Below are 144179 nucleotides of genomic sequence, written 5' to 3'. Positions count from 1 at the left end.
AGCAACATTGATCATAATATTGTCTCATAACTAGTTAGAGACTTTATAAACGTAATACCCTTATTAATAACTTTCCATGTGGTTTGGGTGTTTTAAAGTCAGAATCTTCCAGCACTGCCTGCTCCTTCTGGCTTGTTTGTCAGTGCATTTACACCTCTGTGTTTGGGGCTTGGGTCTAGTACGAACAGGCAGCTGGCACGAAACGCAACAACCACAGTTTCCTAAGCAGAGAATATTCTTGGCCCAACCAGATGGGACTTGCTTCATTCCTCTTCCATGGACATAATAGGAATTTCTCTGGGGAGTCTTTGGAGGTCATGTAGCCTGCATTTAGACTCCATTTATGGAAGCTTTGAGTTGATTCGAAGCCCGATTCAGCTCTCCAGTGCATTTTCTAAGGCACTAAGATAATGAGGTCTAGCCATGTTGCCCTGGTTCTGTGTCACATTCCTCTGTCCAGAAACCACTTTTCCTCACTGAGACTTTATGCAGATTTACTGTGATTTGGCACCATTTCCAGGAGCTCCAGACCGAGCCAGAGGCCATGAAAACATTGTAGGGAGCAGTCCTTGACTCTCATGAGCCGATGAGCTCACGGGTCTTCCCCTTCTCGCTTCTGTGGCTGTGTTTTTGGCAGCACAACGTACCACTCATCTTTATTGAAGCATTTTTTATTTGTTTTAGTCTCTACCTGTTACTCCATGTGTGATCTTGAGTTAACCAATAAGAGGCTTCGCAGACTCCTAGTTAACCATTATTTTTTTCCATGATTATCAGAAGAGTTTAGAAATAGATGTAAAATTAGGGCTGTGAGACTGACCTTCAGGAGGTTGCTGACTTCTGCCCCTAACTAACTGGAGTAAGCACTGCACCCTGCTTCTATGGCTTCGCTGGCTCAGGCCACCACGCACCTCTGTTGACAACTAGGTATGGGACGTTCCTGCAGCTGATGGCGGACCACGACTGACACTGTCCACTCACAGATCTTCAGGGGGATCTACCCTCCCACCCCACCCCAGTTTTGTTGAGATATAATTGTTATATAATATTGTATTAGTTTAATGATTTGAAAAATGATCGCCACAAAAAGTTTAGTTAACATTCATCATGTCACATACTCACAATTTTTCCTTGTGATGAGAACTTTTAAGGTCTTACTCTGGTTGCCACTTGACCATATTGTACATTCCATCCCCAGAATTTCTGATACCTGGAAGTTTAGACCTTTGACCCCGTTTCACTCATTTCTTCCACCTCCTACCCCCTGCTTCTGCAACTAATGGTCTGTTCTCTGTTTCTCTTGAGTTTGATTTTATAAGATACCAAATAGAAGTGCGATAGTATGCACTGTCTTTCTCTGTCTGACTTATTTCATTTAGCATAATGCCCTCAAGGGAGATTTGAGGGAAGATCATTTTCTTGCCTTTGTGGTTGGTTCCACCAAGGATGTCTGTCACTTGGGGTTCCCAGGATACCTCCCTTAGGGTTCAAATCCCACCAATACCCAGCCCACTGGCCCCAGGAGTTCTGCGCTGGGCTCGCACTGGTTGAAGTACCCACCTCCAGTCATTTTGAATCCAAACTTCCTTATGGGTTGTATTCATTTCCTATTTAACCCTGATAGAGGGCTTTGATCACACCGTGGTCCTGGACAATGTCTCCTAAGGTAAGTGTAAAGCCAATAGCTGTGCCACCCTCAAAGTTGCCTGGCCCGTGTAGGTTTAGGTTCACATTTAAATCAGATCAATCGTAAAGAAACAGTGGAGCCAAAAACTGGTGGTCCATTTTCCTTTATTCTAGACTCGCACTTGGCAAGCGAGAAAAACACACAGCGGGAAAACACTTCCCTTTCCATTCAGGGCTCCCAAAGCCACGGACTCATCCGAGTTTTGCTATAAGCAAAAGCTTCCACCTCACCAGTCTTATTCACCTCTGTTCCCATCTCCTTCTCCTCCACACACTGGCTTCTCCTTCAGCACTCCGCTACTTTGGCTGGCTTCTCTCCCCCATGTGGTCTTCCTCCCCTGGAAAAACGTGATCTCCTCCTCTCTTTCTAAGAACATGGTTTCTTTTTCCCAAAATGGCCTCCTAGCTCCTCCTTTTAAAACCTTTTGGCGTGAAAGCCCTTCCCCCAACACACATTAGCATAACTAAGCCCCTTCCCAAGCCAGAAAGGTAATTAGCTGTATCACACGAGAGCATCACCCTGTGAGAGCAGTGGCCATCTTTAACAGAGTGAGCATAAATTAACTTATCTGCCCAACAGTAAGTAAGGACAAATAGAGGGCTGTCTGCTCCTCCTTCCTTCAAGAAAGGAAGCAGCCTCTCGATGCCTTAAAGATTCTGAGGAGCACAGAGGCATGTGTTGTGTGTGTGTGTGGGGGGGGGGGGGGGGGTTTGGCACCTCTTCATTGAACAGGCGTATGAAAACACCATGATTAACATTAGCAGAACATCCCTCTCCAGCGTACTGGACTAAAGATCCAATTCACTGCATGACTTGTGCCTAGAGCATTTACTGACCCTGTCCTTTAGGAATTACTCTGCAATTCCTTTTCTCTGATGAGGGAAGGTCGGGATCTAAATGTCTACTGCCACAAAGTGGGACTTCTATAAAGCCACCATATCCCAAGGTAGTTCTGTTGCCCAAAATTCAGTCCTGTTCTCCAGAATTTTGTTTGCACAATACTGGACTTATGCTACATTGTAGTTATAGGGATATACTTAAAATTCTCAGCAAATGTAGACTGCTGCACACTTGCAGTGTGATGGGATGGTGATCATTATGAATGCGTGTCTGTCCTTGCAGCTCAGGATAATCGTTTCTCGGCAGGGAATTTGCAGGAAAGGGAAAAAGTGTTTCTGGCAGGCAGACTAGGATCTGTGGGGGCCAGGAAGAGAGTTAGAGCAAGGGCCATTAGAGGAACTGAAAGGATTATGTGTGGCTGGTGCTCAGAGAGGAGCTAGGAGCCAAGTGAAGATGGGAAGATGAGCCGTGTCCAGGCTATAAAGGGCTTTGCAATGCATATTAAGGGATTTGCACTTTATTCCAACAGCAGTAGGAAACCATTAAATGGTTTTAAGCAGATAAGCAACTCGGTCATTTATCCATTTTAGAAAGGTCACACACACACGGGAGGGCTGCAGGCTGGGACGCTGGGAGGCCACTTAGGAAGTTGTGGCAGGCAACAGATGGTGTAGCTTGCACCAAAGGGACCATGGAAATGGCAAGAGGTGGCTGGATGAACGAGATAGCCAGGAAGTCAAATTAATAGAAACGAGGAATAGGTGACGTGGGAGCGAGGCAGCAGTGGGCCACCGAAGGAAGAGCCGGCATTGCTGCCATCCTCGGGGGTGGAGACCTTGCAGGAGGAGAAGCTGGTTCCAGGGAAAGAGGTTGGTGTCCGGTATTGCAGATGTCAAGAAGGAGGCACGTGGGGACAACCAGGCGGCAGGCGCACGTACAATGCGGGAGAGCAGGAACACAATCCGGTGCGGAGACACAGGCGGGAAGGTAGCAGCCTGGGTGTGGCCGTCGAAGACCTGCTGGCTTTGGAAGAAGGATGTAGCCTGCAAACCCCACACAGGCACAGGCTGTCTTTCATCTCTGAATTCCCCCGAATTGGCCAAGGGTCCGGTGCGTGATGCGGGGTCTGCAAACATGTCCACGCTCCATCCTTGGGTAGATTTGCAAATAGGCCCATGTGGGAAAAAACATGGGGCATGTGACTTGCTGCAGCTTAAAGATGCTTAAAGTAAAATGGATTGGTGCTTTTGTGTTAAGTACTAACTTATTCACTCACTACGTGGATCTATGATTTTACTATAGAAACTTTAAGCAACATTTTTATTAGGAACACAAAGCCCTTGTGAAATTGGGTGACTTATCCTCTTCCCACTCAATTGCCAGTGTCTCTTCTGTATTTTATTTCAAGTTCATCATCATCACCCTGCTTCGGAACTCATATAAAACATTCCCAGAGGCTCTTAGGTGATCTTACTTTTGCCAGTTACTCCCACTTCCTTCTACATGTGACAGTCAGATAAATCATCTTCAAGCAATTTTTGATTATAAATTTTTAGTGGCATTGCCGTTGTCAAAAAGGTGAAACCCTTCATGCTAAAGAGACCGGCTGGCTGACGTCTTACTGTTCCCAAGCACAAGCATCCTTCACCCAACCTGGCTGCCCTACCTCACCCACCCAAGTCAAATGGAAGTTTTTTGTGCACATCTTTGGCCTTTTAATATACCTGGAACACCCACTCCTCACCTATTCAGATTCTTTCTTCCTTCTTTGAGAACAAGCTTCAGTCTGACCCCTACCACGAGAGCCACAGAGATAATTTCACTAGTACCTATTATCTGTCCCATTGATCAAAGGGTCACTACCTTCTGCCTTCCACGATTCATTTTCACGTCTAGTTGTCCTGTTTCTCTAATGCCAGCCAAGGCTTGTGAGGGAAATCTTGTGTCAGACTCTCTATCCCCCGTGGTGCTCAGATATCTTGTGTCTCACAAAACGATTCAAAGACACTAATGACTTAGTAACTTAATACTAAGGTAAAACTGATTTCAGAATTTCAGTGCGATTTTAGGGAGGACAATTAGAAGTCTGGTTTGGCCACATTGATAAACACAATGGCCTGAGCGAGGGAAGGTATTTTTCAGTATGTCACTATAAAGCCACCATCCACCTGATGAATGGTGACTCTGGAAAGGAGATAGGATGCTGGCAAAGTTTTGTTTGGTAGCACTGTGCTAGCTTGAAGGACAACCAGTACTGCCCCTAAACCAATGCCAGTGTCCCCATCATCATAAACACTAAGGAAGGAGGGACAGTAGGATATCTGGGAAGCATGAGGGCACAGGGGTTGAAAAAAATAGTATAAAAGAAGAGCCCAGAGGATTTTGATGAAAAGATACTTCATGAAATGATACTCGGCAAACCTCTACTTCAAGTTGACTGTTCAATCACCCCTGACAGTTGTGACATCCAAGGGTTCTTATGATGAATTTAGGAGTCAGGCTGATTGTAGAACTATGGCAGTGATTAAACTTGGGAATCAGTTGCTGTTGCGATTGTATGCCTGACCTCTTATCCCAGAAATCCCATGTTAAATCAAATGTCTTTATTACATTTGATTTTGACATTTGTATGTTTAGTTCAATGTTGCTAAATCAAATTGGATTCTTTTTTTATTAAGTGAGAGGAGGGGAGGCAGAGAGACAGACTCTCATATGTTCCCCAACCGGGATCCACCCGACAAGCACCCGACAAGTGATGCTTTGCCCATCTGGGACCGTTGCTCTGTTGTTTGGCAACTGAGCTATTTTTAGTGCCTGAAGTGGAGGTTCCAGAATCATCCTCAGCACCTGGGGCCAAATTACTTGAACCAATCGAGCCATGGCTGTGAGAAGAGGAAAGAGAGAAAGAGAGAGAGAATGAGGGGAAAGCAAATGGTTGCTTCTCTTGGGAATTGAACCCGTGAATCGAACCCAGGACATCCACACGCTGGGCTGATGCTCTACCACTAAGCCAACCAACCAGGGCCAAATTAGATTTTAAAACACAAAAGGATTTTACAATTTGAATTAGAGCAAATCCTTTTTTTTTTTTTTTTTTTTTTGTATTTTTTCTGAAGCTGGAAACGGGGAGAGACAGTCAGACAGACTCCCGCATGCGCCCCACCGGGATCCACCCGGCACGCCCACCAGGGGTGACGTTCTGCCCACCAGGGGGCGATGCTCTGCCCCTCTGGGGGGTTGCTCTGCCACGACCAGAGCGACTCTAGCGCCTGGGGCAGAGGCCAAGGAGCCATCCCCAGCGCCCGGGCCATCTTTGCTCCAATGGAGCCTTGGCTGCAGGAGGGGAAGAGAGAGACAGAGAGGAAGGAGGGGGTGGGGTGGAGAAGCAAATGGGCGCTTCTCCTATGTGCCCTGGCCGGGAATCGAATCCGGGTCCCCCGCATACCAGGCCGACGCTCTACCGCTGAGCCAACCAGCCAGGGCCAGAGCAAATCCTTTTTGGTATGTTTATTTGAACACAATGTTCTGTACTCTTCAGTACTTAACAGCAGATCTCAAATGTATTTTCACTAAATTTCTACTTAGAACAGTATCTTCTCAGCCCATTATCATCTATGAAGCAAGGTCATTACTTGAGGGACTGAGCATCTGATGTCAGCACCAATTGATTTTAACAGAAAACAGACAATGAATTTTATTTTGATATATAAGAAAACATACTTCTAAATTTGTGGCACATGCTTGTGTTTATAGACACATCTATGAGTTAGAACATTCAAACTATGGGCTCTTGGGGACACTTTACTACAAATGAATAATGTCTGTACATAGATAAATAAAGGTGTAATTTTTATAAACATCTTTTACTTACAAAAATATTCTACACTGTACTTTTATTGTAATGCATAAAAACTTCTGTTCATTATATGCAATAATACTTGCTAAATGACTGTTTAATTCCAGTTTTCATAGGACTGTCCCAAATGAAATTCTTTACAAGGGTTCTCTTTGCTTGGTTACTACATTCTCTCCTTAAGTTTAGTCTATGCTCTTTGACTCACACGGTTCATACTCTACCAATTATAAAAATTTCTCTCTGTCCCTTTGAGTATGCCATTTTCTCTTAGGAAGTTATCACTTCCCTTCACTGACCCTTGCTTACTGTTCATAAAACTATAAATTTGGAAGGGACGTTAGTGGCTACCTATTTCAACCTTCAGGGCTGATTTATGACAAGGTTCAAATAGTGACTTACTTGTCCAAGGTGACAGCTAGTTAGAGGTAGAGTACTAGTTGTTCTGACAGCTGGTTCTTGACATCAGTTTCAATTGTATATATCATATTGTCTTTTCAGCATTACTTTTAAAGACCTTTTTGTCTCTTTGTCATTTAAAACACATTACTGAAAAATCAAACTACTCTTGTGTTATGTATGTTTACATGATCCAAGTGAAGCAAACCCAGAGCTATTCACTTGAGGTCATCTGAGACCTGGGATATGTCTGCTTTCTTGGTAAGTAATGCCAAGTTTAACTTGTTACTTTGTTCACCAGCTAAACATGAGTATGTATATCTTTTCGCTTGGGTATGCTCTGGAGGTAAAGTATTTGATAATGTAGCTTGTTTACTGCTTAAATTTTGTGTAGTGTAAAATGCAAACCATATATGATTTTATGCAACTTAAACACTAATTTGTTTTTAGGAAGATTATGCTGCTTGTGAGGACATGGGTTGGCATACTTTAGAAATAATAGATCTAAAATAAGCCAGACAGAGGAAAAACAAATACTGCATGGTATCACTTCAACACGGAATCTAAGGAAAGGCAACGCCATAGAAACTGAGTAGAAGATGATTTCCAGGGTTGGGAAGAGAGAAAAACAGGGAGCGGTTGGTAACAGGGTACAGAGTTTCAGTTATAAGATGAATTTGGTCTGAGGATCTAATGTAAAACATGGTGCCTATGTTGGTAACACTGCACTAGATCATTGCAGTTTGCTAAGAGAAGAGAACTTAAATGTTCTTGTCCCCTTCCCCCCAAAAAGATAAATACATATGATGATGCATGAGTTGATTAACTAAATGGGGAAATCCTTTCACAAGGTATATGTATATCAAATCACCATGATGTATATTTCAAACATCTTATAATTTTATGTCAAAATATACCCCAATCAAACTGAAATAATAGATCCAAACATGTTTTATTCAAACATATTATCCAAACATGCTATTTATATGTATGGGTTTACTTAAATCACTTGAAGCTCTCAAAAACAATCCAAGAGTTAGAACTGAAAGAGCAGGTCTCTGTGGGCAACAGGAATAGTCGCTCAGCCGTTCAGCATTCATCACCGCCAGAACATGCAGAGACTTAGTCATCTGTGGCCTAAAGCGGTGTTGTTATGGAACTACTTCTAAATACTTCTTTTGGTCTGTTAAACACTGTTATCATTTCAGCGAAATCACTGATTCTGGCCCACCCCCTTGACTTCCAATGAACCAGTAGTTATCTGGGTAGGAGGGTCTAAAAGTTGCATCATTACGGTAGTTAAGGGTGAAAAATTACAACAATAATAGAAAAGATTAAACAGAGTTGAAGCTAATTCAGGCAGTTATTTTATTTTATATTTTGGTCTGTGCTATTTGGACTGGGTAAATTCCAACATCACTGGACAGTTTGTGATGTTATTATGGTGGACTTTGCAAAGCTTAAATAGCTTTCAAGTTTTTTTTTTGTTTTTGTTTTTTTTTTAGTTGTGGGTGGAATATGGTAAGATTGAAACAAACTTGTTAAAATGACAGAGCATGTGGGGTAGCTGTGTTAACATGTGGCTAGATAATCCACATTATGAAATAACTCTATTTGGCATGTATTTCTGGATTTCTTTGAAAATCCAACACTCAGGGATGCTTGGAGAAAATGCTCACCTATGGTTATGTGGTGAGCACAGTTCCCGTCTCATCCTGTGAACGAAGTCAGAGAATGTGAAATGGAAGAGAGCTGTGCTAGGAGCTGGCTTTTGTTAATTCTATGAGATGTTTTGAGTTTTTAAAGTAAGTATTGAGTAGCTATAAAAGAATGCTAGTGAAGAACATTACTGTGATCTCTATTTTTTTCTTATCTGCCCCTCCCTGTCCCTATTACTTTCTTATCCCTTAGAGAGAGCACCTTCCCGGATTTTGTAGTTGGCTCTTTTGTTTTGTTTTTATAGCTGTATCATGTCCGTGTAATCAGTTCTGCACGTTTTAGACATTTATCCTGTGGAATTTGATTACATGTCTTCATTTACGGCTTCCTCTTTCACTGTTATACCCCAGTGATTCACCCATGTTATTCCCTGTAGCTGTATTTCATTGATTTTCATTTTAGAATATAATCTGTTATATTCATTATAATATAATTTCTAGTATCCATTTTACTGATGATAGGTGTTTAGGTTGTTTCCATTTTTGATTGTTAGCAATGCTGTGCTGAGCACTTTCTGTTTGTTGCTGGTTTATAGACATTTAACTTGGATTTGGTTCACAAATGTTTTAGCATATGTGTTGCCGAAGCGAGCACCGGCTTGCTAATGTTTTAAGGAAATGTTTACATCTGTGTTTGAGTGTATTATGCCTGTGATTTTTCTATTTTTCAATGACATTTTTAGATTTTTGCTGTCAAAATTATGCTTGCTTCATGAAAAGAGTTAGAGAGTGTGCCCCCTCCTCTGTTTTCCTTTTCAATAACCTGGATGGACTATTTGTAGGACTGGAATTACTTGTATTTTTAATATTTGGGGGAGTTGCCCTTAAAACCATTTTGTCTTGGTGTTTGTTTGTTTTTTAAAGAGAGAGAGCTTGAGAGAGAGAGAGACAGACAGACAGAGAGACAGGAAGAGAGAGAGATGAGAACCATCATCTTGTTGTTGCAGCACTTTAATTATTCATTGATTGCTTTCTCATACGTGCCTTGATCAGGGGACAGAGGTTCCAGCCAAGCCAGTGACCCCTTGCTCAAGCCAGCGACCTTGGGCTTTAAGTCAGTGATCACTGGGATCAAGCCAGTGACCATGGGGTCATGTCTGTGATCCCATGCTCGAGCGGGCGACCCCACGCTCAAGCTGGTGACTCTGCACTCAAGCCTGCAACCTTAGGGTTTTGAACCTGGATAGTCAGTGTCCAGGTCGAAGATTTATCTACTGTGCCACTGCCTGGGCAGGCTAGTTTTTCTATTTCTTAAGTCAGTTTCAGGAGATTACAATTTTCTAGAAATTTATCCATTTTTTCATGTTTAAAATTTAGTGGTATAAAGTTAAGTGTAGTATCCTCTTCCTTTTAAGCATATATTCATGATACCCCCTTTCTTCTCTGTAGCATCTACAGCTGTTCTTTTTGTGTTTTTAATATTATTTATTTTATTTTATTTTAATATTAGTTTTTGGTCAGTCTTCCTAGTGTTATGAACTTCTAAAAACCAAACTTGAACTTTGCAGGTTATTGTGTATTTGTTTTCCATTACGCTGATTTCTGATGTTATCATTCTAATTGCTTGTTCTCTATTTCCTTGGGCTTTATTTTGCTCAGTTTTTTCCCTCATCTCGTAAGGTAGCTGCTTAGCTCATTGTGATTGTTTAAAAGTGCTTGCAAATTCTCTGACACTGTTTCCTTCAGACCCAGTGGAGCCTGATTTTCCTCCTCTTGAATGTGAGCTGGACTTAGTGACTCCCCCATCACAAATTGAATGTGGCCAAACTAATGGTATATGGCCTGACAGGCGGTGGCGCAGTGGATAGGGCGTTGGACTGGGACCTGGAGCACCCAGGTTCGAGACCCTGAGCTCGCAGGCTTGAGCACAGGCTCATCCAGCTTGAGTGCGAAGAATTCATGTTTCTTGTTTCTTTCCCTTCCTGTCTGTCTGTCGCTCTCTCTCTCTGTCTCTGTCAAAAAAAAAAAAAAAAAAAAAAGTAATGGTATATAACTTTCAAGAATAGGTCACAAAAAAATAGCTTCTTCCTGGATTTTTTCCCCTCTCTTGGATCACTTACTTGGGTGAACCTAGCCACCATTAGAACACACAAGCAGCCCGTAGTGGAGTGCCATGTGGAGGGAAACTGAGGCCTCCTGCCAACAGCCAGCACCTACTTGTCAGTCATGGGAACAAATGACCTTGGATGTGATGCTTCTGTTTCAGTCACGCCTTCAGGTGATGGTAGCTTTGGCCACCATGTTACTGTAATCACCCAGCCATGTCACCGTTGAATCCCTGACTCACAGGTACTATGAGATGAGATAAATATTTATTGTTGTTTTAAACCGTTCACCTTTGAGGTAACCTGTTTTGCAGCAACAGTAAACTAATATACAGTACTCACTAATAATCATCAGCCCTTTGTGGGCACCATGTTTTGAACCCTGTTACTCTCTATTACCTTTCAGTTAGAGATAGCTATATAATTCCAGAGGTAAACTAATACCTCTAAAAGTTTTTTAGGCTATTCCCTTTCTGTTGAGCTGTTTTGGAAGCTGTGCTTCATGAGAGGAGGAACCTTGTGTTTTAAAATTTTGAGTTCACCTAGCTGCTGCCCTGGAAGTGTTATATAGCTAAGTAGTGATAGTAACAAGAAAGTTAACAGTGAGTGAGGGCCCCCTGCTTTATGGGAATTAACTCCATGATTCTCCAACTCCAGGGGGCATCAGAGCCCCTGGAGGGCCGCTTAAAATACAGTTTGCTCCCCTCTCCTTCCCCGCCAGCATAACGATTTCCATCTTTCCTATTCTATAGATGAGGATTCTGAGGCAGCCAGAACGACAGCTGGTGATTAGCACATTTTAACCCCAGGCGGTCAGACTCTAAAGCCCATGCACTGTCTCACCCCCTGTACCATGTGCCTTCTCCATCAGCGAGTACTTATTAAGTACCTACTGTATAACCATTATTTGTCCAGATGCTATAAAAAAAATCAAATCCAGTTTCTTATTCAGGGCCAAATGATTTGGGGTTAGTCACTTCTTACTGGACTTGACCCCAGCATGGTTAATTTCATAATCTCTATCTGAAAGGGAAGTCAGCTGCTGCACATTTGTTGAAATTCAGGTGGCAACTGAGATGCAGAAGTTAAGTGCTTTCTCCGCGGTGGAACATGAAGTTGTGCCTTGACCCAGATGGGTGTTCCATGGTAAATTGTGAACTGTAAAAATGCTCTCCAGAGTCAGAACTGGGGTTGGCTTATGCAGATGTACACTTGAGAATATTTTGTGGGATATGTTGCAGGAATGGATTGAAAATTCACAGTAGTTATATGTGTTTTAAGACATAAACATCTCCTTATGTTTTAAGTACTTAGCCCTTACTATTACTTTTTCCTTTCGGCATTTTTGGCTGTTGACTGGATTCCTCCACTGGCTATTGCTAAGGGGAAGTTCTGACTTGACCTGATTTTTCAGTGGAGACCATGAATTATGCTTCAAGTGACCACCATCTGGCTGTTACTGGGAGCTTCCTATTTTAGGGACCTAGAAAGGGAGGTGAAAGAGAAGGAAGTTGGAGAGGAGCAATGACATCACAATATCCACTTTCAGACGAAGCTATTACCGAACTTCCCTTTCCTGCGGGAGATCTGGGCATGGTTTGTGCAAGAAAACGAAAGCAAAGAAGGGAGACTTCCCTTTGTTTTACTTCCCTGTTCCTTCCCCAGTCTTCCAAAGAAAGTAGAGAACTGCCCAAAGGCCCAGATTCATCATAGTCACTTTTCCTTTAGTTTTTGAGTATGTATGTGATGGGTAAGTGACACTTTAGATGACAAGGTAGGCAAAAGCAGAACAAAAGGACCTTTAGTAAGTGTCTACTGTATGCAGAACATTGTCTTAGATGTTGGGTGAGGGGAAATTAAACACCTATGGCCGCTGCTCATAACCAAGGCTCATTTGTTAAGGGTCGCCCATTCAATCGATAGGAGAGAGCTTTTGGAATTATTTTCTCCTGGCTTTCAAAGGGAGGTGGCAAAGAAAAACTGGAAGGTAGAAACATCATCTCGCCTCATTCCATCTCACTTCAAGTCAGCTCTTGCCCAACTCAAGGGGGCCCTGTTCCAGAGAACACGGGGAGTCAGGCCAGACGCCCTCTCGTGACACCTCTACATCGTGTCTTCTCCAGCTTCGGTCCCTGTAAGGAAGATACTAGTTGAAGGTCTCCCCTCTTCTTTTCTTCTTCACTGTCAGATTACATATTGTCACATTCTGAGAATCAAGAGCCTTTCCACAGAATTCTAGACTCCTTGGTAACACTCATGAGTCATTCTTGCTGAGAACACAGGTAGCTTGCAGCCGTCTAACACTTCTTGGCAGATGAAACCTAACGTACACAGAGGGAGTCGTACTTCCTGGCATCGTGTGCCCTCATCACAAACCACACAGTTTTGCAACAGGACCATTCAGTAAGGGCATTCAACTGGGCCACTTTCGATATGCGTATTGTGTGTGTATGTATTGTGTTGTGTGTGATGGAAGCTACACCCCAGCTTTCTGGCTGGCCTTATCCATGCTGCTGCATTAATGCAGGTCTGTGCTTCATATCTTTCTGACCAGACAGGTCATCATATTCAGTTTTTTATTTTAAAATGAACTGATTGCCCCTCATGTGTGCTGCTGATTGAGCAACAGTAGCAGGAAAAAGAAATATTGAATTCTGGCTGGCTGAAACAAATGCAAAATTTCCAGTGTTTCTTCTCAAAGTAGCTTGCAAAAAGAAGTTTCTTAAGATTGCCAGAAACTTTTAAACATTCTATTTATACCATTTGTCCTTTTACCAGGTCAAGACTCTAAGTTGTGTATAGTCTGATGAAGATGTTCCTAGAAATGTGAATTTAATAACTGGAGAGATAGGAGCAGCTCTGAAATGGAAATATTATAAGAGCGACCTAAAAATTGGGACTAAATGGACTGTTACACGTTATAATCTTAAAATTATGTTTCCTGTCTTCTTAAATTTCCTCCAAAGAACACATCTTAGAATTACAACACTATTTTCACTGTCTTTTGCTTCTTTCTGCCTTAGAGATAAATTCTGGGTCAGTAGCTCAGTTGGGTCTACATAGTTTAATTATTCTTGGAGGTTGCAAACTCATAATACTAAAGAAATTTAATTAAAAGTTGAGATGTGTGTATAAAAGATGCACCCCCAAAAAATTATAACACAAGGAATTGATTTAGAATGGTTCAAGGAAATGATCATGTGAAGGAATAACTTGAAAAATTAGCCCTGAATAATGTATGGTCTAGAGCAAGAGTTGGTAACCTATAGTTCTCTAGGCCAAATTTGGTTCCACCTGTTTTTGTGTGAAACAAGCCCTGCCATTCGCCTGGGCAATGCTATGGCTGCTTTTGCTACACAATGGTAGATTCAAGTAATTGCATCAGAGACTGTGTAACCTGCAAAACCTAAAATATTTACTATTTTGTGTTTTGAAGAAAAGTTTTCTGACCCTGGTCTAGAAAATACTTGAAAATAAGAGCTATGCTATTTAGTTTGAACCATACATTTTCAGGCACCGTGGGCCATAGACTACATGACTGAATCATTGGTGGGCATAAACTATTTGGACAAGAATAGTGTATGCCCCTTCATGAAGTAGGCTTTAAGCAGACAAGAAACTTCCTCTAAAACCTGACACTGCATATTTCAGATGGCTTGTCTGTTTGTGGACTGTGTTATGGCATGGTGGTCACAAGCTTTATATTTGGAATCAGATGATTTTTGCTTCAAATCCTGGCTTTGCCACTTAGGAAGTATGTTTTACCCTCATTAGTGTTCAACTCCCTCATCAGTAAGACAGATATATTCTGAAAATAAACCCAAGAACTGTGGTGTTATGTGGGGTTGGAATTAAAGCTATAGGCTTAATATATTTATTTTGTGAAATGTATTATTGTGAAAATTACAGGAGATAAGGCAAGAGAGTACTTAGGGCAATGACCTACATATACTAAATGCAGAATACATATCATACTTTATTGTTGTTTTTAAGATACAGAACTATTTTCATAAAATCACGTGTCAGTTTTGTAATGTCATCCCATAAAGAAGGTTTGCAGTTTTTTGTTTTATTTTAAAGCAAAAACTATTTTCACAATGCCTGAGGATAAATAAAAGTGGTAACTGCTAAGTCAAATTTTTACAATCTTATTATGAAGCTGGTTTTGCAATACTTTGAAAGTTTTAGCATGTTATTGAAATTAAATTTAAGGGATTTGCCTACTGTGCCTCTCTTACCACCTCCCCCCACTGATACAGAGACTCAGGGGTGGAGGTGTGTACTTCATACTGAACTCCCGTCTTTATCTCCAACTGCCTTTGCATATCTCTAAATGCCCATCAGCACATGACTTCCTCTTCACTGCTTCCTCAGGCTACCACCTTGACCTATATTAACCTTATAGCTTTAATTCCACACCCTCCCCAACACCACAGTTCTTGGGTGATGAGAGGTCCTATTCTTCCAACCTTTTCTTATTTTTTCTCTCTCTGTGTCATCTACAGTCCTTATCCCAACCTACTCACTCCCCCACACACTATACCCTGAAGTTCTGGCTTTGGTTACAACTTCCTCTGGCTCTGGTGGGCAGGAGTACATGGGTGCTGAGTGAATATCATCTGAAAGGCTGGGAGGCGAATGGGTGGCAAGGGTGAATGCTGACTGACTTCCACCCACCCCGCTCAGCTGTCCCCTTTCCTGTTCCAGGTCTCAGTTCCCTGCTGAGCAATGGAATTCTCACCATGCTGTTCACAAAGCTGGCACTCAGCCTTCCCTTAAAATACTATTTAATGGCCAAAAGTCACCCAACAGAAACTTAGTGAGCATTGCAGAGCACACCAGCAACACAGGGCAAGTGAGTATGTTAACACACATGGTGATGACCTCACAGCAGCAGGAAGACAATAACTGGTCCGATTGCCTGGTCAAGACAAAAAATGAGAATGGGTAAAACAGAAGTCAGATAGAGTGTACTTTCTTCTTTTGGACCATTTTTTATTTATTTCCATAAGCTACTTGGTTACTGAGAAAAGGAACCGATAGACTTGTGTTCTCTGGACTCAGTGACATGGGAAGCAGAAGCAGCGAGTGATGTCAGAGCTGGGAAGAGCCTTAGAGAGCATGTGCGCCACTGGTACCTTTGATAGGCCGGGACACGGAGGTTGAGCACCTTACCCAGAGTCACACGGAAGAAGAACAGAGCTGATCAATGAGGGTAGGCGGAGGGCAAATTTGCAGGCAGCAGAGGGTTTTAATGAGCCAAATGGTTTTTTAAGACAAATATTGTTTCTCCTTTTTTGTTTTATTTTATTTAAAAATTCTGTCACTTATCTATCCATATGTCCAGCCAACCATTCATCCATCCAACCATTTATATATTGAGATATAATTTTATGTAAATGCATACATTGGATCATATTATAAATGCTTGGCTTTTTTTTCCTTGTTCTCTCCTTCCATTTTCTTCATTCCTCCATAAACTATATTGCAAACCCTGTATCTTTCCACTTTTTCCCATATATATACATACATACATAACTTACAGGTTTGTTGTCTTGTGGGATTTTTTTTTTGGTCTTTGATTTTTAAAAAAATAGAGCCCTGGCTGGTTTGCCCAGTGGTAGAGCATCGGCCTGGCGTGCAGAAGTACCGGGTTCGATTCCTGGCCAGAGCACACAGGAGAAGAGCCCATCTGCTTCTCCACCCCTCCCCCTCTTCTTCCTCTGTCTCTCTCTTCCCCTCCCACAGCAAAAGGCTCCATTGGAGCAAAGTTGGCCCAGGCGCTGAGGATGGCTCTATGGCCTCTGCCTCAGGCACTAGAATGGCTCTGGTTGCAACAGAGTGACGCCTAATGGGCAGAGCATCGCCCCCTGGTGGGCATGCGGGTGGATCCCAGTCAGGCGCATGCAGGAGACTGTCTGACTGCCTCCCCGTTTCCAACTTCAGAAAAATACAAAAAAAAAAAAAAAAATAGGACTATGTGACACATACTTTTCTATATTTTGCTTTTCTTACTCCAGAGGGCCACATGGACATCTGTCCAAATCACTGGACATAGCTATAAACCATTTATTAGTGGCTGTGTATGTCCTACATTATTCAACCATTGTCTTCTCAATGGCCTTCACTTCGTTTCCAGCTTTGCCACCATAACCCATGTGTGCTCATGTTCTGAGTTTGATGAGGCAGTGTCCAGGAAGGGGGATTGCTCGGTTGCAAGGTCAATGTATTTTTAATTTCCTGGATGTTGCCAGATTAAATTCCAGATGGGCTCGCATCCTTCATGGTTGCAAGCACTCCTGTTCCTGCACCCCTGCCACCAACAGACCCTGGTGCTCCTCTTCTTACCAAGCTGACAGGGAAGGAGGGAACCTCCTTATTACTTTGAATGCCCTTTCCTGCCAACCAGGAGTATGAGCAGCCCACCCAGTATTTGGTCCCATTGCGACTTAATTTGATGTGAATCCCCGTCTATGCTCTGTGCCCATTTTCATCGATTCAGTCTTTTGTTCTTATAAGAACTATGTGAAAATTTAGATATTACCTCCTTTTGGTATCTTCATTAAAAACATCTTTCTCAAACCATTGCTTGTTTGTTATCCCTAATTATATTGTCATTAACCTTTAATTAGGGTAGATTTTGCCATACAGAGTTATCTCGTTTTTGTCCAGTTAAATATGGTCATCTTTCCTTTGGTGGCTACTGGATGTCTTGCTTTTGTTAAGATTTCCCCTGCTCCTAGATCATTTCTGTAATTTCCTTGAAGTTTTTATATTGCTTTACTTTTAACATATAAGTCTCTAGTCTGCCTGGAAGTCATGTCTAATACATATGCCAGTAGTCTAACATTTACCCTTTTAATGAAAAAACAATTATACCAGCACCATTTATTAATTATAACATTCCCTATCGAATTAAGCTGCTATCTCTGCCATTTAAGTTATATATATAATATACAGTGTGTCTGTAAAGTCATGGTGCCCTTTTGACCAGTCACAGGAAAGCAACAAAAGACGATAGAAATGTGAAATCTGCACCAAAGAAAAAGAAAACCCTCCCAGTTTCTGTAGGATGATGTGGCAGCATGTGCGCATGCGCAGATGATGATGTAACACTGTGTATACAGCGGAGCAGCCCACGGCCATGCCAGTCGAGATGTGGACGGTACAGAGGAAAGTTCATTATGTTCTGTGGCTTGCTAAATTCGAATCTGTGGCCAAAGTGCAACGTGAATATAGGCGCGTTTATAACAAAGCGCCACCACATAGGAATAACATTACTCGGTGGGATAAGCAGTTGAAGGAAACCGGTAGTTTGGCGGAGAAACCCCATTCTGGTAGGCCATCAGTCAGTGATGAGTCTGTAGAGGCTATACGGGATAGCTACCTAAGGAGCCCTAAAAAATCTGTGCATGAGCACATATCGAACTGCACTGAATAGGTATGAAACTGCACCTTTTATTTGGTGCAGATTTCACATTTTTATTGTCCTTTGTTGCTTTCCCGCGACCAGTCAAAAGTGCACCATGACTTTACGGACACACTGTATGTTACCTTGAGATTGTCTAAGTATCTTCTTCCCATGTTAACACAATTTTTATTCTGTTATAGCAGTGGTAGTCAACCTGGTCCCTACAACCCACTAGTAGGCATTCCAGCTTTCATGGTGGGCGGTAGTGGAGCAACCAAAGTATAAATAAAAAGATAGATTTAACTATAGTAAGTCATTTTATAAAGATTTATTCTGGCCTGACCAGGCGGTGGTGCAGTGGATAGAGCATCGGACTGGGATGCGGTTGAGCGCGGGCTCATCTGGTATGAGCAAAGCTCACCAGCTTGGACCCAAGGTCACTGGCTTGAGCAAGGGGTTACTTGGTCTGCTGAAGGCCCACGGTCAAGGCACATATGAGAAAGCAATCAATGAACAACTAAGGTGTCGCAACGAATAACTGATGATTGATGCTTCTCATTTCTCTCTATTCCTGTCTGTCTGTCCCTATCTATCCCTCTCTCTGACTCTGTCTCTGTAAAAAAAAAAAAGATTTATTCTGCCATACTTAGTGAAAATCCGACATAAAGTACTTGGTAAGTAACTATTATTATATGCTTTAACTTGCTGTAACTCTGCTTCATAAATTTTATAAAATAAAGTTACTTCCCTACTTTATAAATCACCATACTGTGGAACTGGTGGGCGGTTAGAAAATTTTACTACTAACAGAGATACAGAAGTGGGCGGTAGGTATAAAAAGATTGACTACCCCTGTGTTATAGTAAATTTTTGTTGTATGTTCTTATATCTGATAAAAGAAATTTCTCCTTATAATTCATTCACATTATACTTGTTTGACTATTTTAAGCCATATATTCTTATTTGTGAATTTACATTTATTGTAGCTAATTATCTCCTAATGCCTCTTGGGATTCTAATTGCAATGACATTTGTTTATAAATTACTTTAGAAAATGTAATTAGCATATTACATATTCTATTCCACAAAGGATTTTAAAAATTCATTTTAAAGACCCGACTCACACTGATAGGGACAGTCTAAATGTTGTAATGTGCATTTTCACCACTAGCACTAAGCTCAAGTCTGTAGTTAGGGCCCTGAGCGAGGGCGAGGAAGGAACGTTACTAACAGCTGTAGAGAACCCACAGTGCCAGGCTCTGTGCCCATGGTGTCCCATAACACAGCAGCATCTGGATCACAGTTAGGACTATGATCCTCTCCTCTGGGGCTCCAGAGCCCACCGGCTTCCACTCTGTCTGTCTGAAGCCTCTATAACCACAAACTTTTATATTTTCACTGAATATGAATTTAAAACCTTTTCTGTAGGTTCGGTTTGCAGGTTTCCTAGCTTGTTTGTTTAAAAACAGAGAATGCTGTTGGATGCGGAGAGGCCGCGTGCACTCTGCACGGTTTGCCTCTGTGCTTTGGGTCAGCTTTTCCCTGTTGCCTCGAACACCTGCCACCTGCCGCAGTGCAAGCTACCGTACAGACTTAGCTCTGTGTTCCAGGAAAATGTCCCTCTTCCAAACCAGAGAGACCCACCCTCTTCTGAACTCCCATGAGCCTTTGCTTTCTCAGGTAGCATTTCTCCCATCCAAGTACTAACCAGGCCTGACCCTGCTTAGCTTCAGAGATCAGACGAGATCGGGCGCGTTCAGGGTGGTATGGCCGTAGACAGGTAGCATTTTTCACACTCCCTATTGTACTATGGATAATTATGCATCCTTTTTACCAAACTTTTACCAAATTGAACATCTGCCTTGTGGTTGTTTTGCGGTGCTGGAGATACAATGGTGAACAGGTGGTGGATTTGTCATCGTCTCCCACAATGCACGTCATGCTGCGAACCGAATCCTATTCCCTTGTATTCAGAGCATCCTCACAGTGACTCATGCATGAAGTATGTTCCTCATTGTTTGATGAGTCAGTGGTGGAGGCCACAGGAGTAATAATTCTGGTTGAAATACAGTGTTCTCAGTTCCACATCAATTAATTATCACTTCCCCCCTCGCTTTTAAATTCTTATCCTTGTTTAGAATATACCGTACTTGTTGCTTTTCCACCTCAAATGTCCTTGGTCAGATTTTTTTCTAAGTTTGCCAGAATTAGTTTTTCATTAAATAAATAAATAAATACCTATTTCTAAAGCCTTACTATATATCAATATTTCAGGCATCATGATAAGCACTGGGGATAAAATGAAGATCAAAAATAAATCCACACCGATAGTATTTAAAAAATTGAAAGGTGAGTCTGTTTTCTCCAGGTGGCATGTGTGCACAAGATTTTTAAATCAAAAATCATGCGAGCTCTAACATAACTCAGGTAAAGATGTCAGTCAGGAGCCTAAAATAGATACACTATTTCCAAAGGTGGAAACAGAAAATAAATCATCAACAGAATAAATGAACAAATTATATAATATGATAAAAGGCAATAGTGCTGTAGAAAAGTAGACCAAGGGGGTTCAAAAGGAGATAGAGGGCTGAGGGCAAACTACAGTATAAAATAATGTTATTTTAAACACGCACAGAATGAAAAAAGGAGATCTATGTCCTGCCTAAAATATAAGAAATGTGGAGTTGCAGAGTGCCATCAGAGGAGAGCCAAAAATGAAGGTATGGGGTTGAAAAATAAAAAAACGTAAGGACCGTTAGAGATACATGGGTTACCAGCTTGAAATACATAAAGGGTCTGGGAGACGCAAAGACTTTGCAAGGTATTTCTAACTCTGCTGAAGATGCCACATGTAAAAATGTTCTTAATTGTACCATGAGAAATGTGGGGGAGAGAACTGCCTGGTCCTGAAAACTCTTGTGTTTTAAAATGTGATATATGGAAAAGATTAAGAAAATGTATTCAGAAGGACTTACACTTGATTAATTTAGATTTGCAAACCCATGTGGAATGCACTATTTAACAAATATAATATTTACTTTTACAATTTTTAATAATGATCATAGGTCTGGAAATATTTATATGCTGTTTTAGTTCTTTAATAAGTAAATACACTCTGTTAGTAGAAAAATGAAGAAGACATTAAAAGCCCATTCGAATTCTATGGTTCCATAGCATGCCTTTCTTAATGGTAAAAATTCCATTAAGAACTGTGAACATTCAAAAGGCATTTCCTTGTAACTAACACATCGTCATAGGAGAGGTACATACATCCTCTCTGTCTCCCCTCCCCTCTGCTTCTTCCCTCCCCCTCCCCCTGTCATACATTCAGAGGCTTTGACATGTCCAACACAGGAATTGAGGTTTTGTTTTCATTTCCTCTTTCTCTGATTTACCATGAGGGAATTAGATCATTGGGCCAATTTGTCCAAATAGTTTCATGGGATGAATTAATTGGGTCGTGTATGTCAAGTCTATAGCAACTACTGAGATTGTCTGCAATGAGAACAGGAGGCACTTAAATCCATCAAGCATTTCAGTTGTTTCTTTTTATTTGAGGAGGATAGATAAGAGGCAGGGTGGACGATTTGTTACAACAAATATTGCAGATTGTTGTAAGGTTGTATCCTGTTTGAAAATGATCTCATTTAATGTGTCTGTAGGTGGTTAGCAGTTTTCTACCACACAAGACTATTATGATATGGCATTGTTGTTAGAGCGCCCTCACCATTAAAGCCACAAGGATTCCTCACTTCCCATAATGCCCAGTTTAGGAGTGAGATGTAATTGTCAAGGCTCTTAAACTCTAACCGTAATCCATACAGGGACTTGTTACAAGTCATCTCATTTCTTATTTTTGTGCATTTTTTTTTAAATCCTGGGATTGCTCTATTAGATGAACTGAACTGTGTGTGTAATGATGAATTAGAAAATCAGATTTCGCCCTGGCCGGTTGGCTCAGCGGTAGAGCGTCGGCCTAGCGTGCGGAGGACCCGGGTTCGATTCCCGGCCAGGGCACACAGGAGAAGCGCCCATTTGCTTCTCCACCCCTCCGCTGCGCTTTCCTCTCTGTCTCTCTCTTCCCCTCCCACAGCCAAGGCTCCATTGGAGCAAAGATGGCCCGGGCGCTGGGGATGGCTCTGTGGCCTATGCCTCAGGCGCTAGAGTGGCTCTGGTTGCAACATGGCGACGCCCAGGATGGGCAGAGCATCGCCCCCTGGTGGGCAGAGCGTCGCCCCTGGTGGGCGTGCCGGGTGGATCCCGGTCGGGCGCATGCGGGAGTCTGTCTGACTGTCTCTCCCTGTTTCCAAGCTTCAGAAAAATGAAAAAAAGAAAAAAAAAAAAAGAAAATCAGATTTCTTCCTTCTTTATTGACTTAGAGTAGAAATATGTCTGAACAGATCCACTTTGTAATAATGCTGTTTGAACCTAGTGACATGCCCACTTTCATTGCCTCTCTCCTCCGTACCCATGCAGATAAACATGTAACTCTTGAACCATGAGCATTTAGAGCGGTGCTTGTCCAGTATGGTGGCCACATGCGGCTACTGATCACTTGAAATGTGGCTAGTTTGACATGAAATGTGCCATAGTGTGAAATACACACCAGATTTCAGAGACTTAGTACTAAAAATAAAAAAAAGACTAAGATAATCTCACTAATAATTTATAGTGCTTACATATTTTGGGTATATTGTATACATAGAATATGTTCTTAAAATTAATCATAACTGTTTCTTTTTACTTTTCGGATGTGGCACAATTTAAAATTGCATATGTGGCTTTCATTATATAAATATTTATATATATATTGACTGCACAGCACTGCTCTGGAGTGTCTTTGCCCTCCCACCTCTTCCATTACCCTGGACGAGGCCTTTAAAAGCAGGATTCAAGCCCTGGCCGGTTGGCTCAGTGGTAGAGCGTCGGCCTGGCGTGCAGGAGTCCCAGGTTCTATTCCCGGCCAGGGCACACAGGAGAAGCGCCCATCCGCTTCTCCACCCCTCCCCCTCTCCATCCTCTCTGTCTCTCTCTTCCCCTCCCACAGCCAAGGCTCCATTGGAGCAAAAGATGGCCGGAGCGCTGGGGATGGCTCCTCGGCCTCTGCTTCAAGCGCTAGAGTGGCTCTGGTCGCGACAGAGCGATGCCCCGATGGGCAGAGCATTGCCCCCTGGTGGGCATGCCGGGTGGATCCTGGTCGGGCGCATGCGGGAGTCTGTCTGACTGCCTCCCCGTTTCTGGCTTCAGAAAAATACAAAAAAAAAAAAAAAAAAAAAAAGCAGGATTCATTACTGTCTGCAGCCCAGGGCAAGATTTCTTTCTGTCTCTGTGTGTGCTTGTGTTGGTGGGTGGGCATGGAGACCCGCGAATGTTCAGGTGGAAAAGGGAGGAACAAAGGAAGGGACGGAAAGAGAAGTAAGCAGTTTCGATCAACTTCTGTTTGAGCCGCCATCCACTCTGACATGAAGGAGGAGGAGGAGCTGCGACAAGTTAGCCCCCCCCCCACAGGGCAGCTCTGCTCTTTGTTTTAAAATAGAGGGAGTCACTGAGACAGCAGCCTCATCCAATATAAAGGCACCCAAAGCTTCTCTAACGTCAGTGTAGAAGCACACATCACGTTTCAAGAGTCATTTTCATTGCTTTCCTTAGGGAACAAAGACAATGGAGAACCAGTCTGCATCCCTGCATCCCTGTGCCAGCTCTGATTTGAACAGAGAGAGGGTAGGAGGTGTTTTGTTTTGTTCCGGCACCCGTTCATAAAAGAGAAATTTTGGGCTGAGATGGACTCTTTTAATGGCTTTACAGGTTAGGCTCAAATAAACACTTGAAACGATGCGCTGGTATTTTTGGAGAACTGGAAGATTTTGTAAGGCCCAGTGCTTTTGTGAAATGTTAAATTAAGAGATAATGGGCAGGTTCGACTTTTTCCAAGAGGAAAAATGGGTATTTTAGAGACCAAGTCCCTAGGATTATCCAAGCTAATGCCTTAGTGTTTCTCTTGAGACAAACCAGTTTTTCTATACTCTTGTCATAGACCATGAAATGGCAAGCTTGAATCTTTTATTTTATTACATTGATTAATTGAATAGCCCATGTGGTGAGCCCAGTGGAAATAACCATGAATTGAACTGTCACTCAGATTAATGGAAAGGGAAGAGGGGAGGACAAAGAGACTCAAATCAGAATAGAAATATAATGAAAGCCAATATATAATTTAATGTTTTCTTGTAGCTGCATTGGTTAGTTTCTATAGCCCAGAGGAAAATGCATATTTGAGTGAGAGTTTAGTGGGAAAAAAGGGGTAAGGTGGTCCTGCAGCTGGAACGTTAAATCCCCAAGTTGAGGCATGAAAAGCACTCTACAGATGCTGATAAAGTCATTGTACTTGTAGCTTATCGTAGAATTACACTGTTTCATAGCTAAAAAGGGAGGCCTGACCATCAGTTTCTCATTTCAAATGAGATAAATCAGGCCCAGAGAAGCAAAGTAGCTCACCTCAAGTCCCACAGCCAAAGCGGCAGGAGTAGAAATAGCACCTGGTTTTGATGCTCATTAGACAGTTGTCCCCACTTCTGTGTGCTGCCTCCTTTTACTGTCACTCATTCTTCATTCCCTGGTCTATCAAAAGAACACCTGGTGCCAGGCACTGTGCTGTGGCCTCAGGGTACAGTGATGATCATGACAGTCCTTGTCTTCAAGGACCCTGTAGCATGGGGCACACAAGTCATCCAGCTGTGGCACAGAGGGGCCTCCAGCCTCCGATGCACATCACACTCACGTCATCCCCTGACCTTGCTCTGTTCTCTTGGTGAGCAGGGAATAGCAACACTACTTTAAAGTACACTTGCGACGAACCCAAAGGTGCTTCAAGGTGTAAGGGTTTTCCCTCCATTTGTGGGAAGAAAACATGTGCAGGAGGCAGCAGAAACTATTCTGAATAAGCCACATTAAGCAGTGTCTAAGGAGAAAAAAAAAGAAGGACCTTTGAGTTGAAATCACACTGGAAACTGCTTGGTGAACTGAGTGAGGAGCCAGGCTTGAGTTCCACCCGTCCTGAGGGACAGAGAGGCGGTCCACTCATGTCTGTGAATTCACTTTACAAACGCCGCAGTACGGACCCTGGAACAGGCCACGACTTGGCAGCTGCAGGTGCTCACGGGAGCTCTCTGAGGTGCCAGGAGGCTCACTGCTACAGTGTTTGACTCTGGAAAGGCAACTGTTGTTCACGAGAAGATTGGTTTTAAAAAAAAGGCATTAGGTCACCACGGATTTTGCTAACGATAGTATACTGCTCACAAAAATTAGAGGATATTTCAAAATGATTATGACGCGATAAAAAAAAGAAGCATTTGATTTTTTTTATTAAACAAGAACATCAGAAAAGTAAATGACAAGCCAAAGAAAGTTGTTCGATTATGAAAGTGAGATGCAAAACCATCTTTTATTTCATTGGTGAAAATGCACTATACAAAAGGCTGAAAGTACTGGAGTATCTGCACATTCCCTGATCCCTTAATTCTGTGAGCAGGTGTAACATTTCATAGAGTTTGAGCCACAAATACAACTCCTGCCATGACTCACTTTTTATTTCTTATGCGTTCCCTTGCAGTCGTGGCTCATGAGGCGAATCCTTTCCATTGCTTAATCGGGATTTATGTGTAATTTTTATAATCCGGTTTCTGCACTTAAAATGATCTCCAAACGACATTTCCACAACGTATCTAAGTCATCATATTTGTTATTTTAGTGGCTGGGTAATTAATACTTCGTTCAGTAATCCTGTTAGGGTTTACTTAAACTTGTTTTAAACGCGATGCTCTTTGGACTTAACTGAAAAGAATTGTAAATGCTTAGAATTTTCACAATAAAATTGTGTATTTACTGTAAGTGTGAAACCACTGTCTGTAGGCCCTTTAGTAAGACAAGACATGCTGATGCGAAGTCACGGGCCTTCAACCACCCAAGTGTTTCTTGGCTTAAGGCAATTATGCAAAACTGGTACACATCACGGGCTCAGCTAACCCAGAAATGCCAAAGAACTCTGTTGGCAGCGCTGCATTTTCTGTAATAGATCAGGAATGCAGATGCTGTTTTTATCGGTACATGACTGCTCAAGTTCTCAGTTTTAAAACAAAATGATCTGATGCTTAAGAACCCAAGGCCTAGGTTGAATCCTGCCCTCCCTAGGAACCTGAGGAGAAGGCCATGAAATTAACTGGTGTCGTCCGCCTATTCTGAGAGGTGTAATATGCTCCCAGGTGTCTGCGGCTGCCATCCGCATCTCTTTGGAAGGGAATGGAGCACAGGTCGATTTAATATTTTAGGTCTTTGGGGAAAGTTTACAAATAAAGAAAACGAGATTTTTATAGCCTCTGCGGTAGTTGGAAGTTTTTAAGTAAGATGAGGTTCTTTGCAATATGGACTCCGTAGGGGACCAGAAATTTATTTTATCCTATTATTTTTATTCTCATTTGATGACTCAGTAAAATGAGTTATGTATTTATATGACACTGGGCAATGACATAAACTTCTTTGATTTTCAGCGGTTCCCCCCCCCCCCATTTTCTACCTGGGAATGATTACTCTGACTTACCTGTCTTAAGAGATTGCTATAAGAATCAAATGAGACGTGAAATCTTCTGACAAGTGCAAGGTGGATGCTGTGCTTAATCACCGGTAATGAGGATGAGCAGGAAGTCCCCCGATAGTGTCATCAGACTGGGATGCTGTGTGGATGTTTCAGGCTAGGATATAATGATGCCACCTAACACCAGTAACTGGTTCTGTAAAGTAAACCTGGCCAGGTCATTCCATTGTCTGCCTTTACTTGGGGAAAATGGGCTCCCAAAGACATGGGTACGACTAGGCAAGATGTTCTAAGCTCACAAGATGAAGGTCACCCAAAGATCAGTCAGGAAAAATTTCCCTGATGTTTGTATGTGCTCCAGTGACAAATGATACCAGTTAGTCATGTTCCAGGAATAAGAGAAAGTGGCATCGAAAATAAAGGGCATGTCTGTGGCTGGGGAGTATCTTCTGTATTTATTTGAAAATTCAAGCTTGCTTCTAATTGTGTCCAGGTGATGCAGTGGATTTTTGCCTGCAAGGAGTCAGCCACACAACTGCCCACAATATCAGTAAGAGATACATGACCCAGTTTCTGTGGTCTGAGCCGAAAGATCGCCTGAGTGTGTGCACTGCCACAGCTGCCTATACGATGACACAGTGCATGCTTTATAAAATTCTCATGTTAGAGAAGAAATGAAATCGTTTTCATTTGTTTGCTTAGGTTTTGGGGTGTAATTTATTTTTCCCCCTGAGGTCATCTGAGCACCAGCTCCACAAACAGTTACTAGGGGATTGGGATAGTTCTGCACTCACTGTCTTAGAACACAAATCTCACCTGTATAGAGCCATATATATCTGTCTTGCACTGATAGTTAATCATTGATTGTGTCCTTGTTCTCTTGGTCTGACTCTGCCCAAGGATCTGGGGCCTGATAACACCATCCTCACTTTGGGAAGAGATGAGAGCATGGGCTATTTTTATTTTCTTAACGCTTTGAAAAAAAAACTTTAGGTAAAGGAAACCATGAGAGAAGAGAAGGCTGTCACAGAGAAAATACAGGCCACATATCCACTGAGTACCCAGAAAGGAAAAATGAGACCCACCATGATTACATCTGAGGATTAATGGCCAGACAATAATGATTGCTTCTGAAATGAGGTGGGGGGTGGTTCTCCTTCACGGGCAGAGTTCTAGTTGATTGAGATCATGTCCTTATAAACCTGCCCGAAGCAGTGTCTCCTTCTCCACAAACCTTTTGATAAAGCTTCACCATGGCACTATTTTTATATGCCACTTTGAGTAAGTGCAAGGGTTCATACCTGTTAAGCGGGTGAGCAATCAACAGGGACATTTCTTAACCTGATAATGAGGAAATGAGGTCATAGGTTATTAAGACTCTAAGCATTCAAGAGCTATCATATCTTTTCTGTGTATAGATGTTTCCCCTCAAAATGTGGTCTGTAAATCACCTGCAACAGAATCACCTAAAGAGCTTGTTTAAAAGCAGATGTCTTGCCCTAGCTGGTTGGCTCAGCGGTAGAGCGTCAGCCTGGCGTGCGGGGGGACCCGGGTTCGATTCCCGGCCAGGGCACACAGGAGAAGCGCCCACTTGCTTCTCCACCCCCCCCTCCTTCCTCTCTGTCTCTCTCTTCCCCTCCCGCAGCCAAGGCTCCATTGGAGCAAAGATGGCCCGGGCGCTGGGGATGGCTCCTTGGCCTCTGCCCCAGGCGCTAGAGTGGCTCTGGTCGTGGCAGAGCGATGCCCTGGAGGGGCAGAGCATCGCCCCCTGGTGGGCAGAGCGTCACCCCTGGTGGGCGTGCCGGGTGGATCCCAGTCGGGTGCATGCGGGAGTCTGTCTGACTGTCTCTCCCCGTTTCCAGCTTCAGAAAAAAAAAAAAAAAAAGAATCACAGTTTCAACAAGCACTGTAGTCCTGAGGAAGCATTTCCTCTCCCAGGGGGGATTTTTGACATCCCATTAGCCCTAGAGATTTTCCTTTGGGAGATCAGTCACCTCAGCCCTTTAACTAGCACCTACCATTTAGGTCGTTTAACTCTTTGATTTTGTTTATTTCGATTTTCAACCAATCTACATTTTTTTAGTATGTCGGTCAAAATCATGCAAGACTTTAATGACTGCCTTGATAAAATCTAGATGCAAGATGTCTCCAGCAGCCTTCTAGTCTACCAACCTGGTATGTCTGTCTAAACGAAATGAGGTTAGCCCATCCTCACCACTTCCTCTTCTCTGTTGACAGTCTTTTAACGTTTATTGACAAGTCAAGAGATCATGAGATGCACTGCTCTCAGCTGGATGAAGTGTGCAGCATTTTTCTGTGTGGTTTAAAATTTCTACCCAAACAATATGTTCACCAGAACCTTCCATTTATTTGAGAAGCCTTTTATATTCTCTGCGTGAGTTCTTGTTCCTTTTTATTTTCATCTAGAGCAATACCATTATAACCCATCCTAGTGTCTCTGTATCTCCATGAGATATATATATATTTTTTTTTCTTGGCTTATGTCTTTTCTCTTCCTGGGAAGTATATGTCCACTAACACAGATTTGATTTGGTCAGTAGATGAATATTTTAATCTAGTAATTTATAAAATACAATGCAGGGACTTCTGAGTAATCCTGGGGCTAGATCCTAGAAGGGTTATCATTTATCAGTGGTAATAAATATTTGCTTAGGTTGGTCATGAATAAATTAGAGTTTTAATAAAAAGCAGGACTTGTATTACCATTTCATTGAAATGGACACCATTCATTTTGAGTTCCAGAGAGGGGGTTTCGTTTTATTTATAATATAACATCATGTCACATTCTGTCTGGCCTTCAATCTGCTCACTTATTAAGTGAGTGCTTTGGACCAGCTGATTCCCCTGGTATACTTAAACTCATGAATTACATGATTCTAATCTTTGCGAAGGAAAGGGAATTTAAAATAATTTAAAAATCAGTACATACACGCACACACAGTCACGTGTACATGTGCATGCATGTAAAACTAATGAATCCAAATAAAGTGGTTAGAATACAACAATGTCAGTGTCTTGGTTATGCTGTTATGCTATAGTTTTGCAAGATATTCCCATTAGGAGAAACTGGGTGAAAGAATTAGATATATCTATATTATTTCTTACAAAAAACGTGAATCTATAGTTTTATCAAAATAAAGACTTTTAAAACATTAAGCCTTAGGGTGTTATAAGAGGATTTTGGAAGCAAGTAGGCCTTACTTAACCCCCATATCTGCTTAAGCAAGTTACTTAACCTTTCTGAAACTCAGCTCCTTTGTCAGCCTTAAAGTTGGCCTATTAATTCGTACCTCATGAGATTTTTGGAAGGATTGTATGAGACAGTGCATAAACATCGCACATGGTTCGTGCACCACGCTGATACTCAATAAATGCTGGTTACCTTCCCTCCCCCCCCCCCCCCCCGTGCTTCTTGTCCTTTGGTTTAGGGAAGAAAGTAGGACAGCCTTGCTGCAGCTCGCCTAGAAAAGACACATGACCTGAAGCTAAAGACAGTTCAGAAGTATACATTAGTGAGATGAGCCGCATAGCCGGGCAGTGAGTAATGCTATTACATAACTTTCGCAAATCACCAGCCGGATCAGCTAACAGGGTTTGGCGTAGCTGACCGATAAAATAACAAGGCAGCTTCCAAACCCAGCCCGAGCCCGGGAGTCCTGACAAAGCAGCCCAAGTCAGAATCCAGGATGACTCCATGGGCCTTGGAGCTTTGGTGTTTCATTTGACTCAGTCATGTTGTAAATCTGTTTAAGTGGGAAAAACAAAAGTGGTTTCACTCTGGCTGGATCCCTAAATAATTGTCCCCAAGGGACCCAAAATAATGTTCCTTCCCTCGAAAAATTCTTAATCATGTCTCCTGAATATGGGCTTTCCAGGCAGCTGCACAGATGAGAGATAGGAAGAGACTAAGGAGAAGAGACATGTCTTAGTCCTGAGGATGTGGTTATTGAATGAATGACCAAGATGCATCTCCCACATGTTTCTTAACATGTTCAGAGTCTCTCAGGACTCTGTTCTCACCCTTGACCCGATGAATATTTTTATCAGTGAGATGGCTAGGAACACAGAAGGCAACCCTACTAAATTTTTAATGATACCGAGGTGAAAGGGAGTTTGGCGACAGAATTACCATTTTTAAATGATTTTGTCTGGTTCTGGGATACCGAGCTGATCACAGTAAGTTGTAATTTAATAGAGGTAACGTTAAAACTTGTACTTCAGCCTGACCAGGCGGTGGCACAGTGGATAGAGCATGGGACTGGGATGCGGAGGACCCAGGTTCAAGACCCCGAGGTCACCAGCTTGAGCGTGGGCTCATCTGGTTTGAGCAAAGCTCACCAGCTTGGACCCAAGGTCGCTGGCTTGAGCAAGGAGTTACTCGGTCTGCTGTAGCCCCACGGTCAGGGCACATATGAGAAAGCAATCAATGAACAACTAAGGCAGGGGTTAGGGAACTTTTTGGCTGAGAGAGCCATGAACGCCACATATTTTAAAATGTAATTCCGTGAGAGCCATACAATGACCCATGTACATTATGCATTATCCAATAAAAATTTGGGGCCCTGGCTGGTTGGCTCAGTGGTAGAGCGTCGGCCTGGCATGCAGGAGTCCCAGGTTCAATTTCCGGCCAGGGCACACAGGAGAAGCGCCCATCTGCTCCTCCACCCCTCCCCTTCTCCTTCCTCTCTGTCTCTCTCTTCCTTTCCCGCAGCCAAGGCTCCATTGGAGCAAAGTTTGCCCGGGCACTGAGGATGGCTCTGTGGCCTCTGCCTCAGGCACTAGAATGGTTCTGATTGCGGCAGAGCAATGCCTCAAGATGGGCAGAGCAGCGCCCCCGGGTAGGCATGCCGGGTGGATCCTGGTCGGGCGCACGCAGGAGTCTGTCTGACTGCCTCCCCATTTCCAGCTTTGGAAAAATACAAAAAATAAAATAAAAATAAATTTTAAAAAATTTGGTGTTGTCCTGGAGGACAGCTGTGATTGGCTCCAGCCACCCGCAACCATGAACATGAGCGGTAGGAAATGAATGGATTGTAATACATGAGAATGTTTTATATTTTTAACGTGATTTTTTTTATTAAAGATTTGTCTGCAAGCCAGATGCAGCCATCAAAAGAGCCACATCTGGCTCGCAAGCCATAGGTTCCCAACCCCTGAACTAAGGTGTTGCAAAGAAAAACTAATGATTGGTGCTTCTCATCTCTCTTCATTCCTGTCTGTCTGTCCCTATCTATCCCTCTCTCTGACTCTCTCTCTGTCTCTGTAAAACTTGTACTTCAAAATCAAGAGCAAAGTACAGGTTAGGAAAGGCTTTGATTGACAAGGGTTTAATATGAGGAAAGACCTAGGATTTTCTTTGATCATAGACAGGTATGAGTCAACAGTACAAGGTGGTGGGAAGAGAGAGAGGTTAGGGACCTGAAAAATGAAAAGAATCTTTCTACTTCACATAATTTGCACTAGTTAGGCAATATTTAGTGTGTTGTATTCAGGTTAGAGGCCAAATTTAAGAACGATATCAATAAATTGGAATTGGTTTCTAAGGGAAGGGAGAGATAAGAAGGGTCAAATTTCCCCCCAAATCCCAAAACTATGTTCTTTTGGTTACAGAAAAATAAGGATATTTAGCTATCTTTTACAGTTACCATATGGAAGAGAAATAACTCTGTTTTGCTCTGAAAGACAGAAATAGGATTAATGAGAGTTCATGGAAACAGATTTTGGCTCAGTAGAAGGAAAAAATTTCAAATAATTAGAGTAGTTCAGTGATGAAAAGGACTGTTTCATTAAATTGTGATCTCTCTGTCACTGGAAATATTCACGCTAAGGCCGAATGAGTCTCTGTCTGGAATCCTGAAGGTTCCCAGCATTGAACGAGAGCTTGGGATAGGTGGCCTTTAAGATTACTCCTAACTCCCATAGTTTATGATTTAAGTAAGCATGAATGCCAAGGTCACTTATGACATGCCAGACATGCTTTTTCAACTCTTGGCTCTGATTCTCACCAGCTGTGTGACCTTCAGCAAAGAAATTAACCATTTCTTCCAGTTTCCTCATCCACAAGACGAGGGAGCTGGATTTAATGATGTCTGAATTCTCCCCGCACATCTGTCTCCTGAAGCATCCTAGTAATTACAGCGTGTTGGGAAAGTGGAGTTTGAGCTGACACCTGCCATTTTCTTAAGTGAGTTTGCAGGAAGGAGGCTATTAAAGACCAAAAACCATTGTTGATTCTGGGGCCATCGAACTAAAGTCTCAATTGCTTGTTGGCAAGAGAATGGGTGATTGTGATTCTAGAATTTGTTCCCATGGGATCTGGGGCAGGAAGTTGATCAAGTAACTGATAATCTGGTTCCTCTCAAACACCTGTACTTTCTGGCCAAGTTCAGCAACACCTCTACAAACAACTTAGAAGAAATGAAGATCATGTTACAATTGCAATAGAGTTCTATTTTTGCAAAGCACACTTTTGTTTTTTATTCCCTCAACGATCTGGCTATTGCTGTTGAACTTCATATATAATCATAAGAACCAGTGTCCATAAAGCAACTTACCATGTGGCAGATACTGTTCTTCAAGTTTTATATGGATTAATTTAATTAGCTTATAAACTGAAAATTTAATAATCAGTAGATCAGATCCTTTTTCTTCTATAGAAAAGTGGTAGTTAAAACTCATTAAAGTCTCTCTTAATAGTAAAGAGACCAAAATTCAGATCTATATCCTCATTCTTTTAGACTTCACTGCTGCTGTTCAATTACTATAATTTTCTCTGTGGTCCATTTGAGTAGTAATACTTTCCTTCTCTGCCTATATTACTCCACCACTACTACTTTCTAGCTCTTCTATTTCTTCTTCATCTGCTCTCTGACTCACACATCATTGTCTCAAATCCCATTCCTTCAGTTATTGTCTTTTTCCCAAAGATCTCTGAAAATACAACCACCAGTGGGAATGTCATCATTTGCTTTGATATAGGTGTAAAATGTATGGACAGGATTTCAAATACCTCCTCCAGTGACTGAGACCAGCCAGGGTAGAAATAAGTAAGTGTACGCTTCTTGTAAGGATGGGAGGATTTACAACTCCATTCCCAGCCTCGTGGGTCTGGCAAGACTCACCCCATCCAAGTACCGCATTTCATTCCGTCTCTTTGTTTCCTGAGGTTGGAAATGAATACAGCTGTTAAAAACAAGAGCACATGAGTCGATCTGGAATCTTGATGTGGTGATTATAGTTTCCGTCTCCGTTGGTGAAGTCCCTGCCAGCGTCCTGAGCCCCGTACTGAAACCCCCTTGCTGTAAATTTTATACCAAGATCTTAATTTTTGTTTCCCAAGCCTCTAAGATTAAACACTAAAGCAATTGCCAAACCAGAAAAAATAACAAGGAAGAAAAGACTTCAATTTAAAAACTTGATGCTTGGGACAAGCCCTTTTTTTTTTTTTTTTCCTCTGATTTAGATTTTGGCCAGATCCCAATGTTGATATTAGAAATGTCAGTTACCACTCCACATTGTTGAAGATGGCGCTCTGGGATTCTTGGTACCTTCACTCCGAAGAATTTTGCTTGGATTCTACTAGATGCTGTGCCTTGAATTTTATTTTCTCTTTCTCTAATGAGAAAATGATTAGAGAAAGAGAAAATTTCTCATTAGAGAAAGAGAAAATTAAGTCCTGAGGCTTAGGACTTAATAAGCCAATCTTAAAAGAGTCATCTACAATTATTCATTGATTGTCAGCTTTCTGAGTAAATGGGCCCTCTTTTAGTTCTGCTCAGTCCCACCTACCAGCCATTCAATCCTTGACTGTAAAGCTCTGAAGGGCCACTCGTGAATCAGCCGACCAAGTGAGAATGCCCTGTGAATGCAGACCACAGGTGAGGACATTGTGTTCTGCAGGGGAAGAAGCAGGAGGCAAGAGATTCAGGCCCTTTGAAGCCCTTCACTCTGCCCCTTTTATCTCCCCTTTCTACAGTTTGATGTCCTTTTGATAGATCATATTATTTCTGTAATTCATTTCCCTGCTAAGATATCTATAATTCTGTTATCACTGTATCCTTCAAGAGCTGGCTGTACATGTTGAAAATTGTCTTGGTCAGTTTGGACTGCTGTAACAAAAATGCCATAGTCTTGGAAGTCCAAAATTGAGGCACTGGCAGATCCAGTGTTTGGAGGGAGAAAGAGAGAATGATAGAGAGAGAGTGTGTGTAAGAGAGTGCTCATGCTCTTTCTTATAGGAGGGCACTAACTCCGGGCTCTACCTTCATAATGTAATTATCTCCCAGAAGCTCCATCTCTAAACATCATCACATTGAGGATTAAGGTTTCCACATATGAATTCAGGGGATATAAACACTCACTCCATAATAGAAATGAAGACATTTGCCTGCACGGTGTGATTTGTGGAAATCTGGGAAGGCCATTCAACTTCACTTAATATCCTACCATTGGATAGTCTTTGTGCTAGGATATCACCTCTCAGATATGACACCTTTTATTTTTTTTTTTTGTATTTTTCTGAAGTGAGAAGCAAGGAGGCAGAGAGATAGATTCCCAAATGTGCCCAACCAAGATCCACCCGGCATGCCCACGAGGGGGTGATGCTCTGGCCATCTGGGATGCTGCTCTGCTGCAACTGGAGTCATTCTAGCACCTGAGGCGAAGGCCATGGAGCCATCCTCAGCACCCGGGCTAACTTTGCTCCATTGGAGCCTTGGCTGCTGGAGGGGAAGAGAGAGACAGAGAGGAAGGAGAAGGGGAAGAGTGGAGAAACAGATGTGCGCTTCTCCTGTGTGCCCTGGCCGGGAATCAAACCCAGGACTTCCACACACCGGCCGACCCTCTACCGCTGAGCTAGCCAGCCAGAGCCACCTTTTAAAATCCAATATACTTAAAAAGGCAAACTCATAAACCTAGCATTGAGGTAGTATAGTGTAGTGGTTAGAAGTAGGCTCTATATGACCTTAGGCAATTAATTAATCTCTGTGCTTTGGGTCTTCTTGTCTGTAAAATGAGGATGATAACAATACTATCTCAGACGTTTTTGTGAGGTTTCAATGAAATACTTAACGAGCTTAGAAGAACAACATTTTGCTATATACGTTAGCAATGATCATCCTTCATTTGCATAAATCAGCATATGATATCGATATTCTTCTGACAGAAAGCTGATATCAGGTCATAAAGAAGTTGGAGTTTTGTTCAGGAGGCTGGGGAGGGATGGAGACCACAGAGATGCGAGGCACTGTTAAGGAATGGACTGCCTATGTGAGGTGTTAATTGGGAGCTAGTGTGCAGCCACCAGTGTCTAAGTGCCCAAGACAGGGACACAATTACAAGGGAAAGAAAGAGGGCTGGATCCGCTTCTCATCCTCACTAGTACGCCCAATAATGGATAGAATTAGCTAGTAGGTGAGCAAGTAACGTGATGTACACCTGCCCGTGAATTTTGAATTCAGCACTTGCTTAATTTTTTGAGTCTCCTAATTCTGCTCCTTATAATAATCAGGTAATGCTGGGTTGCTGAACCATCGTACTGGAAGAACCATGGACAAATGGAAAATAAAGTTGTTGTTGTTTTTTTTCGCTAAATACCCTTGCCTCTTTCTTTTAGATTACATGAAGCAGACGACGTTCGAGGCCCAAGCCTTCTTAGAAGCTGTACAGTTCTTCCGACAGGAGAAAGGTCACTATGGCTCATGGGAAATGATCACCGGCGATGAAATCCAGGTAACACGAAGTCTGGATCTTCTTCTCTGTTTGGGAGGGAGAAGGTCAGGGTCAGAACCAGCACTCAAACAACAAAAAAGTTACAAGAATGGAAGATGTGGAACCAAAGACCATTATCTCTCATTGTCTAGAAGCATTTGGTCTGCAAGGCTATGATAGGGCACCCACTCCAACGACCACCAGACCAAGCAGGAACTAGGGCGGCCAAAAACAAAACAAAACAAAAGACAAATAAACCAAAAATCACTGCGAGGGCAGTGAGAAAGAAGAGCTGCTTCTCCTTTTTCCATAGAAATGATTATTCTTTCAGATGACCTTCTGCTTTCCGAGTAGAAGCAGATGTGAACGGCGTGGTGGAGTGCCAAGTGTGGTGGGGACTTAGGGCAGCAGACTTGGGTGAGATTTTGCCAAGTTATTTAACCTCTTTCCATCCCAGGTGACTCCTCTGGAAGAAAGCTAATGTTCGCCTTGCGGGGTCGTGAGAATTCAGTGAGATAATGGGGAAGAGAATTTGGCACACACTTGTCTGTCCCTTTTGAATGATTTCTAAATGAAGTAATTAAGGGAGACACATTTTAAAAGCGTGAGACCGTTTTCTATATATTTCTTTTACTTTTTTAGTTTTCCATTCTCTGTGGTCCAGTAGAACTCTCCAGGATCTTAATTAAATGCCAGTCCTGAGCTAAGCACCATGACTTTGTCCCTGGGACATTGTTACAAATCTCCAATGAAACTGTGTTTCAGGATGTGAGCCCATCCGCCATGAGGACGCCAATCACAGGGCTGACTGAGCCAGGAAGAGGAGGCTGGGTGTGGGCACTATTTAATTAGAGGCACACAGAGTCTAATTAATGGGGTGCTTTAATTTCCCCTCATCTCCCAGAGTGCCTCTTTTAGGGGCCAGTAAAATTTGTTATTAGGGAGCAATATTTGAAAGATGCCAGATGGTGCCTGGCCTTTATGGTCATTAAGCATCTAAAGCTGAAAACCCTTTCAAATAATGATAGGGCTGTTCTTTATTGTTTTACCACGTGACTCAGAATCTTTTTCTTTTCCTTCTCTTCCTCCTCCTCCTTCTTCTCCTCCTCCTCCTTCTTTTTTTCTTTTTAAAATTTTTTGGTGGATTCTAAACTCCTTTATTTCCCACCCTGAGACTTATTCAAGGACTTTAACCAAATCTTGGTTTCTGATATTTGGAGGAAGCACATCCATTTTTAAATCTGAGAGGATTAAGAACTACCCAGACTTATGCGAAGAAGAAAACAAAAGCCTAAGGGGAAGCTGAAGAACTTGACCCTGATTGGTCTGTCACACAAAAAAACCAGACTTAATAGACACACCAGGATTAAACTGCCCTGTGCAATACTTTTAATGTTCATATCCTAATTTGCTCCATTTGTCATACCAATGTCACGAAGTGAGTAGAGCAGTTATGATTATATTCATTATGTAAATGAGAAAATTGAGGGAGGCATGTAACAGTTAAGTGACTTGCCCAGTTTTATTCATTCAACAGCTGTTTGCCATGGCTGGATAGCTCATGCTGTTCAGTGTCTTCCAGACACACCAAGGTTGTGGGTTCAATCCCCAGTCAGGACACACACAAGAATCCACCCACAAATGCATACATACGTGGAGCAACAAATTGATGTTTCTCTCTCTCTCCCCCTTCCTCTCTGTCTGAAATCAATAAATAAAAATTAAAACAGAAACCAAAAAGCAACTGTTTACTGAGCTGCCCTATGCCAGGCACTCTGCTAGGTGCTAGTGATCCAGAGATTGGCAAGGCAGCCTGGCCCCTGCCTTGTGGAGCTGACAGCGTCTGACTCCCAGTCCAGTGAAAGAGCCGCACCAGTGTGGGAGTCTACCCTTACATGATGACTTAGCGCCTTGCTTCCTCTCTTTCTCCCATTTGAAATCTCCTGTCAGCTCACACTCCTTCACCATGCCATTGAGAGCAGGTGCTTCATACGGCCCTTCTGGGGGTTGAGCATCGTGTTTGTTGTGGTTTGTTCCCCTTCTGTTGCCTTTCTGCTTTTTGCTTTGGGCTAATATGTGTGGTGTGCTCTGAGGTGCAGAGAACTAAATGACTCATCCCTTGCTGTCTCAGTGAGGCAAGACCTACCTAGAAACAGGTGGAGAACAAGGCAGCATTAGAAGCATGTGTGGGTACACACGTGGCTCTGTACATATATGGGAATCTTAAAGCATTAGCACAAAGCAGTCATAGGAAGGTGCTAATTCGACAGTCTAGAAATACCTTAAGTGGGAAAACAAAACAAAGCAAAACAAAAACCCAGAGCTAAGATCACTCAAAGCTGGAGATGTCAATTGACCCAAGAAGCTCTGCTCCCTCAAGAATCTGAGTATCTTTGGTGAAATCCTAGACTTATAGAATGTGCGTGCTTGGAGGGGCATTTTGGGGTTGTGTGTATACACCCTCCAGGTGAGAGAAAGAACCTTCAGGAAAATTAGTTGGCTGAAGCCACAAAGCCAGTCTGTGACAGAAATGCATTTGGAGCCATGTTGGGCTATCCTTGGAGAAGCTGGTGAAAGGAAATGGCTTCCAGAACTTTCCTGTCAGGGTCCTGGGGAGGGTAAGCTTTGCTGTAACCTCTTATACAGAGAGCTGAAACAATGTCTGTCCTCAGACTCACAGAAAAAAGGTCAGAGCCCCAAAGTAGCTGCCGAGTAGTTAAAGAATGTGACCGCATTCCTGGGTTTGAGAATATGACATCTTTTGTTTAAAGCACTGGGTTTATTTGTATTGTTTCTGCTAAGAACTTAATCATAAAATTGCCCTAACCCCCTCTACCCTAGGGGTCTGTATTCAGATTTTCATCATTGTTACATTATTATCTTCACAGTCATGACTCACACAGCGAGTACAGGCCCTCACGGCCGTGGTTATTTTAGGCAAGCGTCCAGGCAAAGCAAATATCTTAGACTAACTTCCCCGACAGACTATTAATGCAGAATATTAATACAGATGAAAATACAATAGTCCCCCTTTATCTGAGATTTTACTTTCCATAGTTTCAGTTACCCGTGGTCAACCACGGTCTGGAAAAACTGAATGGAAAATTCCAGAAATAAACAATTCATAGGTTTTAAATTGAGCACCGCTCAGAGTAGTGTGATGAAATCTCTCACAGTCCCGCTTCATTCTGCCTGGTTTGTGAATCATCTTTTTGTCCATTGTGTCCACGCTGCCTGTGCTACCAGCCCATTAGTCACCTAGTAGCCCCCACGGTCATCAAATCAGTTATCAAAGAGAGAGAGAGACCACGTTTACATAAATTTTCATTACAGTATATTATTAACATTGTTCTGTTTTATTATTAGCTATTGTTAATTTCTTGCTCTGCCTAGTTTATAAATTACACTTTGTCACCGGTGTGTATATATTGGGAAAAGCCTAGCATATCTAGGGTTTGGTACTCTCTGCAGTTTCAGGCGTCCACTGAGGGTCCTGGAACGTCTCCCTCGCAGATAAGGAGAGATGACTGTATTTGTGCAACAGGAAATATATTTCCTCCTTGTCAATATAAGTGTATCAAAATGAGGTCAAGATGGAAAGCATTTTGTAAAATGTAAACATGTAGTTATTTGGTGTATTTATCATTTGCCTTTTTTTTTTTTTTTTTGTATTTTCCTGAAGTGAGGAGTGGGGTGGGGTTGGGGGTGGGATGCAGAGAGACAGACTCCCACATGCACCCAATGGAGATCCACCCAGCATGCCCATCAGGGGGTGATGCTCTGCCCATCTGGGGCATTGCTCCTTTGCAACCTGAGCCATTCTAGTGTCTGAGGTGAAGGACATGGAGCCATCCTCAGTGCCCGGGCCAACTTTGCTCCAATGAAGCCTTGTCTGCGGAAGGGGAAGAGAGAGACAGAGAGAAAGAAGAGGGGGAAGGGTGGAGAAGCAGATGGGCACTTCTCCTGTGTGCCCTGACCGAGAATCGAACACGGAACTTCCACAGGCTGGGCTGATGCTCTACCACTGAGCCAGCTGGCCAAGGCCCCTTATTTGCCTTTAAATGACCCAGATGGGCCAACAAGATAAAGTGACTTCAGTACATATGAGAAAACTATTCCTTTTTTTTAGGCCTCATCCAGAGGTTTTGGGGTCAGAGGGGTAGGATGCTGTGTTAGGTTGTGACACAGCTGGGCTTCGCACCCTGAGGCTCCGCCCTGCCCTGTGGCTCTGCCCTCAGCCCCTGGCCCTTGCAGCCCTCTCCCACCTGCTCCTTTTTAAATTTTTTTTCGAGATATATTTTATTTTCAGTTGCTTAAGTTATGAAATAGAGCTACATTTCTTGGACCATTACACGGGAAGGGCACCCACCCGAACAGAACACTCTTTTTCTCTGGCCTTTTGTGACATTTTCATCTTTTTAAACCCCTTTCACGCTTCAGCTCAGATGCAAACCAGTCTCTGCAAAAGGATGGATTAGGGCAATTAATATTATTAGCGTAATTATCTTGAATTGACCGCTTTTCAACAGAGGTCATATTTCCCACAGATTTGAAGCACTGGCTTCAGTCCCCTTAGCTCTTAGCTCACTCTCTCTGCACTGCACTTTCACTGCTCTTGGGCAGACGTGTTCCCAACAAGAGCTGGCTCCACCGAGCAGGTGGGGGTCCATGGATCTTAATTACCTACTCCAATCTAATCGTTGGACCTGCTGATTTTCATGGAGTTTGCACACGTCAAGTTTTTAAGTTCTTAAAGATGCTGGTTCACCTTTTGACTGCCTCAAGAGAATGGTTAAGAAAGGCCAAAACATCCCACCAATGAATTACCGGCACCAGTGGAAGTCCTATACTCTCTGTCACACCATGGAGTTCCGCACCGCAGAGACTGGGCCCCTCACGAGCTACCTTCTCTCCCAGGAACCAAAGGCACACAGGGGACCGGATGGCTTGCCCACCTCCCCTGAGAGCGTTCCTGTTCAGTTCAGCTCAGCGTTACATGCTGCCAAAACAGATCCCTGGTGGAAGGCACATCTAGTGAGCTCATGCGTGTTTCCACTAGCATGAGGCTGACCTGTGACCACAGAGAAAAATCTTTCCTCATTCGCAAAGTTTAATTTGAATTTCCACCAGGTCGATTATTTTGACAAATATTATTTCACATTCATGGAGCAGATGTCAAATTATTCTGCTCTGAGCCCGCCTCCATCCCCAGGTGACTCTTGTTCTTTTGCAAATCATGGTCTGCAGCCTGAAAGTTGAGCTGCGAGACCGAAAGAAAGCCCCCCTGGAAAGTGAATTTGAACAAAAACGTTGCTCCAATGGGGGGGGGGGCTGCAGGGGAGGAGAGGGTTAGAAGGAGGGGCCAGTGTGACTTGGCTTATTTTGTGGGGACATGTGGAATGCTGTTCAGATGCAGAAAAAACATTTTTGCCGAACCAGGCAAAATTTTAGGAGAGACTAGGGAACAATTTTTAAAAATCGCCCTGAAAACGTTAGACCGCCCTGCTTATATGCTGCTCATTCTACAGATGTCTAGTTGTTCCAAAGTCTTTGTTACTCCCTTCTTTTTCTAAACTTTAAAGAGAATGGAGTTGGGGTCTAGGGGACAGTCAAGTCAAAGAGCAGGAAGGCACTTAGATCCCAAGGGAGTCTGAGGAGGGACAGTAGTCCCGGGATGCAGACTCAATCCACCACAACTGAACCTGATCTTTTCACAGTTTTGCTGAGGATGCCCTTGTCCAGAATTAAAGTTTAACCCTTTTTTCCTAAATGCATTAGCTTCTTCTAGTTTGGATATGAGAAGACTGAATTTGAGGAAGGTGCCCTTTCCGATGGGAAAACATTAGCAGACGTCATCGTTCCTTGGGGATGTTTAAGAACGTTTACCTTCTAAGGTTGTCCTCGTTGAGGTTTTGGTGGCCCCGGACCCAGAGGGAAACTATTCACGTAGCAGTTCTCATGTAGCTCAGGACAACTCATGGAGCCAGTGGGATGGGGAAGGCCAGTCCTGACGTCTTCCATTGACATGCTGCTCAGATTTCGCCACCACCAGCTAAGGGACTCAGGGCTGTCTTCCTCCCCTGCTCCGCAGATCCTGAGCCACCTGGTGATGGAGGAGCTGCTGCCCACCCTTCAGACCGACCTCCTGCCTAAGATGAAGGGCAAGAAGAACGACCGGAAGAGGGCCTGGCTTGGTGTAAGTGGTGACTTTGCTCTGAGCTGCTCAAAATAAACGTTCCTTTCTCATCTCTTTTTAGGGTAATCTTTTCTTTCCTTTTTCTTTTTTTTAATGAATTCCTTCTCCGGGTAGAGAATGGTGTGCCTTGAGTCTGTTACATCTCACTTAAAAAGGACTAATTTGAACAGATTCTGGCTTTGAAAGAAAAATTAGAATGTGCGTGGTTTCATTTACATCAGGGGTTCCCAAACTATGGCCCCATTGGTGGTCAGTGAGAGGAGCATAGTTCCCATTGAAATACTGGTCAGTTTGTTGATTTTTTTTTTTTTTTTATTCTGAAGCTGGAAACAGGGAGAGACAGTCAGACAGACTCCCGCATGCGCCCGACCGGGATCCACCCAGCACGCCCACCAGGGTCGATGCTCTGCCCACCAGGGGGCGATGCTCTGCCCCTCCAGGGCGTCGCTCTGCCGCAACCAGAGCCACTCTAGCGCCTGGGGCAGAGGCCAAGGAGCCATCCCCAGCGCCCGGGCCATCTTTGCTCCAATGGAGCCTTGGCTGCAGGAGGGGAAGAGAGAGACAGAGAGGAAGGGGGGGGGGGTGGAGAAGCAAATGGGCGCTTCTCCTATGTGCCCTGGCCGGGAATCGAACCCGGGTCCCCCGCATGCCAGGCCGACGCTCTACCGCTGAGCCAACCGGCCAGGGCCCAGTTTGTTGATTTAAATTTACTTGTTCTTTATTTTAAATATTGTATTTGTTCCTTTTTTTTTTTTACTTTAAAATAAGATATGTGCAGTGTGCATAGGGATTTGTTCATAGTTTTTTTTATAGTCCGGCCCTCCAACGGTCTGAGGGACAGTGAACTGGTCCCCTGTGTAAAAAGTTTAGGGACCCCTGGTTTACATTATACTAATTCGTTATTGAGCCTCCGTCCTGCACGCGACTCCGCCAGGCTCACACCCGCGACAGAGCCTGACGTGCGTGCCGATGCCTGTTGCAGCTCCTCGAGGAGGCCTACAACCTGGTCCAGCATCAAGTCTCTGAAGGCTTACGCACCTTGAAGGAGGAATGTCGAGCTCTGACGAAGGGCCTGGAAGGAACCATTCGGTCCGACATGGATCAGATCGTGACCTCAAAGAACTTTTTAACTGGGAAGATCAAAGGTCAGTGGTGAAGATCCAGGTTCCCACTAGTGAAATAAGTCGTGCGTTTAGGGCCGTGTCCCATAGTGAGTATTCATGGTTTCAGAGGAGAATTAAACTGAGGGAACTGGGGAGAAGTGGTACCCGTTGCCATGGGAGCCTGCTTAGAGATGCTACGGAGGGCCTGGCCCTCCCCATGGAAACTCCAGTGGAACGAGGTGGGGGAAACTTGACTTCTTGACTTGGGGTGGTGCCTGTGTAGTCTGATGCCACCTGCACCCCCCCCCCCGTTGTCACACTTTTACACTGAATTGCCACAGCTTCTGACCCATGTTCACGATCACTCTGAAATTTCCATTGGGTGCTTTTCAAATAGGTCTTCTCTCAAAGTTAATTGATAAATAATTCATTATTCTTTTGGCAAATAATGTCACACTGGGGTATCAAGCCAGCCATTTAAGAATCATAGGTTGCCCTGGCCGGTTGGCTCAGCGGTAGAGCATCGGCCTAGCGTGCGGAGGACCCGGGTTCGATTCCCGGCCAGGGCACACAGGAGAAGCGCACATTTGCTTCTCCACTCCTCCGCCGCGCCTTCCTCTCTGTCTCTCTCTTCCCCTCCCGCAGCCAAGGCTCCATTGGAGCAAAGATGGCCCGGGCGCTGGGGATGGCTCTGTGGCCTCTGCCCCAGGCGCTAGAGTGGCTCTGGTCGCAACATGGCGACGCCCAGGATGGGCAGAGCATCGCCCCCTGGTGGGCAGAGCGTCGCCCCATGGTGGGCGTGCCGGGTGGATCCCGGTCGGGCGCATGCGGGAGTCTGTCTGACTGTCTCTCCCTGTTTCCAGCTTCAGAAAAATGCAAAAAAAAAAAGAATCATAGGTTGTGGCATATGTGAATCATGCAATTGAAAAGTTTTCTTTTTCCCTAGAAATTCTATGACCTGCTTAATAGTCCATATCCCACGTATTTATGAATTATACATAATATTAACCGTATTAGTCATTTTAGGTTCTCAAAATAAGAGGCAGTGTGAAATAACTCTGTGAAATATTTCTGTGGATTAAAATAGGAGTGGGACCATTTATCTCACTGGGAGCAAGTTCTTTTGCCAATAAAAATGTAAGAAATACATTGGAAATCTAGTTCTGTTTCTGCACATTCGGGCGTGATCTTGGTCAACCATCTTACATCTCCAGGCCTCTATTTTTCCTTCTGTAAAGAGGAGGATTGGACATTCAGATGAGTGTGTACCCCCCTTTTCAGTTCTGTGATGCTGTGACAAGGCTATGTGACTTCTCAGCTCCCCAAAGCCAGCTTCCCAGGAGCGAAATCAGGCCTCCTCCAGCCCGGGCTTCCTTCACTGGACCGCCGCTTCCAAATCTGGGCAGTTGTGAGCATCACCTAAGCACTTAGCAACAGCAACAACAATGATAATACCGACTGCCAGGTCCTAGCCAGACTTTCTGAAGCAGGATCTCGTAAATCAAAGGGCAGTATTGGCCTTAGGGAAAAGGGGATGTGGTTACATTTCTTCCCCTCCCTCTTTCTGATTTTCTGTGCTCTGTGTATTAGTGTCACCGGCATGTCGTCCTCGATCATCAGAACAAAAGATAGTGTTTTTTTAAAAAATTGGGATGGGAATGGGAGGTGGGGGACAAGATGAAATGAATTTGTTCCCATTTGTCCAAGAAAAGACTATTCTTGAGTTTTTATAAAGTCTCTTGAGGAGGGGAGAGGGGAATTGAATTATATGGATTGACTTTTAGAGAAATGAATTAAAATGTAATAAATTGTTAAATAATTAATCATGATGTTGTACACCTGAAGCTAATATAATGTTCTATGTCAATGATACCTCAGTTATTTTTTTTTTTGATACCTCAATTTAAAAAAACTCAGTGGATTGTGTTTTCAGAAAACAAGCTATGCATTTATAATGAGGATGATTGATGGGTCACTGGCATTATCTGTGTTGCATTAGGCATTGCATGCGTCTAGGGAGTGAGCAGGAGAATGCATCTCATCCCAGGGCAGAGGAAGGAGTAGGTAGGGAGGGGAGGGGTACCGTGTGTTTTCATTTTCAAAGCACCGAATGGTTTTGGGTATGGTGAGAGCTTGCACTGCTGGCACGGGGCTCCCTGTGCTGGTGTGTCTTGCTGTTGGAGATCACTTTGGTTGCTCAGGGCTCTGTGGCACCTCTCCAGCCCCGGCCTGGCTCGAGTGCCTTTGATTCCAGTTTTACGGTAAGTCCTGGTTTTCTGGCTATTTCCTCTTTCAGCAATGGTGGCGCAGCCAGCAGAGAAAACCTGCACTGAGAGCGTGCAGCCGTTCCTGGCGTCCATTCTGGAGGAGCTCATGGGGCCAGTGAGCTCGGGATTCAGCGAAGTGCGCTCACTTTTTGAGAAAGAGGTGGATGAACTCAACCAGAACTTTCAGACCAGCCATGACAGTGCCCAGCTAAAAGAGGTAAGATGTGATGCCAAGGAGTTCAGTGGGAATGGTCGTTCAGGCCGGGGCTGCCTTTTCTGGGAGCTTTATCTGCATTCGTCTCTTCTTTCCTTCCCTCCTTCTTCCAGTGCACCCTCCCTTCCTTCCTTTCATTCATCTGTCCTATCCATTTATCTAATCTGTCTTTCATTTATCCAGCAATGCATTCACCCATCTACCTGATTTCCTTTATTAATGGCTTCAAATTGCCAAAATAACAGCATACATATATGCAAAATTATACCCACCTACCCAATCCTAGTCCACCTCCAATCCTAGGATACCTCCTTCCCAACTCCCTGAATGAATTAATATAAGTAGCTTAGAATGTGTCTTCTCATACATTTTCCTGGTCATACAAATATATAACCAGATAGCCTAGTTTATATACATTTTGTTGGTTGGTTGGTTGGTTGGTTTATAAAAATATGGACTCATGGTAAAAAACAAAACAAAAAAACCAGTGTTTTTGAAAGTGTGGTCCCTGGACCAGCAGCATCAGCATCGCCTGACTGCTTCTAACGCTGGTTCTCAGGACCCCGTAGCAGTATTTTCCCATTGCAAACACAGTGAGGATGGGCCCCCTTTCCCTTGCTGTTTAGGGAAATCTAGAAATGTAGAACTATCTCTTCTCGGTGACCTGGAAATGAGACAGCAGCACAGCCTAGACAATCCACACTCGCCCCCAGGGCTGGAGAGCACTCCTGTTCTCCGGAGAACTCCGCTTTCAGTGTCTTCCTTTCTGTCTGTTTCCACCCACTCGTTTATTCTAGATTTCCAATCTTCAATTATAATATTATTTTTAAATAATCTTGGAATATAAAATGTATTCTGTTGGCAACAACACTCATGGTGCATGAGTATGTGACAACATTGGGGGTCATGTGGAGAAAAGGTCTGTCACTGTCCTCTTGCTGGAAGCATCATGATCAAGTTATCTTGTGCAAACTAGAGAAGGAAGGACCCCAGTTATTAAAACTGGGTACATCTCCCAGGCCCCTTCCTCTCTCTTACGCCCCATCCACTTGCACCCTAAAGAACTTACAGCACCGGAAGCCCCGGGCACACGGACAATGCCTCGAACTGTGGGGACTCTGGCATCCCATAGTCCAGGGGGAACCCTGACTTCCCTGGGATTTTCTGAGAGGAATGTCACGCATTAAAGAAGGCTGTGGAGGCTCATGGACCCAGTAATAATTCCATGTGCCAAAGGATCTACCTGCCTGGTTCTTGAGTTCTGGAAGTGGGAGCTAGGAGCCAGTCCATCAAGATTTTCAGAAGGCTGGGCCCCTGAATGCATCCCTGGGCCCTCCCATGGTCCAGTTGGTCCTTCTCCAGCCTCTGTCCTTGCAACAGAGCTGCCCAGAGACTCACAAAAGGAAGGAAGAGAATTGTATGTGTCACAGGTGCAGTGATCCGAGGAGTGATCCACTCCAACACCATACGGTTCAGTTGTTTAGAATTTATGCAGTATGTAATATGTGTATAATATTGCTCATCAGTCGGAAGGTGTTTAACTTTTCCTGTCACCAAAACGCAGTACCTGGACCGGCTTAGGAATCTTCCGCTGGACTCCGTGAAGATGGAACCTTGTTACGTGAAAGTCAACCTGCTTCAGGAGCGCCTGCAGGACCTCCAGAGCCGCTTCCGGTTCCCCCACGTGGACCTGGTGGTGCAGCGGACGCAGAACTACATGCAGGAGGTGAGAGCCGCAGGGGCATCCTGGGTGGGGTGGGGCCGGCAGGGAGGCCAGCCCCCGGGGGCGATGGGACTCAGGAGTGTGCCCATGGCTTTCCCCATCGTGTCTGTCCTTCCCGCTGGCTTTATCTTTCTTCCATGTTGATGAATGTCATAGAGTAGAAACAGCTCAGGGAAATGCAGTGACATTAATTAATAATCACTTGATTTGTCAAATCTGTGCTTCTCACCTCAGCTGCACATTAGAATTGTCCGGGAAGCTTTTAAGAAATACTGATGCCTAAACCCCACTCCTAGGGATTCTGATTCTCTCTATATTTTTTAAATAATTGAAATTATATATATTTCAATATTTTAAAATTTTTAACAAGTTAAAATAATATTTAAAATAATTTAATTTAAAATATTATATTATAATAATTTAAAAAAGAAACTTACCCTACTCATTCCCACTGCTTCTAGTAATGTGTCTGGGCCTGAGATCCGTTGTTTCAGTTACTGTCCTAACCTGATGTAGAATCAGCTCGTGACTCAATCACAGCTTCACACTTGGCTTTTCTGTGTGTATTTGATAGGTTCCCTTTTTTCCCCTCAGGGAACAGGGATGGACAGCACAGACTCTTTCCATATGATGGCGATTTAGAAAGGAAGAACAGATGTGCTCATGAAGCTGCTATGTCACAGGCTCTCCGAGGTGCTTACTGCGGGGCCAGACACCCTGCTTGATCCCGCTTCAGGGAGCTGATAGGGAGACAGAGTCCTAGTGCTGGATGCTGTGGGATCACAGGCTTGGAAAAGAAAAGGGGATTTTTCCCCCCTTAATATGTATAGGCAGCCCTGGCTGGATAGCTCAGTTGGTTAGAGCATCGTTCCTGAAGCACAGAGGTTGCTGGTTCGATCCCTGGTCTGGGCACATACAGGAAAAGATCTATGTTCCTGTCTCTGTCTCTCTCTCTCTCTCTCTCTCCTCCCCCACTTCCTCTCTCACTAAAAATCAATAAATTAAAAAAAATAAAATTAAAAATAAGAATACTTGATAAATTTCCTAAAAAAATGTGTATAGGTAGGATTCAGTGACACACCTTAGTGTCTAACTTCTGTGCTGTGAGGGATTCAAGACGGACAAGGAACAGAATTGGGCAACTGTTGAACACAAGGCCCTGTGACAATGCTGAACCCCCGGTGAAGTGTATACAGGGGAGTGCAGGGGAGTAAGAGCTGTGAGCGCCTCCGTTTCCTAACCCACGCGCGGGTCAGCCACTGCGTGCATGGCGCGCTGGCCCTGCCTCCCTTCCCATCCTGGCAGAGGTGTGCGGAGGAGGGTGCAGTGGGGAGACACGTGCTGGGTTTCCATCCACCTGAGCGAGCATGTGCAGAACAGAAGCAGCCAAAAACAACTGGAGAGGACTCCCACCTCCTCTGTTAAGCCCTGGCTGCAGGTACCAGAGGCTGGAGGAAGGGGATGACCCCAGGAGGTGACAGTATTTTTAATTTTATGGTCATTTTCTAATTCAGGAGTTTAGGAGAAGAGATGAGAAGAAAGGCTACATACATGTATCTGTGTGTGTGTGTGTGTGTGTGTGTGTGTGTGTGTGTGTGTGTGTAGTAGCGCCTGAGGTCATCTCTGCTGGTCATCCCCTCCCTCCTGTCCAGGCGACTTAAACCCGGGATAGTGACCCCGTCTCTCACTCTCTGCGTTGCTTGGTTTCTAGCTCATGGAGAATGCAGTCTTCACTTTCGAACAGCTGCTTTCCCCACATCTCCAAGGAGAGGCCTCCAAAACATCAGTCACCATCGAGAAGGTTAAGCTTCGAGTCTTAAAGGTAAAAGTACTTTTTCACTTGTGGAAAGCATAAAACAAGAATGTAAATCCTGTTTCTTTTAAACTGGAAAATACCAAGTTCTGTCACTAGCCTCCTCTTCTTGCTCATCTTTTCCATCTTTCCTCCCCAAGGTGCCAGTGATTGTTAAGTGCCAGCAGTTTCCCCAGCACAACTTTCATGCCTCTTCTGCCATCTAGTGGTTATTTTAGGGACTGCAGGTACTCAGCGTCTCAGCGTCGTTGCCCATCAGTAGAAGTGACATGTCCCAGTTTACTTTCAAAGCACTTGGACTTGCTATTTATTGGCTGTCCACTATAAGCAAAGCAGAGTGATAGGTATTGCATAGAAATAGGGAAGGCACAGCCTATTTCTTCAAATAGTTTACATTTAAATTAGCCAACTTTTTAAAGAAAAATCAACATCTCACGGCAAAGAAAATACATTCCAAGAAAAAAAAAAACAGCAGCCAAAAATTTTAAAAAAAGAAAAGGAAAAAGAAGATGTACCTGCCATGTGAAATTGTGTTATTTATAATGTGTTTACTGTTTAAGTGTATATGGTTTTAATAATAGGAACTTGCACACGTATGCTATATTTTTAAAGCTTTTTTTTGGGGGGGGGGAAATCTTGTTTAATTTGATCCTCACAAGAACCTGTGAGATAATTAGAATATGTCCCCATTGTAAACATAAGGAAACTGGCTCTCTAAGGACTAATGTGACTTATATAAGATCAATAGGCTAGTCAATTGTGAACATAGAGCTTAAATTATCCTTAAACCTGCTGCACTAAATTTTTATTTCCTCTTTCCCCTAAACCACCATTTTTTAAACTGGTATGCCACAATAATTTTTAAAACTTGCAATACCTAACTATTTAGTCAGGGAACTGACCTGTTTTAAACCCTTAGATCGTCAAATTAAAAAATGGCAACAGCCAATCCAACAATAGCCACCTGGTGTGAATGAATCAAAATTATACCTATTCTTTTTGTCAGATAGGCAAAAAATAGATCTTTTGGTGTGGCGCAGAATTTTAGTAATTAGCTTATGTGTGCTGCGAGATGTAAAAGGTTGAACATCACTGTCCTGAACAGTGCTTGGAGCGGATCTAAGTTCCATAGCACCCAGGAGGGGTCCCTGAATTTCAGACCTGATCCTGAGGACTCACAGGCAGTTAGAAACGCTGGTAACCAAATTATTGAAATTAAAAGCAATGTTTATCCTGGTGACATACATGATAATGAACTTGAAATTGAGAAGGGAAATATATCAATGTCAATATCCCCTCCAGGGTCAGGACACTTCGTGCTTCTTAGGACAGTTCGTTTCTTCTCTGGACATATTTAACTGCAAGACCGTGCCAAAGTTGCTGTATTGATCTTGCCTCAGTTTCCAGATCTGCAAGAGGGGAGGGTGAGATGGGTCATTCTCAATCACAACCTCCACCTAGAGTGTGAGAAAATTGTGTGGGAAGATCTCAGAGACCTTGGATACACTGCAAGCGTCCTCAGGAATTAGGGGAGGGGGAGAGGAAGTAGGTGGCTGAGTTTTTTGTTTCAGTGTAACCTAACAGATGGTAGTGTTGTTATTTAGCATGTGTTTCTATCTCTATTGACAGCAATATGATTATGACAGCAGCACCATCCGGAAGAGGATATTTCAAGAGGCACTCGTTCAAATCACACTGCCCACTGTGCAGAAGGCCCTGGCATCCACGTGCAAACCAGTAAGGGCTGGAATACTCCAGAGATACTGTTCTTATTGCCTGTGAAGTTTAAGCGCATTTTGCTTGTTTGTTTGTTTGCTATGATGTGCTTCCAAACAGTAGAAGAGGCCAGCAAACTTTTCTGTAAATGGTCCAATAGTAAATATTTTAGGCTTCATGGGCCATACTATTTCTGTTGCAACTACCCAGATCTGCTGTTATGGCCCCAAAGCAGCTATAGACTCTACATAGACAAAGAGGCACATCTGTCTTTCAACATAACTTTATTTACAAAACCAAGCAGCCTGTCAGATTTGCTGACCCGTCGACTAGAAAAAAATCTCAAAGGGTAATGACCTGAGTTTGAGCCAAGCTAAGGCTTGCTATAGAACACCTGAGAATACCAGATGTTCCTTATTATAGTATGACTCCGAGGTCCAACATGGCCTCTGAGACTTGACCACTCCATCCAGGATAAAGATCCTAAGTAGCATGATTGTGGGAGGTTATGTTCTGTTGAATCCAGAAATGTTTGTTTAGCGAAGTCAATGAAAAAAATCATTTAAAGCTGATTTGAATCCCAGGCAGCCAGGGACAGCCATTACTATGAAGCGTGACTTAGTCTGCAGAGCAGAGCAATGGGTGAGCCGACTCTGGAGGCTGGGTCGAGACCTGGGTTCAAGTCCTGGCTCATCCAGGTATCAGCTCTTGAGCCTCGGGCAAGTTACTTTTCCTCTCTCTTGTCCTAGACTTCATCTTCTAGAAAATGGAGATAGGGATGCCTTGCAAGTATTCTTCTTATGATTGAGAAGACTAGAATGAGTCAATTACCATTTAATGAGTGCTTACTATATGCAAGGCACTATGTTAAACACTTTGCGTGGATTAGCTCAAAGATTCTCAGGACAGCCCTATGAGGAGGTACTATTTATATCCTTGTTGCAGCAATGAGGGTTTACGTAGTGGGCCCGAAATCGCAGAGCTGGTCACCTAACATGGGATGCTCTTAGTAAATGGTTAATGGTACTACTACTCCTTCTGCGTTTCAGACATGATCTATGAGGCTGGACATTTGCAAGGCTTGCTCTCTCTCGAAGTAGATGATAAAGAGTGTTTCTAATTTAAAAGGGACCTTTGGCAGCTTAGAGAGTCTCCAAGCATGGGAACATTAGAGTCCTTTACGTGAGTTATTTCACTGTGACAGTCTCTTCAGTCACTTTTATACTCTCTAAATGCTGTCTGTCTTCAAAGTGTCATCAGCGTATTGAGTCCCCAGCATTTATTTCTGGGGGTGTAATTCTTCCATAGAAAGGGATTTGATGAGGCCAGAGGAGTCAAGAATCTGTCTATATGATCGCCCCTTGACCCATGTGGATGGAAAAGTTCAGCCGCCCAGAAGAAAATGACTCAGTCCTCCTCCCTGGCATTTATTTCTGGGGGTGTAATTCTTCCACAGAAAGGGATTTGATGAGGCCAGAGGAGTCAAGAATCTGTCTATACGATCGCCCCTTGACCCATGTAGATGGAAAAGTTCAGCCATCCAGAGGATGACTCAGCCTGCCTCCGGCCGTGTCTGCACACAGACTCCTTGCTTAGGGTGCTGTCCTTTTCTGATCCCAAAGGAAGTCTGCGGCCTCGGAACCCCCTCCTCCGAGAAAGGGTGAAGGGTCAGGAAAGTCTCCCCTCCATCTGCCCTCCTCTTTGCAAACATCAGCAGAGTTGTACCCAAGTTGCAAGAGACTCTTGTATTTTTTAATCAAGAGGGACTAGTTTCAAAGGAAGCTGAGACCCAGAGTTTTCTGTAATGAAGTACAGTATATGGTGTTGATGTCAAGAGATTTTCTTTTTAAATCTGGGTTTACAGAATAGATAAATTAGGGGAGCATCAGCTTTAGAGAAGAATTCTTTATTTTGTGAGAGTATGTGTTTCCTTTGGGTCTGTAAGTTGCAGCTTCCTAGGTCTGAGGTTCTTAACTCAAAATTGATGTTAGAATTGCCTGGGAAGCTTTAAAAAAGTTCTGGTTCCTCAAGACCCTCTCTGAGGGATTCAGTTTAATTGCTTTAGAGCAGTGGTTCTCAAAGGGTGTGCCTGGTGCACCCTATGGTATTCCAGAGAAATACAGTATGTGCCTGTTGGGGACCAAAAAACAAACAGGGATTTTGGAGTTTAGATTTTGGGGGGACAGAGGTGTGGGAAATTGGCTGTAAGCTGACAGTCTGCCCAACCCCCCACCTCACTTGCCTGATTAGGTTGCAAAAGGCTGTTAAGCTATGGTGCTGGATTGTTTACACTACCCCCCATGTTCCCGGGAAAGACTGGAGGCAAGTTTCTTCTATCCTTTGTTTGCTGTAAAGTTAAGATGATATGTATGGTGGGGCTTTTCTGCACTCAACACAATTAAGAGTAAAAAGAGAGGAATTATTTAATGTATTGATGAGGAAATGAGAGTTTGCCTTTCAAATATATGCCCAAACATTGAAGAAATTACTAGGACACATCAGGCTCATGTTTCTCATAAACACAAGAATGAAAAAACTTAATACATTCACACTGGGACCTGCCGAATTTACTAAATCTTACTAAGAATGTATCTATATATATTTTTTATTTTTTAACCCCTTTATTACAAATTCTAAAAAACATAACTCAAAAAAAAGTAACATAAAAATGTTTTTAATGTCAGGATAAATTTAATTTTGTCATATTTATTTTGTTTAATTTCCATAAAAGCACGCTTGGACTTTATATATTTTTTCTTCAATATTTGACTTAAATATTATAACATATTTCTCAGAAATTTGTATATGGTGCGCCTACAATTATTTGTAGGATTTTAAATGCGCCTCGACTTCAAAAAGTTTGAGAACCACTGCTCTAGAGAATTAGACGCTTGTCACAGTTCAATCTATTTAATATAAAAGATTTGTTTTGTGAAGCTGGGCACATCACGACAGTATAAATGTCCTTTGAAATTATTCCTCTCCACAGAATTATTTAGCTGGTTAACATTTTAACGGCCTCCTGTTTTCTCAGCAAATGTAATAAATATGTATCAGAGATGACCCAGGTGCTGGGCCAGGCCAGCACCCTGTCCCTGCTGTCCCTGGGGTCCACAGCCTGGAGGCAGGAGACAGGCACAGCAGTAGCCTTGTGGGAAGAGTTCTCTGTGGCTGGAGATCCGAGGAGGTTGCCCTGCTTGTGGGGTCCGGGGGTACTGCCCAGAGTCCCGAGGGATGACGAGCAATCAGGGGAACAAGGAACGGGAGACCACGTGGCAGCATGAAAGGGTGTCGCAGATGGGAACCTGTGCCCTTGCTTCCCAGAGGGAGAGAGAGGTGCAGAGCGGCCATGAGGCTTGTCCAGGGCCCCGCAGCCAGTCCCGGGCCGTGTCAGTCACCTGGGCAGTGTGCTTCCTGTACAGTTCTCATCTGCGTGCCAGTCCTGTCCCACAGACCCCCTTGGGACCATGGAGGCTCATGGCTCTCAATCCTTTATCTTCCCTCTAGAGCAGTGGTCCCCAACCTTTTTTGGGCCATGGACCAGTTTAATGTCAGAAAATATTCTCACGGACCGGCCTTTAGGGTGGGACGGATAAATGTATCATGTGACCGAGACAAGCGTCAAGAGTGAGTCTTAGAAGGATGTAACAGAGGGAATCTGGTCATTTTATAAAAATAAAACATCGTTCAGACTTAAATATAAATAAAATGGAAATAATGTAAGTTATTTTTTCTTTCTCTGCGGACCAATGCCAAATGGCCCACGGACCAGTACCGGTCCGCAGCCCGGGGGTTGGGGACCACTGCTCTAGGGTACATAGAAAGGGACCCCAGGAGAGCTCTTGATGATCTGGTCCCAGACAACTACAGACCCCCAAGTCCTAGTGCTGAGTGTGGTCTGAATGTGGTGGCTTCTGATCACCTGTTGTAAATTCGGTCCCTGACAAATCAAAGGCAAAAGACATCAAACCCTGCTGCTAAGTCCCTGGCTCTCTTGAGAGCCACATGTCAGGGGCCCTCTTCCAGCATCCTCAGGGGCTGGGACTGCTGAGTTGATCACTGGGATACCATTTAGTATTTTTTGATCCCTGCTCTGTCCTTCTGCTGATAACTGGCAAGCCACTTGGAAACCCCTGGGAAGCAAGAAGGGTTAAAAGATTTTGCATCCTGCCTGGGTTGTCGTAGAGGAATTGATGAGTGCCGGGGCCGTTTGGAGGGAGTGAGGAGAATGTTCCTGAAGGGTCCTTGACTAGAGAGTCTCACATCTGAGAAGGGGCCCCGTTCTGATAAAGTCAGACACACATCTACTCTAGGATCCAACAGTCCCACCTCTAGGTATTGACTCACAATAATTCAGTCCTCAAATCTACAAAAACCATGCACAAGAATGTTCAGAGCATTGACATTCCTCCCCCCAAAAGTGGGGGGGGGATCTCAACAGCCATCAACAGGAGTATGGATAAACAACTTCAGTTTATCCGCATGACAAATGCCTCACCCAGGCCACTGACACACGTGGCAATGTGGATGAATCATGGAAACAAACACAAAAGAATAGAGGGTTCCACTTACATAAAGTTCAAGGACAAGAAAAACTAAGCTAGTTGATGGATATTAGATCAGTGCTTGTCTTTGGGGAGATGTAGACTAGGAAGGGGCACGGGAGTGATGTCCTCTCTTGATTTGGGTTATGGTTTCGTGGGTTTATATATTCAAAATCGTTAAGCTGTACTTTTAACATGTTTGCATTTTATTATGTGTAACATGTACCTTGTTAAATACTGCGGCTTTTTTTTTTTTTTTTTTTTTTTTTTTTTGAGAGGAGGGGAGATAGTGAGACAGACTCCCACAGGTTCCCCGACCGGGATCTACCCGACAACCCCGTCTGGGACAGATGTTCTAATCAACTGAGCTATTTTTATCACCTGAGGCTGACACCCTCTGACCTGAGCTATACTAAGTGCCCGGGGCTGATGCTTGAACCAATTGAGCCATTGGCTGTGGGAGGAGAAGAGGGAGAAAAGAGGAAGTGGGAGGGGGAGAGAAGCAAATGGTTGCTTATTCTGTGTGCCCTGACTGGGAATAGAACCTGGGATGTCCATATGCTGGTCTGACGCTCTATCCACTGAGCTAGCTGGCCCCAGGGCCCACTGTTGGCATTTTTTAAAAAAGAAACGCTTTAGCATGATAGAAAAATAATAAAAAAAGAAAGAACCCAGACTCATTGTCACCCCTTAAGCTGATCTAATCTCTGGGTCTATCCCTTGAAGCACTTACAGTGTGCACCCTGGTCTAAGGGCGTGAGCCTCGGGGGTCCAGGGTGGGACTCGTCCTCTCCGTGTCTCCTCCACGACCTGGCCTCACGCGTTGTCCCCTTTGCCTCTCACTCTCCAGGAACTTCAGAAATACGAGCAGTTCATCTTCGCAGATCACACCAACATGATCCACGTTGAAAACGTGTACGAGGAGATTTTACATCAGATTCTCCTTGATGAGACCCTGAAAGGTGAGGAAGGTTTACCTGGTGCTGGAGGGCATTCTAATAGAGGGGTCACCTGAGAAAGGGGACCCATTGTGGCCAGCTGGGTTTTCTCAGCAGGTGGGCGAGGGGGAGGGGAAATTGATGTTGCTGGGCAGATAGAGAGGGGAGAGCAGGAAGGAGGGAGGGATACTAACTAACCCTGACACTATACCGGCCCATTAGATAGTCTTCCTCTTCCAATGCAAAGAACTCCATGAGCCAGGAATGTTAAACTTCATTTTTCAGACAAGAAAACTGAGGTTCGGGGAGATTAAACCTAGGGTGTCTCATGGACAGCTGTCTTCCTCCAGCTGTTCCCGGCAGAACAAAGGAAACAGGGCTCTTCTCAGCCGCAGGTGCACAGCCCCACCCAGAGGGGGAGGAGGGGAGCCCAGTAGCAGCTGCTCTCCCGGTGACACATTCCTCACCTCCTCTCAGCTGCGCAGAAAAAGACACCGGGTGATGGCACAACTGGGAAAGCTTGCTGGGACTCTAGCACCCGATGTGGAATTAAGCCATAAGTTGTGCAGTAAAAATGTTTGCGACAGAAATGCCTGTGGCAAAGGTATCTACAGCAAAGATGCCGTGGCGAGGGTACCAAAACCTATTCTGGATGCAACGGGTCAACAGGGCTCTCGCTGCATGCTCAGTGCTGAGAACCCGTTACCCATCCAGGACTGTCCTGTGGGGGAAAGCAGAGAAACGTAAGGCCTGTCCGAGGGGCGTTTCAGTCAGTGTAGCTTAGCAACTAGTAAAATGCGCTGGGGGCCTCCGCGAGTGATACAGGTGATCCCATCATAGATTGTCAGCTCCTTGGTAGCAAGGGACATATCTTACGCATCTTTGGATTCACAGAGCTGATCCCCTAGCCCAGTGTTCCCCAACCTTTTTTGGGCCACGGACCGGTTTAATGTCGGGAAATATTTTCACGGACCCGCCTTTAGGGTGGGACAGATAAATGTATCACATGACTGAGACAAGCGTCAAGAGTGAGTCTTAGACGGATGTAACAGAGGGAATCTGGTCATTTTTAAAAAATAAAACATCGTTCAGACTTAAATATAAATAAAACGGAAATAATGTAAGTTATTTATTCTTTCTCTGTGAACTGGTACCAAATGACCCATGGACCGGTACCGGTCCACGGCCCGGGGGTTGGGGCCACTGCCCTAGCCAATACCTGGTGTTTGCTGTTTGAATAAATGAGTGCATGAATGAATGAATGAATGAATGAATACGGCAGAGGTCCAGAGTTTGGAATGAGTTCGCAGGCTTCGATCATCAGGGAAGGCTACCTGGAAGAGGGCAGATGTTAGCTGGAACTTGAACTTGAGAACTCTGGACAGCTAGCAAGGCTGAGAGGGGGGGTTTGGCTTCTGGGTAACATCAGGAAAAGCCAGGCTGGCCAGCGCAGAGCATAAACGTCATGCTTTGTTTTCTGGTCTCTTTCAGTGATAAAGGAAGCTGCTATCCTGAAAAAACACAACTTATTCGAAGACAACGTAGCCTTGCCCAGCGAGAGCGTGTCCAGCCTAACAGATCTAAAGACCCCCGCAGGGTCAAACCAAGCCAGCCCGGCCAGGAGAGCCTCAGCCATTCTGCCAGAAGTTACGGACAGCCAGACCCCCAGTAATGAAGTATTCCAGGAATCGGGGGCACAGCGACAGCCTGGGGTCCCCAGTCCGCTGGCCAAAGGAGAAAGCCTTTCTTTCCCAGGTGCGGCTGGGCAGGTGATTATTTCCAGCATGGGGGACACTGTCGTGAACCCTGTGGCTACCGAGGACTTGGCGGGAGCCGGGGGCACACGCTCCTCGCAGCCTGAGTTTGGAGGGACTCCTGAGGGCGGAGACCCCGGCCGCGGAAAGCCAGGACCCCCTTCCGCCTCGGGCTCCTTGAAGGAGCTCAGAAATTTGTTGACGGTGACCATTGAAGTGCCAGTGGTGTCTGACGCCCTCGAGATTGAAAAAGATGCACATCAGGAGCCCCTTGTCCCCCAAGAAGTTGAAAAAGAAGAGGAGACAACCCAAATCTACACAGAGGCCAATGGGGCAGCTGCCTGCCGTCAGGACACCTGTGAAGACGGTGGAGGCGGGGACAGGGACAGGGAGGTCCCTTCTCTGGCCGCCGAGCCCCGGGCTGGGGCGGTGGGGCCTGGGGCGAGTGCCGAGGCTCAGCCTGCCTGCCGGGGGCTCGGCCGGGGTGCCAGCGGCCCGGGCCCCGCAGAGGGGCCGGCAGAGGCTGGGAGTCCCGCGAGGAGGGAGTGCCCACGGAGCCCTCCAGGCCAGGATGCCCTTGCAGGAGGGGAGGCCCCGCTCCAGGGAGGTGCTGAGCCCCTCGGCCCCAGTGAGAGCCAGGTCTCTGCGGGAGAAGACGTGGTGGACGGGAAGGGCGGGACAGCCCACGCGACTGCCAGCGTGAGTGCAGAGATGAAGGGCGCCCGTGTCCACGAGTGTCAGTGGGTGGTTGAGAACGCTCCAGACACCGACATCCTGGGTCCACAGGAAGGGGATGCGAGGGAGAGTCCCTCCGAGCAACCGTCGGAGGAGTGAAAGGCACGATTTGGCAAAAGCATTTCTTTGAACAAACTCAGCCAGTGGGTTAGTTATGGGTACACATAAGGGGTGCATGGGGGTTGTTACAAAAAAAAATGTATTAAGTACTTCCTTAATTTGTGAAATGAAATCAGAGGGTTGCATGCAGGGCACGAGCACTGAGGCAGACCTTCATGGCATTGAACTCTCACGAATTGTTGCTTTAGCATTTTAATAGGGACACTAAAGTAACGGAGGGTTTGGGTTGAGAGGCGGCTTGAGGCTGTCCAGGGAGGGAGGGAGTGCCGCACCGGGACCGGGAAGCGGCAGGAGCACGATGTGAGTGCACTCTGCTCACTTTCTTCTATTGAACTTTAAGGCTTTTCAATTCTTTGTCAGGATGCAAATATGTGCTGTGATTCCAGCTCCACCGTCTACTGTACCGACCTCACTGCTTCTTAAGGGCTCAGCAGGTGTCCACAGTCAGGCTGCAGGAAAGGGTAGGCAGAAGGTAGGTGGTGACCACCGGTCACCCCGCTGTGTGCAGCTCAGGGAGCCCAAGAGGTCTCCAGACGCTGAGCAGGATCTGAGGAAGGCTGTGTTCCCTGGGGTGGGCTGGGCCTCCTAATAATTCTGCTATCAATGTCTTGTTAATTAATCATGTTGATTCTAATTAATCAGCTTTTGGAGAAATTCAGAGGAGGCAAGAAAATCTCCCTGGCACGTTTAAGCATCCCAAATTAACCTTAGACTGTGCAGAGAAGGAGCTTAGCTAACTTGGGTATAAAGCCTGCCAGTTAAACAAATGTTATTGAAACAGCTACTCTGTGCCACATGCTGGGTTAGGCATAGTACCGAAGGAAAAAAAAAAAAAAAAGAGGAAGAAAGGTAAAGTGCTTTTGTTCAGTATCAATTAAAAAGCCCAGGCAATTTAATCTAAGAAAATGCCAGTTTTCAAAAGATAGGTTTTCTGTGCTGACATGAAAGCCTTCTGTCTTCCTATCAGAGCAGCCCTGGTTTACTCCCAGAAGGAAATAAAGTAGATAAATAAATAAAATAAATCAAAAAGCAAAGAGAGAGAAAGAGAGCGAGAAAGAAAAAAAACAAAAAGATACACACATTTAAGTTCCAAAGTTGTGAGCAAAAGTAGAAATCATTTGTTCGGTCATCTGGCAAGTTAATTGAGTCTGTTATGTCTCAGGCGCTGGAGCTCTGTAGTTAAAAAGATCTGTTCCTTCCTCCCAGAAGTTACACTTTAGCAGAAACAGACACAAACACATCTTCTGAATCAAATGCTAGATGTAGAAGAGACTTACAAAACATTGAACAAAGGAGTATTCTGTTGTCCTTCAGAAAATATCTACTTCCTAAGAGCTTCAGCCCTGGGACTGTATCTTCATATTTCCCTCCACAAATTTTAATATTAGATCCCAATATATTGTCCCAATTGTTTGTTTTGATCACTATCAGCAAGTAAGTTTATATCGGTTCTTTGCCAGGATTTGTTCCCAGTTTAACCATTTAAGCAGGAAGTCAAATATCTCCCTCTCTACCTCACCATGAAGAATTTCTTGGATTTCTCAGTTTTAAAGGAAGAAAGATTATCAGCCTCAATATAATCTCCTATTACAGCTTTTCTCAGAGCACCTAGATCCTCACATCGATGAAGGATCTCCTTACGGGTAAAGGAGGCGGAGGCCACGTCTCCCTGGTGCCTGTAATTCCCATTGCTCGCTCCTAGCTCCTATCCCTGCATTTAGCATGGAGTACTGAAGCCGTGTTTACTTCCCATCTCTTCCAGGGTTCTTCTCTTCAAGGACAGAAACTAGGGTTTAGTCATCAGATGTGCTTCCTGCTAGAAACGTACAGCCCTGAGCAATGGCCCTGTGCCTCCTCGAGTCACTTTAACATTCCTGGTGCCTAGCAAGGAACTGGCCTATGTCAGGCTGCTCAGGAAATGCAAGAACCCACACCCCTTAACTATGCTGTCCGTGCTGGGGCTATTTGGGGCTTGCTGTCAGCCAGGGAGATGTTTTTTAATTGGGCTCTCTGCCCTTGGGGAGTCTTCCCTTAAATCAAGTCTGAAGGGCAGATGGCCACATGGTCAGATGCTCTGCCCAGTATGGCAAGGAGCCAAAGGAACAGTGCCCAGCCCTGCCAACCACTGCCCTTCTCTCTGGGAGAATGGTGACAAGGTCACAGCCCCGGCTACCACCAGCAGGAGCTTCTCAGCTTTCTCCTCGTTCTCACATCCGGGCTTCTTGAGCCCTTGGAAAGCTGAGTAATTTATTCCAACCCCAAAAGAGAGTGCATTTCATGGCCTTGGATGGATAGAAGAACATCAGTGCCCTCCCTTGACCGGTCCTGTAGCCCAAGGGGACTGGGCACTGAGTAGGAGGATGCACCTGAGGACACAGAGAATTTTTCTGTACGTATCGCACAAAAGACGAGTTCACTAGACTGTGTAGGATGATTGTTCCATTTGTAGATGGAACAGGAAACTAAAGTGCATTAAAAATATTCCTCATTCACTTTAACAGGGTGAATGCAATAAATTCTTACTGCCATGAGTTTGTTGCTTTTAATACAGACTTCTTTGTGTGGCCTCTGAGTTTCCAGGTTGGAGCCAGGTTTCTGTGATTTCAGTGAACAGCATGAAAAGCCTTTGCAAGCTGCTTGGGGCAGGGGCGGGGGGTGGAGGATGGGGAGGGTCTCTCCTATGGGCAAATCTATTAGAAATACACCAAACCTCAAGATGTGGTTTTTGGCAAAAATATCATGACTTTCAAGTAGCTATGTTACTATTGACCTTTTACAAAGAAATAATAGTTTCCATTAAAAAATAATTAGCTGGTCATTATGGAGAGTAAATTCTCTTTAAGAAAAAAATTAAAAAAAAAACAAAAACGTTTTGGAGACCACAAGGATAACATTCCCAGTTTGTCCAAAAGCTTTATAAAGTGTGAAAAACTGCATGTTGTTCAGCCTGACCATCTACATTTATCAAGAAGATTCTCAAGCCTGGTTCTGTAACCTCCAGGTCGAAGCCAGTGATTTCTAAGGGTTTCACAATCCTCCCAGACAGATGACTTTATTTCTTTATAATAAGTGCTACATGATATATGCTACATAGCCATTTTAATATGGGGAAGTGAAGGATATCACTGCTTAAAAGAATAATACAGTTTCACTAAGTAAAAAAGTTGGCCACACATGTCTTCTTTACCATAAACAGATGGGTGTGGGGTTTGCCTTCTGAAGTTTGTAATGTCAAGAAAAAAATCGACACTGTGGATTGACTTTATTATTATTTTTTGGTCACTATGTAAAGCAAATAAACTAAAAACACTTTGTAACCATGTAGTTACCTGCCAAGTGCCTATATCCCAATAAAATGTTCATCCTTGAAGAGGTGTCCAGATGTCCTTTTTATTTGGGTGGGGGCTGGTTTCATCTTTTAAGCAAGTGTCGTCACTTGAGCTGTCAGAGATGAAAAGGTGAGTCACTGTGACTGTATTATGGAACTTTTCATTTTCTGTCATCAGGAAGAAATCCACGGCGAAGTCACTTAATGTCAGATGTAATTACACTTTGCAACTGAAAATGCTTATTTCTCTAGGAATTAGATTATGTCTAAATACAGCAGCGGGCAATTACTCATGATGTAATTGAACCGCTGTTCAAACAAATTTATTTCCAGTGGGTGACACTGAGTGAAACATTCATTCTTTCTCTAATGATAAATGAAACGACATTCACTCACCAACGTTGACAGTTGCTTGCTCACCCATGAATTCATTTCATCCACAAAATAATGATTGTGTATCTATTACCTGCAGACACTCTAATGGATGCTGGAGAAAGAGAGGTGAACACGATGGACGTGATTCCTACAGCAAACTCAAATTCACAGGGTGAACATGGCCAGGGAGAGCCCAAAAGGAGTATTTGCTTCCTTGCCTGGCATAAACCTTGTCAATAACCTCAGTTTTAACTCTATCTACACAAACAGCTTCAGACAAGAGAGGAAGAAACATCGGAGAAGTAAAGCCCCAGGGTGATGGGACTCTTGGTGCGTCATAAACCTCACCTCTCCTCTCCCCCTTCCATACCAAGCATCCAGTATGCCAGAATCATCCCCAGACCGGCTCTTCCACAACTTCTACTTAGGGCCAATATTTGGAATTGGAGGTAGGCAGGTTGATTTGAAAAATTACTGCATCATTTTTCTTAGGGCATATATATTTATTTGGTGTGGCTGGGATGGGACTGATGGAGGTCTTGAAAGGAGTCAACTAAACCTGTATGCCAGTGTCTTGTTGCTGTATTAGCAATTGTCAAAAACTAGAAAACAATCCAAAAGTCCTGTAGCTGGTCAATGGACAAACTGTGGTACGTCCATGTGACAGACGACTACTGAACAATAAAAAGGAATGCCCTACAGATAGAGCAATAACATGGATGAGTCAAAATAATGAGGCTGAGTAAAAAAATCCAGACAAAAAAGGATGTATACTACATGCTTCCTTTTAGGTGACATTCTGGGAAAGGGAAAACTATAGAGATAAAAATAGATTCTTGGTTGCCTGCAATAGTGTGAAGTAACATGTAAGGCAACATGAGGGGAGAACTGTTCTATAACGTGATTATGGTGGTTGCTCCGTGACCATATGGATTTGTTCATATTCCTATAACTGTCTACTGAAAAGGGTGCATTTTAGTCATATGTAAATCACACCTCAATAAGATGACTAAAAATAGTTTTTCTTCAATGGTCCAAGTTTTCAACAAGGAAAATATGAACTATATTATGAAACACTTATATGATACATTATTACACAGTTGCTTTGGACTTTGTTATACTTTTTCTCTGCTCAGCAGGTTATAAACATCCTTCATATATGTGTGAAATTTCTGTTTCTGAATTAGAAGGTGCCAACTTACTTTGACACTTCCCCATGTAGCTAGGGCACAGGTATCTGATGTATGCTCCACCAGTCAGACTCACTCTTGTCAAATTTTGATTCAATGGAGTGGGAAGAAAAAGGAGGTGTCAATGAAAAATCCATTCTGTTGTGGGTGGTGGACTGTGGCAGAGAGACCCCAGTTCTCAGAGGGGCAGTGACAGAGGGTCCGGTAGCCAGTGTCCCCTCCAAAGCCAATGGTGCAGTTAAATTCCTGAAGCATTCTGGTGCTGTGGTTTGGAATGTATACTCCTCAATCCTGGTTCTTGGGCCCTCCAAGATTTTAACATATCAAAAAAAAAAAGATTTTAACATATTTACATTACTTTAGATTTTAAATGAATTAATTTAATTAGCTAGAGTGTTGTATGCAACCAAGAACCTGGGCTGATATAACAGTCATTAAAAATTATATTTATGGCCCTGGTCAGCTGACTCAGTGGTAGAGCATGTGCCCGGTGTGTGTATGTCTTGGGGTCAATTCTCAGTCGGAGCACACAGGAGAAACGACCATCTGCTTCTCCACCTCTCCCCCTCTTGCTTCTTTCTCTCTGTCTCTCTCTGTCTCTCTCTCTGGCTCAATTGAGGTGAATTGGCCCTGAACTCTCAGGCATGGCCTCTGCCTCAGACACTAAGAAGAGCTCGGTTGCTGAGCAATGGAACAGCACCCCAGGTGGGCAGAGCATCACCCTCCAGTGGGCTTGCCAGGTGGATCACGGTTGAGGTGCATGCAGGAGTCTGTCTCTCTGCCTCCCCTCCTCTCACTGAAAAAAAAAAAGAAGATAATTGTTTATGACCAGATCCTTACTAACACAAGCTAAGACTACATCACAGATGTGGTGGTGCCTTAGGTCATCACTGGGAAATGTGACTTGTGCTTGGCGACGACTTCCATACCACGAGCTCGTGGTGAGAGTGAATGCCACCATCTTTAGCAAGAAGCTTTACAAGCCCACACCACTCATCTACTAAAGTGGATTTGGAGTCTCCATTTAAAATGCAGGAAGAAGAGAGAAAAGAAAGAACTGCCTTCTTCACCTGCAGGTCTCCAAACTCATAGATGCACTGAATTAAAAAAACACCAGGAAGCACCATTTAACGTTTTCTGCTGAACTATTTTATTTTCCATATATCTGGGTGTACCAACCAACCTGGGAAAGAATTGTGTACAAATGGAAACGGTTGGCCACGGTTCTGAGTTGGTTGTTTTTTTGTTCTTTGTTTTTATTTATCACAAGAATAATACACATCCATAACCGTAAAAGCCTAAAAGAAAATTAAAGAAATAGGAACTGTGGCTTCAGCTGGTGAGTTTTTAAGTAGTTGTCATTGTCTTTGGTATCCTCCACCCTGGCCCCTTTGTTCCACAATTGTCAAAATCAGAAAAACCTAAATGTTTAACAACAGTATTTAAAACTTGAATTTAAATTTGGCAAAAGTGTCCCGTTTTCCTAGAATCCCGTAGGACAAGGGGTTTTTGGGGTGCACCTCCTCCTATCTTCAGGCCCATGAGCAATGGGAGTGATAGAAAGCGAAAGAGAAAAGGCCACCAGAAACGGTTGCCAAGGGAAACTAGTTCCTGATGACGGCCATTTGATGAGGACTGTGTTGAAGGGCTCTGCTGCTTTTTTGAAGTTCTGATCTTGACTCAAATCTTCTTCCCCAGAATTCTATCTGCCAGACCATCTTGCCGCACTGTCTTCCCACCAGGGCGAGCCAGGCACCGGGGCATGGCAGGTCCCTACAGGCTGCCCAGTGGGGTGCTAGGAACTCCTAGGTTCTGTCTGCAATCATGTACTACGGAGGCAGCCCCCAAGAGGTCTAACATGAAAGACAACTTTCATGTTTCTTTATAAGGCCATTACCGCTCGCTTGATATGCCTTAAGAAATTACAAATACGAAAGAGAACACATTCATTAAAGCACAGCATGACATGCTGGGAAAAACACAACACATGGTTATTTGAAGTCTGAAAAGCCTGAGTTTCACATTTTTCTTCTGAATGTCCTTTGATGTATAAACCTTTTTTTTTTTTTTTGACTCTTTGAAAAATAGTGGTTTCTAGATCAAAACCACAGATGGAAACCTTCCCTAGGTGGGTAAAAATCACCTGAAGATAAAATTGCTAGCCTCCAGTAAGGAGATGAGATTGAATACATGGTCACAAAGCATTTTAAACACGTCTTTGTGGACAAGATTGTCTCATAATTACTCTTTAAAATTTAGTAAACCCATAAAAATTAGACATTCCTTTAAGTGAAATATTTTTTCATTTAATTATAAAAGTTACCATAAAAGCAATAACTTTGCCTGACCAGGCGGTGGCGCAGTGGATAGCATGTTGGACTGGGATGCCGAGGACCCAGGTTTGAGACCCTGAGGTCGCCAGCTTGAGTGCAGGTTCATCTGGTTTGAGCAAAAGCTCACCAGCTTGGACCCAAGGTCACTGGCTTGAGCAAGGGGTTACTCAGTCTGCTGAAGGCCCACAGTCAAGGCACATATGAGAAAGCAATCAATGAACAACTAAGGTGTCACAACAAAAAACTGATGATTGATGCTTCTCATCTCTCTCTGCGTTCCTGTCTGTCTGTCCCTGTCTATCCCTCTCTCTGACTTTCTCTCTGTCTCTTTAAAAAAAAAAAAAAAAAAAAAAAAGCAATAACTTTGTTCCACTTAATTAAGAGTGATGACCCTTACTGAATTATACGCAGCTGTCATCATCAAGAATTGTTTTGAAAAATATTAGTTTGGAATCAGCAGTGTCATAGTAAAATCCTTGAGAAAAATAGGATTACACATTAAATTTATGCCTAAGACCTCTTGCTAACTAAACTAGTTGTAAGATGTAAGTGATGAAGTTTGTGAAGTATGTAGAATTTGCTTTCTTCTCCTCTGTTATTTGCCTGGACCTCTAAGTCCCATCCTTCGGCCTTTTGATAGGATTTGTTTCCCGGTACTCTAGTCTCTAGTATTTTAGAAGCACCAATAAGATGTTAGTTGCCAAGTGCTAACCTTGGTCAATGCTATTTTTGATACAAGAAACAAAACCCTACTTGAACTCGCTTTGGCAGAAAGAGGAGAGTTTATTTCACGGGTATAGAAGGATTTCATGGAAACTACAGCACCTCAGATTCACCAGGAGATCATTTCTCCATCTTTCTCTGTGTCTGAGGCCACCCGGTCTCCCATGTCTGCTCCTCTGTGCACATCTGTTCCATTCTCATCTCTCTGCAGTGTAACTTTCTCTACTTGCCTGTACAGAGGGAGGACTGGGACAAACTGCCAGCCCCGAGTTTATTCCCATTTCCAGGAACCAGCAAGGACTGTAATTTCTGAATCTTGATCCCAGATTCCTGGGAGAGAGACTCTGTAAGGCCCAAGTTGGGTCAGGTGTCTACCCTTGGTCCCAATCACCTGAGATAGCCAGGGGGTGCAGTGACATTAAAAAGTGAAACGAAACAGGTGAAATTAGTTCATAATATATTTTATTTAACCCAATATATGGTATCTAAAATATTATCGCTTAAACATATAATTAATGTTAAAAATCATCACACAGTTCGCACTGCTTTTTCGTAACGGATCCTTGAAATCTAATATACATTGATGAACTAATCACATTTCAAGTGCTCAATAATGACGGGTGGCTAGTGTCCGCCATATTGAACAGCACAGTTCTCGAGCACACCATTAATGAAACCATGAATCAGATTTCTAGGAGTTAAAAACAAAGACAGCTTCCTAAGTGCACCAAAAGGGTGCACTTCTGTGGGGCTGGCGTACATTCCACTCCCTTTGGTGACCCCTCTCCTAATGTCCCTGCTTTCTCACCAAAAACTGATATTAAATAAATTAAATAACTTGGCAAACCGTGAAGTTTTCTTATCAACTTCTTTTCTTTTTTTTTTTTTTTATCTTTTTTTTTTTCTTTCCATTTTTCTGAAGCTGGAAACGGGGAGAGACAGTCAGACTCCCGCATGCGCCCGACCGGGATCCACCCGGCACGCCCACCAGGGGCGACGCTCTGTCCACCAGGGGGCGATGCTCTGCCCATCCTGGGCGTCGCCATGTTGCGACCAGAGCCACTCTAGCGCCTGAGGCAGAGGCCACAGAGCCATCCCCAGCGCCCGGGCCATCTTTGCTCCAATGGAGCCTTGGCTGCGGGAGGGGAAGAGAGAGACAGAGAGGAAAGCGCGGCGGAGGGGTGGAGAAGCAAATGGGCGCTTCTCCTATGTGCCCTGGCCGGGAATCGAACCCAGGTCCTCCGCACGCTAGGCCGACGCTCTACTGCTGAGCCAACCGGCCAGGGCCTCTTATCAACTTCTAACAGACTCCGCCTGTACAACAGTGGACCGGTAAATAACAGCCCTCTAGTACTTTTATGTTAACCCCATTACCGTTCATTCATTTATTCCAGGAGAAACGGCCATTACTGACATTACAGCTTTCACTGTAGACTAGCTGTGTCTTTCATCGCTAGGAGATTCAGCACTCTCTGGGGAGGCTGCCTGGCAGTGTTTCCAGTCACGTGTGATCTCTCTGCATCTTAGAGGAGAAAGGGAAAGGACAGTCTTAAAGATAAGCTGTAGAAACCTTTGCAGTAAAACATACCTAAGGCTCAGACAAAATAATGATTTTTTTTTCTTAACATCTCTCCAAGGAGATCCTATTATTTGTTGATAAGATTTAGGGATTTGATAGATGAACTATAAGCAAAATTAAAAGTAAAATGGGACAGATTTTTCACAATTAACTCATTTTAGGAATCCCTGTATGTACCAAAAAGTCATGTGCATTTTCACTAAGTATAACCATGATTATAAAGGCACCAAAGCAAGGCTTTGGCATAGAATGTCAAGTGACTCCTAATATTTGTTCCTCTTCTCCTTTCTAGTTATAGAATCTCCTGAGGTTAAGCTGGGCACCTGTCTGCCCAGTCAGAGGCTAAAAATCTCAGCCTTCCTTGCAGTGATGTGTGACCAACTGATTAACTCCTTTCCGATGAGATTATAAGTGTAAGTGATGCGTGGACCTTCCTGGTCCTTTATAAAGGAAACTGCCTGCCCTCCTCTCTCTCTCTTTCCCTTCCAGACTAGCTGAAAGGTTTATGTGATGCTGGTGAACCTGCTTCTACCAGAAAGATGCCTATGAGGGGACAGAATAGGAACCTGAGCTCCTGTATGACTTCGTGGAGTAGAATTGCCCATTAGCAGCCCTGAATCACTCACTTGTTTCTGATATTAACTGAGAAACAATGTTCTTTCATGTACAAATCATTGTATGTGGGCTCTCTTTCTTGTAGCACCTTGGCTTGTACCATAACTAATAAAAGGGTTTAGCATCATCGTCACTATCATTTGTTCTATGTTCAAACCTTTGGTCTATTTCTAATCATCTATATATATGAGACTCTCTGTTTAAAAGACATAGAAACTTTTTTTTTTTTTTAACTTAGAAAGAAGGCTTCTAACCCCCCTTGCTTGGGGGGTTGCTACTAATATTAAATGATACAGCACAGTATTTATGAAACCATTGTAAACTTAAACGAGTTGCAAATAAAAAGCCATATGTTAATCTCAAGCTCATTATCCGTGATAGTATTGGGTTAGTGGTATTTCTGCAAACATTTTAGCCAGCTCATGTGGCCCACCTCCAGGTAACATAACCCAGCTGACATGCACATACTTCCAGGCATTGTAATATACCAAAAGGAGGGATACTGTAGTATAAATATGTAGAGACATTATCTTTTCAATTACTTCATGGAAGTGGCCACTTACTTCACCTGTGTGTAAAGTTAGCTCCAGTTATTTGGAAGACTGACGTAGTTTACCACTTAACAGACTTTATAAAATGGCCCCATATGTACTATCTAATTTCATGTTCCATTTGTTAATATAAAAGCAATTCTAATGAATCCTTCCATTGATGTATCATTTTGTTTGTGCTTCACTCCTTTCAAATTATTCAATGGATTAATTTTTCTGTTAACAGTTACTGAGTATTCACTGCTTCCAAACCCACCCTGAGGGAATTTGCAAGATAAAGAGCTTTCAGTCCTGATCTCATTTGACCTCCCCGCCCCGTGGGACGCTATTGGCCACTCCCTCTTTGACACTCTCATCCTTTAACTTCTGGTACTCTTTTCTCTGGTTTGCTTCCCAACTTTCTGATCTATTCTTTGCTATTCCTCCACTGTGTAAATGTTGGAAATCCCCGGTGTTCCTTCCTGAACCTTCTCTCTTCACCCTTCATGCTTAGCCTTGTTGGAGTCATGAACCTCTTGGAGAATGTGATGAAATACATTCTGTGGGGAGGGCTGGTTGTGTATAATTTAAGGAGTATATGAACATCCTGAAGGAACTGGCGACTCCCTAAGGGTCCTTATCGCTCAGGTTAAGAACTACTCTTCCATGGCTTTAACTACCATTCATAATGTTTAATCTTTAGCCAGAATCTCTCTCTCTCCCCCTAGGCCCACATGCATCCAGCTGCTTATTGTATTCCTCCCTGGGTTGTCAAACATGTACCTTAAACACTAACTCCCCATGTCGCAACTGAACTCATCACCTATCCCCCCGTCCTCAGCTGCTCTTCATCCTGTGGCTTCTATTTTGCTGAGTGGCACCACCATCCACTAAAGTGCTCCTGTTCTACAAAAGATTTAGGGCTGAGAGTAAAATCAGGGCCCTGGGGCCTGTGGAGCAGCTGCCTCCACCCTGGAGTCTTCCTTTCAACCCTAACCTTTTACCCCATAATAATGAAAATACCAATAGCGACTGCTTATCAAGCTTTCATATTGTGCTAAATATTTTACACATCATCATCTTATCATCTTTACAACACTCCTGAAAGGAAGGTATTCCAACAATTAAACCGTTTAATCCTCTTTAAAAATGCTGAGTTACTAGGTACTACAGTCATCCCTTGGCGTCGTTAGGAGATTGGTTCTAGGACTCCCTGGATATCCACATCCGCGGATGCCCAAGTCCCCTATCTAAAATGCCATAGTACTTGCATCTAACCTATGCACATCCTTCTGTATACTTTAGATCAGGGGTAGTCAGCCATTTTATACCTACCACCCACTTTTGTATCTCTGTTAGTAGTAAAATTTTCTAACCGCCCACTGATTCCACAGTAATGGTGATTTATAAAGTAGGGAAGTAACTTTACTTTATAAAATTTATAAAGTAGAGTTACAGTAAGTTAAAGCATATAATAATAATTACTTACCAAGTACTTTATGTCAGATTTTCACTATTTGGCAGAATAAATCTTTATAAAAAAACTTACTATAGTTAAATCTATCTTTTTATTTATACTTTGGTTGCTCCAGTACCGCCCCCCCCCCCCCCCGTGAAAGCTGGAACGCCCACTAGTGGGCGGTAGGGACCAGGTTGACTACTTAGATCAACTCTAGGTTACTTATAATACCTAACACAATGTAAATGCTTTGTAAAGAGCTGTATTGTTTAGGGAATAATGACAAGAAAAAAAATGTCTGTACGTGTAAACTAGAGATGGGACCATCCCAGGCATAACTACATAGTACACATCAGCAACAATGTAAGTTTTTTTGGGAATCTTTTCCAGCTGCTGTTGGTTGAATCCCGGAAGCGAACTAAAAGATACAGAGGACCCACTGTATTCTTATTCCTGTTTACAAATGAGGAAACTAAGGCACAAAGAATTTTAGTAATTTGCTTAAGATAACATAGCTCATAAGTAGCAGCGCTGGCTCAGAGCCATCGTTCTTGGCCACTGTGCTACCTTTGCTACTTGTGCGGTATGTGGTTGGACAGTGCGAATGTACAACCTGTGTGCCCAGACTGAAATGTCAACTAAAAACTGTTAGTAGTGCAAAGTGGGCATTCAGGAGCAGGGCCAGAGGCAGGATGCACTAGCTCGTGAACAGCCATGTGACTTGCCTTCTTTTTCCCCCTGATACATGAAAGCAAATGGAAATGGCTGCTAAACAGAGACCTGACCACAGGCGTGAGCTTGACATTCAACATGACTCAGGAGCAAAATCTCTTGCCTGAGAGAGCGGGAGCCGGTGTCCCTGAGAGAATAGAACAATAATCTGAAGGTGAAGTGGTTTTGAAGATCTCAACTCATGACTAAAAAGTAGAAAAAGCCCCGGGAACATCACTAGGGGTAATAAACCATCCAAATTTCTCATTCTGCGTCTTGGAATTTGGATAAGTCAGGCAGACAGCCAAGTGTGGAGTCAGTCCACGACACTCACTGAATATCTTTTTCATGAAGTACCCTTCCCAGGGCCTTAAAGTCCTAGTTGTGAACCTAGAATAAGTGCTGTCTTTTTTTTTTCTTTTTTTTTTAATGGTTGCAAGATTGGGTTCTTAAGAAGAAAAGTGTTCTGTAAATGCCATGCACTAGCATAGAATGGGAACAGTGATTTGAAGAATGACAAAATCACCACTCCCAAATTCCACCCCAGCGTTTTAGGAGTAATTAGATCTGTCACGGTCATTTAGGGGCAACTGCTGCTGTAGAGTCAGTGTCACACAGCTGGCCGCAGCCTCCTGGGACTGTGTCTGAGCCATAATATTCAAGTGGAGACTCTCTCTTATGTTTGTGAATCCACAGGATTCTAACCAGGACTCGCACCCCTCCCTAACTCCTGATTCATCCAGGCAAGTAAATAGAACCACGGGGAGCCTACATACATATTTACATAAGCCACAGGGCTGTGCAAACAAACTCTGAACTGGTTAAAGGGCATCTTATAAATGGTACTTATTTCCTGTCATTTCTAATGGGCTTCACACATCTAAAATTTTGCCCATACTCTTTAAAAAAAAAGTCCTTATCCTTATTTTTCTTAATGCTTCCCATCAAGGTTTTTCTTCTTTAACTCCTATATTCTCTTCATTGCCACGTGTATAGGTTCTAAAATAACGTGTGTAGGCTTGAAATAATGCAAAATTTCCCCCAGTGTCCATAAACTGCCAATTAGCTGAGAATTTCTATTATTTCCATTAAGGGGTCAAAATGGGTTCTCTTTTGAAATGCACACTATTAATATATATACTTTCCTTTCACTTTAAGGGGCCCCACCTTAGAGGTGGTAAGATGCAAAAGCTTTTTAGGCTGTGCAGGCTTTTCTTCCTGGGGTTTTGCAGAGATTAATGAAAATGGACTCAATCATTGTCTTTTTTTAAATTTTTATTTATTTATTTTATTTTTTGTATTTTTCTGAAGCTGGAAACGGGGAGAGACAGACAGACTCCCGCATGCGCCCGACCGGGATCCACCCGGCACGCCCACCAGGGGCGACGCTCTGCCCACCAGGGGGCGATGCTCTGCCCCTCCAGGGCGTCGCTCTGCGGCGACCAGAGCCACTCTAGCGCCTGGGGCAGAGGCCAAGGAACCATTCCCAGCGCCCGGGGGGCCATCTTTGCTCCAGTGGAGCCTCGCTGTGGGAGGGGAAGAGAGAGACAGAGAGGAAGGAGGGGGTGGGGGTGGAGAAGCAAATGGGCGCTTCTCCTGTGTGCCCTGGCCGGGAATCGAACCCGAGTCCCCCACACGCCAGGCCGACGCTCTACCGCTGAGCCAACTGGCCAGGGCCTCAATCATTGTCTTGAAATTAAATTTCAGTAAGGGAGAAAAAGATGCTTGTTATTTAGCGAGTCAACAAAGAGCATATTCTAGGTTCTCGTGGTATATTTTTAACTCTCAGTTTTATTTTTTATTTATTTATTCATTTTAGAAAGGAGAGAGAGAGAGAGAGGAGAGACAGAGAGAGAGAGAAGGGGGGAGGAGCTGGAAGCATCAACTCCCATATGTGCCTTGACCAGGCAAGCCCAGTGTTTCGAACTGGCGACCTCAGCATTTCCAGGTTGACGCTTTATCCACTGTGCCACCACAGGTCAGGCCTCTCATGATATACTTTTAAAATGCAGTGTTAGTTTGAAAATAAGCCAAAGAATAATAATAAGAAGAAAAAAACCCCAGAAAGTCTACACATTAATAGCCAGTACTTCTTGAGACTGTTGTTTCTTAATGATAATTACTAGTCAATTTTGACTTTCTTTAAAGGCATGGGCATCAGGAAGGTTTAAAAAAATACAATCATTGCCAGCAATTCACTATTAATATATAATTGAACTGACTACACTTCAATATAATTGAAGGTCACTATTTTTCTGTTTTCTTCGTTTCTAGTTTTCAAATATTGTATGATGCGTATCGACCTTTAGCTCAGCGTATTCTCTCTGCCAGCGCCAAGAACAATTCACAGGTATTATTTATTTAGCTGACTTCATCATGAAAGCTGCCGAAGAGGATCCAGGATATAACCAATATATGGTTTCAGGTCCATAAAGAGGATAAAATTAAATATTGTACAGAAATGACCTCATGTGTTTTCAAAACCTCCACGGAAGTAGATAAGAGGACTATATTATTCTCGTTTTATAGATAAGGTAACTGAAGGAATAAGGAAACAAGTATGTCCAACATTTATTGAGCATTTGAAATGAGAGGCACAGTCCTGAGTTTTTAAACATAACATAACATAACATAACATAACATAACATAACATAACATAACATAACAACATAACATAGCATAACATCAGTTAACATCAATACCCTCCAAAGCAGTCACAGTTTAATGGACATGGCTGACTGAGAAACACAATAATGACACAAAACACAAGGGAAGATGAGCGAAAAAGATGACTTCTGATGATCAGAAGGGTTTGGAAGGGTTTTTTAGGAGATGGAATCTGAGACTGAATGGGTGGTGAGTGTTCTATAGCCAAAGATGGTGGGATAGATGTGGAGAGAAGAAGAGCAAAGGCTCTTCTTTCTATGAGGTATATAACACGAGAATCTGTTAGTTATATATGATTTGGGAGTGGGGTAGGGGTAGAAGGGAGATGATGTGTTCAGAAGGTTTACAGATGCACTTGAATGCCAACTTTGGTAGCAATATACAGAAAAGTAGGTTGGCAGGGAAATAATTAAGAGAGCATTGCAGTGGTTCAGGAAAGAGGTAACGGAGCGTGGAACTGAGCAGAAAGGAGGGGAAAGAAAGGTAGTGACAGCAGAAGTAGACTCTATAAAATTCGGCAACTGATTGGGCACAAACAATGGAGGAGGAGGATGGATTGGAGATGATTCTGATGCAATAATTTGCACCAGTGAACATAAGATGTTCAAGTTAACCTTGGGCCAAACGAAGGGAATTTCTACCACGCAGGTGGAAATGTGTGTCTAGAGATCAGGACAGATATTGATTTAGAAATCAACCACAGGGATATGATAGTTGAATCCATATTAGTGGAAGAAATCCCAAGGAATAGAATATAAAGAGAAAAATAAAAGCAAAATTAAAATCTTAACACGGAGGGAAGAGAGGCAGTGAAAAAAAGAGGAATTACCTGAATGGTCAGTCTGAGGGGGAACAGGATGATGGCAAGTTGATAGATATCAAGGAAGAAGTTTCCAGAAAGAGAGCTGAATGCTGCTGAGGGGATGAGTAAGAGATTTCCTGTGGTCAGAGGCCACATCCAAGCTCCTAAACTCTGCACCTAACTATTGCATTATCACACAAGAAAAACAATGTGGTTTTTCAAGTGGAACCTATGCCTCATTTCACCAGTGATTAACCCGGGACTCCGTCATCAGAAGTGAATTGCAAGTTCCAATCTCCTGCATTAAAGTTTCCTAATAGCTCACGCTACTTTCCTTACAGTGAGCTTTATAGATAACTATTATTAATCAAGTACGAGCCCTCTCCTTTCATTCTCGTGGTGTTATGCAGTAGTTACATGCAGCGGCTTCCAAAGTTATAAGGCTGGTTGGACTCTTACCTAATCCACCAGTGCAGTGTGACAAGGGTTTGTTCTCCAACCCACTTCTCTAGCCTGAGTTTCCTCGTTTGCAAATTGGGGATGGGGATACTTATCTGTCACAGTTGGGAGGAGTGCATGAGAGAGTGCAAATAAAACTCTCCATATAAAGCCCTCGAAGGTTCAATTCATTATTGCTGTTACTGTTTTGTAATCTTCCTGAAGGCAGAGGATTACTCCAACCAACATTATACCCTCAAGTGAGTGGCACCGAGCCGGGGACATGTGAGCCACATCCTGCCAGCCTTCAGGGAAACGTCATTCGCCGCAAGAGGGATACCAAGCTGACCGGCTCCAGAGAGGAGGGGCTGGCTCCACCGAAGGAGGGCTGACCTCCGGGAGCCGTGGACAGCGGAATCCCAAGAAAAACGCCCGTGACCCGCGGAGGACTACATGTCCCAGGGTGCAGCGCGCCCACCAGAGCCCAGCAGAATCGAGCTGCGGGACCGCCAGGGAGGGTGCAGTGCACGCCGGGACTCGTAGTCTTCGGGTTGCAAGTTCACGGGTCGGAGGCGGGCCCAAGCGACAGATCCCTCCTCGGTCCCGCCTTTTGTCCACGTATCACTTCTCCAGGCCAATGCTGTCTCCCGTGCCAGGGGCCGGCCCCTCTCCTATCCGGTCCCCATTGGCCCTGAGGCTCAGTGTCCGGGGCCGCACCCGGAAGTCGCGCCGAGGAGGCGGTTTCCTAGACTACGACACCGGAAAGCTGGGGGAGGCGCTCCGGCTGCCGAGGGCGGAGGGCGGTGGCAGCGCTGGCGCTGGGGACCGGCTGGCTGGCTGGCTTCGGGAAACACTTCTGCGACGGCGGTCGCTGTCTTGACTCCGCATCCCGCCCTCGGCACGACTCGCAGCCCCCTCGCCACCCGAGTCCAGCAATGTGTCCCGCCGGCCGGGCTTAGCCGCTGCGCGTGCGCGGAACCCCGGGGCCATGAGCGAAGCCGCCGGCGGCTGGGGCTCTGGGTCCCCGGTCCCCCAGCGAGCGCCATGGAGCCTGGTGGCGACGACGGCAGCGCTCTGCCTGGTGACGGTCACGTCCGTGTGGACCGCGGGGGCCGCGCCCATGAGCAGGGAGGAGAAACAGAAGCTCGGGTAAGGGGGCTTGGCAGACTTGGGTGGGTTTCTTCCGGTGGCTGACCCCAGGCGAGGTGCCTGTCATTGCGACCGGGGCGCGCACTGGCCTGTCTTGTCGCGATGGGACGTCTGTGGCCTCGCGAGGACCCTGGCGAGTGCACAGGTTCCGGGAAGGTGGGGGCCGCCGCCCGCGTTGCGACCTCAGGGGACTGCCTTGGCCGTCGGTGACATGTGCAGGCTCCTGGAGGCCACCGAGGTGTGTCAGCGCCGCTCCCCTGTCAGTGGCCCGTGAAGGGGGCTGCTGGCCGTGTCGCTGCGCGGGAGAGTCCTGCGGCTGTTTTTCCTGGGATCTGTGGTTAGGTTTCCCGCACAGGTGAAGCTCCCCGCCGGGAAAATGTTGCTGATTTCATAGTAGTTAAGGAAGTAATGTTTACACCTGTTACGGGAAAAGGGGGCGTTCATTGGAAGTTGCACTTGCCATATGTTACCATTTCTTGCACCGCATTTTCCTAATAGAGCAATGTGCATTTTCATAATAGAACAATGTGTGATGATGTTTTCAAAAGCCCAAATTAAGTATACTTGTTCACTTGACTCAAAGTAGTTTTGCCACCCCCTGAAAGTGTTATAAAATGACCAATTGTTATATTTATCGCATTAATCCAGTCAAGATTCCTGATATACCCTAGGTCCCACAAATGAAGAAGAAAAAAGCCAAGAATCAGTAGAAAACGGACAAAGGGCTTAAAGAGCTAATTCACGCAACAGGAAATGCAAATGGTCAATAAACGTGAAAAGTAACTTCATCTTAAAGCAATGACACGGCTGTTTTTTATCATCAGATTAGTAAATACAAAACATATGGATAGAGCACTGACTAGTTGAGGTGTGAGAAGTAAACTTTGGTGGAGTGACACTTGCTGTAACTCCTAAAATTTAAATTGTCTGTACTCTGTGATTCATTGATTCCCACCCCTTTCCTCCTGAAATAAAAACACTTAACATAGAGATAAGTTTACAAGGGTGTACATTGTGAAAGAACGAGACGTTTCTTGGACCATCTATTATGGAATAATACTCAGACATTGAGGAGAAAGTAGACCATTCGAAGGACATCCAGGATATATTATTCCTAACACCAAAAAGAAAAAAGAATACAAGTTATAGAATAATACATATAGTACCCCCCCCTTTGGATAATAGAAAAGAAAATAAGCTCAGAAAAAAAGGAAAAGAGAATGACTTTCTGGGGTTAAGAGGTGAGGTGAAACCATCAGGTTTTGTTTTATATAATTCCTTATTGTCCGTATTGTTGCAAGAGTCTTGTATTTTTAAATAAAATATCAATAAGAGAGCTTGGTGGAAAAGAAGGTAAAATATCAGCTATTAAAACAAAACCACTGGTAAACTCTAATAAAGTACCTTACATTTCTCTATATGAAATGAGCATATCAATAATTGTTTTACTGAAAACCCTACTCTATGCCAGGCACTTGACATGTCTATAATCCTCCCTATTTCATAATGAGGTGGATGTGATCCCCATTTTGCAGATTTGGAAATTGAGTTTGAAGGTTGACTTGTTCAAAGGCACTGAGCTACTAACTGGTAGAGCCAGTATTCAAACGCTGGTCTATATGACCTAAGAGCCCATCCACTATCCTGCACTTCTTTAAGACTCGGAAAAAGAAGCTTCCACCCTGTATCTTATTTAACCGCTTACTCCCCTTTCTCCCTTTTTTAATTAAAAATGTTTAGTTGAAGAGTAGTCATTTTTTACCAAAGTTAATTTTTAACTGAAAAAGTCTAATTCAGGTCAAATTTTGAGATCATTTATGAAAGTGAAGTTACAGTGGTTTCGGCTTGTTGATACAGATTTTCTTTTTCTAGGGTAAGGGTAGTATAAGAGTTGTAGCTTTAAACTGTAAATACACAATTGTTTGATGCTTCTTCTCTGGAAAGTTTCAGGAAAATGAACTATTGGTTCATGAGATTTAACTGTGAGGTTTGTTTGCTTTTTTAAGCCCAAATAATGATTTATGATAAAAAGAAGAATGCCCTATGTCTTTTTCTCTCCTCCCAAACCAAACTGATGATAGAGACTGGTCCCAGATAGTAAGCAAGTACTCAATTGCTTGCAGCCTACAGTTTTGGAATTATTTACCTAGCCCGATGTAGTCTTATCCTTTCTGGTAGGTTCTTTTTTTGTGTGTTTGTGTTTTAAATGTTACAGTGGTTGTTAATATTACCTTTTCATTAAAAAGAATAAAACAAATTTCTGTAGCACATTGGCAGGCAATGTAACTTTAGAAAAAGCTGACTTACAGAAATTATTTTGAAATGGAAAGACAGTTTTTGCACTGTAGATCTGATTTCCAATAATTTTAATCCAATTTGTTAAGTAGATATAAAACTTTATAGAAACATTTTTTTTGTTTAATATCCTACCATTCTGTGTTTAAATAGGCTTTGTTGGGATTTTAAAGTAAGAGAGAAAGTTAAGTGGATATTCAATATCTCCACTTTGAAGTATGTGTTGTGAAATTTGCTGATCATGTGTTGTATGATATAAATGTAATTAAGGATTGGAGAATAGTGTGTCCTTGTGTGCATTCTGAATTTATTTGTAATCTTGGAAGTTGAATGCTTGCAAAGTTGGGTTAACAGGTTAAGGGTTCTGTTATCTGTCATACACATGTCTAGGCATTGCCGTTGACTCTGCAATTTCTACTTCTTGGCAATCTGTATTTTGTTTCAGAGGAAGGAAAAAAATTCCCACATTCCATTTATTGATCTCATTGTTTGAAAAGGAAATGTTAACTTATTTTTTTTGGTTTATTAGCTAATTAAAAATTTTTATTGATTGATTTTAGAGAGAGGAAGGGAGAGAGAGAGGAGGACAAGAACATCAATCTGTTCCTGTATGTGCCCTGACCAGGGATCGAACCTGCAGTCTCTATACTCACCCCCGCCCTCAGCCAACTGAGCTATCTAGCCAGGGCAGGTTTATTAGCTAATTTGAGAGATCTGTATCACCTGCAATGTCTAGAAGGATTTTTTAAGATACTCCATAATTTTCTGAGATAACTTGATCCTTATCCTATCATACATGTAAACACAAAAGAATTAATGTTTTAACAAAGTGATAAGATCTTGTTTTTAGTGATTAGGTGTTTATAAGTGATAACTAGAAAAAGTTGTCAGGACTTAATTTATTCATTTTACAAGTTTGACTGTCTTTGATTTTGCTGGTCATTATAGCCAGGATCTGGAAATTAGTCTCTTTCTATCTGCTAGCTTTATTGCCAGTATTTCATTATCCATGATTATAATATTTAAACTGACAATTGCAATACAACAAGAAGCAAAATAAAAAATATATATACTCAGCAATTTTCTGTAACACTTCTTCAATTCTCGCCATGAGAAACTTGGGAATAATAGTAATAGTTAATAAAAGATTATTAAACTATTTTCCCATGCTAATTATTGGGAGCTTTTAGCCAAAACATTAACTTATATAGTGTTTTCTATAGCTCTTAAGCCCCTAAACTTGAGACCATTTAACTGAAAGACTGATTACTTGGTCCCAGCCTTGGAGATTTTGACTTAGTAAATCTGGTGTAGGGATTAGAAATCTCCATTTTAAACAGTTAATTTGGGAATTTTGAGAAACAGCCAAAACACAGAAATTTCTTTTTGAGGATTGGTTTTCTCATTTTTGAGGTGAATATTATGTATTTGACTTTTGACAGTTTTTTTTAAAGGAGCTGAGAATATACCATAAAATCATCAAACGTTTTTTCTGAAAATGTGACAAACATATTAATAAATATGTATTTAACTCGGCATTAGTGATTTTATTAATTTTAAGGCGAGAGACTTGGTGTTGTTACTTTATATCTATATAGACACATCTCCATGCCTCTCTTTTGGTGTAATATATAATATAAGCAATAATTATTTCTTTTGGGGGCTCCCCAGCAATATTCTCCCTTTCAAGACAGATGTTAAATACTTTTGCTAAGAGGTGACTGTTTTTCACTTCAGATTTCCTTCTCTCTGCATGGCATACATCATTCATCAGTTTTCTTTGGAAAAATTGTAAGATGAATTTTACATGAGTTGCTAGGAAGAGATAGTAAAAGTCTGGCCCAGTTCTGTGTGGTTCATGAAAGTTTGTCAACTGACACTGGAGTATTTCCTGACTCTGTTTATGTCCTTTTCTAAGTAAATTTTTTCTTTTTTATTGGTGTTTGCTTACGAAGGAACAGTTTGCTTTTTGGAAGACAATGAGAATGTACTTAACTTTTTTCATTTCTGCTCTTTTAAGGAATCAAGTACTGGAAATGTTTGATCATGCTTATGGTAACTACATGGTAAGTAGAAGGCTTATCTTTATATACAGTTTGTGTGAATTGATTACTGTGTTTCCCCATGTATAAGATTCACCCTTTTAAAAAATTTGGGGTCTGCCTGACCTGTGGTGGCGCTGTGGATAAAGTGTTGGTCTGGAAATGCTGAGGTCGCCCCTTCTCTCTCTCTCTGTCTCTCTCTCTCTTTCTCTCTGTCTTCTCTAAAAATGAATAAATAAAATAAAATTTAAAAATTTGGGATCTAAAAACCAGGTGCGTCTTATATAGTGGTTGTAGGTTTTCTTACTTGCATTTCCCGCTTTTTTGTGCAAATGAGGAGTTGTATAAATTTTATGATGAATAAAACTTGAGTTCAGTAACTTTATGTAATACATTTTTTTCCAAATTTGGGGCCCCAAAATTAAGGTGCGTCTTGTACGTGGAGAAATATGGTATGTGAGCACAGCCCTGGGAATTTGAAACTTAAATTAAAAAATGTGTTTAAAAATTAGTGCAAACATAGGCTAACAGTATTCCTGCTGGTGGTTCTTTGAGAACCAGTTTATGGACTAGGTAAGAATAAGTTGAATTAGATTATAAAACTATATTTAAACATTTTCCTTTAATGCTGTCAACAGTGTTTATTGAGTGCTTTCTATACCTAGAGACTGTGGACATAAACATGAATAAGATGTTATCTCAGGCCCTAGGGGAAATTATTTTCTTAAGTAAAATAACTGTTTACAATAATACTTTATATACTCTATGAAGAAAATCATTGCCAAAAAAAGGACACACTGTCTTGAAGTCTCTGTCCAAATTATGTCCTCATGGAGGGCTTTGATTGGAATATAATTTACCTTTTTTAAAAATTTTTTATTTATTGATTTTAGCCAGAGAGGAAGGGAGAGAGAGACAGAGACAGAGACAGAGACAGGAACATCAATCCATTCCTGTATGTACCCTGACCAGGGATTGAACCAGTAACCTCTGCACTTCGGGCCGATGTTCTAACTAGTGGAGCTATCTGGCCAGGCCATACTTGGCTTTCTGATGCACTGATCCACACTGTTTTAAAATATCTTATTGCTCACAAAAACTGAAGTAGCAGTTTCAATTTTTCAAGATGAAAAAGTTCAGGTCTTTTGCACAAGAGTTAAGAAATTTAAGCCTGCTAAACTTATACTTAAAAATGGTAAAAATGGTAAATTTTATGTTATGAGAATTTTTTTTTAACCCCAGTTAATAATCTAATTCCCTCATAGTACAGAGGGAACTTTTTGGGAAGTGGAAGGTGTTTCCCATGGTGGGCGTGGGAGGTGCTGTAGCTGCCCTGGCCCCGTCTCTCCTAAATTCTTGCCCTTCAATAAAATGGTCCTTAAACTGGAAAAAAAAATTTTTTTAATTTCTAAAACGATGAAATAGCAGGCAAGTTTTAGAATTCAAAAGTAAATTTTATGTGTAATTTTGTGAATAGTTTAGTAAAATTACTCTGCTTATGACCTTGTTTTTACATTTTAAAATGTCAGCAGATTTTCTTTGATGATTAAGGCCGGTAAAAATGTTGTTGGGAAATGTTTGACAGAACTAAGTTTAGGTCATTCGGCTTTTAATATTTTTCATGTGATTCTGTGAATCCATTTTTCATTATATATTGCTCCAATATCTTCATATATTAACATAACGTCTGAGTACATATACTTTTTCACTTTTGTGCTTTTTAACTATGTTTATATTTGATGATCCTGTTCCCTTTTATAGTGTACATTTTTTAAGAGTACATATTGAGTTCTTAATAAATGTTTTTAGAGAATGATGATAATGAAGTTTTGGGTATTTTTTTTTTTCTTTTTGTATTTTTCTGAAGTTGGAAACAGGGAGGCAGTCAGACAGACTCCCGCATGCGCCCGACCAAGATCCACCCGGCATGCCTACCAGGGGAGATGCTCTGCCCATCTGGGCCGTCGCTCTGTTGCAACCAGAGGCATTCTAGTGCCTGAGGCAGAGGCGTGGAGCCATCTTCAGCGCCCGGGCCAACTTTGCTCCGATGGAGCCTTGGCTGCAGGAGGGGAAGAGAGAGACCGAGAGGAAGGAGAGGGGGAGGGGTGGAGAAGCAGATGGGCACTTCTCCTATGTGCCCTGGCCGGGAATCGAACCCAGGACTCCTGCACGCCAGGCTGATGCTCTACCACTGAGCCAACCGGCCAGGGCCAGTTTGGGGTATTTTTTAACCATAATCAGAAGCACAGATTTAAAATCATTTCTTAAAATCTCAGCCGTTTTCTTAATATTTTTTTCAAAATCATTTATCCAGAGAAAGAAAAGGGCTTCCTTTGTGAGTGGCACTTGTAGGGCAGTTTGATTGCTACTTGTGCAGCGTTGACAGCAAGATGTTTCGGAAGCATACTGTTGTGTCTGGGCAGCGAGGTGAGCATTGGTCCTGGTGCCCATGGAGGAAAAGAGTTATCTGCCCCTGCTTAATTCAGTTTGAGCAAAAGCCTAGTATAACATCTAGGCTAGTGGCTTTGAGGGGGCCGAATGGATCCAGGCTGTACCCTCACACCTTAGCTATCTCATAAATGTATACTTTCGGATCCAGAGTTAAATAAAATAATATATAGCTGCATTGATTCAGTACATCTCACGGTGAAGAGGATCCTCTCTTTGTAAAGCACAGTATTTTTAATATCTTGTTACTTATTAGGTAAACATCAAAAAGTTTTATCAACATACTTTTCCTATTATAGAATGCACTTAATAAATGCTTTTGCAACAGAGCAGATATTGAGGGCAGTCCTTGAAGGACTTCTTATTTCAATTCCTATTTATTGGACCCTAACTGGGTAACATTCTATTACAACTACCCACCTATAAACTAAAGGAGAGGAGTTTCAGCTCCAAAGACTGGAACTCTGGAATTAACATTGCCCTCCATTTTCGAGGTAGAGACACACCCATCTGCAGTCCATGCAGTGCTTATTTTTAAATGCCTGTTTTATAACATGAGTGATCCCTACAGTATATTTGTGTCATGCTCAATTTATGTGAGGTTTATAACCCAAGATTTAGTCTAATATTTACACTTCCCCTTTTCAGGTTCCTAACTAATATGAAACAGTTCTAAAATATTAAACAGAGAGCAGGTCCCCTGTATTCACTATTTGAGGTCAGCAAGCACCATTAGCTTGCTGTAGAGTAAAAGTGTATGGGCTTTGGAGTTAGACTGGTTTGATTTCAAATCCCATCTCAGCTATTTAATAGTTTGGACCTGCATAGATTATTTAACCCCTCTGAGCCATGTCTTTCTGTGTAAAATGGAGGAAACTGCAAAGGGTATAAGATTATAGAGTCTAAGATTTTTGAAGACAAGGACCATTTTCTTTTATATGTCCTGTGCCTAGCATCATGCCTGGCATGTAAATGCTTATAAGTTGCTTTTGGAAGAACTGAATTGAATTCTTGTGAAGATGCAAGATGCCTTTTAAATTCAAAGAAACCATTTAATAAATTTCATTAAAAATACAAATGGCATCTGAAACTTTTAAAATTATGTTAATCAGTTTCATCCCAATAAAATTCAATTGAAAAGAATACAGATTTATGGTGAATTTGGGGATATAAAGTCTTTAGATTTAATTTTCTTTGTAGTAGTCAGTTGTCTACTATGCTAAAATGTAAAAATGCCTGGCGAATGGTGGGCTTTTACTAAATGTAGTTAGCTTTAAATTTTTTACTATTCTTCCCATCCAAGTACTAACCAGGCCCAACCCTGCTTAGCTTCCGAGATCAGACGAGGTCGGGCGCGTTCAGGGTGGTATGGCCGTAGACTACTATTCTTCTTAATACTACTCTCTAGTCTAGTCTACAGTTGGAGCAGTTCCTTTTTACCTTCTTACTTCCCAGGAAAACGGTGGTATTTTCCAAAGATATGCAGTTGAGAATGATTAAGTGCAAGAACTCTGGAAAGGGAGCTGGACACCCGGAAATGGCTCTGCCGCCAACCAGCTGGGTTACAGCCTTCCCGAGGCTGTTTCCTCATCTCTCTGCAGCGGTGGGCTTGCCTCACAGTGTTGTAAAGATGAACCAGTTAGTATCAGGGCTTAGAACTGCTGTCCCGCCAGTGGGAAGCACTGGGAGTTTACTCTGCTCCTAACCGCTGCTGCCACTGTCCCTGCTACTGTTGTCAGTCATTCTCTGCCCGAGATTGAAATCGACCTCCTAAAATTCGGCTGGGCTGTAACTCACAACGTGAATTGTACGGATGGTTTTCTCTTTTGCCTAAATAACATGATTTGATTGTTTTGGCAGTTCTTTTGTGCCCTTATTTAATCTCAGACAACAACCACTTTACGGCTTCTATTAGCATGTTTTTAGTGTTTGTGCTGAGGTCCAGTTTCAGGTTAATTTAGATGACAGAATAACATATATTTGGGCACCCAGTGCAGCAGCATTGAGGACCTGAGCTCTGAGCTGATCTTTGTCTTCCAGGTGTTTCTGTCCCCTGCAGACAGCTCAAACTGCTAAAAGCAAAAACTGCACTTTGGTAGAGTGCTAAACAATGCAAATAGACTAAAAGGGTTGGTAAGCACACTTCCCTTGAACCGGTAGAATCATATGTAACTACTACTTTTACACGTGACTTGTGGGAGCACAGTTCACAGAAGCAGATTAGTTTTTTTATCATTCAAACCTCACACCAAAGGAACTTTTAAAACCAAAAGAACTTCTTTATGGATGTCTGGTTTATGTGAGGTTTCTAAAATTACTTTATTTTTCCTAACACTCTTTTAAACATTTTTTTTTTTGTGGTAAAATATACATGACAAAGTTTACCTAAATTTTACCTGTTTTTTTTTTTTTTTTATTGTTTTTTGTTTTTGTATTTCTCTGAAGCTGGAAACCGGGAGAGACAGTCAGACAGACTCCCGCATGCGCCAGACTGGGATCCACCCGGCACGCCCACCAGGGGGCAATGCTCTGCCCCTCCGGGGCGTCGCTCTGTCGAGACCAGAGCCACTCCAGCGCCTGGGGCAGAGGCCAACGAGCCATCCCCAGTGCCCGGGCCATCTTTGCTCCAATGGAGCCTTGGCTGCAGGAGGGGAAGAGAGAGAGGAAGGAGAGGGGGAGGGGTGGAGAAGCAAATGGGCGCTTCTCCTGTGTGCCCTGGCCGGGAATCGAACCCGGGACTTCTGCACGCCAGGCCAACGCTCTACCACTTAGCCAACCGGCCAGGGCTAATTTTACCTGTTTTTAGGTGTAGTTATGTGGCATTAAATACATTCACATTATGCAACTGTCGCCATCCATCTCCAGAATTTTTCATATTCCCTGTTTCTTTTTGATCGTTTCTTTGTCAAAAAGTAATTCTGTAAATAAAGTGCTTTAGAAGTGGTACTAATGACTCAGAGGAGGGAATAAAGACTAATTTATGCCTTTTTTTGTGTAGATGATTGTGAGACTACTTTTGTTAACCATTTGTTGTTCCTTGGCCTCTTTTTCTAGAACATCCTGAAACTCGGCCAGAATGACTTCAGAAATTCTGTAGTATCCTCATAACGTTTTTTTATTTATTCATTTTAGAGAGGAGAGGGAGAAACAGAGAGAGAGAGAGAGAGAGAGGAGAGACAGAGAGAAGGGGGGAGGAGCTGGAAGCATCAACTCCCATATGTGCCTTGACCAGGCAAGCCCAGGGTTTTGAACTGGCGACCTCAGCATTTCCAGATCGACGCTTTATCCACTGCGCCACCGCAGGTCAGGCCTCATAACGTTTTAATATCACACTCTGATATACTCTGTGTAGGATTTTAAGTCAGTAGAACCAGGTCTTTCTGTTTAATTAGGTATAATTTCCAGATAAAAAATTTCCAGTTTTAAATGCTCGATTTTGCGTTTTGACAATTGCATACAGTTGTTTACCCTCACAGTTGTGACATAGAACATTCCTATCACCCCAGAAAGCTTCCTCACCCTCCTTTGCAGTTCCTTTTCCCAACCTGCAACCATTGTCACCTGCCTTTTGCCTCTCTGGTTTCCCTTTTCCAGGTTTTCATATAATTGCCTTCACACTGTGTGGAGTCTTTTGATTCAGGCTCTCTCATTTAGCATGATGTTTTTGAGACTTACCCATGTTGTTGGCTCTATTGTCACTTTTTATTGCTCTGTAGTGTCTGATTTGCTAGAATATAATTTATTCAATAGTTGATAAATATTTGACGTGTTTCTGGTCTTTGGCTATTATTAAGAAGACTGCTATGAACCTATAAATGCAAATATTTGTGTAGACATTTTTATATATTTCCCACTGGGGAATGGGCTTGCTGGGTCATATGGGAAGGGGAAGTTTAACTTGATAAACTGCCATCCTGACCTGTGGTGGTGCAGTGGATAAAGCGTTGACCTAGAATGCTGAGATCACCAGTTCAAAATCCAGAGTCAAGGCACATATGGGAGTTGATGCTCCCAGCTCCTTCCCCCTTCTCTCTCTTTCTCTCTCTAAAAAAGAAAGAAAAAAAATGTTGCCAAAGTTTTCTAAAGGAACTGTTACAGTTTGCATTCCCAATAGCTGTGTATAGGGACTTCTGTTACTCCACATCCTCTCCAATACTTGGTATTCTCAGTCTTTTAATGTTAACCATTCTAGTGAGTATGTAGGGGTATTTTGTTGTGATTTCAGTTTGATTTTTTTCTGATGAGTAATGATGTTAAAAAAATTTTCTTGTGCTTTGGAGATATATATATATATATATATATATACACACACACACACACACACACACACATACACACATATATTATTATTATTTTTTTAATTATTTTTTTGGTGAAGTGTCTGTTCAAATCTCCTGCCCATTTTAAAGTCAGGTCATTTGTCTTATTATTACTGAGTTGTGAGATATATTCTTTTTTTTTTAAATTATTTTTATTTATTTATTCATTTTAAAGGAGAGAGAGAGAGAGAGAGAAGGGGGGAGGAGCAGGAAGCATCAACTCCCATATGTGCCTTGACTAGGCAAGCCCAGGGATTTGAACCGGCGACCTCAGCATTCCAGGTCGAAGCTTGATCCACTGTGCCACCACAGGTCAGGCTGTGAGATATATTCTGGATATCAGTCCTTTGTCACATAAACAGGGGTGGACAAAAGTAGATTAGTAATAAATAATACAATAATAAATAATAATACAAGGATAAACTCTGTGTTTCTCGTACTCACAACTGTAAACCTACCTTTGCTCACCCCTTTATATTTTGCAGATATTTTCGCAGTCTGTGTTTTGCCTTTTAATTTTCTTTATAATATCTTTTAAAATGCAAATGTTTTAAATTGTGACCAAGTCCAATCCCCCACACCCTTTTTTTTAACTTTTCATGTCTTTTATATCCTACCTACCTAATATTTGCCTAGCCAGCCAGGGTCACAAGATTCTCTTGTTTTCTTCTAGGTGTTTATAACTCTAGCTCATTTATTTAGATCTGTTACCCATTTCAAGTTAATGATTGTGCATGGTATGAGGTAAAGGTTGATTTACATGTATTTTTTCTCAAAGGATGTCCAGTTGTTCCAGCACTGCTTGTTGAAAGAAGACCCTTTCCCCACTGAATTTCTTTGGCACCTGCAGAATGGCAGTTAACTTTAAATGCATGGGTCTGTTTCTAGACTGAAATTTTTTTCCCATTGATCTAAATATCTTTATTATATGTGGCTTAAGTGTCTGTCTGTCGCCGATAGCTTATTGGTTGCTTGCGTAACTGTACTAGCCAATGGGGTGAAGTTGCCACGGCTGAACGCAAATTGAGCGGGTCAGGGGGAAGGTGAACATTTGTTTGCATTGGCAATCATCTGTTTTACATAAAAACTACGTCTTAATGTAATTTCTTTTAAGAATGCCTCCTAGAGCCTGACCAGGTGGTGGCACAGTGGATAGAGCATCAGACTGGGATGCGGAAGGGCCCAGGTTCAAGACCCTTAGGTCACCAGCTTGAGCGCGGGATCATCTGGTTTGAGCAAAAAGCTCACCAGCTTGGACCCAAGGTCGCTGGCTCCAGCAAGGGTTACTTGGTCTGCTGAAGGCCCATGGTCAAGGCACATATGAGAAAGCAATCAATGAACAACTAAGGTGTCGCAAAGCGCAACGAAAAACTGATGATTGATGCTTCTCATCTCTCTCCGTTCCTGTCTGTCCCTGTCTAACCCTCTCTCTCTCTCTCTGTCTCTGTAAAATAAATAAATAAATAAAAATTAAAAAAAAAAAAAAAAAAAAAGAATGCCTCCTAGAAAATACAGCACTGAAGAGGAGAGAAAAGGAGCTAAAGCACAAAAACGGCTTTCTCGACAAAAAGAAACCACTGAGCAGAGAAAGACAAGGCTTGCTTCAGTCGCAGAGCAAATGTGTCTTTCTCGGCAAAATGAGACTGATGAGCATAGAGAAACAAGGCTTGCCTCAGATGCAAGACAAAAAAGCCTGTCTCAACAAAATGAGTCCCTTGAACAAAGGCAGGAGAGAAATGCAAAAAAAGACAGAGTAATGCTGACCGAAATGCAAAAAGGATTAAAACAGTTTCAAACGGAGAAACTTTAATTTTTGAGCATTCCTCTGGTGACATGAATATTAAATGTGAACACTGTCAGTCCTTAAACTTCAAGTTAGAAACTAATCGATTTGACGTGGCAAGAAAGGATTTTCTCAATGTTGCAAGTATGGAAACATTGTAGTTCCATTAATTGAGAATTATCCACCACTCTTGAATAAATTATTGACTAGCGGTGGCTCTTAAGAAATGTACCACCAGTGGTTTCCTTCATTGCACTCTACTTTAAGCAATTAAGCAAGTAGAAGGGGGAAACCCCGTGGGGCACTAAGCAAAGGGGCGTCCTCGCCACCTGCCCTGGGTAATTCAGTTTGAATTAGCAGACACCTTTGCACAAATCATTTTAATTACAATTTATAATATCTAGAACAGTGGTCATTTTGTATGACCGCTGGGCTTTCTAGTTTATTCATATACCAGTCTCACAGTATCTTAAGTGTTATAGTAAGTCTTTCAGATTTGTTCTTTTTCAAATTTATTCTGAATAGTTTCTTTGCATTTCTCTGTAAATTTTAGAATCATATTGTCAAGTTCTAAAAAAAAACAAGACAAAACCCTGTTGAGCCATTGACTGGGATTGTGTTGACTTTATAGACCAATTTGGGGAGATTGACTTAACAATTTTGAGTCTTCCAATTTAACATGGTGTCTCTGTTCATTTATTTAGTTCTTATCTAATGTCAGCAATGTTTTGTAGTTTTTATTATACGGGTTTTGCACAACTTAATATATTCATACATATTTAATATTTTTGATGCTGTCGTAAATTGTAGTTTTTCAAATTTTAATTTCCCATTGTCCATCGATACATAGAAATACAAAAGGCTTTTTTGTCTTCCAACCTTATATCCTGCAACTTTGTAAAACTCACTTATTTTTAGTAGCTTTTTGAAGTAGATTTCCTTAGGATTTCCCACATGGTCAGTCATGTCATCTGTAAACAAAGAGACTTTCTCTTCTTCCTTTTCAGTCTATATGCCTTTAATTTCTTCTTACTATTAAGTATGATGTTAGCTGTTGGTTTTCATAGATGCCCTATATTAAAGTTTCTATTTCTAGTTTGCCGAGAATTTGCATCATTACAGGGTATTGAATTTTGTCAAGTGCTTTGTCTGCATCTATTGATACAATCTTCCTAAAAAAAATCTGTTAATAGCAGAACTTTATTTCATTATAACATTATTATTTATTATCATTTATTTCAGATAACATTTCACAGAGTTGATTTATTTGATCATTGATCAAATCCAAATAAATGCAGTCCTAAACACCTGAAATATGGTTTGCTAAGTGAATATAAATAGTGAACAAAAAGGAACATGAAAATTTGACCTGGGATGAAAAGAGAACTGATAAAATCTGCAAGTTCAATCATTAATTAGCCTTGTTATCTTATGTGATAGTTTATTAAATGTCATTTATTTTTTTAAGAAGGAGTATGTTATCTGCCTCAAGGAGGGAGGGCCTTAAGGATGTAGAATAAAACATTTAAAAATATAAATGACTTTATTGGGAATTGAATAGATTTGATATTTTCAATAACTCATTTTTGTAAATAATACTTTTTGCTTTATTAATGTTTTCAGTAGAATAGAGTCTCTTCCCTTTGCCTAATTTTTGGGATTGGTTTTATGGAAAGTCAGTTTTTGATGCTGCTTTGACCCTGAGTATTTTCAGATAAGGCTTTGTCAATTTAAAACTCCAGGAAATTTGTAGTCTGGAGTCTGATGTGGAGAGTTTCTTATGTTTTGTTTTATATTATATTTTTGCTCTTGCTTTTAGCTAGGCATTAGTTTTGTTTAATTCCTATTGAACTCTTTCATCACCTGAGTTTGATTTCTGAGTTGTAATTAATAAATGTTTTTCATGGCTTTGAGTCATAGCAATGTGAATTACTTACCCCTAGTTCTAGTAATAAATACATTGTTAAGAGAAAGTATTACTGTACCTCAAATAGCCAGGATGTTTTCAGCATAATATGGCTGTTTATTTGCCACGTATGCATTACTTTGGATTTATGCAAACCAACTGTAGTTTGCTTTGTGGTTAACCCGAAGAAAAGGCTGTGGTTTTATTTTCATCCCTAATCTTGAAATGGGGACAGGAAGTGTTTTTACACCTCGTTTAAACCTCCTTTATTTGATTCTGGTTTGCAATTGCTATTAATATTTTTCTTATCTGGATAAGCTTAGGGTTTGAGTTTCATATTTAATTTCAGACATCAGGGTTTATCTATGTGTGTGTGTATTGCAAAACCCTAAAAATAGCAGTATGAAACTTTCTAAGCAGTGGTTTAAAGTAACTTTTGATTTTAAAGGAACTTTTAAAAATCACATTAACATTTAGATGACATCTTTCAAAATACATCAGCAAGTTTAAAAAATGACTTTTCTTGAGTTACTTCTAAGTGTTTTTATTTTATATGTGTTAAGTATGAAAGTATAAAGCAATAAAAATCGTGTGCATTCTGGGAAATCATAGTTCCATTGGTAGTAACACTGAAAAAGTAGGAATTTGACACGTAAAAGACACAAAATAATTAGGAATTTATACTAAGATTATATGTGATAGTAAAATTATAAAATATTAAATTCAGAATTTAGTAGCTATATGTAGATTGTATGTAATTCTATCAACACACTTGTTACCTGGGATCTTTTACTTGGAAAATGAATCATTATGGAGCACTGAACTTTTTTAAGTATCTAAAGGGTTGCAGTCTTCCATGCTTTCTGTATTCTTTAACCTCCTTTAATTATTTGGGGGTGAGGGTCTTTTCCTTTCTGTTGACCGTGTGTTTAGGGTTCTTGTCCTCGATTCTATTTTTCTGCTGCTGTGCTGTGGGTTTGGAATTACATAATTGAGTTTAATGAGAGGCAGGCAGCAGGATAGAGTTGGACATGGAATCAGGAATGTTTTTGCTGAACTTCAAAAATTCAGTCATATGGGCATACAAATATAGGAGGAACAAGAAATAGTGTAAATTGTGTCTTCAGTTTGATAATAACTATCTAAAATTAAACATTCCTATCTTTTTGACCCATTGGATCCGTTTCTAGGGATTTAATCTGTAATACAAATATTTGTATAAAAGATACATGCATACAGATGTTTACTGCAGCATTGTTGGTGCAGTGAAAAACAGTTCAACATGCATGTTTATCAGTAGAGGACTAAATAACCTTCAACATGTCTGTGCTTTGGGATGCGGAGAGGAAGGTGTAGGCTCTGGGAGCAGGTGGTCAGGTTTGATTCTGGAGCTATTATTTGCTAGTCGCATGACATAGGCTTACGTCACTCCTCTGGGCCTCAGTGTTTTGATCTGTAGATTGGAGATAATTGAATCTATTTCAGAGGGTTGTGTGATAATTAAATGAACTAAAGTGTACAGAACAGTGCTTAGAACATAAGTACTCCATAACATTAACTTATGTTAATGTATGGCTTTGCAGTTGTTAAAAGGAATAAAAGACATCTATAAAATTATAGTGGAAAAACCCCACCATAATTTAAGTAACAAATTTTAAAGCAGTATTTGCATATGACCTGAACACCTGTTTGTAAATAAAAATTTAAAATATGTGTTTATGTATTTAACATATGTAAATTAATCTGGAAGGTTAAACTCCAATCAACAGTCTTTACTTCTGGGGAGTGAGGTTGGGTGGAAGGGAAACAAATGATCAGATATTTAAAGAAATCTTTTTTTTTTTTTAAGCATGTATTATATTTATAATTAAATTTAAAAAAGATTTTATAAACTATAAGGATAGTAGAATTCTTTGTTTTGACTAACCTTTAGTTTCATTAAAAAAAAAAAAACTGTGGAAAGGTTCTGTTCTCTAAATGATGTGTGCTTTCTCTTATTTTCCTGGTGACTCACTATGATTTCCTTGCAGGAACATGCTTACCCAGCTGATGAACTCATGCCTTTGACCTGCAGAGGTCGTGTGCGAGGCCAGGAGCCAAGTCGGGGCGATGTTGACGATGCCTTGGGAAAGTGAGTGCTCACACGGGGTGCGGGGCACCTCAGAGTTCCCAGGGCTGAGACTTCGTAGGGGCACCTCACTGTCCGCTTGCTGGCGATTGCCTGGCTTTCAATCACCACTTTAAGTACCACATTAAGTTCCTTATTCCTTCTGTTACCCTTTAAAAAAAATTAATCAGTTTCTCTCTTGAATCAGTGAAAGGTTGAGTTTTTTAAGATGGATGTCACTTTTAACATGTGTGTAAAGTCATTGACATATTATAAGGAATTGATGCTTTCATAATTTTATTTGCTTGAAAGCTTATACATTAATGGATAAAATATTCAGAATTCTAATGTGTGTCTTCTTATACTTGTTTCCTAGGTTTTCTCTGACACTGATTGATTCTTTGGACACTCTTGTGGTAGGTTTGATTCTTCTTGAATTTACTTATTTTATAAATTTTGTAATATGTACACAGTAAGTCTGAAATAGAAGCCTTTAGAATTTGAGATGTACTTGGTCTTTGCTTCTATCTAAGTCTTTCACACTACTGAGTTAATAACATCACATGAATGTCAAGTGAAATTATGTAAAATCATGGAGTTACTCAAATAATCCATAGATATGTCAATTTCTGTGATGGCACCTTAATCAGGATGGTGGTTGCTGCAGGATTTACATGGACTTTGAGATTCAGAAGAGAAAGCAGTCAACTTAAAATGGGGTTTCTAATTATATTTTGCCCAGGGCTTGACCTGAATTTTACTTTTATTTGAATCTTAATCAGGTACTCTTATGGAATGTTTTATATCTAAATTAGATTTTTTTTTTTTTTGACAGAGATAGAGAGTCAGAGAGAGGGATAGATAGGAACAGACAGACAGAAACGGAGAGAGATGAGAAGCATCAATCATTAGTTTTTTTTGTTGCAACACCTTAGTTGTTCATTGATTGCTTTCTCATATGTGCCTTGACCGTGGGCCTTCAGCAGACCGAGTAACCCCTTGCTCAAGCCAGCGACCTTGGGTCCAAAGCTGGGAGCTTTGCTCAAACCAGATGAGCCCGCGCTCAAGCTGGTGACCTTGGGGTCTCAAACCTGGGTCCTCTGCATCCCCGTCCAATGCTCTATCCACTGCGCCACCGCCTGGTCAGGCTCTAAATTAGAATTTTTAGTGAAAGTATCAAATCAAATGAAGAAGTACTGCAAAATATTATCCCATGAAAAGATTAAACAGTCAAGTAAAGAAAAACTACTTTTGACTGATCTAGGATCTAAATATCATCTAATTGTGCGGCCTTAATTTAGACTGAAAAATCAAAGCAACTGTGTAGTGACAGTGACCCCTTCATGGAGCTCATTGCAGAATCCGCAGATTTCTTAGCTTGGTAAGCATTCTAGTAGTAGCAATGATATGAAGCACTTATTAAGTCAGACATTCTACAAGAAGTATGTACTTTGTAGACATTACCTCATTTAAGAAAACAACCGTATGAGAATAGGTATTCCCTCTTTTTGTATATGTAGGAGCAGACTCAGAGATGGAAATAACTGGGATTAGACAGGTGGTAAGTGAAGGAATCCAAATCCAAATCAGGGCTTACTCTGACTACAGCATTGTACTGCTTCTGTAGTTAGGGGTGGGGGCATCCGTGTGGCAGAGGTGGCAGGTGGTCTGTGGTTTAGGGTTGGTTGGTCAGCCCTTGAAGCATGTGCTTGCTTCTCTGAGTAAGCAATTTTTGAAATGATGTGTAGTGCATTGGATGGTTTTTTGTTAGTTTAGACTTGGAAGCCACATCCAGGTAGAGCCCACCTCAGGTAGCTGTAGGTCATGGGTTCTGTGTTAAGAAACCAGTTAACAGTTTCTCTTGATGATTGGTTAAAGTCCTAATGATAATTGTGTGTCTCAAAAAGTTTATAAAGATTCCTTATAATTAGTACTTACTTTTTCCCTCCATTTTAGATACCACATTTTTGTTATATGCTTAAGGGGAATATTTTGTATGTGTTACTTTTTAAAATTTTAAGATATTAACTTGCTTTTAGTAGCTCACTCTGAGGATGTTTCTCTTTGACTTCGTAGACAGTAACTTTATTTTCATAATTTTCTTTTAGGTATTAAATAAAACTAAAGAATTTGAAGATGCAGTGAGAAAAGTTTTAAGAGATGTTAATTTAGATAATGATGTAGTTGTATCGGTCTTTGAAACAAACATCAGAGTTCTTGGGTAAGTATGTAAAACACTAAAGCTATAATTATAATAACAAAAACCTAGGGTATACTGTTTATTTCTTGATGGTAATCAAGACATTTCTATTTTTAAAAAATAAAAGTTGGGGGACTATGAAACAGGCTGTGGGAGGACCTTGCTCTAAATGAGACGCAGTCAGCAGCAGGCTTTGGAAATAGTTGCAGACTCAGATCCAAGGTAATCCTTGCGTATTGGTAAAAAAGGCCTGTCAGTTGAACATTTGCATATTAGTGACATACACAGGTTTTTCACTAGCAGTAGAGTTTGCTAAACTTTACCAACACTTCTTCAAGCCAAATAAAACTGAATTTATAGGATTACCTTCCAGCGCCATAATTTGAAATACCCTTGGAACATTTAAAAATACAGAATTACAGGATTTATTAATTCAAATTTTGACATTATTACATTTTTATACTTAATGGTTACTTTTGTGTTATTGTAACTCATTTTGGTCAAAATTAGTTTATTCAATTAAATTTAAGAAATTTTAAAAATTAAAAATAATTAAATAGTTATATAGCTTTGAGAGTTTATTAACGTATTACCTTTAATGCATAGTAGAGAAATAATTTTTATTTTTTGATGTTATGCTAAGGGAGTTAAAGATTTGATGACATAATTAAATTTAATTAATAATTAAATTAATAATTTAAATCTTATTAAAATAAGTTACTTCTTTGTTGTTCTTTCCATTAAGAAAACTTAAGGTTTTTAAGAATGCCAGACATTTTACAATAGGTAGAACATCCTAATTTTTTTTTTAATACTGTTACATAATTATAAAGGTTTGCCCTAAGTGAGTAGCTGGAATTAGGTAAAAAATTAAGTGTTTCTATGGCCTTGGCCTTTCCTTATGTATGCAGCATTGTTGGTCACAAGACACCCACATCTCTTGAGGAGGTGGCTCTCACGAGTCTGTGAGCGGTGGGTGACATTCCATCTCTGATTGCAGGGGTCTTTTGGGTGGACACTCGCTGGCCATCATGCTGAGAGAAAAGGGCGAGTACATGCAGTGGTACAATGACGAGCTGCTGCAGATGGCCAAGCAGCTGGGGTACAAGCTCCTGCCAGCTTTCAATACGACCAGCGGCCTTCCCTACCCGAGAGTGAGTACTTCTGACACGTACGGCCGTCTTTATAGACTTCCTTTGCTATTTAGAAACAGCAACAACACATGTTTGTGGTGGGAGCCATTGTAATAACCAATTTATTTTGACATTCCAATTAATTTGGATTTGAGTGGTGTGAGAGTTTAGGTAAATTTAAGCCTTTTATGTGTCACCGCAAAGCAGATTGGATTACACTGCAGAAGGAAGAAACAGATGCCAGACTAGAATTTGGGCACAGGTTGGTTCGTGCAGAAGATAACCGTGAAGCAGTGAGAACAGGCGTTAACTATCCAGAGGAGAGGTATAGGGAGGCCCAGGACGGGGGTGGGGGGGAAGTGGGCGGCGAGGAGAGTGTGCAGACGGGGGAGGGAAACCACAGTGAGCATGCTATCAGAAAACAGAGAGAAGCTTCAAAAGGAGATGTTCTAGAGAACATTGGAGCGGATGCTAAGAGAGCCTTGAAGATGGACAGTGGCGGAATAGAGGGAAAGAAGGGCTCAGTCAAGGACAGAACCGGACCGTTCATTTTCAGGTTTCTCTCCAGGTTAAGGCGAGATGGCAGCCGAGTCATTTGAAGGAGTTTTGTGGGTTTTTTTCCCCCAAGAGAAAAGGTTGTATTTAAAGCGGAGGGAAAGAAGCCATTGAAGATGGGAAGAATTCTCTTCTAATTCGTTTCATTCTTTTTTTTTTTTCATTTTTCTGAAGCTGGAAACAGGGAGAGACAGTCAGACAGACTCCCACATGTGCCCGACCAGGATCCACCCGGCATGCCCACCATGGGGTGATGCTCTGCCCACCAGGGGGCGATGCTCTGCCCATCCTGGGTGTCGCCATGTTGCGACCAGAGCCACTCTAGCGCCTGAGGCAGAGGCCACAGAGCCATCCCCAGCGCCCGGGCCATCTTTGCTCCAGTGGAGCCTTGGCTGCGGGAGGGGAAGAGAGAGACAGAGAGGAAAGCGCGGTGGAGGGGTGGAGAAGCAAATGTGCGCTTCTCCTGTGTGCCCTGGCCGGGAATGGAACCCGGGTCCTCCGCACGCTAGGCCGACGCTCTACCGCTGAGCCAACGGGCCAGGGCCTCGTTTCATTCTTTATGAACACTGTTTCTCTCTCCCTCTTACTCAAATCAGACACCTCAGCCATTACCAACCTCTATTCATATTTTTCTTTTCTCATTGCTACCATGCTAGTTGTAATCAGTCTGATTGTATTCCAGAGCCATAGTAAATACCCATCTTCCTCTTTTCTCTGTGGTTTATGCTTCAGAGACTTAAAGAATTAATCTTACCAATACGTTTTTATCAGATAACCCTCAGAAGTTTTACTGACTCTTCCTGTTGTACCTTGTGTCTTTTAACCTTCTGAATTCCTTATGGTTTGGCAGTATGCTTGCTTTCTGATGTTTTCTCATATCCTGAACTCCAGGGAAATGAGTGTGCCATTTCAAAACAATTGATTAGTGTCCCCCAAACTGCCAAGGGTTTTATTTTTTATTGCCATGCTTTTAAGCCTGCATCTATATAACCTAAAATAACTTCTAGCAATATAAATCAAATAAGACTCATTTCCTCCATTAAGAAGTTTCTGGGCAGAGATACAGCATGATATAGAGCAGTGCTTTTCAAACCAGAGGTCACAGCCCATTGACTTGACTCATCGGTTTAGTAGATGGTCACTTTTTTTTTTCTTCCCAGAAACAGACTAGTATTAAATCTCTTATTTAAATTTCTAATTTTTGGTATTTTAAATAGCTCTTCTTTATAAACGTGTTTTTACTTATTTCTTATGATAAATTATTAGAAGAGGAAACAGTAAGTCACAGAAATAAGGACTGCTTTTTAAGACTTTGGGTACTTACTACCCAGTTGCTCTCCAGAAAGTTTCTACTTTTCTAGTTCCTCAGTGTTGTATAGAAGTACACCCGTCATTGTGCTGTTGCTATTATTGTATGTTATCCTTTTGTCAACTTACTGAGGAAAAATGGACTCACATTGTTTGCAGCAGTGAACCCAGTGTAGTGACCACTCCCCACGCCTCACCTGCATTTCACTTCCATTGTGTTTGGTTGAGATTGAGTGGCTTCTTTCCCTGTCTCTTTGCTCAGATATTCCTAGAGCCTGTACGGTTATAGCATACCCAGCTATTGGTGTCTGCAGATAAGTATTTGAGCTCCTTTTTGTAAGAATCTGAATCATAACTGACTTGGGGAGATACTCGTGATGTTTTATATTTGATTTTTTTTGTTTGTTTTTATGCTAAATCCTTGGCATATGCTTGCTTTTTGGTTATTTATTTGGATGACAGAAAAACATTCTATTTTTAATCAGTTACTGGTCAGCTTGGATCTGGTTAATTCAGGTTTATACTGTAGTATTATAAAAAGACAGTATGGCTGTCTTTGAATCATTAAAAAAATATTCATTTGCAGAATTCTTTTGTGTTTGTTAGCCTGTTTAGCCTATTAGCAAGGGAATATACTTTGTATTTCAAAACTTTTAAAACCTGAAAACAAAATTTTAATTTCCTTTTAAATATATACCATAACTCAATCAGTATTTTCTCAGTATTTAAATATGAAGAACTATTTAATATGGTTTTTCACAAATTCTCAATTAAGCATAAGTTCTTCTAGTGTTGGTCTGGTTCCCTGTTCTTGTGCTAATTAGTTCAAACTGTCCTGCAAACAAAATTATTGTAGAAGTTATTTTCTCTATGTAATTCTGATAATGATTTTGACTTTCAGAATCATCGAGGAAGGAACTAAATGAAAACTTATTTATTCTATGAATATTATGTGTATAAAATATACTTCCCTAGATGTTAATTGGAAAGTCACAAAGATCATCAGATGAAATTTCAGTATTTAGTTATTTTGTGAATTATTTTCATAAAAAGTCTTGATTGAAAAATATTGGCTTATCCAAGAGTTATTATATTATTATCTCTTGATAATTGCTAATAATCATTATCTGATTTTATTTAGATTAATTTAAAGTTTGGCATTAGAAAACCAGAAGCTCGGACCGGAACTGAGACCGATACCTGTACTGCGTGTGCAGGTACCTTGATCCTTGAGTTTGCTGCTTTAAGTCGATTCACAGGAGCAACAATATTTGAGGTTTGCTTTTCATAGTCTTTGATCTCCTGGGTATTGGGCCTACCTAACTTCATATCTTTTCCTCATTGATCAGCTATTAAGATTATCAAGCAGAGGATTACTGTTACATCAGTGGACTTTTGTCTAAATTTCATCACAGTTTTTGTCAGAAACATAGAAGTCATTGTGAAGTAAATGTATTAAATATAACTTGGTATTTTTTCATAAACTATACATTTTTAGGTTTATTCTTAGATTTCTTTTTAAGCCATATTACCTGTATGAATTTGTTATCACAAATGTCCTATATGAAATAGGATATTTCTATGTTTTATTTGTTAGGCACCTTTAGATAGTCTAATGCAGGGGTCCCCAAACTACGGCCCGTGGGCTGCATGCGGCCCCCCGAGGCCATTTATCTGGTCCCTGCTGCACTTCTGGAAGGGGCACCTCTTTCATTGGTGGTCAGTGAGAGGAGCGTAGTTCCCATTGAAATACTGGTCAGTTTGTTGATTTAAATTTATTTGTTCTTTATTTTAAATATTGTATTTGTTCCCGTTTTGTTTTTTTTACTTTAAAATAAGATATGTGCAGTGCACGTAGTCTTTTTTATAGTCCAGCCCTCCAACGGTCTGAGGGACAGTGAACTGGCCCCCTGTGTAAAAAGTTTGGGGACCCCTGGTCTAATGCTTTCTGAAAACTTCACTAATCTAAAACATGGTGAAACTTTTGCACTTAAGTCTTGATTGATTCTTATCTGTAAGTTTGTTACTCCCAAGGGAAATGTTTTTCACTATCCAAGAGATTTAACAACCCCCTAAGGGGTTTGTTGTAGACTAGCTATGTCTCACACTTTTTATTTTATTAAATAGTTTAAGGTTGTCATTGGAGTGCAGTATTAACATGAAACACTCTCTTTTTTAATGCATTGTGACAGGAGACTTTTTAAAAATTCATCCAGTGGAGTACATTGAGCGAGCCAAAATAGGAATATATACCAGCATTAGAAACATTGGGCTTGAGTGTGGGTAAAACCAATCAAATGGTCTTTGTGTGTGTTCAGAGTGTCTTAGGGACAGATTTATCATGTTTGGTTAATTTTTTTTTATACCTTGTTAACTAATATTTCTCCTTACTGAAAAGTGGAGTCACTTTTTGCATACTGTCTGATTTGTACTGCCAACTCTCTGAGATACTGATGCACTTACAGTGAGGAAAGGGAGTCTCAGGGAAGATAAGATACACAGCTTTAGTGGGTGAATGAGGGGTGGTGGAATCAGAATCCAGGCCTTCCTGAATTCTAAGCTCATACTCTTTCCGCTAGGCTATTTGGTATTTATGAATAGATCTGTTGAAAATCGTGATTTTTCCAAACTTCCTGAATGTTCAGTAATTTAAGAGAAGCAACCTCATATAGCTGATAGAGCATCATTCTGTTACAGGGTTGGCAAACTATGGTCTTCAAGCCAGATTCAGCCTGTTCTTGTTTTTGTGAATGAAGTTTTATTGAAACACAGCCATGCTCATTTATTTATTTATTTATTCTATGGCTGCATTTGTGCTCCAGTGACACAGTTGAATAATTGTGCCTGAAATACGTATTTACTCTCTGGTTCTTGTCAGTAAAAATTTTCTGACTTTTGGTCTAATCCAGTGGTTTTCAACTGGAGGTTGAAAAACACTGATCTAATCTATAAAGGGATCTGAATTCTCATATTAGTTGCCCTATAATTCAGTTTAAATCTTTGATTTTATTGGGCCTCTTTTCTTAGCTGTAATATAGGAGTAGGGAATTTTGATCTTTATGAAACTTTCTGGCTCTGAAAATATAGCTTGTAATTAAAGTTGTAATGTGCTTTGTTTAAAAAAATTAGCATAAATACATAGTTTGAATCAAGAATTAAAATCTACAAGGTGACAGATTGGCTTGATTTCTTTCTTTTATAGAACTTCTGTAATGCTGAATAGACTTATGCTCTGAAATTAATTTTAACTTAGAAATGATCCTGTACATGTCCTTTTGCTTTTATGTTTTTAACTTCATTTTATCCAAAGCCAAGAATTTGGTAAAAAATTATTTTAATTTAGTGTCCAATAGATAAAAATAAATGAAAAAAAGAAAAGAAACTGTTACAAGGTTCTAAGTTTGGTTGTTGAATGAAATGACTGTTTCAGAGACACTGTACAAATTTGATATCTCCTCCTGTTTCCTAATTATGAGTATCTGAGTTTTCCTTTGCATTTAAATGACAAATGATTTTATTAAGTATTTAATAATACTTGAATGTGAATATGAACTTGTACTATAAGAGTAGATGAGCCTGGCCTGATCTGTGGTGGCGCAGTGGATAAAGCATCGACCTGGAAATGCTGAGGTCGCCGATTTGAAACCCTGGGTTTGCCTGGTCAAGGCACATATGGGAGTTGATGCTTCTAGCTCCTCCCCCCGTCTTTTTCTCCTCTCTCTCTGTCTCTCTCTCTCCCCTCTCTAAAAAAAAAAAAATGAAAAAAAAAAAAAAAAAAAGAGTAGATGAGCCTGGATGGTTTTAAAGTGAGTTAACTGCCACTAAAGCTCATTTTTAGTCATTCTTTTTAACTAGTCTTGATTAGTTGAAAAAGAGCCAAGATTTGACTTGTAAGGAAATTTAACATATAATGGTTATTCTAGGAATTTTAGTTAATCCTTGAAATACAGTGTGGGCCTTTGATTTTTGTTTCTTTGTTTCCTATTTGCCAGAGACATGAAGTTATTCAAGTATACTTTTCTTTCTTTTTAATTATAGGAATATGCAAGAAAAGCTCTTGATTTTCTCTGGGAAAAAAGACAGCGAAGTAGTAACTTGGTGGGCGTGACCATAAACATCCACACTGGAGACTGGGTACGAAAAGGTATGTCTGTTGGGCTTTGCTGAGCCTCCATGTCCTCAAGACGGTTGAGAAATAAAGGATTGTCATTTGGTAAAGTAATCTTTGGGGCAGTACAGAGCAGTGTTTCTCACAAAATTGCTGGAATTATACCTAATTTAGCTCAGTTTCTTCTTTGGTGTGCCAAATAATAAATAGCACACTTCTTCTAGATGACTTAGTGTGCTGTTTCATATCTTAATGGGTATAGCATTCTAGGCAGAGGGTGTAGAAGAGACAATTAGAGCTCATTTCTTCGAGGACCTTAGCCATCTCGCATGAAGGTGTAGTTAAGTGGAAATCTGTTTAACAATGTTATTGCCAATTCTTATTAAAATGAATTCATATCATGAGACAAAGGATATAACAATGTTTATGAACAAACAGGTATAGGATTGGATAATGAATATGATTTTATCTTTTTAGGACACCTTTAAAAAACAAGTATAGAAGAATGGAAATACACTAGAATAGTCCTAATAAGATTATCTTTTTACATATTTTCTATTTCCCAAAAGGCTTATGTTGTTACATATAAAATAAAAAATAACTGCCTATAACTAAGTAAATTAAAAAGATAATTATTAATTTGAACATATTAAAATTATTGACTCTACTCAGTATTGTATTAAATTTTTATCTAAATGATTTCTGAAACTAATCTGAATCCTGGCTTCAGAATTCTACAGTTTCTTTTTTTTTTTACCTACTTTGGAACTCAGGTACAAATTAATCATAATTAACTTTAAATAAATTACAATTGTTGGCTTATGACACTCATCACTGGTCTGTGCATGGCCCATTTTATTTCAGTCACTTCTAATATGTAACAAGTACCCACAAATGGACCATCTATTACAGAAGCAACTTAGTTGACAACCTGTTACTTTGCATATGGTCATTGAACTCTTCCTGCCTCTGCAATATATTTGGGCTTATTCATACTATCTTTATTATTTCAGTGTGTCCCACCTTTTCCGTTTCTTTTGGATTCCTTTATTTTTATTGGACTCTATATTTGCTCCTTGTAAAACATGAACTTTTAGCATGCTCTCCTATCCCTTTGTCTCCACCCCACCCTGCTCCAACACTTACCCCCTTTATGTGAAGATATATATAGTGCATTCTTATTCATTATGAATATATTTTTTTCTTTTGGTCTTTCTTTAAAGATAAGCTTTATCAAGGCATTTGGTCACAGTACTTTGTATATTGCTTGCAACATGTTTAGATTTGTCTCTTTTCTTATTTATCCCAAATGGTTTTCCATAGCTTTTAATAGCTTTTGAGGCCTTATGTGCCAAAAATAATTTTATTATGCCGTCATATTTGAGTGACAGTGTGGCTGGATGTAATTTTCAGTTTAAGTTCTTTCAAGTCCTTGAAAACACAACTCAACTGTCTTCTCGCATCCTATTAAAAATCTGATACTCTGATTTTTATGCCCTTGTATATGATCTTCTTTTTCATTCTGGAAGAGTAGGAGTATCAAAGCCAAAGAGAAATTTCTAAAAATGCTGTTATATTTTAGGTGTAGAATTTTCTTTATTTCTCCTTTTGGTATTTTGTAGAGCCTAATAAAAACCTTTGTTTTAATTGCTGGAAATTTGGGCCTTATTTTTTAGATATTTTATCCTTTTTTTTTTTTTTTTTAACAGAGACACAAAGTCAGGAGAGGGATAGATAGGGACAGACAGACAGGAACAGAGAGAGACGAGAAGCATCAGTCATCAGTTTTTCGTTGCGACACCTTAGTTCATTGATTGCTTTCTCATATGTGCCTTGATCATGGGGCTACAGCAGACCAAGTGACCCCTTGCTCAAGCCAGCACCCTTGGGTCCAGGCTGGTGAGCCCCGCTCAAACCAAATGAGCCCATGCTCAAGCTGGTGACCTCGGGGTCTTGAACCTGGGTCCTCCGCTTCCCAGTCTGATACTCTATCCACTGCACTACCACCTGGTCAGGCCCTTTTCATTTTTTTTTTTATCTTTCTTTTTGCAGTTTCTATTATCTATATCATTTCTTTTTCTATTTTTTATATAGCTTAGAATATACATATGCATATATGTATTTTTTTTATTTTCCCCCCTGCCCTTTTTTCTTCAGGAAGATTACCTCCTGTGGTCTTCCAGTTTGCTAATATGTACCTCAGCTTTATATTTCATCTATTATGTTATTTTAACTGTTGTAGACTTTATTCCATATACTTCTGCTCAATTACATTTTTTTTTAAATTTTGTATTGCTAATATCTTCCTTATCACTTTAATATGTTTAGTAGGCTAATTTAAGTTTTTTGGTCTGCCTGTTCTAGTGGTTCTTCTGATGAACTCATTCTAGAATTTTCTTTTTCTTTTTAAAGAGTCATGCTTCTTAAATGTTTTGGACCTATAAGTTCATGTTTCCTTATCACCTACTTTGTGGCAAGGTCAAATCCCAATTCCTATTCAGCCCAGTGATTTAGCGATAAGTTCCAAGAAGTTTTAAATAAATACCAATGCCTGGAACCCTGGAGATTCTGACTTAATTGTCCTGGAGTATGCCCTGAGTATAGGGATGTCTAAGATTATAACTTAGATTTAATTCACCAGCCTTCGGAGTTTGGAGCAGGAAAGGCTGGGAAGAGGACATCTCAAGTTAATTCCTTCCTCATGTGCAGGACTTCTGTGCGGCCCCATTTTTCTCCTGAGAATACCTGGGGCTTAGAGCTGAGTCACAGCCGGGGCGGGGAGGGGGGGGGAGGGGAGCAAGAGCAAAGCTCCAGCGGTGTCCCTCCTGTTGGTCCTTCTGTGGCTATGCCCGGCTGGCTGCCCCTGCTCTAGGCCACAGCCACTCTCTCCCCACTCTTCCCCATCCTCCTCTCTTCCTCTCCCCCCCCTCTCCCCCCTTCCCCACCCCACCCACCATGCCAACTTTCATCATTTTCTTCTTATTTTTTTCTTTTGGACCTCTTTGATGATCTTGGAGGAAGAAGGCAACAATTGATGCTAATTTTAGCAATTAGATGGGGCATCTCCAAATAGTAGCATTCTTTTTTTCATACCTATTATATCTTTAAAGATTGATGTCTTCCTGATTAAAGGTCTGATTAAAAAAATGTATAATGTAGTGCTTCCTTTCTGGAGTTCCTCACTGAGGAAATGAGCTTAAAAAAATTCTTAAAGCTAGTATGTGTTTAAATAAGACCTTTGTAAGCAATTTTGAAAAGCAGTTTTTTTTAAACATATAAACTACTAGCAAAGGAACTATTATTCATATAGTAGGGTTAATATTTCTGTAAATGTGTAATATTTACTTAATAGTTTCATGTTACTGTTACCCTCACTTGTACTCTATAAATAATTTTTGACTACTTTAATAAAGAGTCACATTTATCTGTATTTTCCATAGATAGTGGAGTTGGAGCGGGCATTGATTCTTATTATGAATATCTATTGAAAGCCTATGTCTTGCTTGGAGATGACAGTTTTCTGGAAAGATTTAATACAGTAAGTTGATCCAATTTTGCATTAACTTTAGAATTAATTTTCATTTGAGTGCCAGATTTTGATACTCAATTATCTGAATGACGTTCTGAAAAATAGTTATTCCTAAATGTGTAGTAGTTTTTTTGTCAGTGTTCTCTGATGATGTTAGACAGCGAAAGGGTAAAAGCTGAATACATTCCCAAAATTAGTTTACAAAGTTTTATTTTCATCTTTTATCAGAAGTTTTCAGGATATGACAATAAGTAATATAATATGTAGATTTGAATTTAACTTAATATTTTACAGAGGAAAGAGTATTTATTGGAATAAAGTACTAGTTAGCTTTCTTCTTTGGATTATTTTTTTTTAATCTTGGAAGTTTGGCCTACTCCTTGATTATATCAGGTGTGCAGGGCTTTGGAAACTTGAAGAAACTAGTGATTATTCATTTCAAAAGCAGGTCTATAAGTCTTAAGTCTCGATCAGAGCCATAGTCACATTTTTAGGTGAGAAGGAGTATTATTGAATCTGATTGGATCACCATTGCCTGTAATTGAAGGAAACTGAAATTAATACAGTAAACTCATCAGCTATGTCACTATTCTTTTTGAAATAATCGATCATTTCTTTGCTTCCCCATTAGTTCACCCACATTACTGTGAGACAGTATGAGATAGTGGTTAAAGGTCGGCAGTTTTCTTGCCTGGGTTTTATTTAATCTGGTCACACTAATGGTTTTGTGGCTTTGGGCAAATAACTTGACACTATTTGCTTCTTTTCCTCATCTACAAAATGTGAGCACTGGTACTGTTGATAGTGTTTTGGGGAGGATTAAATGAGTTAATGCATATGGCGTGATTAAATACTAGATGAGTTAGGAAAAAAATAGTAAGAATCCTAATAAGTCATTAGTTGGATTATAACAAGGTTTTTTTGAGGTGAATGAGGACAGACATATTTTTTTGTTCATTGTCATTCATTGACTAACAGCTCAAAGTATTGTTACAGTTGAGAAAAATAACTAGGAAAAGAAGATAAAAGAAGGGGAAAAGAATTTATTTTTTTAAACCATCTCTTCCTGAAATGTTGCAGATCAGTTAGTTACAGGAAACAGAACAGTGACTGTCAAGGAAAATGGTCACTCTGGGCTCCTTTTTGACCACAACAGCTCTGTGGAAGCAGCTGCAGCTTCAGTAACGGCCCAGGAAAGAGTCTTGGGGGGGGGTGTATCTAAAAGGCAGACATAGCACACCACAGAGTAGCAATAGTGATTAGATAGATGCATTAGTTTGGGTAAGTGCTGAGCACCAGAATATTACATTAGCCAAGAAGGGCCCAACCTTCCAAGACACAAGGGAAAATGAAACCATTCTATTTGTCTAGGAGCCTGTAACTGTATTTCAAGAGGATATAAGAGCATCTTTGGGCCACAGGGTATACTAACCGTGGACTAATCCCACAACGTAGTCATGTTCAGATCTATTCCTCCAAGGGAGCTATCTGCCCAGGGCCCCAGATCTATTCCTCCAGACAGCCGCATATTAACTGTAATCTCCTATATTCTGCATCAGAATTAACACGGGAGAATGAATATACAATATATTTTAGAAAAATTTTCATCTAAAGTGTCTATTTACATTGTAGATTTTTTAATGTATGAATTCAGATTTAATTTCTTTCCAGTGCTGTTTTATGAATAGCTCTTTTCTTTTGATCTCCTTTCCTGAACACACATGGTGACCGTTCAGCACTACGATGCCATCATGCGGTATATCAGCCAGCCCCCACTCCTACTCGATGTGCACATCCACAAGCCAATGCTGAATGCTCGGACTTGGATGGATGCTTTGCTTGCCTTTTTTCCAGGCCTGCAGGTAAAAAAAAGCAAAAATTCTGTTTGCCTAATGTTAAAGTAAAATGATTATAACTAAGTGCATTTGTGATCTCTAAAATTGAGTTACTGAACAGAGTCACATTTCAAAATTGTATTAATTGACATTTTCCTGTTTCTAAATGATTAAAGATGAAAAAAATCAATTCATATTTTATTAGGTAATTTTGTTGTGATGTTGATTTCTAGGTCTTAAAGGGGGATATTAGACCTGCTATTGAAACTCATGAAATGTTGTATCAGGTGATTAAAAAACACAATTTTCTACCAGAGGTAAGCAAATTATCTTTGGAATTCTAATTTTCCTATACTCTAAATTGCTCATTTCAAAGTAGCAAATGTTGTGTTCAGGTTGGCTATTTTCATTAATTTTCCTGGTTATATAGTTTATTTTTGGTTTATACAATATTATATATATTTTTCCTTTTCTTCATGTATTCAGAGAAGTCTATAGTAATTCTGACATTTTATTAATTTTATGTAAAAATAATTCCTAGTTAGTATTTTCTTTTTTTTTTTTTTTTTTTTGTATTTTTCTGAAGCTAGAAATGGGGAGAGACAGTCAGACAGACTCCCGCATGCGCCGGACTGGGATCCACTTGGCACGCCCACCAGGGGCGACGCTCTGCCCACCAGGGGGCGATGCTCTGCCCCTCCGGGGCGTCGCTCTGCCACGACCAGAGCCACTGTAGCGCCTGGGGCAGAGGCCAAGGAGCCATCCCCAGCGCCCGGGCCATCTTTGCTCCAATGGAGCCTTGGCTGCGGGGGCGGGGGGGGGGGGAGAGACAGAGAGGAAGGGGGGGGGTGGAGAAGCAAATGGGCGCTTCTCCTATGTGCCCTGGCCGGGAATTGAACCCGGGTCCCCCGCACGCCAGGCTGACGCTCTACCGCTGAGCCAACCAGCCAGGGCTCTTTTTTTATTTTTAATTAATTAATTAATTAATTTATTTTGCATTTTTCTGAAGTGAGAAGTGGGGAGGCAGAGAGACAAACTCCCACATGCACCTGACCAGGATCCACCTGGCAGGCCCATTAGAGGGCGATGCTCTGCCCATCTGGGGCATTACTCCGTTGCAACCGGAGCCATTCTAGTGCCTGAGGTGGAGGCCATGGAGCCATCCTCAGTGCCCAGGCCAACTTTGCTCCAGTGGAGCCTTGGCTGGGGGAGGGGAAGAGAGAGACAGAGAGAAAGGAGAGGGAGAAGGGTGGAGAAGCAGATGGTCACTTCTCCTGTGTGCCCTGGCCCGGAATTGAACCCGAGACTTCCACATGCTGGGCCAATGCTCTACCACTGAGCCAACTGGCCAGGGCCCTAGTTAGTACTTTTTAATGTTTGCTAATCGATGAAATTTCACATTATTTCAGTCTAACTTTTATGTCTAGCCACCAGGGAGACCTTTTTACTATTTATTTTCTAAAGCTTTAGAAACTTGACTTTATTTTAGAAAGATGGTAAACTTCGTGTGCTTGCCAATCAGACACTCCCCCTGGGAATGTGGGGTGTGCCATCTCTTCCTCGTGCTGATTGACAGTATTCTCCCTGGTTTTTATGTATTGTTCAGTAATAAATATTTTTGCTAGCTTCATAGGGCAAGATTTTAATAACATACCTTTTGGCTTTCCAGAAATGTACCATTAAAAATTTCCAAATTCATGTATGGTCTTGTTCTGTCCCTGCTCATTCATTGCCCTCTGTGAGCTAAGCAGTCTGCCAAGTTAGAGTGCTTCCTGAAGTGCTTGATTTAGAAAGTAAAGTTTTATTAGCCTTCAGCTCAGCAGGACTAAGCATTGTAGACAGTCCATATTTACTCAGAATAAACTAAGGTTTCAACTAAATACATTGATGAAATTGTATTTGGTTCTCACTTGGGCTTTTGTTTTCCTTTAAAGCATTTGGCTCTGTTATTGACTGCATTTCAATTGAGACAAGTTTTATTTCTAAATGATGCTTTCCTTATTCCACAGAGGATTTGAGGTTACTATGAAAGAAAGCACATGCTAAAATAGAAATGTGAGAACTAGGGACTTACTAATTAAGAGAAGAAGACAGAAAGACAAGGAAAAAGAAGAAAACAGGCTTATGTGGGACCGTCAGGGCCCATGTGGTGTCATTACTCAGTTTCATAGTTTCTTCTAAACTTCCTCTTAGCCAGATGATCGTTTTAAAAATAATTGTTTTAATTGGTAAAACTAAGAGCCTTAGGAAAACTGAATTGTGATTTTAAGCAATGAAACTTTTTCATTTTATAGATGAAAATTATCAGTATTTTAATTATTTTTATGTGTTTATAATCTTATTTATGTACTACTATATATTCTAGACCAGGGTTTGGGAACCTATGGCTCGCGAGCCAGATGTGGCTCTTTTGATGGCTGCATTTGGCTTGCAGACAAATCTTTAAAAAAAAAAATAATAATGTTAAAAATATAAAACCATTCTCATGTATTACAATCCATTCATTTCCTACTGCTCATGTTCATGGTTGCGGGAGGCTGGAGCCAATCACAGCTGTCCTCCAGGACAAGACCAAATTTTTATTGGATAATGCGTAATGTACACGGGTCATTGTGAGGTCAGGAAGTAAACTTCCTTCCTTTTAATCAAGTAGTCAGCTAGCTAATTGCAGAAATCCTTTTGATGAAGAAGATGGCTAAAAGAAAAAAAGATGAGTATCGTACTTTTCAGCAGGAATGGACAGAGGAATTCGCCTTTGTGGAGAGAGCAGGTTCTGCAGTGTGTCTAATATGCAATGAAAAATTGCATTGATGAAACGGTCAAATATAAAGCAGCACTTTGACACATGCCATACTACATTTGCATTGAAATATCCAGCGGGGGACAGCAGGAAAAAAGCATGTCAAGAGCTACTGTGCAGAGTGCAAGCTAGTCAGCAGCAACTCCGTGTTTGGACCCAACAAGGTGACTGGAATTCGGCTAGCTTTGCTGGTGCTTTAGCAATTGTGAGAAATGGAAAGCCATTCACAGATGGGGAGTATGCCAAACATTCATGCTTGATGTTGCCAATGAGCTTTTTGACAATTTTTTGGATAAAGACAAGATAAACGAATAAGAGACGTGCCTCTGTAGGCAAGAACTGTTCACGATCGTACCATCATGATGGCAAATCAAATTGAGGCAACACAAGTGAAGGACATAAATGCAGCACCATTCTTTTCTCTCGCTTTGGATGAGTCAACAGACGTAAGTCATATATCCCAGTTCAGCGTGATTGCAAGGTATGCTGTTGGTGACACACTACATGAGGAAAGTCTTGCTGTTTTGCCCATGAAAGAGACAACAAGAGGGGAGGATTTATTCAAGTCTTTCACTGAGTTTGCTAAAGAAAAAAATCTACTGATGGATAAACTTATTTCGGTGTGTACTGATGGTGCTCCGTGCATGGTGGGGAAAAACAGAGGATTCGTAGCGCTTCTTCATGAACATGAAAAGAGACCCATCCTAAGTTTTCACTGCATCCTTCATCAGGAGGCGCTTTGTGCTCAGATGTGTGGTGAGCAGCTTGGTGAGGTGATGTCGCTGGTCATTCGGGTGGTCAACTTTATTGTTGCCCAAGCTTTAAATGATCGCCAGTTTAAAACACTGCTGGATGAAGTTGGGAACAATTATTCTGGTCTGCTTCTGCACAGTAATGTGTGTTGGTTGTCAAGAGGGAAGGTGCTCAGCCGTTTCACGGCTTGTCTGAGCGAAATTCAGACTTTTCTTGAAATGAAAAATGTCAAGCATCCTGAGTTAGCTAACACTGAGTGGCTCCTGAAGTTCTACTATCTTGTGGACATGACTGAACATCTGAACCAGCTCAATGTGAAAATGCAAGGCGTTGGAAATACAGTCTTATCCCTTCAACAAGCAGTGTTTGCATTTGAAAAACAAGCTGGAACTCTTCATCGCAGACATTGAAACAGGTCGTTTACTACACTTTGAAAAACGGGGAGAGTTTAAAGATACATGCACAGCAAGTGACCCTGCTCAACATCTTGATTTCCAGCAGCTAGTGGGCTTCACATCTAATCTCCTGCAGTCATTCAAAGTGCGCTTTGGAGAATTTTGTGAGCGCACTCATCTTTTTAAGTTCATCACCCATCCACATGAGTGTGCAGTGGACAGCGCCGACCTGAGTTACATCCCCGGTGTCTCCATCAGAGATTTTGAGCTATAAGCTGCTGACCAGAAGGCCTCAGACATGTGGGTGAATAAGTTCAAGTCACTGAATGAAGATTTGGAAAGACTTGCACGGCAGCAAGCAGAGTTGGCGAGCAAACACAACTGGGGAGAAATGAAAAAACTTCAACCTGCGGACCAGCTGCTTGTCAAAATTTGAAATGTGCTTCCTGCCACATACCACACACTGCAGCGTGAGTATTGCTGTACTGACAATGTTTGGCTCTACCTATGCATGTGAGCAGTCTTTCTCACATCTAAAGAACGTTAAGACCAATATACGATCACATTTAACGGATGTATGTCTCAACACCTGCGTGCAGCTTAACCTCACCCCGTATCAACCAGACTACAAAGCCATCAGCAAAACCATGCAGCACCAGAAGTTGCATTAATGGTAAGAAGTACTTTATTCATCATTGGTTAGCAACAGCATAACAATGTTATTAAAAAGAATTCAGAGACTTATTGTACTTTAAAAGTGTTGGTTTTACATAAAATGCACACATTTACTTGTATTTAGTGTTAAACATATTGTATGGCTCTCACGAAATTACATTTTAAAATATGTGGCGGTCATGGCTATCTCAGCCAAAAAGGTTCCCGACCCCTGTTCTAGACCTACTTGTTTATTATTTTTAATCACTTTTTTGCCTACTTCAATTTTTTTTTTTTTTTGTCCAGGCATTTACCACAGATTTCAGGGTACATTGGGCTCAACATCCTTTAAGACCAGAATTTGCAGAAAGCACCTACTTCTTGTATAAGGTAGGCTAATTTACCTCCCTTTGTGCTGTTCTAAACCCCTCCCCTCAATTCTCTGTTGTATATCTCATTATCTTATAGTAGTCACTGGGTTTTCAAAGACCTTATTTAATGTTATAATGGTTGGATATATCATGGTTCTTACTCATCTAGCTCCTGGAGTTACTAAGATGTAAGCATTGACACCTAAGTTTTATGCCTTTTTATGTTATTTATGTAAACATTTCTTTTTAAGGAGAAATTTTATATTCTAGAGCTGCTTTCTAAAGCATGTCTCTTGTCTTCGTTTAATCAGGAAAGCTTTTGGGGCATCAGAAGTTTGATGTAAAGGCTAAGACATACAATTGAATGGCTTTCCAATCCTGAGTTTAATTCTGTAAAGCAGGTTCTGTGGCTTATTTTCAGAGCTCAGTTCTGTGTAACTGTGTCCAGTGCCTGCTGGAATGCCTGGCACCTCGTAGGTACTCAATAAATTTTGATAAATGAATGTATGGTAATATATAAGCCATATATGTATATATGTATATTCTCCTTTTTAATAGGCTACAGGAGACCCTTACTACCTTGAAGTAGGGAAAACCCTTATTGAAAATTTAAATAAATATGCTAGAGTGCCTTGTGGATTCGCTGCCATGAAGGATGTTCGTACTGGAAGTCATGAGGACAGGTAAAACAGCTCCTGAAAATACGAGTATTGGTTAGAACTCAGATACACTTAATGCTTTTACAGAGGGTGTTTGAAGATGCAAACCTTCGTTTGTTGTGTTTATACTTTAAAACTCTTAAATAGGCTCATTGTTTAAATTGTTTGAAAAGTTTATATTTTTATCATAGGGCCTGGCGTATAGTAGATGCTCAAATGATTTTTATTCTTTCTTTTTTTTTTTTTTTTTTTTTTTGTATTTTTCTGAAGCTGGAAATGGGGAGGCAGTCAGACAGACTCCCACATGCACCCGACCGGGATCCACTCGGCATGCCCACCAGGGGGCGATGCTCTGCCCATCCGGGGCATCGCTCTGTCGCGACCAGAGCCACTCTAGCGCCTGGGGCAGAGGCCAAGGAGCCATCTTTTGCTCCAGTGGAGCCTCGGCTGCGGGAGGGGAAGAGAGAGACAGAGAGGAAGGAGAGGGGGAGGGGTGGAGAAGCAGATGGGCGCTTCTCCTGTGTGCCCTGGCCAAGAATCGAACCCGGGACTCTTGCACGCCAGGCCGACGCTCTACCACTGAGCCAACCGGCCAGGGCCTCAAATGATTTTTAAAAGGATTAATAAATGATTGTTAATTTTCAGAATCTTGATATTAGGAATATTAGGAATATTGAGGTTTTTTTCTCCTTTGTTAATAGCTTTTTTATATTGTATAAAATGTTAGAAATTATCAAGGTGATGATGAATGATCTGGATTATGATTTGTGTTCAGACAAGAATTCCTCAAAAAGAGAACAGTGGTTTATGTGTGTATTCTTGTTCTGTGTCTGATTTGGAGAGCTGGGCAGGACCATTGCAGTTTGTTCCATTGGCTACTAGGTTGCTATAGATGGCACTAAGTACTCAAGATATAAAAAGGCATGCTTTGGTTAATGATACTGACTAGCATTCCAGTTATCCGAGATCACTTCTCTGGTTATTTTAACTGTTAGAACATAGCAACATATCCTTAAAAGAACAATAAAGATTATTTGTCCATTTGGTTAGCAAATGTTCATTCCACAGATGTTTGCCAAGGTGTCTTATTTGCCAGAGTTACACTAGTTTTTGAGGACTAATGAAATGGAAACATGTCTTTTCTGTCATTGAATTGCCGAGGACAGGCAGAATAACAGGCTTTTTAAACATTGTGTAATTGCCACAAAACATGTTAAAGGACATGAAGTACAAATTGGGATGTGATCATCACTGAAAGGTTTGGAGGATCCTGTGTCATTATATGAGCAAGAATTAGAAGAAAGTGGTAGAAGGAATTCGGGCAGGGGACTAAGAGGCAGGTGCAACACGGCACTTGTCTACTCAGAGCTGTCCCTTCGTCCTTCACTCAGAGCATGTAGATAAGAATGACTTAGGCCTGGAACCCCCTTTCCGGAGCACAGCTGATGGGTGAGAAATGGATAGTTTCTGAAAGGAAGCATACAGATGACAGACAACAAGTAATGAAAGTGGGTAGCCTGCACATTCATCTGTAACATTTATTGACTGCTTCCTACATCCCAGGCACTCTTCTAGCTAAGCACTTCTGATGCTTAACTCATTTGATGTTTACAAAAACCTTCTGATGTATAATTTCTTTATAATTCTCATTTTATAGATGAAGAAACCAAAGCTCAGAGAGGTTAGGGGACTTGCCCAAGGTCACACAGTCAGTAAGGTTGAGTCAATTCTAAACAAGGCATATTGGCTTTTCACTACAGTACTAATTAATCACTTACTGTATGCCAGACACTGCACTTAAACTTGAGGATGGAAAGGTAAATTAGAGTCAATCCCTGTCCTCTCGTGACTTACAGTCAGCGAAGAAAATGGGTGTGTAAAGGCTGAGTCACAACCACATAGTGGAAGCTGCAGTAGAGAGGATTAGCAGTGAGGAATTACAGAGGAAGCCATGATTCCCTCTGTTTAGAGAGTTCCAGTTTTCCAAGTGTAATTCCTTTCTTTGTTCCCCCCACTGAATATGTCTTAAATGACATTGTTTCTGGACCCCTTACACTGCCTTTGCTCCATTCTGATTGTGTTCCAGTGTTTAATGTGTCTCTTAAAATATCACATCCAGACTTAGCCGTACCCGAGAGATGCCTGGCACCACAGCACAGTTACCATCTGGGTTCAGGCTTGAGATTGTGCCTTGCTGAGGCCGATGGGCTCACTCTCTGCAGTGGGACCACGGCTTCGTGACTTCACTCCTGGCAGGGTGCACGCTGCTGCATTGGGCCCAGCCTCGGCTTGAGAATTACCAATTTCCCTAATACTGTGCTGTTAGATATACTTTAGATTTTTTAGCAGCTGTTTTATGTTCAACTTACAGTGAACTTTGTGGCCAGTTGGCCTTAGATACTTAACTTTCCACCAGGCTTTGAGCAACCGACTTTTTTTTTTTTAACCTGTAAACTTAGAACTGTCTACTTATCCCACCAATATAATGTGTCCGTAAAGTCATGGTGCACTTTTGACCGGTCACAGGAAAGCAACAAAAGAAGATTGAAATGTGAAATCTGCACCAAATAAAAGGAAAACTCTCACAGTTTTATACCTATTCAGTGCAGTTCAATGTGGGCTCACACACAGATTTTTTAGGGCTCCTTAGTTAGCTATCTCGTATAGCTTCTACAGACTCATCACTGACTGATAGCCTACCAGAACGGGGTTTCTCCACCAAACTGCCAGTTTCCTTCAACTGCTTATCCCACCAAGTAATGTTATTCCTATGTGGTGGCACTTCGTTATAAACGTGCCGATATTCACGTTGCACTTTGGTCATGGATTCAAATTTAGCAAGCCACAGAACACCCTGAACTTTCCTCTGTACCGTCCGCATCTCGACTGGCATGGCTGTGGGCTGCTCCGCTATATACATGGTGTTACATCATCATCTGCGCATGTGCACATGCTGCCACATCATCCTACAGAAACTGGGAGGGTTTTCCTTTTATTTGGTGCAGATTTCACATTTCTGTCTTTTGTTGCTTTCCTGTGACTGGTCTAAAGTGCACCATGACTTTACGGACACACTGTATTTCATATTTTGTTTTATTTTGTGTATCTGTCTTTAGATCAAAGGAGAGCTTGAATCTTAACCTCAGCCATCTAATATATTAGCTAAGCCACCTGTTTTTAGTGAGCTGCAGATTAGATAAGCATGCCTTAAAATTTTTCCACCTACATTTTCGGGAAGAATGCTGGCTAGGACCACGACTTCATGGTGTGGCACTTGAGAGCGTCCCGTGACCAGCTCTGTGCATCTGGCTGCCTCCTCCCTGCACACCTGTCCATGCTGTCATCTGGCTCACCAGTATCCACACATGCACTGGCTCCCAGATGGAAGCATCTATTTTCCTGATAGTGGCTGATCACCGGAAAGAATTTAAATGGCAAAAAGAATATTTGATAAATAGTCTTGCATCGGGGTGACACTAGAATCTATGTAAACACAAATTAAATAAAAAAAATAGTCTTTCAGACATTTTTAATGCCTTGCCTATGTGTTTACATTTGTGTACATGTTTATTGTTTTTTAATACAGATTAGATAGATAAGATACCCAACTTGCTAGCTTTACACAACTCATATGTAGTGATCTTACCATGTCTTTTCTAAGTGTTTTGTAATCAATTGTAGGGTTTGTCAAAAATCTACATCCTGCTCACAAGTCTCCAGTGCTCAAGCTGGCATTCGCTCATGATAATAACTGTCAGTCCTCCAGAAAGTGTAAAATTATTGTAAGTGTACTGCAGGTTGACAAAGAAGTATTTTATCTGTTCTATAAAGATTAACATCTAACATGTTCAAAAAGGTTTTGAAGCATGACAGGTGAGTTGTCCCAAAGTAAAACATCATGTATATGTAGAAAAATTATGGTAGCTCTGTTTTTGAGCTCATCAATGTGCCAGGTGCTATTCTAAGTCATGGACATACAGCATCTCGTTTATTTAGTCTTTACACCAGTGTTAAGTGTGTAATGATGACATTCTGTACAGAAGAAGAAACTGAAGCTCATAGTTCGTATATAATGTCCCCATGGTTACACAGCTGGTGGAAGGTCTTTTCTATTTCCAAAGCCCACGTCGTTACCACTATGTTCCACAGCCTCTCCACTTTATTCTTTAGTAATGTTGTTTAAATTTGCATTCAATTTATTAAATGTTTATTGAGTGCCTACAGTGTGCCAGGAATGGTGCTTGGCAAGAGGTGTGAAACTTTGCAACCTATCCAGTAAACTACAAGTTACTCATTACTGCCAAGAACTTGGATGCCTTGGGAGGTGGCAATTGAATTCAAGTTCATGTTTCAGTAACTCCATCTAACAACCGTACTCTTTCCTGCCGCTTTAAATTTTATTAAAGCTTTTAAATATTGTTTATTAAAACATCATAACATTAGTTTGTAAGGTCACATATTTTTATCCCCTTAATTTTTTCATATTCCCTTCTTGACAGATATTTAAATATTTACAAAAGTTATACTCCATGTGATTTTGTATTGTACTTTTTTAATGCAACTTTTGGTAAATGATTCCTTTGCCTTTAAAGCCTTCTTGTTTATCACTTAAATGGCTGAATAATAACTGCTATCAAAATTGTATTACTTCAGGCCCTGGCCAGTTGGCTCAGTGGTAGAGCGTCGGCCTGGCGTGCAGGAGTCCCGGGTTCGATTCCCGGCCAGGGCACACAGGAGAAGCGCCCATCTGCTCCTCCACCCCTTCCCCTCTCCTTCCTCTTTGTCTCTCTCTTCCCCTCCCGCAGCCAAGGCTCCATTGGAGCAAAGTTGGCCCGGGCGCTGAGGATGGCTCTATGGCCTCTGCCTCAGGCGCTAGAGTGGCCCTGGTTGCAACAGAGCAATGCCCCGGGTGGACAGAGCATTGCCCCCTGGTGGGCATGCTGGGCGGATCCCGGTTGGGTACATGCGGGAGTGTGTCTGACTGCCTCCCCATTTCCAGCATCGGGAAAAAAAAAAATTGTATTACTTCAAAAATATTGTAGTACTTCAAAAAAATTTATTACTTCATCCCATTCAATTAATATTAATTAAAGATTATATGGTTCTCAGTAGTGAAGTTTATCTTCACTACTTCCTGGCTCTTGGTTCTCTATAGAAGACATGGAAAACCCTCCCTCATTGGAAGGCCAGTAGGAAAATGTTGTTTGCAGTATTGGCAAAATTTAGTGTTACCTGTGTGGTAGGCAGGTACACTGGTCTTTTTATTTCTCTGGAAAATACTTGGGTCAAGGCTGTTACCCTAGGAATTAGATATAGTCTGTAGTTCTTTGTACATCTGAATTGGTGTAGATAGATCTGTTGGCCTAGACTGGCTTTCAGATAGTTGGCATTTGGTTATTTTTATATTCTTACATTTACTTGTGACCTCTTATTTTAGAATGGATTCTTTCTTCTTGGCTGAAATGTTTAAATATCTTTACCTATTGTTTGCGGATAAAGAAGATATTATTTTTGACATTGAAGATTACATATTCACAACAGAAGCTCATCTGTTACCTCTGTGGCTTTCTACTACAAATCAAACCACTGCTAAGAAGAACACAGTAGGTTACGTTTTGAATCAGATGTCTTATTTTCTTTATTACTTCTCTGTGTTTCTTTTACTTTTCCAAGTGAAAAGTAATCCGTGACGAGAATTCAATAAATTTAGTATGGTAGGAGGAAAAGTACACTGTGTTTTCTTATTTTGTTTTATTGCATCCTGTATACACTTATATTTTATTTAGTATTTCCTTTCCACAAGCTAAAATGTTAAGTAAAATAATTAATGACATTCTTTTATATTGTAGACTTCGGAATATACAGAACTGGATGACAGTAATTTTGATTGGACTTGTCCAAATACTCAGATTCTTTTCCCTAATGATCCCCTGTATGCTCAGAGCATTCGTGAACCCTTAAAAAATGTGGTGGATAAGAGCTGTCCCAGAGGCATCATCAGAGTGTAAGATGTCTTATTTTACGTTTGTTAAGATCAAAGTGATTCTTAGTAAATGGCAGAGAACATAAGGGACATATCACAGTAGACATTTGCTTAGACCAAAAATATTGAAGTATGTAGTTATTGCTGATTAAATTAAAAATTAGTATAGTTATTGAAAATTTTATACTACAGTGTCTTTATTATTATGGGAAATTTTATCTTTTGTTTAATGAACTAAGTAATTGTTAATGGGCAGTATATAATAGTTTTTAACTTGTGTAGCTCATTTTTATACAAAATAGTTCCATCAAATATTTCCAGATGTCTCCTAGATATAGAAAATATTTTTCCTTTTACATATATTTTTGTGCAATGCCAATATAGTGTTTTTCTTTTATTTTTTTTTAAGGTAACTTATTGGTTGTTAAATAAAATTTTTGCCTTAATGAGTTTATTTTCTTCTGAATAGTTAAATTAGAATGGCCATCACCAGGAAATTAAAATAAAAATTTTAAGTGAATGTTATCATTCAGTGATGTAACTATTGTTTTACTTTTAAAATATGGAAAGAAAAATTTGTTTTTTGAGAAAGAAATCAGTAGTAACAAATCCCAAAACCAACCTATTCTGTACTTTTAAATGGTTATAATTCTCTTGACTAATACTACCTTACTGATAATATACATGATTTTATAATTGTAAAACATTATATTTAAAAGCTATACCACTTATTAATAATCTAAGTTATAAATATGCAAATGCCTGTTTTCAATTCCATTTTCACTAGTTCTGAAACAAGCAGTTTGCAAGTATCTAACATTATTTTTATTTGCTTTATGTTTTTCCCTATTTCTGACTTGTAGTTTTTTAAGCCTTGCCTGTAATTACTTTTAGCAGAGAGGAGAGTTTCAGGAGTGGAGCTAAACCCCCTCTGAGAGCCAGAGATTTCATGGCCACTAACCCTGAGCATTTAGAAATCTTGAAGAAGATGGGGGTGAGTTTGATTCACCTGAAAGATGGGAGAGTCCAGTTGGTTCAACATGCAATCCAAGTAAGACATTGGTGTACTAATTAGCTCCAACTCTGCCCTTTTTGTTCTCATTGGCTTTAATAAGATATGATATTGGGCTTTTAACAAACTTTTAATGTATGGTTTAAAGTTAGAGAACAAAATTTCAGGACTTGGAAGTATATTGGAAAGCTATCTAATTCAACCCCTTCATAGTATAGATTAAATCACAGCAAGGTTGTATAATTTGCCTAAGTTAATAAAATCAGTTATAGGACTCAAGGCTAAGTTTTCTGTTCTTAGTCCCTTGTCTTTCCACTATTTTTATTTAGAGCATAATCTTAAAAGGTAGTAGTTTTAATATTTATAGCTATATTTTACATTATTTTAGTTTCCAAAGAGCTACTGAATCTAATTATTTTATTTACTATAGCAGTGAAAATTTGCACTTACTTGTTTATGCCCAGAAAAGATAATTTCTTTGGGGGAAATTTTTATTGATTTTTGCTTTAGAAGTTTTTGTAACATGAGGTCTTTAAATTATTCACCATATTAGTACATTAATTCTGAGAAAACTACAGTTCGTTAAATAATTTCAACCTAGAACCATAATGAGGTATAATTCAAACTTCCCACAGTCTTATCCCCCCCCAGATTTGATTCTCATCTCTGTTCTTGCCACATCCATTCTTTCTTAAGGAATATTCTGCCTGCTTCCTTATGTTTCAGTCACCCTCACTCAGTAGTGGGAGTGACATCCAGTGACATTGCTTTCAACAGCAACAGAATTGCCACCAGTGGCCCCTTAATCCTTATATGATTGAACCTTTCTGTAACTGTTGACTGACCCCTCTGTACTGTGTCCTTTTCTTGGCTTCCAGGGCACTCCAGTAGCACATACCTTTCCATGTCTCTGTCCGTGCCTTTGGGGCCCTCTTGCCCGGCACGACCACTCAACGTAGGCACTGGCAGAGAGTCTGGGGCACACTCGTCTCTCTGGTCTTTTCCGTGGTCTCATCTGTTTCCACGCGCCCGCTGTCATCCTTGTACACTTGATTTCGTAGACATACACATGTAACCCTGATCTGAACTTGACTCCTCAGCGAGGACCAGCTTGGATGCACCTGTCATAGGTTCTGCCTCCCCGTCTCGGTGTCTGTGCAGGCCTGAGTCCTCTTGCCCCACCCCCACTGCGGTCCATCTCGCATCCTTTTTGTTCTGTCTCAGTAAACCTTGTTGCCATCCTCTCAGTCACCGAAGCTAGGAATCTCAGGCTAGACCTGCACTTCTCTGTCTCCCGCTTCTCTCTGTCCTCCTCTAGCTGCTAGCCCCTACCAGTCCCATCGACTTGTCCTGTAAAGTGTCAGGAAGCATCTGTTTTCTACTATAGTCAGGCCCTCTGTGAAGACTCGTTCCGGTTCATTCTAAATATTTTCCAGGCCCACACTGGCACAGGTGGTCGTTTCCTTGTCCACTCTCCCACTTGAAAAGTTCAGTGTAGCTAAAATTACATGTCTCTCTCTAGATACAGACTTCTTCAAGTAAACGACTGTCTCCCCAGTATCTAGTCAAGTACTGGATTATAATAGTTTCTTTTTTTTCTTTTTTCTGAAGCTGGAAACGGGGAGGCAGTCAGACAGACTCCCACATGTGCCCAACCGGGATCCACCCGGCATGCCCACCAGGGGGCGATGCTCTGCCCATCCAGGGCGTCGCTCTGTCGTGACCAGAGCCACTCTAGTGCCTGGGGCAGAGGCCAAGGAACCATCCCCAGTGCCCGGGCCATCTTTGCTCCAATGGAGCCTCGGCTGCAGGAGGGGAAGAGAGAGACAGAGAGGAAGGAGAGGGGGAAGGGTGGAGGAGCAGATGGGCGCCTCTCCTGTGTGCCCTGGCCTGGAATCGAACCCAGGACTCCCACACGCCAGGCTGACGCTCTACCACTAAGCCAACCTGCCAGGGCCAATAGTTTCTTGATAAATATGTTTTGAATTTAATCTTGTGTTGGTTCATAATTTCAAAGAAAGGAAGTATGGATCAGTTCTGAGGTTTACTCCTTGAAAGGGAAAACAGTGGAGACAACAAGCAGAGTGAGCATTTGATTAGTCAGTTCTCAGTTTGTATCAAAAGTGGCTTATAGCCTGACCTGTGGTGGCGCAGTGGATAAAGCGTCGACCTGGAAATGCTGAGGTCGCCGGTTCAAAACCCTGGGCTTGCCTGGTCAAGGCACATATGGGAGTTGATGCTTCCAGCTCCTCCCCCCTTCTCTCTCTCTCTCTCTCTCTCTCTCTCCTCTCTCTCCCTCTCTGTCTCTCTCTCTCCCTCTCTCTCTCCTCTCTAAAAATGAATAAATAAAAAAAAAAAAAAAAGTGGCTTATAGAACAGTGAGAAGATACTGTGCCCTGGCCGGTTGGCTCAGCGGTAGAGCGTCGGCCTGGCGTGCGGGGGACCCGGGTTCGATTCCCGGCCAGGGCACATAGGAGAAGCGCCCATTTGCTTCTCCACCCCTCCCCCCTCTTTCCTCTCTGTCTCTCTCTTCTCCTCCCGCAGCCAAGGCTCCATTGGAGCAAAGATGGCGCTGGGGATGGCTCCTTGGCCTCTGCCCCAGGCGCTAGAGTGGCTCTGGTCGCAGCAGAGCGACGCCCCAGAGGGGCAGAGCATCGCCCCCTGGTGGGCAGAGCATCGCCCCTGGTGGGCATGCCGGGTGGATCCCGGTCGGGCGCATGCGGGAGTCTGTCTGACTGTCTCTCCCGTTTCCAGCTTCAGAAAAATACAAAAAAAAAAGAAGATACTGTAATTTTCAGAAAATATTTCCAGAATTTTTTTAGGGCAAATCAGGTCATAAATATTTGGTAGGGACCAAAACCTTTAGAGTAGAAACTATAGTTGCAGTAGTATTTAAGAAATCAAAAAGTTGAATGTTTCAAAAAAAAAAAAAAAAAGCTGTACATTTCCAGGAAGAGTAAAACGATCCATTTTTTTCCTAGGCTGCTAGTTCAATTGATGCTGAAGACGGGTTGAGGTTCATGCAGGAGATGATTGAATTGTCAAGTCAGCAACAGAAAGAGCAGCAGCTGCCTCCGCGAGCTGTGCAAATTATTTCCCACCCGTTTTTTGGCAGGGTAGTGCTGACCGCGGGACCCGCTCAGTTTGGGCTGGATCTGTCCAAACACAAAGAGGTGTGTGTATGCATAGCATGCTTGTTGAGATTGAGTTAAAAATATTGTTTAAGCATTGTCTGATTTCTTAGTCTCTTTTCTAATCTATTAACCTAAATATTTAAACCTAAATATTCGACCTTCCAGAATAAAACAAAGTTAAAAGCATAATTTGAAAATTTTGAGTCATAATTTGTCTATGCAATATGTTTATAGACTTTAACTTACAACATTGTTCAGACATTGTTCAATTTTTGGTCTGTTCTCTAGTGCCTTGAATTTTGACCTAAAATGGTTTTCAGATGTTTAAATGACTAGAACCTTTTTCTGAACACAAATCTGACTTGGAGTCTCGCTGCCGAGTGCTCCGTGGTGCTGAGAGCGGCAGAGTCGTGGCTCCACTGGGCAGACTGGGGCGACCACTGGGTTAGTCGGTCCTCTCAGTTTTCACCTAGGAAATGATCTGCATAGTCAAACAGTTCACAAGTTCCTCGGACTAACCGGTTACAGAGCTTGAACCAGAACCCAAGAATCCTGACAACCTAAAGACAATGCTCTTTGAACTCTACTACCCCTAATTTAGACTAATTCTATGCATATCTTAAAGCTATGTAGATATATAGATTGATTCATCCATTTGACAACTCTTTGAGTCCCTACCATATCTAAGAACGATTTTAGATGTTTGCTGTCTATCAGGTTTACAAAACTGGTGAAGGCCCATGCCCTCCCTCACTGGTTTATATTCTAAAGGAATACCAGTATTATAACATTTTTACACTAACATCTTTCAAATCGGTTTTCTGGTGGCTTTAATTTTTTTAGGAAGAAGACCTGCTAGCAGATTCACGTAGACTAAATTGGTTCTTTTCCTCTTTGAAACATTTTCTGGTTACCAATTATAGCGGTTCCCAGCTGTTGTAAATGTGGGTATGGGTGTGTCATGAATCTGCCTACAGGCTCCAACTTTACCACTAACATAGTGTCTGAGAGCAAATTAACCTGAGTCTCAGTTTTCTCATATGTAAAATGAAATATCTTTGTCATTTCATTCAGGGTTGTTATAAAGGTCAGGTTTAATAATTTATGTAAAAATGCTTTATAAACTGCAAAGCACAATAGAAATATTGGTTGCATACTTGATACACAGAATGTTCATAACATAAGTTCATGCTAAATATAGATTGGATATGTTGTTATTAGTAAAGAAATGAGGTCTAAAACTCTAGATACTGAATTGTGTTTAATGACTAGATAGTGATTTGCAGAGATAAAAGAATATTTAAGTCACTTTTATTTCTGACAGACAAGAGGATTTGTTGCAAGCAGTAAACCATACAATGGCTGTTCAGAGCTAACAAACCCCGAGGCTGTGATGGGGAAAATTGCTTTGATACAAAGAGGACAGTGCATGTTTGCAGAGAAGGCGCGCAACATCCAGAATGCTGGGGCCATCGGGGGCATTGTTATTGGTAAGTCTGTTGACTAAAAGGAGGTGATTTTAAGGTATTTTCCAGAGTGTATTAAAAAGTTTGTAGTATTTTCACTTTACTAGGTGGCATAATACATAGGTTATCCAGTGACTCTCTTAATAATTTCTATAGTTCTCATAATCTTTTCTTTTTTGTGTGTGATGTGATTTTTTTATTATTAAATTTAATGCAGTGACATTGATAAATCAGGGTACATATGTTGATAGAAAACATCTCCAGATTATTTTGACATTTGATTGTGCTGTATACCCCTCCTCCAAAGTCAGATTATCTTCTGTCACCTTCTATCTGGTTTTCTTTGTGCCCCTCTCCTCCCCCACCCCCTCTCTCCTTCCTTGCCCCATACCCCCTCCCCCCACCCCTCCACCCCCGTAGCCATCACATTCTTTTTTTTTTTTTTTTCTTTTCTGAAGCTGGAAATGGGGAGAGACAGTCAGACTCCCGCATGTGCCCAACCGGGATCCACCTGGCTCGCCCACCAGGGGCGACGCTCTGCCCACCAGGGGGCGATGCTCTGCCCCTCCGGGGCGTCACTCTGTTGCGACCAGAGCCACTCTAGCGCCTGGGGCAGAGGCCAAGGAGCCATCCCCAGCGCCCGGGCCATCTTTGCTCCAATGGAGCCTCGGCTGTGGGAGGGGAAGAGAGAGACAGAGAGGAAGGAGGGGGGGGTGGAGAAGCAAATGGGCGCTTCTCCTATGTGCCCTGGCTGGGAATCGAACCTGGGTCCCCCGCACGCCAGGCTGATGCTCTACTGCTGAGCCAACTGGCCAGGGCCGCCATCACATTCTTGTTCATGTCTCTGAGTCTCATTTTTATGTCCCATCTATGTATGGATTCATATAGTTCTTAGTTTTTTCTGATTTACTTATTTCACTCCATATAATGTTATCAAGGTCCATCCATGTTATTGTAAATGATCCGATGTCATCATTTCTTATGGCTGAGTAGTATTTCATAGTATATATGTACCAAAGCTTTTTAATCCACTCGTCCTCTGACGGACACTTGGGCTGTTTCCAGATCTTCGCTATTGTGAACAATGCTGCCACAAACATGGGGGTACATTTCTCCTTTTGGAGCCGTTCTATGGTGTTCTTGGGGTATATTCCTAAAAGTGGGATAGCTGGGTCAAAAGGCAGTTCGATTTTCAGTTTTTTGAGGAATCTCCATACTGTTTTCCACAGTGGCTGCACCAATCTGCATTCCCACCAGCAGTGCAGGAGGGTTCCCTTTTCTCCACATCCTCGCCAGCACTTATTCTGTGTTGTTTTGTTGATGAGCGCCATTCTGGCTGGTGTGAGGTGATATCTCATTGTGGTTTTAATTTGCACTTCTCTAATGATTAGTGATGTTGAGCATTTTTTCATATTGCCTATTGGCCATCTTGTATGTCCTCTTTGGAGAAGTGTCTATTCATTTCTTTTTCCCATTTTTTGATTGGATTGTTTGTCGTCCTGGTGTTGAGATTTACAAGTTCTTTATAAATTTTGGTTATTAACCCCTTATCAGACGTATTGTCAAATATGTTCTCCCATTATGTAGTTTGTCTTTTTATTGTGTTCTTATTGTCTTTAGCTGTGCAAAAGCTTTTTAGTTTGATATAGTCCCATTTGTTTATCCTGTCTTTTATTTCACTTCCCCGTGGAGATAAATCAGCAAATATATTGCTCCGAGAGATGTCAGAGAGCTTACTATGTTTTCTTCTAAAATGCTTATGGTTTCACGGCCTACATTTAAGTCTTTTATCCATTTGAGTTTATTTTTGTGAGTAGTGTAAGCTGGTGATCTAGTTTCATTTTTTTGCAGGTAGCTGTCCAATTTTCCCAACACCATTTGTTAAAGAGGCTGTCTTTACTCCATTGTATTTCCTTACCTCCTTTGTCAAATCTCAGTTGTCCATAGAGCTGTGGGTTTAATACTGGGTTCTCTGTTCTGTTCCATTGATCTATATGCCTGTTCTTATGCCAGTACCAGGCTGTTTTGAGTACAATGGCTTTGTAGTATAACTTGATATCAGGAAGTGTGATACCTCCCACTTTATTCTTCTTTTTTAAGATTGCTGAGGCTATTCGTGTTCTTTTTTGGTTCCATATAAATTTTTGGAATATGTGATCTATATCTTTGAAGTATGTCATTGGTATTTTAATTGGTCTTGCATTGAATTTATAGATTGTTTTGGGTAATATAGACATTTTAATGATGTTTATTCTTCCTAACTATGAGCACGGTATATTCTTCCACTTGTTTGTATCTTTCTTGATTTCTTTTATCAATGCTTTGTAATTTTCCGAGTACAAGTCTTTAGTCTCCTTGGTTAAGTTTACTCCTAGGTACTTTATTTTTTTTGGTTATTATAGTGAAGGGGATTGTTTCCTTAATTTCTCTTTCTGACCATTGTTGGCGTATAAAAATGCCTCTGATTTCTGAGTATTAATTTTATATCCTGCCACTTTGCTGAATTCATTTATCAGGTCCAGTATTTTGACTGAGACCTTAGGGTTTTCTATATACAATATCATATCATCTGCAAATAATGATAGTTTTACTTCTTCTTTTCCAACTTGAATGCCTTTTATTTCTTCTTCTTGTCTGATTGCTGTGGCTAGGACTTCCAGGACTATGTTAAATAAGAGTGGTGAAAGGGGGCACCCCTACCTTGTTCCTGATCTTAAGGGTATTGCTTTTAATTTTTGCTCATTGAGTATGATGTTGGCTGTGGGTTTCTCATAGATGGCTTTTATCATGTTGAGATATGTTCCCTATATTCCCACTTTGCTGAGAGTTTTGATCATGAATGGGTGTTGGATTTTATCAAATGCCTTTTCTGCATCTATTGAAATTATCATATGGTTTTTCTCCTTCTTTTTGTTTATGTGATGAATCACATTGATTGATTTATGAATATTGTACCAGCCTTGCCTCCCCAGAATAAATCCCGCTTGATCGTGGTGTATGATTTTTTCCATATATTGTTGGGTCCGGTTTGCTAATATTTTGTTGAGGATTTTAGCATCTATATTCATTAGAGATATTGGCCTATAATTTTCTTTTTTTGTGTTCTCTTTACCTGGTTTTGGAATCAGAATTATGCTCGCCTCATAAAAGGAGCTTGGAAGTCTTCCTTCCTCTTGAATTTTTTGAAATAGTTTGAGGATAGGAGTTAGTTCTTCTTTGAATATTTGGTAGAATTCAGTTGTGAAGCCATCAGGTCCCGGACTTTTCTTTGTTGTGAGTTTTTTGATAACTGTTTCGATCTCATTTGGTGTAATCAGTCTGTTTAGGTTTTCTGATTCTTCCAAATTGATTTTTGGAAGATTGTGTGTTTCAAGGAATTTGTCCATTTCATCTAGGTTGTCTAGTTTTTTGGCATACAGTTCTTCATAGTATTTTCTTACAATATTTTGTATTTCTGTTGTGTCAGTTGTTATTTCTCCACTCTCATTTCTAATTTTATTTATTTGAGTCCTCTTTCTTTTTCTTGATGAGTCTAGTTAAAGGTTCATCAGTCTTGTTTACCTTTTCAAAGTACCAGTTTCTAGTTTCATTGATCCTCTGTATTGTTTCTTTAGCCTCTATGTCATTTATTTCTGCTCTGATCTTTATTATTTCCTTCCTTCTACCACATTTGGGCTTTACTTGCTGTTCTTTTTCTATTTCTTTTAGATGCAGGGTTAAGTTCTTTATTTGAGCTTTTTTTAGCTTCTTAAAGTGTGCCTGTAGTGCTATGAACTTTCCTCTCAGGACTGCTTTTGCTGTGTCCCATAAATTTTGAGTTGTTGTATGCTCATTGTCATTTGTTTCTAGGAATTTTTTTATTTCTTCTTTGATCTCATTCTTAATCCATTCATTATTTAACAACCTGCTACTTAGTTTCCATGTGTTTTAGAATTTTTGAGCTTTTTTGTTGTGGTTCATTTCTAGTTTCATGTCGTTGTGATTGGAAAAAGTGCTTGATATGATTTCAATCTTAAATTTGTTGAGACCACTTTTGTGCCCTAACATGTGGTCTGTCCTAGAGAATGTGCCATGAGCACTTGAAAAGAATGTATATTCTGCTGCTTTAGGGTGAAAGGTTCTGAAGATATCTATTAAATCGAGTTGATCTAGTGTGTCCAATAAGTCTGTTTCTTTGTTAATATTCTTTCTTGAGGATCTATCTAGTGATGTTAATGGGGTATTGAAATCCCCTACTATTATAGTATTGCTGTTGATCTCGCCCTTTAAATCCATCAAAGTCTGCTTTATATATATTAGGTGCATAGATATTTATAATAGTTACCTCTTCCTGTTGGATTACTCCCTTTATCATTATGTAGTGGCCTTCTTTATCTCTTACTATATCCTTTGTTTTAAAGTCCAAATTGTCTGATATAAGTATTGTTACCCCAGCTTTTTTTTCATTTCCATTTGCATGAAATATTTTTTTCCATCCTTTTACCTTCAATCTATGTGTATCTTTTGTTCTAAGGTGTGTCTCTTGTAGACAGCATATGCACAGGTCCTGTTATCTTATACATGCAGCTACCCTATGTCTTTTGATTGGATCATTTAATCCATTTACATTTATGGTTATTCTTGATATGTAGTTGTTTATTGCCATTTTATTCTTTAAAGCTGTATTCCTTTTTTGCTATATTCTTTTCCCACTTTGATCTGTTTACAACAGGCCCCTTAACATTTCCTGTAGCTTTGGTTTGGTTGTAATAAATTCCTTGAGTTACTTTTGTCTGGGAAGCTTTTTATTTCTCCTTCGATTTTAAATGATAGCCTTGCTGGATAAAGTAGTCTTGGTTGTAGGTTCTTGTTCTGCATTACTTTGAATATTTCTTGCCATTCCCTTCTGGCCTCAAGTGTTTCTGTTGAGAAGTCTGATGTCACCTTATGGGGGCTCCTTTGTAGGTGATAGCTTTTTTTTCTCTTGCAGCTTTTAATATTTTCTCTTTATCGCTTAGCTTTGGTATTTTAATTATGATGTGTCTTGGTGTAGGTTTCTTTGGGTTTCTCTTTAATAGAGTCCTCTGTGCTTCTTGAACTTGTGAGAGTTTCTCCTGCATTAATTTAGGGAAGTTTTCAGCTATGATATGATTGAACAAAGTATCCCTTGTTCTTTTTCTTCTTCTTAAGGAACCCCTATGATGCGGATGTTATTTCTCTTCATGTTGTCACAGAGCTAAGAGTTTCCTCAGACTTTTTGAGTCTCTTTCCTTTTTTCTTCTCTGCTTTCATGCCTTCATTCCAGTTGTCCTCCAACTCGCTGATTTGATCCTCAGCTCTGTCTATCCTGTTTTTAATTCCTTCCATTGTGGTCTTTATTTCTGATATTGTATTTGTCATCTGTGACTGATTCTTTTTTGTACTTGCTATTTCTTTATTTAGGTGTTCATAATGACCATTTATTGTTGTTCTAAGATCCCTAAGCATCCTTACAATCATTATTTTGAACTCCGCATCTGGAAATTTGATTATTTCCATATCACTCATTTCATCTCCTGAAGCTTTCTCTTGTGGTTTCATTTGGATTGCACTTTTTTGTTTCTCATTGTCTGTGTTTGGGTGTTTTGTTTGTAGAGTTGGTTGAGTCTAGGCTTGGTGCTGTCTGCCTCCAGTTTTCAATTGTGTTATTTCTAGGTCTTCTTGGGTTGGTATCAGCTATTATTTGTGATCCACTTTCGGATTTGGACAGCTTTGAAGTCTTGATTTGTTTGTTTTCTTAACAGGTGATAGTCCTGTTTACTGATCTCAGCAGGGGGCTTCCTTGAAACTGTATCCGGGAATGTGATGGGTGTAACCTGAGACTCTGAAGGCCTCTTTAGCCAACTAATCTCTCTGGGGGAAGGGTGTTTTCTCAGCTTCAGTAGGGGGAGGTGTATCTCAGATCTCCATGAAACCTAAGTTACTGCCCCTCCTCCCCACTTCTTGTTTTCAGCTGTGTCTTGTTGTGCTGATTGGAGCTGCAGAGATGTCTGGAGATCTCTGATCCGGAAGCAATTCAGTACTGTTTTGTGGAAGGATCAGTCCCTCCCCAAGCTATGGCCACCTCCAGCATGGATGAGTCAGCTTTTTTAGGTCATCTCCTGCATTCCTTAGCCCCTCACAGTCTTTCCCTCTCTCTCTCCTTTCCACTTGGGAGATAAGCTGGTCTTTTCAACACATCTCGCTCCCTGGTCGCCAGGCAAGTGGCTGTGAGTAGTATTTTCTGCTCTTTTCCCTGGAGTGAGATCCCCTCTGGGCTCTCAGCCTCACCCCCTCCCTCCGTTCCTGTAAGCAGGGGAGATTCAGGCGCTCTCTACCAGGTTTGTTGTGGCTTCTTCTTTGCTCCTTGGTTTTTGAGAGCTGTTCTTGTAGTCCGGAGTTGGTTTTTCACGCTGATTTCTCCTAAATTGATTTGTATTCCAGTTTGGTGGTGAGAGCTGGGTGTCTGTGTGTCCGCCTACTCTGCTGCCATCTTCAGGTTTCTCATAATCTTTTTTGAAAGTTAAGATTTGGGTTTTTATATACATATTACTACCAGTTAGATACTTAGGGAGAAGTGTGACGGTGGGGAAATGGATAAGAAAGTGTGCCCACGATATCCAGAGGCCCCTAAAGGCAAGAATTACGTCCTGCCACCTCCAGGGGGAGCCATTGAATTTACCCATTCCACCACAGAGACCCAGGCATTGGAGTCAGGCCTGGGGAGTGCCCCGAATCACGGTGTCCTGTTGGTCTGGCTTTGTTTCTCTGTTCATTCAGCAGAATAGTCTTTGAGCTCCAGTGAAAATGGTAATAAATGTCTTTTAGGTGGTTATTAGGTTTGAAGATAACATATGTAAAATTTCTTAGCATGATAGCTGACATATCATAGGTATAAGCGCTAGTTGCTAGTAAATTTTTATCTTGGGGTTTTTTTCTACTGAAACTACACACCTTCAATCATTTCACTCATATATTTCAGCCAATGTGCTTTAATTATTTTTCATAGAAAATCACTTATAACAGGCAGGCCATGACTCTTGGGGGAAATAGAAATATGTCTATGCTATAATTAGGAAGGAATTAATACTTAGAAAATGTAACCAAACGCCCTGAGGTCCCATCTGAATTGGGAAGTCAGTTCTTTTGCATAGCTTCTCTCACAGGGAAAATCCATTTTGATTTTTCTTCTTTCTGATTGGGATAGATTTCCTTTTTGAATTTAGGGTGAATCAAAATTAAGACATCTAAAATATTAGGATTATTTTTATAAAAAAATTCACTGTTCCTTTTGCTTATCCCATATGGGCACTCAAGTGTTGGTTTAATGAATGCATAGATTTCATTAGTTAAGTATTAGGAGAATTCTGCCAAATACCTTAAATCGGCGGTTGGCAAACTCCAGCCTGCAGGCCAGCGCCAACCCACTGCCTGTTTCTGGAAAGGTTCATCGGCACCCTCCGTGCCAGACTGTGTGCAGGTTACCTGTGCCTCCTTTCAGGCTGCGGTGGTGGCCTGAGCAGAGCTGACAAGCCTAATGTACTCACCGTCTGACCCGTGCCACGTGACATTCGCTGGTGCCTGGCCTAACTCATCTTTTCATCCTTGGTGGTTTTCCACCCTGAGATTCTTTTTATTGAAGAATTTAATAGCTTGACATCACTATCATTTTGAACATGTCTTACTGAGACTAAAACTATAAAAATACTAAAAATAAAGTCTGCAATATACGTGGAGTATTTTTTAGTTTCCCCGTTTGGTGGTGAAGTCTAATTCTCCTGTATTGTCTACTCTGCAAGGTTTGTCAAGTCAAACGTTTTCTGTTTGTTACATAATTCTCTAAAGAGTTCTGTAGGTAAATAAATTAAGAGGCGATGATCCTTTCAATAAATTAATTTTTGAAAGGAAACTTTCTTGTGTGGTAACTTCTTTCCCCTAAGTCTATATTTGTTTCTGATGAGGCATTTTGTTTGGTTTTTATTGGCTCTAATTGTATGTAAGTGAGCAAATTAGGATTTAGTTGTCTTTATTGCAAGTACTAGAAATACAAATTATCTTAGAAATCATTTGGCTGCAAGAGACAGTTTTTTAAGCTGGTTTAGGAAGAAGTTTGTTTACTGTGTTTGAATGGATGGTTTTCATTGGACCCACAAGTAAGAAATACGACTGACCATTCTAAGGAAGGCGAGGTGGGAACTAGAGGCAGCAGGAGCCATGCTAGCTTGTGCTTCCCACGGCTCTGTCTCGCAGTGTCCTCCTGGGACGTGGTTCTCGTCCCTTCTCCAGCTTCTCATCAGCCTGCTCCCTCTTTGCCAGTAGGTTTCCAATGGCCATTCCCACTTTCCTCGTGCCACTTCCAGGTGCCCCGAGAGCCCAGTGGTCACGTCGCCGTCCTTTGTCTAATCGGTTACTGCTAAGGGGAGGGTCCTCCCTGGTCTTCCCCACATAGCAGGGCCTGTCAGAGCACGCTCTCTGAGAGGGGCCGGCATTCTCCAGGGAGACCGGCTGCTGAGACCAGGGCTGGACACAAGAGTGGCGTGTGTTTCAGTGTCCAACCACTGATACTTAACCAGTGTAAAAATGAGCTGCTTAATCCTACTTACGGAGGAAACACCACTATAGTCATAATGATTCTTGTGAATAGTATATAAAAAAAGAACTATCAATTGTAATTTTGTAAAAGAATATTATGCCATTAGAGGAAATCTTAACAATAAAGTTTCACTCTTCATTCTTTGTCACCCAACCAAGTCTTTGAATTTTTCCATTTCTAAGCTTTTTCATAAGCTTATGAGTATTTTACAGTCATAACCATAAAATTTTATGTTCTCCTTTTTCCATGTAACATTTTATTTTCCTGTGTGTTCCATTAAGTAGTTCACTGTAATTTATTTATAACTGTTTATAGTTGTTCACAATTACAGATAACACACGCTTCAGTAAACTTCTTTGGGCATAGGTCATGTTGCTTCTTTTGAATTATTTTTCTCAGGATAAATTTCTAGGTATAGAATTAGTGGGCCCCAAAAGTGTGTTATTTTATGGTTCTTGATGCATAAGGTTAATGCCGCCAACTGTACCGATTCGTGCACAGATCTGTTTAAGGGTGACTGCTTTCTGTTTGCTGTGTTCATTTTCTGGCCAGATGACAACGAGGGGAGCAGCAGCGACACTGCCCCGCTGTTCCAGATGGCAGGGGACGGGAAGGATACCGACGACATCCGGATCCCCATGCTGTTCCTGTTCAGTAAGGAAGGGAGCATCATCCTGGACGCGGTCCGCGAGTACGAGGCCGTGGAGGTGCTCCTGTCCGACAAGGCCAGGGACCGAGGTAGGGGAAGGCCTTCTCCGCATGTGGCTGAGGATTGATGTTTCTAGTCTTGTAACAAAAGTGAGCGAAAAAAGGTGTTTTCGGTTTACTGGTACAATAAGTACAGTTTTTAGAAAATGGTTTCAAGTATGTTCTTCATTTAGAAATAAGAGGAGTAAAACACTTACTTGGCTTTCTTTGCCAGGTTAGAATGTATTTTGAACTCTGGTGTTTTGTTTGTTTATTTGTTTTTACTGGGACAAAGAGAGAGTCAGAGAGAGGGATAGATAGATAGGGACAGACAGACAGGAATGGAGAGAGATAAGAAGCATCAATCATCAGTTTTTTGTTGTGACACCTTAGTTGTTCATTGATTGCTTTCTCATATGTGCCTTGACCGCGAGCCTTCAGCAGGCCGAGTAACCCCTTGCTCGAGCCAGTGACGTTGGGTCCACGCTGGTGAGCTTTTTGCTCAAGCCAGATGAGCCCACGCACAAGCTGGTGACCTCGGGGTCTCGAACCTGGGTCCTTCCGTATCCCAGTTCGATGCTGTATCCACTGTGCCACCGCCTGGTCAGGCTGAACTCTGTTTTTATATGTAATTTATAATTTTGCTCTGATTCTGCCAAGTGATAAAAATACAAGCAATTACGTCATTTTCACATTCTCAGATGGTCACCATTCAGTTTTACTGATAACTGCACCTTATACTTCTTTTATAAGGAGTAAAAAGAGATCACACAGAATGGTGGTATATACAGTATTATAGTAGTTGGGTTTCACCAGGCACCTGTAATCGAATGACCAGTGTTGTGGCGAAGGTGATAGGAATCTAGCAGCTTCTCTCCACTGAGATCTAGTTATAGGTTACAGTAGTTGCAAATGGCTGATGTCTGAAGAAGACAGCATGCCTTATTAAATCATGAGAGTATATAGTCCTCTCTAGGCCAAAATATTTCTAATTTGAAAGATCTTTGAAATCCCTATTACTGTATAAATGCAATGTCTTCCTAGTAGTCTTATAGTTTCAGGAATAGGGGAGAAGTGAGGGAAAGGAAACCATCAGACATAGACGTAATCCTGCTTATGGTAGCAGTCCTTCTTACCCACCAGAGAGATCTACAGAGAGGGCTATAGACCCTCATCCCTCTTAAGTGGATGAAGCTTTATAATTTATACAGGGGTGTTGAGTCCCCTGGGATGTCTGTTTGACGGATATGTAGGAAACTGATTTAATTCATCATAACTTCCAAGTGGAACAGTAAAAAGAAAACATAAAAGTTTAGCAATACTCTACTGCTAGCAAATCAGTGTTTTGTCTTTCTATATCGCTTTATTCTTCTTTGAGATTCTTTCTAATGTCAGCTGTTTGAGAGCAGTGGAGTGAGTAGGGTAGATGCCATGTAAGGATGTGATAGATGGAAACAGAGTAGAGAGGATTTCTTGTCATCTTTAATCCTCCTATGTACCTGGTGTTGATGAGCCCTTTTTCTAAACTCAGATCTTCTTTCCTACTGACGTGCATTTTGGCACATCCAGTGGGAAGATTATTCCATATAACTCTAATGCCTTTGCTTTTCCCCCATTTTGTGCTACCATTGGAATTTCAGCAGCAATATTAAAAGGTAAAATGATTCCAAGCTACATTATTAATAGTAGTAAGTATCTTGCATTAATAAGCCTTAAATTACATATGTGTATATATATCCATGTGGGTGTGTATATATATGTAAGCATATATATACATATATACATGGACATATATATATAATTTTGTTTCAGTGGATACCATGATAGTATCTGGTTTAATGTAATTCGATTATTTTCATGTCTAGTCAGCTATTCCATAATAATTCTTATTGATCCTGTTATAAAAAATCCTATAAATTAAGTACCCCATATAATGAGAATTCACTGGTCCATGTCTGTGCAAGAGTCCCTAACAAAGATGGTGTTGTTTTGGCATGTATTACTTTTGATCACTTCTTATTTGAATACAATGTCAGATATTTAAAATATTGACTTGTTTTAAAAACTTGTGTGTTTGTAAGGATGCATGGGGTTAGGACTATGAGATTATGTAAAAGCATGTGCTTCCCATACCAGAGATATAAGAAATTTCTACTACCAAAAAAATTTTATCTGAGCAATATTCTCTTCACCTTGCAATGAAGAGGCTTTAAACTATAGTGTGTATTTGAAAGTTTGGGTAGTCTATACATTTATTGAACTGGGATTCTGTAATAGAGCGATCTTTTGACCAAAAGTCTTTACAAACTACCCTTTGTGGAGCGCTTTCAAGAACTGTGCAGCTGTATGAACTAAATCAGCAACAAGTTACAGTATCATTGCTAATATTTATTAATGTGAAACATCAGTGATAACGGGTTTATGAAGTCACCTACTTTACTTACTTAGAAAAATATCCTAAGAAGTTCATGTCTGTAGCAGTCCTCACTAGTTTGTCCGGTGCCGTTACTGCACAATCATGCTCTCTGCTGCCTCAGAACCCGCTCATGAGCTTGTTAGAGGTGTAGACTCCTGATCCTGCTACAGAATAGTGAATCAGACTCTCTGAAGGCGGAGGATCAGAATGAGATGTTAAGCATCCCAGGTAACTAGACACTTTGAGACACACTGAACAAGACCAAGAAGGCACCCTTTCTTCTCCCAGCTGTGCAGCTGGACATATTGTCCCACCCAGGGTCCAGGTCCGATTATATAAGCACAATAAATAATAGCACCTAAAAATCTGAACAAAGAAATGTCCTTCAGATTGCCCTTTCTAAAGATCTTACTCCACAAATACATATTTCCATTATAAAGTCACATGGTGTGATCGAGCAATTCTTCCCACATATTAACAGAAGTAGAAGCCCCGGAACAAGCCCCCACCTGCTCTCCCTCCTCCTTAGTCTGATGACAGGCCCAACCATTAATACAGAAATATCTGCTAGCAAAAATGTTCAGAGATCTCATTATAGCAGTACCCCGTGATCTGTAGTTTCTCTTGCTATGGTTCCAATTGCCCATGGCCAACCACAGTCCAGAAATGTTAAATGGAAAATTTCAGAAATAAACAGTTTACAAGTTCAAATTGCCTGTTGTTCTGGTCGTGAATCACCTGGCCCGGCCTCTGTATATGCAGTCCCTGCCCATTAGCCACTTAGTAGCCAGGTCAGAAAGACCATATTCACATAACTTTTATTACAGTATAGTCTTATAGTTGTTCTATTTTATTATTAGTTATTGTTAACTTCTTACTATGCTTAATGTGTAAAGTAAGCTTTATCATAGGTATATATGTATAGGAAAAAATTACATATAGGGTCAGGTACCATCTGTGGTTTCAGACGTCCACTGGGGTCTTGGAATGTATCCCCTGTAAATAAGGATGTGTGCTATGTACATACTCCTCTTCAGAAGTAAAGAATTAGTAATTTATCAAGGGAAAATAAGGCTTCTTCAGGTCAAAATAGTCACACTTTTAACAGTTCAGTTATCCACAGAAGTTTTAATATGTGTCTCTCATGTGTCTCATCTTTCCAAAATGTGAAGTTTATAAAGGTACTTAATACTAATTTTAATTCTGTCCCGGACAAAAGACACTTTTTTTTTTTTTACCTTTTTAGCTCCAAGTTGAAACAGTTTGCAATTAAGAATCCGTTTCCTTTTCTCAGTATATTTCTCAAGGGAAATAAAGGTCAGGATTTTTCATTCATGATCGTGCTTGCAGTTTGCAGTAGGGCCACAGTGCCTTGAGAGCTGTGGACAGATGTTTTCAGGGTTACTCTGATAAAGAGGCCTACAGAGAAAACGGGAGAGAAAAGGAAGGTCCCCTGGTTTGAACGGGCAGTGTTAGTTACTTTCCCTAAGCTTCTCCCCCACTGACATGTACTGGGGGGACCTGTCCTAAGTTGAACTGCGGATGTTAGGTTGCTGTTGGAAAGGGTTTGATTCTGAGGAGAAGAATCTAGTATGCGTGCAGGTGGCTTGTTGCCAGGGTAGTAGCACCTCAGTCATTCTTCTTAGCAGATTTGATACTTACCTCCCCTTCTTCAGCCCTGTCATGTTTTCTCATGCATTTTTACATTCACAAAATCACTTCCCTCTTCCTGGAAGTGCCTTTGCAATCCCTGAAAGCCATGGTCCTTGTTCCCTTTCAGAATTTAGCCATTCTATATTCCCAGTTTAAATGCCATCTTCTTTATGAAATCTTCTCTTAGTCTCAAGGGCATCTTGTTAATACAGTTCTGCTTTGACCTTTATATATATATAACATTGTGCTTCTTTACCTGCAGAATTCTCATTTCTGCATTCCTTGCTTTCAGTAAACGCTGGTTGTGGAGGTGAATGAATGATTCTAGAACCTCTGGCTCTGGAACCCCCAGTTTTCCCTTGTCCTTTTGTTATTAAAACATAATAATTTTCTTTTCATTGTATCTTGACATTTTCTTTATTCTTCTGCTTCCTATGTTTCTGATACACTGTTCCTGAATGTAACAATGTAGACATTACGCTATTAGGGCTCTGAAGCTCCAAGCTGGTGACACAGACACCTGAGAGTAAAGATTGTAGCGCGTTACTAGTGACACAGACATTGGAGAGTAAAGCTTGTACAGTGTGGGCGCGCCTTTGTTCCTCTTTGTCTCCAGCTGCCATCTTTACTTCCCAGCCTGCTGCCTCTGTGCAGTACTCCGTCAGATATTCTTACGTGTTGATCTGTTTCTGGACTTGCTCTTCTAGCCCACTAATCTGTTTATTACTCTGCCAATAGTAAATGCTTTGCTGTTTTGAATAAATTTTTGTATTTGATAAAGCAGCTCTCCTCTCACTAATTCTTTTCAGAATTTTTTTCTCTTTGAAATGTATTCTTCCACAGGAATTTAAAAATACACTGCTTACAAAAATTAGGGGATATTTTATTGCTTCATATTCATTTTAAAACATCCCCTAATTATGCTCACAAAAAATAGGGGATATTTTATTGCTTCATACTCATTTTGAAATATCCCCTAATTCTGCTCATGAAAATCAGGGGATATTTTATCACTTCATATTCATTTTGAAATATCCCCTAATTTTTGTGAGCAGTATGATTCTGTTCTGGTCCTCAAATTAAACAAAAAGAAGTAGAAATGGGATTTTAGAATGTATAATTGCATGCTTTACATATAAATGGGAAATTTTTGTTAAATATTAAGACTGTCCATCCAGGAACATACACTTATGTGTCAGTTTAATCAGATCTTGTTTTTTATTTTTATTAAGATTTAATAGTATTAAGCAACATGGTTCTGGTATCATTCATAATTCATTTCTGTGTCTTTAGCTTTTATTTTTATTATGGAAGGGGTACTTAATTTTATTTCTAACTAGTACTGCTACTATAGAGAGGTTATTGGTATATGCCTATTTTATTTTACTCTTGGTATCAAATTCTTAATGTTTTTAAAATTAGGAGTTGCTTGAAGTTTAAGTATACAACACAATCTGAAAAGGATAATTTAATCTTTCCTTTTTTTATATTTACACTATCATGCTATTCTATTGTATTAACTAGAGTTCTAAAATAATGTATAATAACCTCTAGGGTAGTTATTTTTTTAAATAATCAAGATTACGCCTAAACATAGATGAGATAGCATTACACCTCTTCCCATCCTTCTAAACTGGACTAATGCAACCTGGAAAGAAACTTGAAGGTTTTAACTTGTTTCTCTTGAACTTTGGGTAGCCTGGCACTGATGAGCTCTAAGTAGCCCCTGTTTTCTCTTCTTGCTCTTCCTCCCAACAGTTTTCCAGTTTTCCTAATTGTGTGTGTGTGTGTGTGTCATGGAGAAAGAGAGGGACTGACAGGAAGGGAGAGAGATAAGAAACATCAATTCTTCATTGTGGCATCTTAGTTGTTCATTGATTGTTCTCTCATATGTGCCTTGATGGGGTTGGGGGTGTTAAAGCAGAGCCAGTGACCTTAGGCTCAAACCAGCGACCTTTGGGCTCAAGCCAGTGACCATGGGGTCATGTCTATGATCCCACGCTCAGGCCAGTGACCTCGGGGTTTCGAACCTGGGTCCTCTGCATCCCAGTTTGACGCTCTCCACTGTGCCACTGCCCACCACTGCCTTTTCAGGCCCTAATTGTCTCTTTAACATATACCTTTTCCACAGCTTAGGAGAGAATGTGGCTATTCCTCCTGCCACCACTACCCCAGCATATATGCCCCGAGAACCTGAACTTCCCTAGTAAGGGAACCCTACCTAATCAGTTGGTGAATACACACATGCACCTTGCCTGTACCTTCCTGCCTATGTTTCCTTTAGTTTTCCTGGTTTTAGAAGGGGCCCATCTTCCCTGCCTCTTGAACTAATTTACTCCACTTCTCTTTTAAATCTCCACTCAAGTGTCTCAAGGAAACCTTGAAATCTCTTTATTTCTAATCCCAGAAGATGTGTCAGAGTTCTCCCTTTATTTTGTGATTCTTTGTAAATGTTGTCCCCAGCTAGCTGTTAAGACCCACAGGGGCAGGTCTGTGTTTGTTTTTGCCTCCTTTTAGCCCCAGCACCTGCACAGTGCCCGCCCCACAGGGACACTGGGGAGATGGTTACTGACTGTACTGGGGGATGTAGCACGTGGGCGTGGCCGCTATTTAAGCACTTTTTTGTTGGAACCCTAAATAAAATGCCTCTAGTGTCTTCATTGTACATTCTTTACAGGAGGTTTTAACTTACTATTCAGCTTCCAGTGGATTTTAGAATGATTATAGCTTATAATTAATAGACCAAAGGTAAAGAGTAGAAGTTTTATTAACTCAGTTGTCTTTGTGAAAATTTTTAATTACCACATTAATGCCCTTAAATGATCCAAAATTTTATATTATCTGCATTTTTATGGCTTACTGAGTGGAAATTTTACTTTCCAAAAGACTTATCTAAAAATATAGCAGTGATATGTGTTGTTTAGAATTCTATTTGATATGTTCTCATGTGCAGGCTTCCCTGAATTTAGATATTTAATAAAATGTTGCCATACAGTGCAAGTGTATATGCATCTGAATAGTGTTACTCGTTAGTGCATTTCTTGGCATTTACTAATAGTATCCATTGAAGGCAGTCTCATCAGTTGTTAGCCATTCCTCTCAATTTGGAAGAACATTTATTTTCTAACGTCCCATTTTGCAAAATGAAGGTACCGAAAAACATGATTGCAATGTATGACAATCTTATACTCTTTACTGTTAATGTCACTGTTCAGCAGTAATGGGTTTCCCTTCACTTTATTTTTTCATTTGACTGTAAAAACCAGCATGCTTTTGAAAGTGTGATGAATTTTTTAAGGGGAAAAGTTTCATGAAGCTCATTTCTTTCGTATGCAGACCCTGAAATAGAAGGTGAAGAACAGCCCTTCTCTGAACAGGAGTCTCAGAACCAGAGCGCTGAGCAGTCCACCCCAGGCTCGCAGGAGGAGGACGTGGCAGAGCAGGGGTCTCCCGAGAGCCCGCGTGGCTCCCACCTGGGACCGTCCCCTCCAGCGGACATGGACAGCGCTGCAGGCGCGGCTCCATCCCCACAGGATCTCACCCCCCCAGAAGACCGTGAGCCTGCAAGCCTCGATGGTGAATGTACAGATTTAGATAACCAACCTCCAGAACAGTCAGAAACTGAGGAAGATGCCAGTCCCAGCGTGAGCTGGGGTAAAAAGGTCCAGCCCATAGATTCCATATTAGCAGACTGGAATGAGGATATAGAAGCATTTGAAATGATGGAGAAGGATGAGCTATGACTCACAGAAGAATCTGGTGGTAGGTATTTAAACAGAATAGGCAGACTGTGGTTAGTGACACCCTCCTCAGCAGGCTCTCCAGTGGGAGGCGTTCAGTGTAGTGAGGAGCAGCCGCGTTCGGCTGGGAGCGGTGGGTATCCTAGGAGGCTGGAGCTGGCTGCATTAGAACTGACCTTGTTTCCGGTTGTCCCACGATAAGTGGAAACTCAGTCCCCTCAGATGGCAGCATCACAGCACCCCGTGGCGCCTCAGGTCCGAGAGGACCACTGGACACACGTAGGCTCCAGGTTTCTGCAGCGCTGGAGAGACGAGAGCCGGAGGTAGGGGTGGGGAATAGGAGTGCACCGCTCTCTAAGGAAAGGGAGCTCGGCTTTCTTGGCTTGGGGGTTCGCAGCTCTCTTGGGATACATGTGTATTGTGGGCATTCTGGTTGTGCTGCCTTCACAGAAATACTCGAAGTGACCTAAGTGGTTAATGAAGCAAGTGGGTCCACGCTGACCGTCTTTGCTCATCTCTCTCACTTGCTTCATTGTGTAACGTGATCAAGGTGACTTGATTTCTTTTCCCCTCTTAACAGTGTCCTTTTCATTTAAACCAAAGGTGAAGCCAATGTACTTTCTCAGTGAGTTCTCTGCATAAAGACTAATCATTGGGACCAGGTAAAAAGGTCATAAAATATATGCTGGAAGTTGATTACTTAATACTTTTGAAAAATGGAGCAAGGGAGAAACTATATAATGTTGCAGTATGAACTTGCCATTGGGCTTTCCATAGGAAAAGCTGTGACTACTCTGAGATGGAACTTAAGGTTATATATACCCTGGTAGGGTGAGTGATAAATTGTTCCCCATTCATGTCTCTTAGAGGTCATTACCTCTAGTCATCAGCCTGACTCCATCCCATGTTAGTATGTAGTTTGAGCCCCAAGGCCTGTATCACCAATAGCTAAATACATTTTGTTCCATTTTCTATCTTAGAAAGCCATGATAAAACTGTGGTAGTGA

At 41.5% G+C, this 144179-nt stretch overlaps 2 protein-coding genes and 1 non-coding gene across 4 annotated transcripts in view; 2 read left to right on the top strand and 1 right to left on the bottom strand.

Annotated features, from left to right (window-relative positions):
- NIBAN1 (niban apoptosis regulator 1) overlaps positions 1-62762 on the top strand; it is a 147622-nt gene extending 84860 nt beyond the window's left edge. The window contains exons 6-14 of the mRNA XM_066261330.1: positions 36175-36290; positions 42361-42465; positions 43448-43610; positions 45865-46052; positions 47614-47775; positions 49484-49594; positions 51215-51322; positions 56696-56807; positions 58275-62762. Coding sequence (XP_066117427.1) covers positions 36175-36290; positions 42361-42465; positions 43448-43610; positions 45865-46052; positions 47614-47775; positions 49484-49594; positions 51215-51322; positions 56696-56807; positions 58275-59371 — 2162 coding nt within the window. The 3' untranslated portion in view covers positions 59372-62762. The remainder of the gene's footprint in view (positions 1-36174; positions 36291-42360; positions 42466-43447; positions 43611-45864; positions 46053-47613; positions 47776-49483; positions 49595-51214; positions 51323-56695; positions 56808-58274) is intronic.
- Positions 62763-76889: 14127 nt separating this feature from the next.
- On the top strand, positions 76890-143851 carry EDEM3 (ER degradation enhancing alpha-mannosidase like protein 3). 2 transcript variants are annotated; one of them, XM_066261329.1, is made up of 20 exons: positions 76890-77291; positions 81607-81652; positions 94115-94215; positions 94568-94607; positions 96300-96412; positions 97392-97545; positions 100529-100663; positions 103426-103531; positions 106936-107033; positions 108761-108886; positions 109093-109176; positions 113768-113851; positions 114391-114515; positions 119929-120094; positions 120341-120495; positions 121372-121525; positions 124468-124659; positions 125945-126110; positions 135229-135414; positions 142769-143851. In XM_066261329.1, exons 1-20 carry the CDS (start codon positions 77131-77133, stop codon positions 143173-143175), a joined length of 2799 nt encoding a protein of 932 aa, XP_066117426.1. In that variant the 5' UTR covers positions 76890-77130; the 3' UTR covers positions 143176-143851. The 2 variants fall into 2 exon arrangements, with proteins under 2 accessions (XP_066117426.1, XP_066117425.1); XM_066261328.1 differs by having other exon boundaries at positions 121369-121525.
- On the bottom strand, positions 108079-108217 carry LOC136327433 (small nucleolar RNA SNORA16B/SNORA16A family). Its single transcript, XR_010729651.1, has one exon. It is a non-coding gene; the product is annotated as a small nucleolar RNA SNORA16B/SNORA16A family (small nucleolar RNA).
- Positions 143852-144179: the final 328 nt, after the last annotated feature.

This window comes from Saccopteryx bilineata, chromosome 2 (assembly GCF_036850765.1).
Source record: "Saccopteryx bilineata isolate mSacBil1 chromosome 2, mSacBil1_pri_phased_curated, whole genome shotgun sequence".
Classification (NCBI taxonomy): domain Eukaryota; kingdom Metazoa; phylum Chordata; class Mammalia; order Chiroptera; family Emballonuridae; genus Saccopteryx; species Saccopteryx bilineata.
Note: the sequence above shows the minus strand (reverse complement) of the source record. Positions and strands in the feature narration are given on the sequence as shown.

Bases quoted from the DNA above. Each gene is read 5' to 3' on its own strand.
- EDEM3 (XM_066261328.1), top strand. From the start codon at position 77,131: ATGAGCGAAGCCGCCGGCGGCTGGGGCTCTGGGTCCCCGGTCCCCCAG. The intron at 120,095-120,340 runs GTAGGTTACGTT...TTTATATTGTAG, and splicing joins CCACTGCTAAGAAGAACACA to ACTTCGGAATATACAGAACT. The intron at 120,496-121,368 runs GTAAGATGTCTT...AATTACTTTTAG, and splicing joins CCCAGAGGCATCATCAGAGT to CAGAGAGGAGAGTTTCAGGA.